Source organism: Vulpes vulpes, chromosome 7 (assembly GCF_048418805.1).
Source record: "Vulpes vulpes isolate BD-2025 chromosome 7, VulVul3, whole genome shotgun sequence".
NCBI classification, from domain to species: Eukaryota; Metazoa; Chordata; class Mammalia; order Carnivora; family Canidae; genus Vulpes; species Vulpes vulpes.
The window spans coordinates 72,968,410-73,106,248 of NC_132786.1; the positions used below are offsets into that span (position 1 = coordinate 72,968,410).

At 48.8% G+C, this 137,839-nt stretch overlaps 8 protein-coding genes and 1 non-coding gene across 16 annotated transcripts in view; 2 read left to right on the forward strand and 7 right to left on the reverse strand.

Moving 5' to 3' along the window:
• Positions 1-1,282: 1,282 nt before the first annotated feature.
• LOC112928974 (uncharacterized) lies at positions 1,283-5,759 on the forward strand. Of its 2 annotated transcripts, XM_072764099.1 has the most exons (4): positions 1,283-1,717; positions 3,237-3,304; positions 3,817-5,407; positions 5,491-5,759. In XM_072764099.1, exons 1-4 carry the CDS (start codon positions 1,411-1,413, stop codon positions 5,610-5,612), a joined length of 2,088 nt encoding a protein of 695 aa, XP_072620200.1. In that variant the 5' UTR covers positions 1,283-1,410; the 3' UTR covers positions 5,613-5,759. The 2 variants fall into 2 exon arrangements, with proteins under 2 accessions (XP_072620200.1, XP_072620199.1); XM_072764098.1 differs by having other exon boundaries at positions 3,817-5,662.
• SPMIP1 (sperm microtubule inner protein 1) lies at positions 5,688-7,982 on the reverse strand. Its single transcript, XM_072764100.1, has 2 exons — positions 7,453-7,982; positions 5,688-5,916 (listed from the first exon to the last, which is right to left on the reverse strand). The coding sequence occupies exons 1-2, from the start codon at positions 7,871-7,873 to the stop codon at positions 5,807-5,809; spliced, it is 531 nt and encodes a 176-aa protein (XP_072620201.1). The 5' UTR covers positions 7,874-7,982; the 3' UTR covers positions 5,688-5,806.
• A 453-nt stretch (positions 7,983-8,435) lies between these two features.
• On the reverse strand, positions 8,436-11,368 carry ATP6V1F (ATPase H+ transporting V1 subunit F). The gene is made up of 2 exons (XM_026010796.2): positions 11,093-11,368; positions 8,436-8,893 (listed from the first exon to the last, which is right to left on the reverse strand). The coding sequence occupies exons 1-2, from the start codon at positions 11,248-11,250 to the stop codon at positions 8,692-8,694; spliced, it is 360 nt and encodes a 119-aa protein (XP_025866581.1). The 5' UTR covers positions 11,251-11,368; the 3' UTR covers positions 8,436-8,691.
• Positions 11,369-14,483: 3,115 nt separating this feature from the next.
• Positions 14,484-41,790, reverse strand: FLNC (filamin C). Of its 2 annotated transcripts, XM_026010793.2 has the most exons (48): positions 41,194-41,790; positions 36,546-36,794; positions 34,926-35,023; positions 34,626-34,776; positions 34,409-34,527; positions 34,150-34,227; positions 33,548-33,710; positions 33,185-33,385; positions 31,978-32,115; positions 31,487-31,613; positions 31,197-31,333; positions 30,826-31,019; positions 30,616-30,729; positions 29,849-29,992; positions 29,506-29,629; positions 29,198-29,358; positions 28,904-28,994; positions 28,645-28,814; positions 28,313-28,430; positions 27,960-28,222; positions 26,980-27,577; positions 26,137-26,310; positions 25,861-26,023; positions 25,424-25,584; positions 24,593-24,760; positions 24,379-24,502; positions 23,715-23,871; positions 23,450-23,639; positions 23,247-23,270; positions 22,887-23,134; positions 22,389-22,469; positions 21,982-22,081; positions 21,603-21,743; positions 21,202-21,330; positions 20,936-21,109; positions 20,146-20,307; positions 19,830-20,033; positions 19,237-19,389; positions 19,030-19,152; positions 18,707-18,949; positions 18,273-18,542; positions 18,034-18,171; positions 17,664-17,779; positions 16,948-17,080; positions 16,679-16,855; positions 16,309-16,527; positions 15,513-15,722; positions 14,484-15,415 (listed from the first exon to the last, which is right to left on the reverse strand). In XM_026010793.2, exons 1-48 carry the CDS (start codon positions 41,546-41,548, stop codon positions 15,228-15,230), a joined length of 8,163 nt encoding a protein of 2,720 aa, XP_025866578.1. In that variant the 5' UTR covers positions 41,549-41,790; the 3' UTR covers positions 14,484-15,227. The 2 variants fall into 2 exon arrangements, with proteins under 2 accessions (XP_025866578.1, XP_025866579.1); XM_026010794.2 differs by lacking the exon at positions 22,389-22,469.
• Positions 41,791-47,754: 5,964 nt separating this feature from the next.
• On the reverse strand, positions 47,755-73,201 carry CCDC136 (coiled-coil domain containing 136). Of its 5 annotated transcripts, XM_072764102.1 has the most exons (19): positions 73,052-73,201; positions 72,206-72,313; positions 70,345-70,587; positions 70,193-70,267; positions 66,252-66,575; positions 63,923-64,034; positions 63,189-63,357; positions 62,770-62,910; positions 62,272-62,430; positions 61,823-61,993; positions 61,212-61,397; positions 59,381-59,575; positions 58,658-58,885; positions 56,713-57,210; positions 56,158-56,379; positions 54,852-55,130; positions 53,888-54,181; positions 51,989-52,095; positions 47,755-48,095 (listed from the first exon to the last, which is right to left on the reverse strand). In XM_072764102.1, exons 1-18 carry the CDS (start codon positions 73,107-73,109, stop codon positions 51,994-51,996), a joined length of 3,564 nt encoding a protein of 1,187 aa, XP_072620203.1. In that variant the 5' UTR covers positions 73,110-73,201; the 3' UTR covers positions 47,755-48,095; positions 51,989-51,993. The 5 variants fall into 5 exon arrangements, with proteins under 5 accessions (XP_072620203.1, XP_072620202.1, XP_072620204.1 ...); XM_072764101.1 differs by lacking the exon at positions 51,989-52,095; XM_072764103.1 differs by lacking the exons at positions 51,989-52,095; positions 59,381-59,575 and having other exon boundaries at positions 73,052-73,200.
• Positions 73,202-80,163: 6,962 nt separating this feature from the next.
• Positions 80,164-80,235, reverse strand: TRNAP-AGG (transfer RNA proline (anticodon AGG)). The gene has a single exon. It is a non-coding gene; the product is annotated as a tRNA-Pro (tRNA).
• Positions 80,236-86,948: 6,713 nt separating this feature from the next.
• Positions 86,949-89,838, forward strand: OPN1SW (opsin 1, short wave sensitive). Its single transcript, XM_026010889.1, has 5 exons — positions 86,949-87,300; positions 87,574-87,742; positions 88,273-88,438; positions 88,869-89,108; positions 89,719-89,838. The coding sequence occupies exons 1-5, from the start codon at positions 86,949-86,951 to the stop codon at positions 89,836-89,838; spliced, it is 1,047 nt and encodes a 348-aa protein (XP_025866674.1).
• A 1,278-nt stretch (positions 89,839-91,116) lies between these two features.
• CALU (calumenin) lies at positions 91,117-120,234 on the reverse strand. 2 transcript variants are annotated; one of them, XM_026010789.2, is made up of 7 exons: positions 120,088-120,234; positions 109,971-110,202; positions 104,674-104,867; positions 100,200-100,366; positions 99,071-99,131; positions 94,804-95,003; positions 91,117-93,533 (listed from the first exon to the last, which is right to left on the reverse strand). In XM_026010789.2, the coding sequence occupies exons 2-7, from the start codon at positions 110,189-110,191 to the stop codon at positions 93,429-93,431; spliced, it is 948 nt and encodes a 315-aa protein (XP_025866574.1). In that variant the 5' UTR covers positions 110,192-110,202; positions 120,088-120,234; the 3' UTR covers positions 91,117-93,428. The 2 variants fall into 2 exon arrangements, with proteins under 2 accessions (XP_025866574.1, XP_025866575.1); XM_026010790.2 differs by lacking the exon at positions 104,674-104,867 and adding an exon at positions 104,407-104,600 and having other exon boundaries at positions 120,088-120,198.
• A 7,557-nt stretch (positions 120,235-127,791) lies between these two features.
• GARIN1B (golgi associated RAB2 interactor 1B) overlaps positions 127,792-137,839 on the reverse strand; it is a 12,974-nt gene continuing 2,926 nt past the window's right edge. Inside the window, exons 3-7 of the mRNA XM_026010871.1 lie at positions 137,382-137,634; positions 133,467-133,588; positions 131,002-131,039; positions 128,009-128,176; positions 127,792-127,829 (exon numbers count right to left, since the gene is read on the reverse strand). Coding sequence (XP_025866656.1) covers positions 127,792-127,829; positions 128,009-128,176; positions 131,002-131,039; positions 133,467-133,588; positions 137,382-137,634 — 619 coding nt within the window. The remainder of the gene's footprint in view (positions 127,830-128,008; positions 128,177-131,001; positions 131,040-133,466; positions 133,589-137,381; positions 137,635-137,839) is intronic.

The window sequence follows — 137,839 nt, forward strand, 5'->3', positions numbered from 1 at the left end:
GCAAGGCGGAGGCCTGACTCCATCCTGTCCCCCCAGGTGCAAGAGAGTCAGGCCTGTCCCTCAGGACTGGAGCTGCCTGCTGTGTTGCTGGAGATGGAGCGGAGCCGGCGGGCCCAGGAGCAGGTAGGGGCTGGCCAGGGCACATGGCAGAGGGCCGAGTGGGCACCCCTTCATGCCCCGGCACCCATTATTTTTTCAGCTCCTGTGGGACTTGGAGCTGCTGACTGGGGCAGGGCTGAGCCTCTTCTGGCCCCCCTGGGCCCAGTTCTGCGGTCTGAAGGACCAGGCCCAGTGTGTACAGAGCCGGTGCAGCAAGCCCCGCGGTAGGATGGGTGGGGGCCCTGAGCAGCTGACCAGCTGGGTGAGCGGGGGCACGGCTGAAGGCAAGGGGATCGGTCAGTGTGACATCAGGGGGTGGTGGTGGTGAGGGAAGCAGAAGTATGGGCTTTGGACCCAGGAGCCTGAGTTCTGTCCCTGTTCTGATGCTCGCTGTGGACTGTAAGCCTGTTTCCTCAGCTACAAAATGGGGAAGACAGTAGATCTGACTGGAAGGGAGCACCAGTGAACTCATCCATGTACAGGGTTTAGTGCTGTGCCTGGCACACAGGACCTGCTCATTCCGTACCAGCTGCTATTACCATTCCACAGTTAGTGACTATATTGGCCAAATCAATGGAATGGTGACATCTAGAAGGCTTTAGATGTGGCTGCAGCATGGGGGGAAAGCAAGCTCAGTATTGCTCCTGAGGCCACAGGCACTGATGCCTGGGGTGCACAGACCCTTTCCTCTGGGGCTGATGGCTGGGCTGACCCCTTCTAGGAGGGAGGCTGTTATGGTGACTGGGACCTGGGACTGTGCCTCCCAGTCATGTCTCAGTTACCAATTGTCCAAGGCACTTTGGGCAGGTTGGCAGCCCTCTCTGAGAGCCTCTCCCTCAGCTGTGCAAGAGGGGGTGTTAGCAGCGACCACTAAGGAAGCATCCAGCTGATATTGTAGGTCAGGATTCCAGTCTCATCTGAAGGCTTGAATGGACAAGAGCGATCCATTTCCTCACAAGGAGGGGAAGAGAACAGGGTCATAAGTGGGCAGGAATACCAGGAGGAGGGATGATTGGGGGTCATCTTAAAGACTACCCACGACACTGGGGGATGATGCCCTGTGGACTAGGGCACCCTCCAACTTTCCAGAGTTCTAGGCGGTGCTCATTGCCCCAGGCTGGGGACTCTCTGAGCCAGAACCATCAGCTTCCAGAGGGGTGAGTCTTTCTCCCAGGAAATTCTGTCCACTTCATATGGCCACAAAAGGGCCAGGCACTGGACCCTTTTTTCCTATCTCCTTCCACAGCCTTGCCTAGCACCTCTTCCTTACACCCAAGGCTCCTCTTTGGGCTCTCACTCAGTTGCGCCCATATGATTGCCCCACAGCCCCTGGAAAGGGTGACCCCCAAATTCCAGCTCCTGGGATCCAGTGGTGGGTGCAGGGGCGGGGAGAGGCGACCCTGGACTGGGTTTAGGCATTGGGGCCAGGAGACTGGCAGACATGCTGCCTCCCCGCCTTCCAGAGCCCACGGGCTGCAAAAGGTGATTCTGAGGCAGGCTCTGCACTCCTGCAGGGGGCAGGTGGTAGACCCATCATCAGCCCTGGATCTGGGTGAAGCTAGGAGTGACAGAGACCCAAGGTGGGAGAGCCCCGCTATGCCTGCCGAGCCCACACCCGGTATGCCGACACCCTGGCTGGGTGGCTGGACTAGATGGGGAGGAGGGGGAAGTCCTCATCTCAAGTGCCAGGATTTCAGTCCCCTTCTCACTCATTCTTCATCTTATACTGTTTTTTGGGGGGGTGTCAAGGAGCACCCAGGGACAACAAGTAGGTCTTATTTTATGTCCTGATTCCACCTGTTTGGTATCAGCTGTCTCAGCCACTGGGTCCGGGATTCTGAAGCTAAACTGGGACTCAGGGGAGAGAGCACTGGGAATGACTGTCCATGGTGGCCCAGGGAGGAGGGGACAGAATAGCTGTGCCGGCCACCTGTTTGCCCCTCACATGCCAGGCACTGGGAACATACTGAGCAGGAGAGAGGCTTGACTCCATTACTTGGTCCCTGTCACTGAGGGGATCACAGCCTAGTGAGAGCGTGACAATAAATAGGCAATCAGAATTCCATGGGATTGATGCTGTGAACCCTGGGCCTATTAATTTATACGAAGCCGACTTTCATCTCAGATGATTTGTTAAATAAACCTAGGTAAGCCATAAGCCTCTAATTGTTCCACTGTGCATGTGAGAGAAGAGCAAAGAGCCAATGCTTGTTTTTTCTGATTGACAGACATTTTTACAAGTAAAAGATCTCTCGGGAATACAGAGATATCAATTATAGCATTATAACTGGAGAAATAAATTATCTGGTGAGACAACAGATCAGAATTGTGAGGCAATGGGTTGGGGGTTATATTCACTGTTCATGGCAATAATTTCTAAAGGCTTGGGAGTCTTATCAGACTCCTTTGTTCAAAAGACATGTTTTTTTCACAAAAAACATACCCACTTGGTTACTGTTGTGAATATTCACACATCCATGTGGCATAAAGATGGAACATTCTTGTGAAAGTTGTCCGTTTAGGGTCTTATGAAATCAAGTTCTTTTAACCAGTTTTATGGATGCAGAGTGACTCTCCTTCCTGCACAGCTGCAAGGGAGCAGACATTTCATTTCTTTTTTTAGATTTCTTTGGTTAATTATGAAACTCACAGTTTTTAGGCCAGGCTCCAGCCTAAAATTTATTTTCTTGAGTTTCATTGGATTTTACTGTTAGCAACCAAGAAAGACCTAAAGAGGATTTTTCTTAATAATAGTAAAATAAGGTGCATACAGTGGGTTTCCTTGCCGGTCTAAATGGGTGTCCTCATAAGGGACTGACAAGCCTGGCCCACAGGCCCTTCCTTCTCCGTGCCAGGCAGTCCCTGGTGGTTTTGAAGATAAGGGTGTGCAGGTTCCTCTGAAGTGCTCTGACGAGGAAGAGGTGGTCGGCTGTTGGCAAGAAAATCCGACAGGCAGGCATGTGTGCGAATAAAGGTGCCCGATGAGCTGTGACAGCCTTAAAGTTCACACATCAGACCGTCTCCTTCACCTGAGGCTCTGGGGACTCCCTAGGCTTCTTGGTTCCAGTTCAGGTGGATTGTGTGTGAGGGGCTAGGCCATGAGCAGAGTGTTCCTGACATTGGTCTTTCTCCCTCAGGCTGCTTACAAGAGCTGAACCCTGCCACCTGCAGTAGCTTTGGGGACCCAGGACACTCTGAAGTCAAGGTGAAAGAGTCAAAGTGTCCTGGACAAGGGCCCCCTCAGACTGGCTGGGGATAGCAGGGTAGGGGCTGCCTGGGAGGAGGCTACTGGGGGGAGGTGGTGTCCCCTTTTATAGCCAGGTAAGAAGGGACCATCATAGAAGCACCTTTTTTTTTTTAAGATTTTATTTATTTATTCATCACACACACACACACAGAAGCAGAGACACAGAGACACAGAGACACAGAGGGGAAGCAGGCTCCACGCAGGGAGCCTGACGTGGGACTCGATCCCAGGACTCCAGGATCAGGCCCTGGGCAGAAGGCTAAACCGCTGTGCCACCCGGAGATCCCCACAGAAGCACCTTTTACATAACATAAAGTAGGCTTAATGAGTTCAGGAGTCAGGCAAGGGCTGTGATGGAAATGAAGCCCCCTGGGACAGTCACAGAGGTCTCCAGGGTCCCTCAGGGAAAGTGGCCCAGGCATGGGGGTTCCCTTGCAGGCCTGGGCCCAAATGCTCTTCTTCCTTCCCAGGACCTGGCTCAGAGGGAAGAGAGGAGACAAGCAGAACCCACAACCCAGAGGCCATTCATCGGCCTGTGGGGGAGGAAGCTCGTTCAGGGAGCCCCAAGGCCCTCAGGCCTGCCTTCCCAGGGCCTGCCAGAACCCCAACATCTCCCCCAGGGGCCAGGCTGGGGCCTGGGCCAGCAGAGAGCAGAGCTTCAGAAATTGCTGAGGATTGAGATTCTTCAGAGGCCGAGAGAGGAGGACCCTCAAGAGCAGAAAGAAGGGTGTCCCCGGGGTCAGAGAGGGGAGGCCCCCAGGGGAGAGAACAAAGAAGTTCCCAAGAGACAGGGAGAGCAGCTACACCAGGGTCCGAGCGCGGAGGCTACTCAGGCTCTGAGGGAGGAGGTCTCTGTGAATCCCAGGGGGGAGCCTCCTCCGAGCGAGCGGAGAGAGTCTCCTCAAGGTCAAGGCGGAAACAGGCCTGAGTGCCCGGGAAAGGAGGGAAAGGAGGTCCTCCGGGAGCCGAGGAAGGAGACCCCGCAGGCCCTTCAGACTTGCCCCCGGCGCCTCTCACAAGCCCGGGGGGTGGATGAGGGAGAGGTCCCCACACCGTCCCCGGAGGAAGGCGGCTCCCCGGGAACTTCCAGGGACTTCCACCGGTCCCTGGGAGAACAGAAGCCCCAGCCTGCGGGAAGGGAGGGCGCTGGCTCCGGGGAAAGGACCACCCAGCTGACGCCGGGCAAAACGGACGGCCCGAGGCGAGAGTCGGCTCCGGCGGGAGAGCGGAGGGCCGAGCGGCAGGCGGCCCCAGACCCTGGGGGCTCCGGGCGGCGGGAGCGCCCCGCAGCTCTCCCGGGACGCCCGGGGCCGGGGCGCGACCCGGAAGGAGGGCCGGGCCCGGCGGAGCAGGTGCGGGGCGGCTCCGCGAGGCTCGTGGGCGCCGTCGGGGGGCGGAGGGGCGGCGCGCGGGCTTCGAAGGCCGCGTGGCCCGGGCCCCCGGGCGCGGAGAAGGCGTCGGCGGGCGCGGGCGCGGGCGCGGGCGCGGGCGCGGCGCAGCGGGAGACGGCCCTGCAGCGGCTGCTGGAGCTGCACCGGGCGGCCGGGCGCCGGCGGCGGCAGGAGCGGGAGCAGCAGCGGCTCCGGGTGCGTAGCGGCGCCGGGCGGGCCCGGGACACCAGGCGCCCCAGGGGCACAAGGGGCCGCCGGCCGCTGACAGCCGCCTCTCCCAGGTCTTGGAAGGCCTCCGCATTGCCAAGAACCGCCGCTGCCGGGTGCACCCTCTGGGGCCCCCGCCCGGCCCAGCCCGGCTCCCGCCACAGGCAAGCCTCCCGGGGGAGGGCGGCGGGGCCCCCGCGATCCTGCCCGGGCGGGGGCCGGGGGCCGGGCGCTCCTGGGTCCCTTCCGAGGGCGCGCTCGCCCCGCCGCCTACTGAGGGCGCAGGGGCGCGCCTGCCCGGTGCTGCCCCCTGCGGGCTCCTTCGGGCCGCGGGCTGGGAGGCCAGGGCCTCAGGGCTCCACACCGCCCAGGAGGACGCGGCCCGGCAGCGGCGCGCCCTGCGGGAGCAGCTGCAGCAAGTGCTCCGGGAGCGGACCTGGCGGCTGCGGGCCCTCGGGGCCAGGTGAGGGGCGAGGGCGGGCAGCTGATGGGGCGGTGGTGGCTCCCGCTCTCTGGCATCTGGGAGGACGGGCCGCTCTCTCCCAGGAACACCCAGAACTTCCAGCAGCTCCTGTGGCCCCCGGGCGCTGAGGAGCCTTTGCCTGGAGAGCAGCGCTCACCCTTCCCGGCCCCCTCCAGTCACTCCTGAATCCTCACGGGGTGATTAAAGAGATGGAGACCAAGGAAAAGGGGAGCCGGCCACCACCGGCCAGCAAGGCGCATCAGAGGTAGTTCCAGAAAAGGCCCAGAACTCTGCCTCAGCGCCTGGGAGGCCAGACACAGACACACACCGCGGCTTCAGCCCCACCAGGAGGCGTGTTATTCCTTCTCCCTGTCCCCCAAGTCCACTGGCTGGCCAACGTCAGAGAGCCAGGTCCCGAGGGTCAAGCAGGGCGAAGGCCCCATTCTTTCGGAAGAAGGATTCAATGCGGCACATCTTACAGGACACCAGTTCTTGCTTCGCTGGGGGTCCTGGGAAAAGATGTCAGAGGCCAGGAATGGATCCTGGGAAAGGGAACTTGCGGAGCCCGGGAGCCCCACAAGCTGCCTGTATTGTATCCACTTGTAAGTGTGACGGAATAAAAAGTGCTCCTGAGGAACGTGGGCTGTGGGCAGACAGAGCCGACTGGGGGTCCAGACCAGCAGTGATGGCAGAACTGGCCCGTCCGCCAAGTGTCATCTTTTTCCCCACTTCAGGTTCCTCCACAGGGCAAGTGGGGACGGACAGAGCTAGCCATCTCTGAAAGAGAGAGGGCTGCCTTCTACCTCCTGCTGTCCTGGGACTTGCTTCCTGCTTTGGGGGAAATTCCTCTTTCCCTTCCCTTTAGGGCCTTGGGGAAAGTGGTGAGAATCTTTAGGCAAAATGTCAGCTGTGTTTATCCCCAGCCATCCACCGTTTTGCCCACACCCTCAACCCTGTGGAGAAATACCCATAAGCCCCTGAGTAGTCTCACTTGCAGTTCATGACCACAAACAGTAAAGGGACACAGGATCACCCAGCAGTCCTGCAGTATTCCCGGGCACGCTCCCTTTCCTACGCCATTAAACTCTTCATCTCCAGCTATACCACTGCCTCCCTCCTGTCCTCCCTGAGGATGATCTGGACTCTCAGCCTTGCAGAAAAAGCAGACTCAGCCCAAGTGGACAGCCTTCCCACCAACACCATCTCCCTACTGCTCTCTGTGCCCCCTGCCTCTCCTGTCAGATTCCAGCATCTGGAGTTTCCTGGGTGGGCTCACCCAGCCTCGGGCTTTAAGTAACATCTACATCCCCGTGACTCCCAAACTGACATCTTCAGCTCTGACATCACTCCAGCGGGGGACCTCCGTACACAGCCACCTCACCAGCACTTCCGGCATGGCCAGGGCTCACCTGTCCTCACACGCCCTCCAGCCCTGGTCCCCTCCATCTTCCTTGTCCAGGCGCCTGAGCCAAACACTTGTGCTTCCCCACAGCCTTCTTTCCCCTTCTGCCATCCCATCCATCCATAGGCTTCGTTGATTCCTCTTCCAAAGCATAGCCTGAATCTAACACGGCTCTCCTGCTAATCACCCTAGCCCAAGCCATCATCCTCTCCTGCCAAGAGAACTCAAAATAGATGCAGACCTCACTGGCCAGTTGATTCTTTCCCTGAAAAAGCCATTACTTATGGAATAGTTAGTACCCTGTCAGTATTGTTCACCTGCTTAAAACCCTCCATGGCTTCTTCTCCCACTTGGAATAAAATCCAAATTCTCTGTCACTTAGCTTCCAGCCTTTAGGTCCTCAGAGAGGCCTTTCTTGACAATCACGTATCCCTTGCCCATCTCCCCAATCTCTCCCTAGTCTCATCATGAAACTTTCCCTTCTCAGATGTCTCCTTTCTCTCGTGCTTATGGCCCAGATCCCTCACTAGAATGGACACCCCCACCCATGTGTCTTGTACGCCTAATGTCGACTGCATGGCCTGACTTGTGGCAAGGGCTCTGTGTCTGTGAGGTGAATAATTTCTGAGAAGTTGGGGCTCACCCAGCTGCCAGCCATATGTGAAGTTGGTGGTGATGGGGAAGAGGTAACGCATCTCTGGCATGTCCAGTTTTCGGGTGTTGAGGTAGCGGTAGCGCCCCTGGAAGTCGTGGGAGATGCCATCATACAGCAGGGCCCGGGTGGCAGGCAGGACTGGGTACATTTCTGACCGAATAGGAGCCTCCAGGGCAGGGCTGGGGACCTTGGAAGGCACTGCTTTGGGGGCAGGTGGAGGTAAGAGTGGGGCTTTGGGGTGCAGGGTAGGCAGTTTGAGGGGCAGGCGCGCTGCAGCCTTAGCCTTCTGCTTGGCCTTCACCATCGACCCATACTTATGATGCCATTCACAGCGCAACATCTTCTCCCTCAGATATTCCTCCTTCCAGAAGTTCTGCCGCAGCGTATCCATGCTGAGTTGGCGCGACATGGTAGCAAGGGAAGGAGCGGTACCAGGGTGGCTGCAGCTGAGGGATAAGCAATAGCAAGTAGAGTCCTTCCCACAGCAGGTGGCTGCCACAGACAGTCACCTGGCAACCAAGCCTCACCTCACACAGGGCCAGGGTTCTACTTGCCATGCCTTTAGCAGACCTCACATGCCTTGATCCAGAGGCAACCTCAGGCCAAGGCCCACCGGCTAAGAACCTTGATCTCCAGGCCTCTTGCAGGACCCAGGCTCAGTCTAGTATCACAGGCTTCTGGGTTTCCTGTGTTTCTGCTTCCGTTCCTTGGGGTCAGGTCCCTCCCCAGCCTGAGAGAATGAATTGGGGGAGCCTAGGACCCGGGCACAAGCCTCCTCCCATCCCTCCCCACCAGAGCTGGTCACCATTGATTCCAAGGATCCATCCTTGAGTTATGATCTCTTGGCACAATCTTCCTGGTCCAGCTTTTCCATGCCTATATCTTTGGCAGAACCCTTCCCAACCCTGCCAATCTAATCCCCCCAACCACCTCATCCACGCATGCACGTCCTTTCTAGTAGCCAGTCTCAGTTTGGAGAGAAACGGGAATGTTGCTTTAATTTAACATCAACAGAGACACTGTGTAACAGCACAGGGAAGAGGTAGTGGAGAGAAGACACTCAGGCTTCCTGTTCCCTAACCAGCCTTGACTTTAATGGCAGAGCCCCAGCAATCTGGAAGCACCTCACCTAGCCTCTCAGTGGGTTGGAAAGGGGCAGGGGGCTGGGAAATCAGAGACGGGCTGAAGGCAAGCCTGGGGAAAGGCTGCGTGGCTGTGGGGAGGGCTCTAGCGCAGGTCCTCGGCCGTGAACATGCCCCTGGCCCTGCGCAGGATGGAGTCCTTGGTAGCATCATAGGGGTGCTCCTTGGACGGAATCTCCAGAACGGCTGGAATGGAGCGCTGGTGGGCGTCGAGCGCATGCCGCACCATCTCTGCGATGTATTGGTTGATGAGGATAATGCCGATGTCATCCCGGTTTAGAAATTGCCTGTTGGGAGAAATGAGAAGATTCTCACTCTGAGGTGCTGAGGCTGGGCTGCAGAGGAGAAGGGGCTTGACCCAGAGACTGCAGAGCACAAAGGCAAAAGTTGCTAGCTAAATCCTCTTTCTAACCAGGATCACCTTCATTTAAAAATCTAAGGGCCCAGGACGCCTGGGTGGCTCAGCGGTTTAGTGCCTGCCTTCAGCCCAGGCGTGATCCTGGAGTCCTGGGATTGAGTCTCCCATCGGGCTCCCGCATGGAGCCTGCTTCTCTCTCTCTCTGCCTGTGTCTCTGCCTCTGTGTGAGTGTGTGTGTGTGTGTGTGTCATAAGTGAATAAAATCTTAAAAGAAAAAAATAAATCTGGGAACCCTGGGTGGCGCAGCGGTTTGGCGCCTGCCTTTGGCCCAGGGCGCGATCCTGGAGACCCAGGATCGAATCCCACATCGGGCTCCCGGTGCATGGAGCCTGCTTCTCCCTCTGCCTGTGTCTCTGCCTCTCTTTCTCTCTCTCTCTGTGACTATCATAAATAAATAAAAAACTAAAAAAAAAATAAATAAATAAATCTAAGGGCCCTCTGGCTGTCTTCTGCCTCCCCTGCCTGAAAGGCTCCCAAGTGAACTGGTGCTGAAGACTAGCGCACATGCTGGTGCATTCTTCTGTATGCTGCATTTGTGTAATAAAAAAAAAAAAAAAGAGAGAGAGGATAAGAATGTCCCTTTGTGTGTACATAAAGAAAAAGCAGAAAAGTAAATAAGCAATTAATTGCTCACAGGGGTGGAGGAGGGAGGTAACGAAGTGGAAAAAGACGAGGGTGGGAGTGAGGGGTGGGAGTCAGACTTGTCAGTGTATACCTTTTAAATATTAATTTGCAAGCTACATGAATAACTTTTAAAGGAAATCTTTTTTTTTTAAAGAGGGCTGATGAGACCATTAAAGGTCTATGCTGAGGAGGTTGGGGAATGGATCATAGGGGAAGTTTCGCATGAGTCAAGAATACAACACAGGAGGAGGAAAATCACACTTTCCCTAGACAGAGAACCTAGCACTGGGATCTCCCTTCCTTATGACCACCCACACGTTAGTTAAGTAAAATATTAAAAACTATTTTAACTGAGCGCTTGCTCTGTGCCAGGCACTAGGACAGGTTAGACCTGATGATCTCTGGGTCCCTTTGGATGGAAACATGAAAAATCCCTGGAGTAAAACCTACCCTCCTCCCAAGACAACTTGGGTCACTTTACCAGAATGCCTAGAGATCAGGCCGGTTCAGGGCCAATCATACCCCCGGCAGCAGGAACCAGTCTCAGCCCGCAGCTCAGGACTGGACTGTGTAGGGGAAACAAGTGAGAGTAGTTTGTCCCTGAGATTGGGTAACAGCCTCCTTCAGGATGGGGCGGGAAAACAAAGGGGGCTAGCATTCTCAATTCAAGTCACCAGGACACCTCCTGGTTTAAGGGACATGCCTGCATTCATACTATGAAGCTATCGCTCTTGACCCAGGGTAAGAAATCAGGACTTCAAATGCAAGGTCTTAGCAGAAAGTAGCAGGATATAGTCCTAATATTCTGCCTGCAGTGCTCAGGACAATAGGAAATTCTAAGAGTTGAGGGAACTGCACAAGCAAAGTGTGAACCTGGCTTAAGAGAGTTGGGTCTGGGTTCAAATCCCTCCTCCCCTCTCTCTTCCAAAAGATGTGACCTCTCTGAGCTTTAGTTTTCCTACTTACAAATGGGAATAATAGCCTCTACTTTACAAGGCAGTTGTGAGCCTCTAAGGGACATAAAAATACAAGAAAGCCCGACCCCACTGCCTAGGTATTCGATAAGTGTGTGGGTCGCTTAAGGTTGATTCCCAAGAGCCGAGCGCTAACAAGGCTGGGAGCCTGCTCTACGGGAAGAACAGGGGCGGAGCTGAGATAGGACCCTGGGGCAGGTTGGGGCCGAGAGGCGGCGCCCGTCTCCAGATCTTTTCCCCTTTCCTGACACAGAGTCATGTGAGGGATGAGCTCGTGAACCTGACATAGCTCAGGTTCCCCCGAGCCCCAAAAGAGAACTTGGAGCATAGAGGCCTCCTCCGGAAGGGCGACTGGACCGACTTCCTTGACCCCAGACATCGGGGTCTGGAAGCCCGGCGCCGACCCCGCTGACCCCCGTGGCTCCCACCCGAGGCAGAGGGTCCCCTTCAGGCCTCGCGGGCTACCGTACCGGAAAGTGTCTTCGATCTCATTGATGGTTGTATCCTTCTCCACCACCAGGAAATTAGGGTGGCGGTTCTTGTTAAGCTCCCCTATGCCGCCCAGGAGGAAGCCAGTCACGGTGTCTTCGTCTCCGATCACCGCAATTAGCTTCCCCCTACCCGCCATTCTCGCAGGCAGGTAGAGCTCAGCGGCGACGGCCCTTAGAAGACGAAGCCCCTCCTCCGCAGCGCACCTCCTTTTCGGCCGCGCCTCCGCCCTTTAGACATGCGCAGTTCACCACTCCGCCTTCCGGGACATGCGCATCAATAGTAAAACGTCTTAATCTGAATACGCCTGCGCAATAATGAGGGGCCCCGAACCTGGGGACTACGATTCCCAGAAGTGCGCGCGGCACCACAGGTTCACGCAAGCGCGTTCCATCGCTCGTTCAATAAACCTGATGCGCCCACTGCTGATAGATACCGAGACGCCAGAAGAGGAGACGCGGTTTCTGTCCTTGAAGGCAAGGTCCGGGTCTGTATCGTGTATTTAACTATGGCACACAGTTAACAACTAGTACGTATTTGTTGAGTATATAAAATATTGGACAAGTTAATGGTGACACTGACTAGTGAGGTAGGGGTTCAAGTGAACAGGCAATTAATTACAGAGCAGTGTGTTAATTACTAAAGTGTGAGCCGTACGTGGAAGCATCCACTGAAGGGATAACCAACCCATTGTGGGGACGGTGTGCGCAAAGAAGATCCCCCGAAGGATTTAGGAGATAGAAGTAAGGACAAGAGGGTGTTACACCCCGGGCAGGAGGAACAGCATATGCAAAGGCTTAGTGACATAGCGTAAGTCCCCTCAAGCAAAGTTAAAGAATCTGGAACAAATTATTCTGAGAACAAATTATCCTGAAGTCTTTGGAAAATGATATTGTGAGATACATGTTTTAGAGATAAGCGCTGTCACGGTGCTGTGTGCAGAGGCAAGACTGCAGAAGGAGGGATCCCTGGGCGGCTCAGCGGTTTAGTGCTGCCTTCGGCCCAGGGTGTGATCCTGGAGTCCTGGGATCAGTCCCACGTCAGGCTCCCTGCATGGAGCCTGCTTGCCCCTCTGCCTGTGTCTCTGCCTCTCTGTGTGTCTTTCATGAATAAATAAGTAAAATCTTAAAAAAAAAAAAAAAGACTGCAGAAGGATACCGTTTTGGTAAGAGATAATGGTGGTCAGAACTCAGGTTGTGGGAATGGGAATGTGGAGAAGGAGATGGAGTCAAGAGATATTTAGAGACAGAATGGACAAAACTGGTATTCATATTGAATGTTTGGGAAGTAAGGTAGAGACCTAGCTGACTCCCAGGTTTCTGGCCATTGCAACTAGGTGGATAGCACTAACATGTCTGAGTGAGTTAGCCGTATGTGAAATACGGACTGAAAGAAAGGTCCACCCTTTCCTCCTCTATTTTTAGCAAACAGGCATACTGGTGTTCAGCATATGGTTTGTGAGTTTAGAGTGCTTGAGACATCTAGATGGCTCGTCTAGTGGGTATTTGTATGAGAGGCTTGGGATTTGGGCACACCTGGTTTGAATCTTGGCCCAAAAATCATACTTAGAGTTATGATTTTGGATTTATCATCAAATTCTCAAGGCTTCAAGTTCTTCAGATAGTAGTATCCCTACCCACTTGATAGGGCTGTAAGGTTTAAGGGAGATAGGGTCCATAAATGCTCAATACCTAGGGCCATTCTACAGTTGCGGAAGAGCAGCTGGGCTGGACATCTATGGACACACAGATGGAAAGCAGATGATGCTGAGGAGGCGGCCAGCAAGCCATCCAAGGAAAGTGCTCACACCTAGGGTGAGTGGGGAGGGAGGGCAGAGAATGAAGACGGGTGCGTGTAGAAGCACCTGGTTTAGTGCCTGGCACAGAACTGGCCCATAATGCTCACAAGTGGTTGGGCACTTAAGAGAATGGATCTTGCCTTCAGTGATTTTATCAGGTGAAGAGCTGGGCACATTTATACACTCATTCATTCAACCAGTGTTTATCAAATGTGGCCATGAGAAGGCTGAAGACCCATGATTGATAAGACATGATGACATTATTTCTGTCTGCAAGGAGCTCAATGAAGGATGGGGAGGAGGGCAAACATAAGAGAGGCCCTGGAGAGAGGTCTTAAGGGGGCAGGATTCCAAGCAAGGAGGGGGAAAGGGAAGAAGAAATTTAAAGAAGAGTGAGAAGGCAGATAGGCTACTGAGTAAACCAGGTGAGGAGAGTGGTCTTCTCTGACCTACCCACCACTATGTGCTGAAATGTCCGGGAGCAGGTCATTGGCGGGGGAGTGGGGTGTCAATTTACTGAAATCCTTTTTGGCCTTGCTGTGTCTATTAAATTATTCATTTACTTGCTTGTCACAGCTCTCTATATTAGACCTTCCAGGGTCAGGGAGCTACAAAGTCACGGATCAGTGTAGTAATGCAAAGATGTGCCCTGGGGAAGTTTCAGAACTGGGGGCAGGGGTAGATCGAGGAGGCCAGGAAGATGAGGAGGGTGGAAAGGCAAAGGCTGAAACTGCAGCATGGGTGCCCAGGAATCTCAGAGCTGTAAAGAGGGGTTGAAATGGAGGGTGTGGTGGGGAGTAGGCACACTGACTCAGGACTTCTTGTGTCAGCAGGTGGGGGAAGATGGTGCGCGAACTTAGAGGCTTGTTAAGAGGAGTAGACATTAGCCTGGAATAGGAGGGAGCTGCAGAGGGGCCCGGACGCAGAGAGGGCCAGGTTCCTTGAATGGGAGCCTGTCAGGCTGCAGTGTGGAAGGCGGGTTTGAGACAAGTGGCTCAGGCCAGGGAGGCTAAGGGGAGAGACCAGTGGGCCAGGGAGGTTAAGTGACAAGGCAGGGACGCCTGGGTGGCTCAGCGGTTGAGCACCTGCCTTTGGCTCAGGGCATGATCCTGGAGACCCGGGATCAAGTCTTGCATTGGACTCCCCACATGGGGCCTGCTTCTCCCTCTGCCTGTGTCTCTCATGAATAAATAAATAAAATCTTTAAAAAAAAAAAACAAAACTGTTGGTGGGGCCAGAGCAGGTCCAGACCTGACCCTGGACTCAGCTGGAGTGAAGGCTCCGGCCCTTGCATGGGGTGCTTGCTGGGTGAGGAACAGTTCCTGTTTGAAGGACCTAATTTATGGAACGTCTTTGAGACCAGGCTGCAGGGAAGCTGGCCTCCCAGTAGTCTAGGACAGTCTTCCAGAACACTGTTCACCTCCCTCTCCCCCCCAGCTCTCCCCAGCTGTCTAGGAGTCTGAGAACTAATCCCCGAGGCCCCTGGCAATGGTTCCTTCAGGTATCCTGCCATAATCCCAGACCCTGCCAAATAGGTACTGGCCACCCAGAGAAAGCACGAGAACAAGAAGAGCTAAGCCTCTGCGACAGGCCACACTTTATTTGGAGTGTTCCACGTAAGCGACTCCCAGCAGAGCCGCCTGATATGTGCAAAAGTCCCCCCAGAAAGCTGGGCCTCGCAGTGTGTAAAAAAGGCCCCTCATGGGGCAGAGCTGTGCAACTGTAAAAAAAAAAAAAAGAGAGAGAGAGAGAAAGAGAAAAAGAGAGAGAGAAAGCAGTCCTCCAGGAAGCCTGGCGGGCAGATAGAAATCGCTCTGGGCCAGGCCACGTGCCAGCGCTGCTGCTGGTTCTGGGTCTGTTTTCTCCTCCGATTGTGCTTTCTTTTCCAAGTCCTTCACACTCTGGGGTTGGGGCCACCGGAGGGGCCAGAGTCCTTAGCAAGGTGGTCTGGCCGGCAGTGCGGCTTGAGGGTAACCTCTCTCACACACGCAGACACCCCCAAACACGTGCTTCCCCACTGGCCTCAGCCCCACCAGAAAACTCGGGGCTTCCCTGACCCCTTCCCAACCCCCAGCCTGCCCTCATGTCACATTCGATGGGAGGTGCACTGCCCTGAGACAGATAAGGCCCTCCATCCCCCGGGGGCATGGCAGGGTGGGGAGGCCTTGCCGCTCATTTCACACCCCAGGGCAGGTGTTCATGGTCTGACTCTGCGTGTGTGCATCTAGGGGTGTGTGTGTGTGTGTGTGTGTGTGTGTGTGTGCGCGCGCGCATTGGCTGGAGGTGGGGGCCGAGGCTGGGGGAGGCACTTCTGGGATTCAGGGCACGTTGACTTTGAAGGGACTTCCAGGGACGCTTTCGTCGCCCCACTTGACAATGAGGATGTAGTCCCCTTTCTCCTTGACGGTGTAGGTGACGTTGTATACCCGGTTCCCCATGTGCTTCACATACACCTCCTCACAGGGGGTCTTGGGCCCATGCACGCCCACCATCATCATGTTGGTGCCTAGAGAAGGAAACAGAAGGGGCTGGCTCACACCAGGGGCCTGTAGCCCTTTGGTACCTCACACCCGAGAAAACCACCCCTTTCCTCCCTCGCATGCCTGCTTTGCTGCAGTCCACAGTGAAGGAGTTCTTCTGGCCCACAAAGGCCTGGGACAGCCCTGGGCCCCGTGTCACCACCTTGCTGGCATCTGAGGAAAACTTAGGGATGGAGCTGTAGCTGGAGCCGCGGCTGGAGGATGACTTGGTCACGGTCTCCACCAGAACCGTGGATGTTTCGTGAAGGCTATGGCCTCCAGACAGCCGGGGACCTGAGGGACAGAGTGGGGTAACCACGAGTTGTGTGAGAGGCCTACGTCCCCTGGCAGCAGACCCTCAGCCAGCCCTGACAGCCCCCGTGGGCCACATCCCTTCCCCCGCTGTGGCTTCCAGAGTTCCCAACAAGCCCCACGATGTGTACCAGGTCCAGCTCATCCCGAGGTCCTGGGCCTCTGATGGCTCCAGCCCTCACCCTGGCTTGGTCTGGGAACCCAAGTCATAGGGTAAGAGTCTTGCTTTGAAAACAACACATATCCAACTAATCCTTCAGTGCTTTGAAAAGGAAAGCTCGCTAAATATGTACTGAGTTTTGTCTTCTAGGAAGCCAGAAACACAGGAAGCCAGGAGGGCAGAAACTTAAGCTAAAGCTTGGGAGCCACTGCAGGGAAAAGAGTAATCAAGGGATGGATTTCAAACATGATTCTCCATGACATCACAGAATGGTGTGCTGTGTGAGGTCAGGCGACCTTATTCCTGGTTAGTTGCCCGTGGTTCCTGGGTTAGAACATGGCCCAATGTGAATGGCCACTGGACTCATCCAGGCTGGGCTGGAAGGATGCACCCAACCAGGGCACTCACCTGTGACCTTGGCCTTGAAGGGGCTGCCCACGATGTGCTGGGGGCCACCATACTTGATGGCAATGAGGTAGTTGCCAGGGGCCATGGGAGTATAAGTGACCACGTGGCCCTCAGGACACTCCCGACAGTCTAGCTGCACCTTGGAGGGGCCGTCGATGGTGACAGACAGGGCCCCTGAGCCCGCATTCAGGGTGTTGACAATGAACTCTGATGATACACCTGGGGGCCAGAGGCAGCAAGGCTGTAGGCAGGAAGGGCTTGGGGCCCAGAGCAGACCCTGCAGGGACTCAGTGCCCCGGGACAGGGCAGTGCAGGACCAGAGGCCAAGCACCCCAATAGCCAGCCCTCTTCCCCAGCCCCAGGCACTCACCAGTGGTGCCTCCCTCAAGCCCAGGACCATAAGCTGACACCAAGCCTGGGTCCCCTGCCTGGCTCTGTTCCCCAACACGGATCTTGAAGGGACTGCCGGGGATGTGGGCACCGTTGAACTTGACATCAATAGAGTGGACGCCGTTCTCATGGGGGATGAAGCGGATGGTGTGCTTGTCTGTGGGGCAGAGGGTTGGTGAGTGAGGCTTTGCCCTTCCCCTCCCCACTCCAGAAGGGCCGCACAGGGTGGGCAAGGCTAGGGCAGCTCACCGCTGTCCAGCTCAGAGACGTAGCACTCCTCCACTGCACCCGAGGGCGTGTGTACTCTAGCGTCGATCACGCCCCGAGCACCATTCAGCTGCACCGCGAAGGAGGCTGGCTGGTTCACCTTGAGCCCCGTCTCCTGCAGGGGCCACAGAGGGCACTCAGACTCCTGGGCAGGGTCTGGAGCACCACTCTCCGCAGCCCAACACTGCTCTCGCTGCCCGCCCAGCCTGAGGCTCCCAGCCCCAGCCTGGCCCAGCTCAGGGAGGTAGTCAACAAGGCTGTGGGAGCTGGGAGGCAGGGGCTGGGCCTCTGGCCTTGGCATCCACCTGCCAGGAGGTGGGCCCACCTGGCTGTGCTGGGCACTGTGGGGGAGAAGATGCTGTACCCTGTCCTGGCTGAGGAGGTAAGGTTCACACGATAGAGGAGGCCAGTGCTGTATGGCCCAGAGGCCCAGACAAGGAAGGAAAATGTAACCTAGACTGGCCTGGGGGTGCTCCCCAGAGAAGGTGGGTCAATGGGAAGGACTAGGAGAAGCAGGAGTGTGTGATGATCCTGGAGGTGAGACATGGCACCCCCTGCTGTACAGATACTGGGAGGGAGGGAGATTTCTGCTGACTGTCCTTACTGAGGTCACTGCTAAGCTCCTGGACATGTTGACCTGCCTTCGACTCCTGCCCATCTCTTAGGATGGCAGAGGGACCCTACCGCTGGGCACATACCTGCAGGCTGGTGACGGTGAGGCGGCGAGCATCATCTGAGAGGGAGGCCACAGGCACCACAAAGGGGCTGTCTGGTATGTGCTCGTCATTGAACTTGATGGAGACCTCATAGTCACCTGGGGAAGGAAGGCTGGTTGGCACAGGCCCCTGGATGGCAGGTGGTGGGGGTGGAATCACCCACCCACCTCATCCCAGGATAGGCACCTTGGGTCCAGGGCTCAGGTCTGGAGAAAGACTCCCATCCCCAGAGGGTGTGGGGGTAGAGGGAGATGGGGCAGAGAAAGAGCAGGGACCCATCTGTGCTCTGGCCAGAATGCCAGTCTGAAGGGTCAGGCAGGCACAGCCTCTGCCTCCAGCATGGACCACTCACCTGGTTCTTGGACAACATAGGAGACGCCACAGGAGCCATCTTTTCGGTCTTCAAAAGCAATCTCCGCCTTGCTGGGTCCCTCCACAGCAATGGACAGGCCCCCGGCACCTGCTTCTCGAGTCCAAATGCTGAACTCGGCTGGGGACAGGGAAGCAGGGCAGAGGCAGCTCTTTAGCACCACTGCCACCCTGCCGGCTGCCCTGCTGCCACCGCTCCCCTGCCCGGCCCCTGCCCCTCACCTGGCACGCCGGCCACACCTCGTTCCAGTCCTGTGCCACCAGCCCTCACTTTGTGGGCACCACCTTCACCCAGTGGCCCCACAGTAAACTGAAAGGGGCTGCCAGGCACATGCTGACCACGGTATTTGACAGTGACTGTATGGGGCCCCATCTCCTGGGGCACGAAACGCACACTGTATGCGCTGTCTTCTCCCTCAACGATCTCTGCGGCTTCCATCTTGCCCGATGGGCTGGTCACCTGTGCAGTCATGTCCTGAGAACTGGCTTCACCTGCAGGGAGTGTGGATTACTGCCAAGGTGAAACTGGGGCTGCTCCCAGCCTTGGACGTTCCCTCCCTCCTCAGTAAAGCTTCTTCCTCCACCCAGAACACCTGCTGCCCATGCCCTCCCCACCCTGTCCCAGGGACCAGAAGGCCCGGTGCAGCCATGCTTACCCTCCTGCTGCCGGGTGATGCTGCCGAAGGAGCCCAGGCGCTCCCGGCCCAGGAAGTCTCCGAAGACAGCAGGGAAGGGATCTCCACCCACCTGGGTGGACTCCTCCACCCGCACCTCGCGCTTGGTCTCCCCACCCCGCGTCTTGCTGATCTCCGTGCGCTCTGTGCGGGTGTACGTGTGGCTGCTACGCGTGAAGGTGCGCGTCAGGCGCTCCTGGGCAGACACCATCTGGAACCAGTTCCCTAGGAGACACAGAGCAGCAGAGGTGAGTCGGAGGCCCGTGCCCTCCCCAGAGCCCCGCCTCAGCTCTTCCGAGTCACACCTGGGATCTTGAGGTTGAGGTCACAAGTGCTGCCGATGGTGGCAATGGAAGGCGCCTGTCTGCGCCGGGTGATGCTTTCCTTCATGCGGCCTTCGCCGGTAACCTTCACAGTGAATGGGCTTCCTGGAAGAGAGGAGGGGGGCGATAGGGCAGCTCAGACCACTGGCCTCACAGCCTCTCCCTGCCCAGCCGTGGCCCACAGCTTACCAGGCACGTGCTTGTCAGCAAATTTGATGTTGATGATGTAGGTGCCAGGCTCCGTGGGGCAATAAGTGACTTTACATGTACCATCTTCCATGTCCTCACAGTTGATGTCCACTTTGCTGGGGCCTTCAATACTCAGCCCCAAGCCTCCATAACCTGGCAGGAAACCAAGGACCCATCTCCCTCAGGCCCTGCCACTCTGCTCTCCCTTGCCCACACTACAGGCTCTGTCTGGAACAGGTGGCCGACGTGTATAATAACGAGTAATGAAAGCTGGCTCTGCAGGAGGAGGAGGAGTGGGCCAGGCGCTGAACCAGAGGGCCAGGGATGGGGCAGTGTAGAAAATTCACTGGAGCCTAGGAGGCCTCCTCCCCCAGGGAGGGAAGGTGAGTCAGAAACTCAGGACAGCTGAGCTTTCTCTTACATTTGAGAGAAGTGCATAGCCCCCCAAATGGACCCCGGAATGTGAATCCCAACAGAGATGGGGGCCAGGAAGTCCAGGGAGGACGATGTGACTAAGGGGGCCCTGGGCAGGAAAGTTCAAGTCCTTGTTAGAAGCTCCAGCTGAAACAAGGGGTCCCTGGGGCGAGAAGTACCTGCATTGCGAGTGTCCACGATGAACTCTGCCACCTGGAAGGTGTGTCCCTCGGACAGGCCTTTGCCCCAGACCCGCACCTTGCTGGCGTCCCCGATCTCAGATGGCCCCACCAAGATCTTGAAGGGGCTATTGGTGACGTGCTTGCCACTCTTGCGCACGCTCACCACGTGCTCCCCAACCTCCTTGGGGGTGAAGGAGATGCCTGTGGAGAGGGGGTGGTCAGGCACGGTGTCCTGTGCCTGGCAGAGCACCGCTTCCTGACTCCTGTCATGCCTTCCTCCTCCTGAGGTCCCTCCCCACAGCCCCATGCTCACCAATGTGCCGGTTGGGCAGGCGCTTTAACAGGCAGGGCTCCTCATTGCCGGAGGGGGCACGGATGCTAGCGGTCAGCAGGCTCAGGTCACTCTCGGTGATCTTCAGTGACACATCCGTGGAGGTGCCCACGTTCAGCTGTGATGTGCGCATTGAGTCATCACCTGGGTGGGGGAATTTGACATGTCAGACTGTGAGGACTCCAGACAGGCCATGTCCTCTTGGCTCAGGAAACCTCCTAGCAGACCCCACTGGACTCAACAGATGGGACCACTCAAAGGGCAGAGGCCCAAGGCCCAGGACAGCACAGTCTTCATTCATGTGTTAGCCACCAAAGATTACTGGTGGGTCCAGGACCCTGGCTGCCCCGTGGATGCCTCAGGCCAGAATGGGTTCAATCCCTAATCCATATATTTTAATTGCAAATCGTGGTTTCATGACACTGAAACACTAGGCTGGACTGGACGATGTAGACTGTTGCCTTCCATGTGGCTCTGACCTAGTTGCTTAGCCTCTCTGGACCTACTGATCTATCAAAAGAGATTATACCCTAACTTCACAAGTTATTTCAATACTAAATGAGATGATGTATTTGAAAGCATATGGGGTGGTTGGATACTCCTCATCTGCTATTGACAATGGAGTGTTCCCTCTATTTGTCCAAACAGACCTCTTTCACCCAGAGGGGCCCCTAGTCTAACGCCCTGGGTCAATCAAACATGCTGGGCTTGCACATCCAGCACGTGCTGGGGCTTGGCCTGTAGTAGGCCTGTGTGCCCACCCCTGCCCCACCTGTGATCTTGGCTGTGAAGGGGCTCCCTGGGATGTGCTTGTCATCAAAGCGCACGATGATGCTATAGTCTCCGGGCGCAGTGGGCAGGTAGGACACGGTGCAGGTGCCGTCCTTGTTGTCCTTGCAGGTGATCTCAGCCTTGGATGGGCCCTCCACAGCCAGGGACAGACCCCCTGTACAGGGAGGTGGGGCTGAGCTCAGATGTTCCTGCCCTCAGCCCTGCACCTGGCCTTCTACCCCAGCCCTCTGCCTCCCCAGCACTCACCTTCCCCAGCATCCTTGGTGACAATGGTGAAGGTTGCCGGCTTGTTGACCATGCCATGGCTCAGGCCTGGCCCATAGGCACTGACATGGCGGCTGTTGATGGCGTCCACATAGAACTGCAGGGGACTTCCTGAAAGCAACCGAGAGAAGGTGCCGTGCTGGTAGTGAGGACAGGAGCTACCTGAGCCCACCTGTCTCCCACGTGACTCCCTGACTTTCTCTGTCTGCCATGGGGCCTGATGGAAGTCTGCCTCCTACTGAGGTAGCAGCCTCCTCAAGGGCTGGCGTGGCATCTGCAAAGAGCAGGTGCTCGAGGGACATTTGTTGAAAGAAGGCAGGCAAGGATGAAGTCACCGTGGGTTCCTCTCAGCCCAGCCCAAGCCCAGCCCCGCCCCAACTTACCAGGGATGTGGTTGCCGTCATACTTGATCCCCATCTGGTGTAGGCCTTTCTCTGTGGGTGCATATCTCACCGTGATGGTGCCGTCCTTATTGTCGGTGATGTTGGGCCGGGCCGTTTTCCCAGAGGGCATCCGTACCTCCCCTGCCAGGTAGCATGGTTATTAGGGGACCCTGTTTTTTCCCACCATGCCCACCCCTTTCTTGCTGCCCTGAGGCACCAGGAGACAGCCCGGAGCAGCAAGATGAAGCCTGCACTGGGATGTAGGAGCCTCGAGTCTGAGTTCCAGCCCTGTCCAGCTTGGTTATGTGACCCTGGGTAACTCCCTTCCCCTCTGGGCCTGAAAGAAGGTGACCCCTTCCCAGGCAGCGCAGGACAGTACCCGTGAGTTCCCCTTTCTGCACAGTGAAGGGGATGACCAGGTTGAAGGGCCTCAGCATGGATTCCATTGGCTCTGCAGGCACCACTGGCTCCTCTGTGGCCTGTGTAGGGGAAAGGAACGGTCGGCCAGGGAAGGCCTGGGGAGCCTAGCCTGAGTCACAACTGAAGTCCGAGAAAGTGAGGAAAGAACAAGATGGTTAATGGTGAAGCCAGAGTGGCAGGAGAAGTGTGTCAACCGCAAGAGAAGAGGTGCTCAGCTTGGAGGCCCATCTGCCCAGACTGACACCCGCTTGCTCCCCAAGATGGCCCCCCCAAACCATGCCCCAGCCCTGGCCACTGAGGACTAGAAGGAAGAAGTGAAGGAGCAGGGGGAGGGCAAGGCGTGGCCCAGGTGGGAGGCAGCAGTACCCAGTGTGTGGGGTAGGTGCTGGGCCGGGGCAGCTGCAGCACGTCAGCAGGCTCCTCCACGTGGGGCATGGGGTCACACGCCTGGGAGGCAAGGCACGGAAAGCATGGGTTGTGGCAGGCCAGTCCACACCCGCCAAGAGACCAGGAGCTGACTCTGAGAATGGCCCAGGGACCTGCAATTGGACTACCCCTGGGGCGGGATGGCTATTTCATGAGCTTTATCCTCTGGAGGGCTTCATTGTCCTGCGGGGCCACCTTGAGGGGATGTATAGGGACTGTGGGCCTGAGGGTCAGTGAGGAGAGTTCTGACCGACCACTGGAGGGACCAGAGACAGGGGCTGTGCTCAACTCCCAAGTTGGAGGGCCATGGGGAACCAAAGGCTTGACTCCAGAACACTCGGCCCACAATTCATCAGACATGGGGATGGGTTCTGGGATTTCTTGCTGCTGCTAACAAGGCCTGTCTCCTCAGCCACTGCCCCAGGCCTTGGAACTTACCAGCACATGGAAGGGGCTGTTGGGGATGTGCTCGCCTCCAAAGCGGATGGTGATGACGTACTTGCCGGGCTCGGGTGCTGTGTAGTAGATGTCAAAGGTACCATCGTGGTTCTCAACCACGTCCACGTCGAGCTCTGCCCCATCCGGTGTGGATACCGTGCATGTCACCTTCCCCTTGCCTGCTGCCTTGGCATCTACTGTGATCACGGTCTCCTCCCCAATCTGGATGCGGGGTCCCAGGCAGGCACCTGCCACCCAGAAGAGCCAGGTTGAGGGTCTATGAGGGCTGTGCCCAGTCCCTCTCCATTCCCAGCTGCCCCTACCACCTCAGCCCATGGCAAGAAGAGAAAGGGCACTCACCCAGGCCATGGCCTCCAATGGACACTGGAAACAGAGAAGAGTGTGAGGCCACACAGCCATGGGGAGGAAGAGGGGGTGGGGGATGGGGGCAGATGAGGTGGGCTCTCTGACCAGCAGTCCCCTAAGGACTGGGCCAGGGACCTGGAAGAGCTATGAGGGGTGCTCCATGGTGAGCAGGAGCAGAGGACAAGGTGGGCACCCACCTGTGACAAGACACTTGCTGGCATCCCCAGTGGGCAGGGCATGGATGCGGAAGGGTGAGTAGGGAATCTCGTCGCCACCATACTTGATGGTGATGGTGTACCGGCCACTCATGTCTGGCAGGTAGGACACGGTGTACGTGCCATCCCCGTTGTCTCGGATGTTGGCCTTCTTGGGCTTTCCCTCAGGATCCTGGGAGGGAAGCAGAGGTCAGGGCCTGCCTGTGCCCAAACCCTGACCAGGGAGGTGAGCTACACACAGACTCACCAGGATCTGGACGGTGAGCAAACCCTCGCCAGCATCCCGGGCATCAATGGTGAACTCCACAGGCAGGCTGGCAGGGATGCCAGAGGCATTGAGGCCAGGGCCACTGGCCCGCACCTTGCTGGCATCGTGGGCAGGAAGCACCTTGATCTTGAAGGGGCTTGAGGGGCAGAAAGGATGGACAGTTGGCTGTGGGTCCAGGGGGAGTGCTCCCCACAGACAGAAGCAGGAGGGAGGATTCTGCAGGGCAGAAAGGAGGGAAGAGCCCACATCCCAAGTTCTGTGGGAGGGTAACCTGTCGAGTTACCCGCTCATGATGGACCCAGAGCATTTCTGCGTTCCCCGGAAGATGCTGTGGTCAGTTTAAAGAGGAGGGTGTGAAAAGCTTCCTTCTCCCACCACCTGCTTTTCCCCAAGGCACTAATTTTGTGGCTATGTGGCAGGAAAGCCTGACCCAAGGAGAGCCCCTGCGGCTGTGCGCCTCTCTGGGGTGACTGGCAGGGAGCCCCAGGGAAGAGCAGACTGGGGGGCTGAGATTGAGACAGGTGAGGCCAAGGCAGATGGGAGGGGCACCCCCAGGACCCTGGCAATGGCCTGCAGGTACAGCCCCCATAGCAGGGCCCCAGAACTCAAGCTCAGTGTGTGGGAGCCCAAAAGTAGTTCTCACCTACGTGGCACCTCCTGGTCAGCATACTTGACAGCTACCGTGTAGGGCCCATCCGTGGCTGGAGTGTAGTGGACGGTGTGGGTGCCACCTCCATTGTCAAGCACCTCCACGGGCTCAGCCACACCTGGGCAAGGTAGGCAAGGTCAGCAGAGAGCCTCCTGATGCTCCATCCTACCGGCTCTCCTCCCCCCACCCCCACCTGGACATTCTGTACCTGTGGGGCCCAGCACGGCCACTTGCAGTGGGGCCCGGCCAGCTTGGCTGCAGTCCACTGTGAAGGTCTGGGGTACCCGGGCCCGGACACCGGCCCCCAGCCCTGGCCCTGAGCACTTCACCTTCCCAGGGTCCACCACGTCCTTCACCGGCACCCGGAAGGGGCTCCCTGCAAGGAGGAGGACGTCAGCCCCAGCCCACCTGCCTGAGAAGATCTTGGACACTGAGGAGGCAGCTAGAAGGAGGTCTCTGAAATGCCTCAGGGAGGCCAGACCAACATGTGCAAATGCTTAAGACCTTGCTAAGAAAATGTAAACAGGAATAAACAAACTTGGCTGCAGACAGCGACAGGGCAAACCTCGTGTAGGGCCACGGGCCTGGAAGAATTCCTTCCTAAATAAAATGCTCGAAATGAATTTTAAAAATAAGATCCACTTTTGATGGTGTGAAATTAGAAAAGGTCAAAAAAGTCCAATTTCAACATGCCCAAGCTCTGCAATGATGGAAGACAGAACATGTGCCAGCAGCTCAGCCCTGCAGGGGAGCAGGAGAGGGTGCAGACAGAGCAAGAGGATGTGAGAGGCGACCTCGCTGAGCCAGCAACAGGGGCCTGGACTGGGTCTGAGCGACTGGACCCCTGAAGTCTTGTGCTTCAGGTGAGGGGCCAGGACACCAGCTCTGGACTTGTGGGCGTGAACTGGAGGGGCCATCTCGTCCACAGCAAGCATCGCCCTGCTTCTCTCGCCCTCAACACCCACACCACCCCACCACCCCACCACCCCACCCGCAGCCTCACTGCTGCCTCCCCCGACGGCCTGCCCTCCATGCACACCTGGGATGGGCCGCCCCCCGAAGGTGATGTTGACGTCATAGTCTCCAGGGGTGAAGGGGATGTACTCCACGGTACAGCTGCCATCCTTATTGTCTTTGCAGGACATCTTGGCTTCCGAGGGGCCCTCGATGGCTAGGCCGAGGCCTCCAGTGCCAGCTCCCCTGCAAGGTGACACCCTTGTCAGCTCTGCTAGTGACAGTCAGGGAGAGGGAAAAGTGGCTGACTGGGGTGGGTAGAGGAAGGAGGGCAGGCCACCAGGGGGCCAGCTGAGGAGGGAGGAGCTACAGGGGTTGACGTGAAGCACTGCAGGAGGTTTGCTCCTAGGTCACCCTTGAGGGGATGTGATGAGGCTCACACAGAAGGACAAAGGAGAAGGGCACATGGCTGGGTCAGGATGGCCATGCCTCAGGGGGCAGATTAGGAAAGGGGGAGGATACCTGGTCTCCACAGTGAAGTGGTTGGCCTTGTTGACTAAGCCACTCTCCAAGCCTGGCCCGAAGGCCCGCACTCGGGTGGGGTCACAGCCCTCCGTCACGCCCACTCTGAAGGGGCTCTTGGGCACAGCTACATCGTCATACAGCACCTCCACCAGATGTACGCCTGGAAGCCGGCCACACACAGCAAGTCAGGGTGTGCACAGCCCCAGTGCCCCGGCTGCACTGAACAAGCAGTGATGGGAGCCCCACCGTTCCCCCCTCAGCCCATGCTCTCACCCTCTTCATAGGCGGTGTACTGCACTCGGTAGGTGCCATCACCATTGTCCGTCACATAGGTGTCCGTCTTAGCACCCGAGGGGTTGAGTACACGCGCTGTCACATGGTTCCCACCAGTGGCTGTTAGGGATCTTGCATCCACAGTGAACTCTGTGGTCACCTCACGCAGGACACCTGGGTCCCAAGAGAGACACAGTCAATGTGGGTCAGGGGCAGCTCTCACATAGTTGCTCACATCTCCACCCTCCCTAACTCCCAGGCTGTCCCTCCTATCCGCCAGCTACCTCCCCGCCTGAGCCCAGCCACCCTCTGCACCCCTGTGCACTCCAGGCCCATCTCCCACAGCCCCTGATTTGTTCCCATCACCACCCTGTGACACTCTGTTCACATCAGATGTCCCACAGTCTCAAGGGTGAGTCTGGGTCTTCTCTCTCCTATACCTTTCACCCCCGCGCCTAGCCGGTGGCTGGCCCCCAGCAGGTGGCCACTCATATTTACTGAACTGAGCTGAACGGTCTCCTAACCCTCTATTCCAAAACTTTCCCTCTATACTCTCCACAGTGTGGGTTTTTCAGGTCAGGGACATGATCCAAGAAAGCTAGGCTCTCCTCAGAAAGATGCACACAGGCAGGCACAGGTTTGCTACAGGAGCAGAGAGGCAAAGCTCCATGCCCAGCCTCTGGCTCTTGGTTCCTTCTCTGGGGTATCTGAGCCCTAAGAACTCCAGGCTGCCCTCCAAGCCCTATTTTCACCCAGCCCTGGCCCTCCCTAAGTCTTCAGCCCTGCTTCCCTCCCTCCTGCTGATGCCCATGGCTCCCTGACTGGCTCCTTCCTCTCACTCACCATGAGGCTCCACCCCGGGCCCCGAGACCTTGATTCCACTGGTGTCAACAGCAGGCTGCACGTGGACGCGGGTGGGGAATTTGGGGACAGGGTGCCCGCCATACTTGATGGTAATGGTATAGGTGCCAGGAAAGGCTGGGCTGTAGGTGATGTGGTAGGTGCCGTCCGCGTTGTTGTGGATCAGCACCTCAGCCTTGACGCCGGCATCCGACAGGATCTCAATGGTCAGCTCAGCCTCACCCGCCTCCGAGCAGTCCACAGTGAAGGTGGCTGCCTCGCCAGCCTTGCCACGCTCCAGGCCAGGCCCACTGGCCCGCACCTTGCTTGGGTCAAACACAGGCCGGATGGTGGCCTTGAAGGGTGAGCCTGGGATGTGGGCTTCGGCAAATAGGATGTTGATGGTGTACTCGCCCGGCTCCGTGGGTAGGTAGCTGACAGCACATGAGCCATCACCATTGTCCTGGCACTCAATCTTGGCTTCGCAGGGGCCCTCTACAGTCAGCCCCAGGCCGCCGGTGCCTGCCCCCTTGGTGTCAATGGAGAACGGTGCTGGGCTGCCTACCAGTCCACCCTTGAGACCAGGGCCATAAGCACAGACCTAGGAAGAGGACAAGTATATGGGTTCCTGATATCCCATGGTTGGTCTTCATGGCTCCCTACCCAGCTAAGCACCTTTAAATGTAGCAGCTACTACAGACTGAGTCCTTATAACAATTCCAGATGAGGAAGTGGGGACAGACAGATCAAATCATTTGTCCCAGTTAGTGAACCTGGAATGCAAGCCCAGTGCAGTCAAATACCACACTCTTAATAACTAAGCTGTCTCAAAGGCAGGCCCTGGGATGGGGGAATCACTTGGCATTGGGTCCTTGGCTGCACTCACTCCAGGTGCATGGGTCTTCTAGCCTCTGCCCCTGTGATTCCTCCATCTTCCCCATAAACCCCCATACCCCAGCTCCCTCCAGCTGCCATCTCTTCACCTTGGAGGGGTCAGGGGGCAGGACACCTTCCACAGCAAAGGGGCTGCCAGGCACTGGGTGACCATCGTAGGTGATGTCCACCTTGTAGGGCCCCTCCTCAGGGGGCATGTAGCGCACAGCCTGGGTTTCAGCTCCACCCCCAGGCTCCACCTTGCAAGGGATGGGTCGGCGAGAGGGTGAGGTCATCCGCACATCCAGCTGGCCCTGACCGCCAGCCCCACGTGTGTTCACAGAGAACACCTGTTCTTGCCCCACAGCCACCTCTGCGGAGAGGGCAAGGGACACAATGAACAGAGACTCCAGCCCATCCCACAATACCAGTCACCTCCCAAGGCAGCTCCTGTTCCACTTACTGCTGTTCAAGCCTTGAACTTTGACTTTGCTGAGGTCCAATGGGGGTGCCACATTCACTACAAAGGGGCTCTTGGGGACAGGGTCCCCACCATAGGTCACTGTCACAGCCATGTTGCCCTGTTGGGTATGAGAGGAGGTCAAAACTAGGTGGGTTAGACATAGCCTGGCAACACGCCCTTGGCCAACATGGACTTGAGGCCCAGAGGTGCACAGCCAGAGAGGAGGGGTGGCAGGAAAGGGTCCAACACTCAGAAGTGGCCCTAGGAGACTGGAGAATGGAAATTCAGGACCCTGTCAGCCAGGAATGGTGAAGTGGGGTGGGGGGACACACCTGCTGGACCGCTGTGTACTTGACAGTGTAGGAGTAGTCATGGTTGTCAATGATTTCAAAGTCCCGCACAGCTTCGCCCTTGGCAGCCCCAGCAAAGTGCACATCCAACTTGGCCTTGCCGGCTCCCTTGGTCAGTACTGTGAAGTGAGTGGGCTTCCCAACTTCCACACCTGGGGAGCCCAATCAAGATGGCAGGTGAGGGCCTGGGGGACACCCAGCCCCACCTCCAGCCCAGCCCCGCGCCTGCCCAGACACCTACCTGTTCTGTTCAGCCCAGGGCCCTCAGCCTTGACCTTGCTGGCATCATGGGATGGGTCCACCTTAATATGGAAGGGACTGGCAGGGATCTCCTGGATGGGAAAAAGACCTGGTGAGGATAGGCAAAGCCAGCTTCTGAAAGAGTCCCCTTTGTTTTTTCTGAAGCATGCTGCCTGCACACAGAAGTGCTCGATGGATGGCTGCAAAACTGTCCCCAAATGACATCATATCAAGCTGCTGGCTTAGACATGGAGGGTATAGGCTACCAGACTGCCACAGGCCAAGGGTGGGGTACCTGGTTGGCAAACAGCACCATGATGGTGTAGCGGCCCGCTCCCGGGGGTGTGTACTTGACTGTGAAGGTGTCATTGTCATTCTTGATGATGTCAAAGTCGATGTCAGCTTCCGCAGGGCCCACTACGCCAGGGGCGCACTTGATACCGATACTCACATCACCTGAAGGGAGGCAGGCACAAAACCGTGAGTGGGGTCTCAACAGCCTCACCCACTTAACTAGAACTCTGCCCAGAAACAGGGTGGAGCCAGAGCAGGAGCCCCTGGAGCCCAGGCCCATGCCCCCACCCCTGCCACAGCTGGGCGCACCTTGCCCAGCCTCACTGCAGTCCACGGTGAAGTAGGTAGGCTCGTTGGCCTTGAGGCCCGTCTTCTCCACGCCTGGGCCATACACCTTCACCCGCTCAGGGTGGCTGCCTTCTCCCACATTTACCTGCAGGGAAAGGGGTCAATGCTCAGCACAGTGCTCCTCCCACAAGGCCGCTTTCCTCAGCACTACCAGCCCAGCCTTAGTGATACCGATCTTAGCCTCCATGTGGGCAGTGAGGTGGGGAGCAGGTGACAAGGGCCCAGGGACAACCAACAACTCCTGTGCAGGGTTCCACCCTCCCTCTGGGACCCCAGCGGCAGGGAGCAAGACAGGAGGACATACCCGGAAGGGGCTCTTGGGCACGTTGACACCTCCCCAGGAAATGATGATGGTGTGTTTAATGGGCTTGGTGGGCACGTAGGAGCAGCGGAAGGTGCCATCACCGTTGGGAATGACCATGATGTTGACAGGGCAGCCATCAGCGTCCTGTGGGCATCACCAAGTGAATCTTAGAGTGCTCAGGCCTCCTCAGAGCACTGGTGCCCTCTGCTGGCCTCCATGCCCTCCTTACCCACCGCCTCTGACCTCAGGCCAAGGGAGCTCAGCCCCACGTGCTCTGGTGGTCAGGGCCCGCCCTGGGAGCCTAGAGATCTGGCTCTAGGCCATCTGTGTGGTCTGGCCTCCCAGTTAAGCATCTGAAATGTGTTAGTGGGGGAGAGGTTGCGCTAAGTCACTGTTTCTAAAATTGAATAGTGAACATTTTAAAGAAAAATTATCCTCTTGGACCCAAGAATACATTCATTAACTTCTAGAGGTTAGTGGCTACCAGTTTGAGAAACTGATTTGGGAAGCCAAGTCTATCACTGGCTTGAAAGATAATCAAATAATCTTTCAATTCAAAATTATTAGTACAACAAAATACACTTTTGGTAAAATATGCTCTTATGAATTCATCAGAAAACACAAAATTTTGTTTCCCATAGTTCTCCTGGATCCATGAGAGTCAGTCCTGCCATGCTACAATTTCCTCTGCCTCTCACCTGCCCCCACCTCCCAGGGCTCCTGCCCCAGGTGATGGGGGCAGCAGGACTGGGCAGTAAGTACCCCACCTGGGCATACAGATTCAGGTCTCCCTTGCCAGCGGCACGGGCATCAATGGTGAACTCCGCAGGCTTGTCCACGATGCAGCCTGTGGGCTCCAGGCCGGGCCCAAAGGCCTTCACCTGTGTAGCGGGAGGAGCAGAGAGCTAGGTCAGGGCCTGGAGGAGGGAGGGCCCTCTCCCCCAATTCTGGGCCCTTGTGCAGGCGCTGGGACCCACCTTGTCTGGAAAGCAGTCGGGTGCAGCTGGCTGGATGTGGGCAATGAAGGGGGAGTCTCGGATGTCCTCATCATCACAGATGACATGCACAGCATACTCCCCGGGCTCTGTGGGCCAGTACCTCACATCGCAGGAGCCATCCCCCTTGTCATCACACTCAATCTTGGCCTGCGAGGGCCCCTCAATGGAGAAGCCTGTGTGCAAGGTACAGAAGATCAGAGGGCACAAGAGGCAGCTCGGACACTCAGGCAGGTCCCCTATGTCCCACTCCTGATACTACCCAGCATTCCCACCCCGTCCCCAGTCATTTCCCAGGTCCCTCCATCACACCACTCCCCAGCATTCCTAGCTGCTACTACCCAGCCACTTACCCAGTGTCCCCACCTCCGTGCCAATGGCCTCTACCACAAAGTCGGCTGACTTGCCCACCTGGCCAGTTTTCAGGCCAGGACCCCAGGCCCGTACCTTCTGTGTTCCTGCCTCTGGGCTCACCTGTACCTCAAAGGGGCTAGGCAAAGAGGGATCTGGTGTCAACGCCAGGAAGTACCTCTGCTGGGAGTAGCCCTCCTCTCTTCCCTCACAGTTCCAGGCAGCCCAACCTCCCTCCTCCCACCCTGTGAGGGTCCCAGACAGGAAGGCATAGAGTGTGCCCAGTGCTTACCTGCGGGGGATAGCATAGCCGCCCCATGTGATGGTCACCACGTACTTCCCAGGCACCACAGGGTAGTACTCACACTCGAACACACCATCTCCAGCCTCTCGCACCTTTACTGGCTCCTCTGTGCCCTCTGAGGAGATGAGGGGTGGAGAAGGGGGTGTGATCAACAGTTTGGGAGTAACAGTTCCTCCATCCCTCAAGGAGCCCTCGGAACCCAGGTCCAGCCTGAAGGCAGCACTACCAGTGGGCAGGACTGAGATCAGGCAAGGATCACATGTCATCCCTGTGCTTGACACCTGGGGTTGCACGTAGGGTGAAGAGGATCATTCCCAGCTTGCAGTTGGGAAACTGAGGCAAGAGAAGAGATAATGGGTCTCTCTGGAGCCTCTCCAGGGGGCCATGGTACTGGCTGTCACTGCCCTGAGGGAGCCAGACCCACTGGCCATACTTCCTCCCTGCTCTCCCATTCCCCAGACCCAGGCCCTGTCACTCACTTGGCCCCTTGACTGTGACCTTGAGCTCTCCGCTGCCGGCACCCTTCGTGAACACCTTGAAGTCAGCCACCTCTTTCACACGCACACCCTTGGGTTGCAGGCCCCGCCCAGAGGCACGGCAGGCATTGGGGTTACAGGCTGGGGGTTGGAGAGAGAAGATTACCGAGGCTCTGTCTCAGGCTCCTCACCACTCATCGCCCACCTCCCTGGGCATAGTCTTCCTGACCCTCACAAGCACAGGGCTCTGCCCTCATGCATCTTCCCCCTGTACTCCCTGGGGCCTCTGACACAACCAGGGCCTCTGAGAGCCAAGCTGGACAGCGAACCACTAACAACCCTTCTCGCTGGGCTTCTCAGAGTCCGTGATGCCTGGGACAAAGATACAGCAGAGCCTGGCAGAGAGTGGGGCAGAGAGAGATAGGGGAGGGCCCCAGACCACCCCAAGGCACCCACCTAGAGCCACCTGGGCCTTCTCAGGCAGACCCACCATAGTGGCTTTAGGACTAAGTTATGCCACGAAACACTAACATGGCCTCAGAACAAGAGATACTCAACATGAAGCCAGCCACAGGCAAGGCAGGGAAATCAGCCTGCCATGGAATGCTACCACTGGCAATGAACCCAGACCTGGTTTCTAAGCACAGGCCAAAGAATGGTGATCTCAGCAGAGAACCCAGTGGGGGGCCACAGACTAGGCAAGGACATGTACTCCTGGCCTACCATGGAACCTGGGCCCGGCCACATAGCACAGGTGAGGCCAGTTAGCCATGGACATGCTGGCCGCCTCCGCCAGACAGCACTAACTTGGCACCACTTTCTTGGCCTGGTGGATGATGGGCAGGGAGTGGGCGAGTGATGGCAAAGGTTCTGAGTGGCAGAGAGAAAACTGGAAGGAGGAGTCACCACCTGAGGGCCTGGGCTATGGGTGTCATCACATGTGCCCCTGCAATCCTTCCAAGGTGGCACCTGTCTCATATGCTTTCCTATGGTCTCCTGACCCTCCCTGGGAGTAATGTGTGGAGAGATGATTGGGATGAGATCTGTCCAGAGCTACCCACATCCTCACCACGACTATTCTATTTTAAAGCTTCAGCTGACTCCCTGGATCGGGTCCTTCATTTCCCATAAACCCTCAGACCCAGAATGTGGTGGCAATTCTGTGTCCCAGCCTCAGTGAGGGTGACTGTGGGGGACAAAGGACCTTTACCTTCTGCCACATGGACGGGGAAAGGACTGCGGGTGATGGGGGCACCAGCAAAGGCCACATGCACCGTGTGGGGCCCCTCCATCACAGGCCTGTACGTGCATCGGAATGTGTTGTCACCCTTGTCTTCCAGGGCCACCTCCACTGTGTCCCTCCGGCCCTGCGGGTCCACGATCACCACGGCAACATCACCAGTCCCAGCCCCTGCCAGGCACAAAGGCTGTGAGTACTTGGGCTCTGGACACACACAGCTGCTCGGGATCCCCTTCTCTGGGACTGCCCACCTCTCTGCCCCAGGCCCCCATCCGTATCACCCCATGCAATTATGGGCTGCCTGCCTGACATCCCCCTGGGGCCCACCCTTACCCGCAGTGTAGATGTCAAAGTAGGTGGGTTTGTTGGCCACATTGCCCATGGGCTCCAGGCCAGGGCCACGGGCCGACACCTTGTTGGCATCCCCCAGGGCCATGCCCACGTTCACCTCAAAGGGGCTGCGTTCGATGTTCTGGCCAGCAAAGAGCACGGTCACCTAGAGTCAGGGGACAAGTGTTAGTTTCTCAGGGAAAGCAATTCTGAGAGGGGGTGGTGGGGCAGGGTAGAGCCAAGAATGGGGGGAGATGGGCTGCTGGGTGTGCTGGGATGGGGTGGGGTGTGAGCAAAGAGGGGTCCACTCAACCAGGGTTAAGGATGTGAATGGAATGGGGAGGGTCGGGATCCCTGGGTGGCGCAGCGGTTTGGCGCCTGCCTTTGGCCCAGGGCGCGATCCTGAAGACCCGGGATCGAATCCCACATCGGGCTCCCGGTGCATGGAGCCTGCTTCTCCCTCTGCCTTGTCTCTGCCTCTCTCTCTCTCTCTCTCTCTCTCTCTCTCTCTGTGTGTGTGTGTGTGTGTGTGTGTGTGTGACTATCATAAATAAATTAAAAAAAAAAAAAAAAAAAAGGAATGGGGAGGGTCTGCAGGGAGATACCTTGTGCAACCCCGCAACCTTAGGCACATAGGAGACAGCATAGGTCCGGTTCTTGTCATTGTTGGGAACCACCTTGGCCTATGGGGAAGGGAAAAGATCAGAAGTCACAGCACCTGGCAACACCCACGGGGATGCCTCCCCCAGTCCCCAGTATAGCAGCTGGTTCTGGCAGCCATCTCCAGGCCATTCCTGTTATCAGCCTGTGGTCTCTGGTTGCAAGCCCATGCCAATCCCTCTGGTCCCCAAAGGCTCTGCATACCTCCTCGGTGTGGCCCTCAGGGTCCTCAATGTAGACCAGCACCTCACCCACACCGGCATCCACCGTCTGAACAGTGAAGTGGGCAGGCTGCAGCACCGTGTTGCCATGGGGCTCAATGCCTGAAGGACAGAAGGCAGAGCCAGGATATTTACGGGACCCATCCAAGGACGTACCCAGCTGCACAGGGTCCATCCAATCCCAGGCCCTCAACACATACCAGGCCCGTAGGCGATGGCCTTCTTCGGGTTCAGCTGCTTAGAGCGAACAGGGGCACCAGGCTTGAGTTTGGCCTTGGGGAACTGGGACAGGTAGGTCATGACAGAATGCTCATCCACGTTGGGATCCACAATCTCCTCAGGGGCAATCACCTGCCACAGAAAGGAATGGAGTCACAGGGTGCCTGCCACCTTGCAACCTTATTTCTCTCCCACGTCCTGGCTGGGCTCCTTATAGACCCAACCTCCCTCCTGAGCCCGCTGGCCCCCCTTCTCTGCCCTCACCCCATTTGCTGGTGTACCTGGGGCACCCCGAGCCAGTCGTCCGCCTGCTGCATGGCCTCCCGGGCGTTCTCCACAGGCTGGTTGGGGTCCCAGGCCTCCCAGTCAGGGCAGAGGCCTGGAAAGATGGTAAATGGAGATGGTGACTTGGGGGGTGTAGCCAGTCCAAAGGCAGAGCATTTCCTTGTCCGACAGCCTCGCAGGCTGTGAATTCACATGCCCTGCTTGAGGACCCGAGCAGCCAGGTGCCTCCTGACCACTTACGTTAGGGCGCATTGGCTGGGATGCCCATCGCTGTTAAGAGGCACAGCAGCCCTCCCTAGCACCAACAATGAGGTCTTTCTGCCCTGGCTGACGCAGCCTGGCACCAGCCCTGCCTGTCAGCCTCCTGCCTGCCTGGGCCCCAGTGCAGGCCCTGTGAGGACACCCCCATCCCGTCCCTCCTGCCTCGTTCCTGCTGCCTTGGGGGTGCACAGAGGAGGTGAGAGGCCCCATCCTGCATAAGCCTCTGGCCTGTCCCCCAAAAGGTCTCCTCACAGCCACGCTCAAGTCCTAGACCTCCAAGCACTTCCCACATCAGCCTTAGGGCATAAGACACCCTCTCCTTCCTCACTGACCATTTGGGGAAACTGAGGCACTTAAGGGCATGTTTTGAGAGAATGGGTTCTCCTCTGTGGACACCCAAAATCCAGCCCTCCTAATGGGAAGAATGCTGAGGCAGCCCCAGATCACTCCTGTCAAGGGGTGCAGAGGTTAGGGGGTACTTGGTCCAGGCCAAAGCTGGAGGAAGGGTGATGCTCATTGGTTGGGAGCGGGCTGGCTCAAAGGCTGGAATCCATGACCGCCGGAACAGCTGAGCTCACTGCTGGCGGCCTCACCAGCTGTGGGCAATGGCTCAGCAGCTGGGAATGCTTCCCAGGCACTGGTGCCCCCGCCTCCCACCCCCTGGCTCCCCACCCCCTGCTCCCCGGCTGACCCTAGGCTGGGGGAGGATCCTCCCAAGGGGCCAGCGGGCAGAGCTCATCCACCGATCCGGGTTAGAAGACGGATCTTCTTGGGAGGTGATGGTCAGAAAGGGAGCTGCCTATGGGACAGGGCACTAATGCGCGATGCCTCAGTTTCCTTGCCCTGAACTGTCCCCACCTGACGAGGCCAGGGGCTACAGCGAGAGAGGGCAGGGCTGGGTCACCTGCCACTGGGCAGTGACACACCAGCCTCAGCCCCTCCACAAACTGAAGAAGAACCTTCTCAGGACCTAATTCCTGGCCTTCTTGCCACATTTCTGTTCTTTCAGCTCAGCAGAAATGGTACCCATGTGGCAAAGTAGGAAGCTCATGGGGCAGGCCTTGGGCTCTAGTTCAGTTCTGCCACAAATAAGCTGTGTGGTCTTGGACAGGTCACTGGCCCTCTCTGGACCTAGTGTCCTTGTCTGTAAAATGAGGAATTCTGAACCTTTTGCAGCAGCTGCAGGATCTGGCACAGATCAGAGAGGGCCTGCTGCCAGCGATGATTCTCGGCTGGAGCAGGGGCAAGCCTCACCGGCGCTCCTGATCCCCCAGCCCTGAGATATGCATTCTGACGGGCCCAGGCCCCAGCACCCCCAGCGAAGGGCTCCATGATGAGCCCTCTGGCCCACTCACCAGGGGCGCAGTTGTCCACCAGGGCGCCCAGAGCCTTGCCGTCCTGCCAGTCACGGTTGAAGTTAGTGATGGGCAGTTGGGGCACCTTGTTCTGGATCCAGCCGAGCAGACGCTGTTTGGGCGTCTGCTTGCGGGCGTCCTCATCATCCTCATCCTCCCACATGGGCATGGAGATGGAGTAGTGCAGGATCAGCGTCCAGATTAGACCCAGGATCAGCTTCAGGTTCCCATCCACGATGGCCTTGCTGTCTGCAGAGCAGAGAGAACAAGCTGGACTCAGCAAAGGGGCTGCCCTGAACAACTCAGCTCCTGAAGCTGCTGCTAGAGCACGGGGGATCAGAACTCCTGATTCTGGAACCTGCCCCCTTCTCTGCCTACCAAATTCTCACCCTCCCACAATGCCGGACCCAGAGGACTAATGCATTTGTTTGGGTCTCTCCCCTGGAAATGAGGTTGCTTCCCAATGTGCCTCCACAACAGGTGCTTTCACCTGAGCAACAGTTCACGCATGGGCCTCCATCAGGCTACAAGCACCTGGGCAATTCTCCGGGATTGTGAGCCTCTTGGGGACAGACGCTGTTTTGTTTCTTTTTTTTTTTTTTAAGTTTTATTGAGGTACGCCTGACATACAACAAACTGCACATATTAGAGCATACAACTGGATAAACTTTGACGGCACATATACAACCAAAAAGCCATCACCATGTCATAAATGTATCCATCTCTCCCCAAATTTCTTTGCATGCGCCCCTTTGTGACCCCTCTCTCTGCCCCTCCTTATCTCCTCTTTCCAGGCAACAACTGGTCTGCCCTTGGTTACTATGGATTAGTTTGCATTTTCTAGAGTTCTATACAAATGTAATCGTATAGTATGTACTCTTTTCGTCTGGCTTCTTTCACACTAGACACTATCTTATTTCTCTAGACTCAGTGTAGAACTTGGTGGGGTCTCAATAAATACTGGTTGAATGGGTGAAGATTTTAAAAACTGAATTTGGAGAGGAATAGAACTAACCTGGTTCCAGCCAAATTTTCCTCTGAACACCATAAAAGGCTTTTGGAACAAAGTTCTGGAAGGAGGGAGGGGGTACAGTGCAGGCTTGAGTAAGGCTTGAAAATCATGTTTTCAAATGCTGGGGCCAGTGGGATTTCACATGAGCCAGGAAGAATGTCACCCATGTGGACTCAAGTCTCAGAAGCTCAGACACCGCACCCATCCCTTCCTTTGAGGAATACCAGAACAGGTCCCCCAATATTTGGGGGGCCTAGTTCACCTTCCACAGCCAGAAAGAAATATCCAGGTCCCAAGGTGACCTGGAGTATAGATCTTTGCAAACCAGCTTATTTATAAAAGACAGCACACGAGTGAAATCCATCAGCTTCCCTGAACACCACTTTAAGGAGGTTTGGCGGGCAGGGAGACTCAGCCTTGTTTACTGGTGTTGCCTGAGAGATAGGAGAGGGTGGGGCTGGAGCCACCCCCCCCCCCCCCCCCCCCCCCCCCCGCCCTTACACATCTTTTCCTCCTTCTCTAGATCTTGGGAGAAAGCAGTTAGGAGACCAAAGACCTGGGGAACTCCAGCATCCTCCACCCCATCCCACCCTCACCCGCCCCCAGGAGGGAGAATCTCAGCCTCTCTGTCCCTGCGGCCTCCAGCTCTAGCCCCCTTGGCTCCCCCACCCTTTCACTGATTCATCCTTCCTTCCCCCGCAGCTCCCCAGCCCGCCCCCTCTCCCCCTGGCTCCACCGCAGCACAATGGTTTGGCAGCTCTCAGATTCCATGACACACTCCGGCCTCCCCCTCCCGGTGCTTCAGTGCGCTCTCTCAAACACTCGGTCCACAATACTTTCACACAGCCTTGACACCCAGTGCCCCGCAGCCTCTCACCACCCTGACAGCCTCCAAAGCCAGTGCTCACACACCCAGAAGTGCTTCTAGCAAACTAGAGCCAGATTCCTGGGAGGGAGGCCCTGAGGTTGCCGGGGTTGGAGGGGGTGTCATTCATATTTGCTTCAGGGAGAAGTTTCTCCCCAGTAACTGGCCCTGGGCCAGACAGCAAGTGGTCCACTGCAGCCTGGGGCAGGAGAGGGGCCCAGAGTCCTGCTCTGGAGCAGTGACCTTCCTCTCGGAACTCACCCCCACCCCCAGGCCAGGCAGAAGAAGAGAGCTCCAACAGAGCCAGGCTTCCTCCCTCATTCCCTGAGCCACCACTTCTCCAGCATGGGGACACCCCCAAAGAGGTGGGAGGAGCCTGAGAGCCAGTCCTTGAGGCCACCCCAGGCCTCAAGTGAAGGGGGAGGAGAGAGGGCCTGGGCGAGGGAGGGTGCCGGCACAGCTGCTACCCCCTCCAGCCCCTCCCTCAGCTGTTGGCTCTAGAAGGAATAGCAACTGGGGAACAGCTGCGGCACAGAGCTGCCTCATTAGGCCTCTTTGTTTGGAGGGGCTGGGGGGGTGGGTGGGGGCCGGGTCGGGGTGTTGGGGTAAGGGTGCAAGGCTCCTTCAACCCAGGCTGAGCACCCCTCTTTCAGGTGTACTTCTCAGCTCCCACCCCACTCCTAGAAAGGGAAGTAGGGAGACTTTTTGACTCCCTCCCAGGTGCCCAGATGCTCAATTTCAGTCCTGAGACAATGCCCAGAGGAGGCCCCTGGACAGCCCCTTCCCACCACTAGGTGGGCCAGAGGGAACCAGAGGAAGCAGAACAGCCAGCCCTGGTGGAGAATCCCTTGACATCTCCCCGCTGGGGTGAGCAGCCCTGCTGCCGGTGCCCCCTCCCCTTCACCCTCAGCCTCAGGCCTGGCCCCAAATTGCTGACAGCTTATCTCATCAGCGCGAGTGAGCCACTTGGCCCAAATGGGGAACAGTTCCCCTTCCTCTCAGCGGGAACTGAGGAGCGTCCCTCCCACCCCCAAACCATCTTTTGCTTCTTCCCCCTCTACTCTGAGCCGGCCCCTCTACAGCTGAGCCAAGGGGCTGGAGCCAGGCACCACCATGGGGGAGGGGAGAGGTGCGCTCAGGAAGGATGAGGCCCGGAGAGGGGCTGGCCACCCCCGCAGTGGGAAAGGGAGGGGAAGGCTGAGCAGTTTCCTATAAAGCTCTGGTAAGGCCCCAGGCCCTGCCCTCGAGACCCCACCTGGGACAGTCAGTCCTGTGGGTCAAATCCCAGCATGCAGGGGGATGACAGCCCCAGGACTGACTTGTCTCTGCCCCCCCACACACACACACCATCTGATCCCCCCCAACACACACACACACACACACACACACACACACTCATGTAGCCTTCAGCCCCACTACAAAACACCAGGGCCCCCTCCCCCACTCCCTGTCCTCAGGCTTGTCCTTCTGGAAAGCTCAGAGACATCTGCTGTGTCACGGAGGCAGGGCTATTTCCAGGCCAGAGCGGGTGGGGTGGGGGGGCAGTATTGGGGCAGGAGGGGTAAGGCCTAGAGAAAGGACTGGACAGGGCAAAGGGCCCCGGACTGACTTCAGCTGCTAATTCAGGAGGCCGAGAGAAGCCCTGAGGGACAGTGGGGGTGGACAGACATTCAATTATCTAGAGAAGTCTCTGGGGTAGCCTGGTGGGGAAAGGCACTTGACTCCATATGAAACTCCTCTTCTGGGGCCCTGGAGTGCACCCCCAAGGGGCCCTTTCATGTAAATCATGGCAAGACTCTTAAGAGCTTATCACAGGGGTTGGGGGTCTTCCCTGGGCCCTTAGCCAGCAGGGAGCACAGCAGGGCTGGGAGGGGAGGAGCAGCCCCTGGCCACTCAGAGCCCACCCCCAGCTCCCTAGCTCCCCAGCTCCCAAGCCTGGAGTGCCTCCCCACCCCCACCAGCACTGATACACCTTCCAAATCTGGTTACACTCAATGACTTCCTCCCTTCTACAGTCCTTCCCCTCCCTCTCCTCAACCCAGACCTTTAGTTGCAGCCAATGGGGGCCAAGTGGGTGGGCTGGGGCCTGGCATGGACATGGGGGAGCACCCTCCCAGGCCAGCTGAAGCTGGAGGTGGGTAGGCAGGGGTTAAGGTTCCCTGCACTCGCTCAGTGCCTTTTTAGGTTTCTGAGGCTGGGCCCTGCCTGCCCTGGTCCAGGGGCCTGAACCCAGCTGCTGAGCACATGCCTGTGGAGGGCCCCCCCGGCCCCATGCCTGCCCAGCCACCAGCTCTCCCTGCACCTCTCAGTCCTCAGATGGGCAGTGGCTGGGACCTGCCTTCAGTGGGCTCCTCCTCCGGTGGAGGTGCTAGGAAGCAAAGAAGCTATTTGCTTTGTTTAGGGAGTAGACACCCCCAGGAATCAGTAATGGGCACTGACCGTGTCTTCTCAAGCACGGGCTGGGATGGCCCCATGGCAAGAAAGGGGACAACGAGGAGAGGAGGGTTGATGGGAGTGTGTGCGGGAAGGCTGAGCTGGAAGACTTAAGAACGGTAAGGTCTGGACTCCTCCGGACACCCCCCAGATGCCCCTATAAGGACAGCCCGGTGTGCAGGCAGTGCCCGCGTGGCCTGCGTCGAAGGGCTGGGAAGTCCCTGTGCCTCCCCCCTGGGCCGGGGTCGCCCCCTGCCCTAGCTCAGCTCCCCGCGCCCACCACCACCACCACCACCGGGGCCGCCCATTCTCAGGGCGCGTCCCCCTCCCGCACTGACCGATGGACACGAGCTTGATGTGCTCGCGCTCGAGGAACTCGAGGGCCACGGACACGTTCTCCAGCTTCATCTGGCGGAAGTTGGGGCGCGGGTGGAACTTGCGGTACATGCGCTTCTGGCTGAGCACCTCGAGCAGCGCGATGAGCCGCAGCCCGTCGCTGAGGTCGCGCTGCAGGTCGGTCAGGCGCTTGCCCACGCACTTGAGGTGCTCGTTGCACCAGCGCGTGAACGTGTTCTGCTGGATCTTCTTCCACGGCGCGTCCTCCGCCAGGTCCTTCTCCGTGGACGGCATGTCGTCCACCTCGTCGCCCAGGCCGAGGCCCGCGGCCTCCGAGTAGCCGCTGTTGTTCATCATGCTGGCGGCTGGCGGCTGGCGGCTGGCGGCTGGCGGCTGGGGGGCGCGGGCGCGGGACTCGGCCGCTCTGCAAGGCTCTCAACTCCTCGAGCGCGCCCGGCTGGCGGGACTCGGCGGGCCTCCTCGGCTCCTCGGCCGCGCTCTCTCGGTCTCCCTCTGCGGGGCGGAGCGGCGCTCGGGAAGTGCGGGCCGGGCCGGGGCGGGGGGTTTAAGAAGCCCCCGGGGCCGCGCCCCCCCCACGCCGCGCGGCGGCCCCCGGGTCCACGTCAGAGCGCCGGCCTCCCAGGAATGCCGCCCGGCCCGCGGGTGGGGGCGCGCCGGCGGGCGGGCCCCGCCTCCTTCCTCCCCTCCCCCACGGCCGGGCGGCGGGACGGGCGGGCCCGGGCGGGGGTCCGCGGCCCAGGCAGCCCGATGCCCCGATGCCCCGCCGCCCGCCGCCCCGCCGCCCCGCCGCCCCGCCGCCCCGCGCCGCCGCTGGGGGAGGTGGCTCGCAGCGCAGGACGGCGAGGGGTGAGGGCACCCGACACCCCCAGGCTAAGCGCTGCCAGTCGGAGGTGCAGCACACCCCTTTCAGACGCTGTGGGGCTAGAGAGATAGGTGGGGAAACTGAGGCTAGTGCTTAAGGGCCAAACACACTGAACTAGTGTTGACAGAATTTTCTGGATGAACCGGTGTTAGGGCCATCGACAGGGCCTGGGAGTTCTGGCTCTTGGCCCCGGGGTATTGTCCACCTGCAGGGGAAAGGAAGTGTGTGTGCTTGTGATGGACTGAGAGGAAGCAGGGACACTGCCCGGGCCAGTTAGGGAGCAGGCGTGGGGGCTCTCCACTTTACAGGTAGAAAAGCCTCATTGGAAGCCCAAATCCAGGGTCCCAGGGCAAAGACTGAGGCTGCCCCTGACTCAGTGTCCCTGTCACCAGCTCACTTGGCCTCATCTCCTCAAAATGAAGCTGAGCTCAGGAAAAGAGTACCTGGTGAGTCAGACTGTGTCCCCCCTATGTCTGACTCAAGCCAAGGTGATGAGAGGGCAGGGAGAGACTCTGTCCCGTTGTACCAGGGAGCCCCTTGGGCAGTGTGCCCATTTGAGCCACAAGGCCGATCCTTCCAGCAAAAGGGCGGGTTAGCCAGACAGAAACAGGGAGAGCCCAGCGCAGAACAGCCAAGGGGAAACGTGACAGGGCTGGTGGGCAGGGAGAGCCTGAGGGAGCGGGCCAGAAAGCCTAGGCGGGACTGGGCTCAGGGTAAGCCAAGGGCAGCTGGAGGCCTAGGGTATGGTGACAGCAAGGAAACTGAGGCACTCGGAGGAGCTGCTTTGGTGAGGTGAAAGAGCTAGAGAGCATACTTATATAGAGGATATATAGTCTGCAATTCTGTAGCATACATATGTTCCACATCTCCCAGTACCCTTTCTAGGCCAAACTTTCTCAGCTGCCCCAACCTTATTGACCCAGTAAGTCTGGGCCAGACAATCTCCAACCTAAGCTGTGTGTGGTGATTAGAATTCAGGAAGGTTCTGGGACCTTCTCTGAATTATTCTATCTTATTCCTCTTCTACCCCCAGGCATGGTGAAAACGAAGAGGACAGTAGGCATCCTTGAAGGGTGTCTCTTCAAGGGTAGAATGAAGGCAGTCCCTGTTACAGGGCTCAGGAAGAAGTTCAGGGGTTTTGTGGGGGGGCAGTGCTTATGTAAAAGGGGGTCTGGGAATGATTTCTTTCCCTTCTCATAATGTAGGGAGGGGGAGGAGTAGAGAAGGGACCAAAAACAGAAAAGAGACCTGCTGTGTGTGACTTGGGAGGGGGGAGCTCTGGGGGCCCTGATAGTGACAGGCGAGGTATAAATAGCTTGGGTCCTGCGGCTCATGTTCTGTCGGCTGCCTGTGACGAGGTGCTCAGGAATTCCACTCTGCTAGTGGCACCCCCCGTCTCCAGAACTCTCGTTCCCCCATGCCACCTTTGTTCCAGGTCCAAAATCAACCATCCGGCATCAGTACTGACCATCGACTTGAGAGGCTGAGCTCTCCTGTGGAGAGGTGCCCAGCTGCAGACACATGACACATAGCTGGGTCTCACAAGGATGTGTGTGTGTGTGTGTGTGTGTGTGTGTGTGTGTGTGTGTGTAAAAAGGTAGACATTTGATACCCAGTCTGATGTGCCAGCTCAGGGTTCAGTGAGGTTGTCTTTGAAGCCCTGATGAAGAAACTGAGGTAGGGATCTGAGACATCTCTCCTGCAGAGGAGAGAAAGGGGTAGGGTGGGTTTGCATGGAGCTGACAGCCTCTTTACAAACTCTGATGGCTAAAAAAAAAAAAAAAAAAAAAACTCTGATGGCTCACAGTCCTGTTTTGTGGGCATTACCTGAGGTCCCCCAGTAGGTTGAGGGAGTCTGTTGAGGAGGGGAGGATTTTGAGGGGAAGCCAGTGTGTGAAGAAAGAACTCCCAAGTACAGCTTCCCGGCTCTCTCCTCCTCCTTCCCTCACCCCTCTCTCTCCCCTCTCTCCTCCTTCTCCTTCCCTCTTTTCAAGAGAGGTTTGTGTGCGGCTCCAGAGGAGTAAGTGAATGGTTGGCAGACAAGGGCGCCCAGTGCCAAGGATGGTTCCCGGCATCCTTCTCACCCCCTCCCACAGAAACCCGAACCTGTTGCTCTCCAGGATAAATCGGGGCCTGACTCAGGCCCCAGCCAGCCAGTCACAGTCAGCCTGACCCAGGCACAGGCTGGTGACTCAGCCCTCAATATAGCCCATGAGCCTGGGCCCAGCCATGAAAGCTGGAACAGACCGTGCACAATGCTGGTCCTGGGGCCTGCCAAGTGGGGCCCCCTCCCTGAGGAGGGCTGATGTGCTCCTCCCTGAGTCAGGCAGGGGCACAGAGAGGGGTTTATAGGGGGTTTCATCAGCTGAGTATTTGGGGCAGTGCTGGCTGGGGCCACAGGCCTTTTATAGCCCCCCTGACTCACCACCCACTGACCTGTCTCAGGAGACCAGGTTGCCTGGCTCTTCACCTGGCCCTGCCTTTCCCACCAAGGGGCAATGCCTGTCAGCCACTGACAATGGCCATATTTAACTTAGGCTGAGGGCAGCCCGGGTGGCACAGCGGTTTGGCGCCGCCTGCAGCCTGGGGTGTGATCCTAGAGACCCGGGATCGAGTCCCACATTGGGCTCCCTGCATGGAGCCTGCTTCTCCCTCTGTCTCTGTGTCTATGCCTCTCTCTCTGTGTCTATGAATAAATAAATAAAATCTTAAAGAAAAAATAACAGGCTGAGCAGAATCTAAGTGACCAGGTCTAATGGGCCATGTTTGGAAATCTTGTTTTTCTGGAACCAGGGACATTTCTATAGTCACCTGTGATGATACCAGGTTGGCCAAGCTCAAAGTTGGCGCTTTAATCAATCTGTGATACTGACTGTGGCCCTGACTTAGGTCAGGGACACTGTGATAGTGTAGAAAGAGCCATAGGCTGAAATCCAGCCTCTTCACTTCTGGGTCTTGCAACCTTGGGCAGGTAATATTAATGCTTTGGGGCTTCAGTTTTCTCATCTGTAAAACGGAGTTACTAGTACCCTCATAGGACTTTTTTTTTTTTTTTTTTTTAATGTGTGAAGGCGAAAGGCGACAACATGTGAAATGATTAGCACAGTGCCTGGCAACCAATAGGTGATCAGAAAAAAAAAGTGAGTTTGCTTTTTCTGCCGGTACCATGTAGTTTCTAGTGAGCTAGCCCTTCCTCACGGCTTTCCCTATCCCCTGTAGAGCTCATTGCCAGGATCTCTACACTGCTCCCCAATTCCCTTCCCCATCTGCCAGAATCCAAACCGGAGTACTTCTGATCTGTGGAACCGCCCAGGAGTGGCAGGTGGTGGCGTGGGAGAGTCAGAGGTGGCCGTTGTGCAGAAAGGGAGCAATCATGCAGAGTACAGTTGGGGGGAAGGTGTTTGGAGTCCTGATTCTAGCTGTACCTTGGCCCAGGTGTGTGCCTGCCTGTGGCTTCTAAGAGAAACCCTTGCAGACATAAAGCTAGCTTAAGTGGCTGTTTCATATTCAACACAGAGAGGCCTCTCTACCGGGGCAACAGTGTATCAACCAGACCAGGAGGCACAAAGCCCCCAGTGATAAAGAGGATGGCTTTCTAAAGCAAGCCAACAAGAGCAAGTGTCCTAAAGGGAAGAGTTCTGTATTCAAAGCACAAAGGCCGGGGGAAAGCAGGACCACTCTCCTGCCATTGCTCAGGCTCTAGGCTCAGGCCTGGGAAGGAACACACAGCATCCTAACTGGACACTGACGCACACCAGACTGTGACCTCCATCTTGGCTTCTAATTCCAACTTAAATCAGTGATCCTCACGGGTAGGTAATCTTCCAGTCCTTTCCACCACATATGTTCTCTTGCCAACTGGTGGCTGGAATAAAACAGATAAAAAAAAAAACAAACAAACCCAGGGTCTCACTGACACTCAACAGCAAGGGGCTAGTGGTACCAGGTGGGTTGTGAAGGAATTTCTCCAATTTAGGTTACCGCTGAGAACACATGACCTAATGTAACCGAGGGCAGTTCTTCTCTAATTTTACTGTGCGCGCTGATCAACTGGGGATCCTGGTAAAATCCAGATTCTGTGTCAGTAGGTCTGAGATAGAGCCTGAGCATCTGTCTTTCTAACAAGCTAACAATGCTGCTGCTGCTGTTCCTGGTCTGTGGGCCACACTTTGAGTAGCAAGGGGCTAGGCCACCCTAAATCAGTGCTAGTTTCAAAGAGGAGTCATTCAAAGGGAGGTAAAAGGAACACGTGGCCCTGCCCTCAATCTGCCTAGGTGCAGCCTTGTTCATGCAGATTGGTCACGAGTTTAGCACCAGCCCCAGGCCCCCTGGGAAAAGGCCAGGGAAGAGATGAATTTTTTTAAAAGATTTATTTATTTATTCATTCAGAGAGAGCGAGAGAGAGGCAGAGATACAGGCAGAGGGAGAAGCAGGCTCCACACAGGGAGCCCAACGTGGGACTCGATCCCGGGTCTCCAGGGTCACACCCCGGGCTGCAGGCGGCGCCAAACTGCTGCGCCACCGGGGCTGCCCGGGAAGAGATGAATTAATCAAATATTTGGCAGTGCCCACCACAGTGCCTCATTCTTTTTTTTTTTTAATAATAAATTTATTTTTTATTGGTGTTCAATTTGACAGTGCCTCATTCTATAGGTATGTGTTGCTTTGGATATTTGAGTGAATGGAACAAGGTCCTGTGGCATCAGGTAAAAAAGAGGCAGAGAGGAGGGTTCCGGGAAGCCAGCAGTCAGGGTGCTGTTTTGCCCACTGTGGGCTATGTATATACTCACAGGCCCTCCTCTGGGAACAGTCATGTGAAACAACGAATCACAAAGGGTTCCACAGAGATGGAGGAAAACAAGGACTCTCCTAAATTACCCTCATCATCCTGCTTGTCCCCACTTTGACCCACTCTCCATCCTTTGCCCTGCTCTGAATTCCAGGAGACTGACTTTATGTCCCCTAGGCATCTCTGCTCTCTGGCTGCCAGCTGGGATTAGCCAATGAAAGGTGCCAACAGGAAACTGGCAGGTGGGAAGAGGGTATCAGGCTCTGGCAAAGGCTGTACCCCCTGTGGGTCTGGGGTCCCTTTCCAGGCCTCTAGCCCTTGCTTCCTCCCCTCTCCCCTTCAGGGCTGGGAGGGGTGACAACTGTTGCTGGTGCCTGAGGACTTCACTATTCCTTGCTGGTTCTCCTAACTCTGCCTGCATGGAGTCCCTTCACTAAACACTCTTAAAGTTAAAGCTCTAATACACCCCCTATTCACTGCAGGAGCCTACATGATCAGTAAGTCCTCTCTGAGCACGAATCCCATGAGGAGTCACAAGGACTGAGCCTTGAATGCTCACATGCAGATCTTCTCAGGGCACTCTTCTCACTACAGACGGGTATGGGCACAGACCCAAGGGCAAGTCATTTAACCCCCCTCACACAGAGTACCCAGCTCATTCCATTTCCCTGAGCTAGGATGAGCTCCTAGAGACGGGGTTTATATGTGCAGACCAATGCATCTGCGAGTCGGCTGGCAGCACAGGGAGCCACCCTCATCCTGAGGTCATCTGCAGGGTGAGAAATCATATTCAGGAACCAGATCCTTAAGTGAGGTACCTGGTTAAAGGGGGACTGCTCTGTTCTGGTTGTGTTGTGAGGTTCTGTTTAACAAACAAAAAGCCACAAAGTCTCAGGTAATTAGGTTGATATTTAATTACACGGAACCCGGGTTCTTACACAAGGCAGGAGATGGCAGCCAGCAGCTCCCCATAACCTTTCCAGCCTGGGTGACTGAGGCTAAGGAGATGGGGACACATGGGACACATGGGTGAGGTGGGGGCTCTGGCGCAGAGTGTCCTGCCCAAAGCTGAGGATAGTGGCCACTGGGGATCTGCTCCCTCGGCTGGCCCAGGTCTGCCATCACTCCATGAGGCAGAACTCTGACTCCTGCGGTCGCATGTTGGGTAACACATACAGAGCCACAGCCGCAATAGCCAAGAACACCATAGGCTTCCACATCCCAAACAAGTTCTGTGGGGACCAAAGACAAATGGTGAGTGCTCAGCCTTCTGAACCCTTCCCTAAGCCAGAGATTCCCCTGTCTACTGGCACTGGAGAGACATCAGGAACCTCATGGTCTGGTCTCTCTCACCTCCTGGGTAACTGCTGAAGACAATGTGGCCTGAGTTCTGGCAGTGTTGGACATCTGGAACAACGCCAGGTAGATCACCTGAGGTGACTGCGTGTAGGCATGCCCAATGGAATGAGGAGAATACCAGTTCCTGTGTGTAGAAGCAAGCTCAGGAGGCAGACCAAAGAGTACCCAGATGGTCGCAATGAGAAAGGATCAAGTGTCATGGCAAGAAAAAAAGAGGGTAAATGGGGGCCTTTGGGAAAAGCAGCAGTGCCTCATTGGCTTTATGCAGGAGAAGTGAACTCAGTCAAAAGGATAAAATGGAGGGGGAAGTAAAGAAAGCACACCATGGAGTACAGGCAAATATGAGGTTCTTAGGCAGCCAAAGCCTTTTGTGGAGGACATTGGTTTGGGGAAACTCAAGGAAGCTGGTCACTGGTCTAGAAGGCAAATGCCAGGGTCCTTAAAACACCCCTGGTCACCAGGGTGTTGACTTCCAGAGCATGTGCCACTGTGCTATGTCTTCTAGACTCTGCTGACCACAGCGAATCCTGCTGATTCGTGGGACAACAAAGCAGCATCATTTAGGGCACATGAAATTGTGGACAATACATACTTAGGAAAATAGTTCCTATTGTTACTACTTTTTTTTTTTTTTACTGTATTACTTGAAAGACCAAATTTGGGTTTTGAGTCCTAAGCTATGGCATAATAATGCGGAGGATTTTAGGTAAGAGCAGAGTATAGCCCATTGATGCTCAGAATGCATTTGCTCAGAGTATAATGGAACTAAAAAGAGGATTTTAAGCCAGCTATAAAGAACAAAGATCTCCTACATTTGTAGAAGTAGTTACTAAATAGAGCAGCACAAATGAAATGGAAAGCACAATGCTGGAGATGGATATATAGAGTAATTTATGTAACAAAATAACTGGAAGGTCACCTGAGGGGCTCAGTCAGGTAAGTGTCCAACTTTGGATTTCAGTTCAGATCATGATCTTAGGGTCATGAGATCCAGCTCCATGTTGGGCTCCACACTGGGCATGGAGCCTGCTTGGGATTCTCTCTCTCCCTCTCCCTCTGGCCCTCCCCCTCCTCAAATAAATAAAATAAAATAAAATTTAATTTAATTTAAAAATAAAATAAAATGGAAGATAGAGCTGATCCATAAATGTGAACTAGTATTCTCTATACCAGAGATGCAAGTTCCAGACTGGCTGAGTGGAGGGCTGCTCCCAAAGGGTAAGTCACATCAGGCTCTCCTTTCAGACTGGGTTCCTAAGTTGGCAGACCAAGGAAATGTTTTTGGACTTTATCAAGACATCTGACAGACTTTCCATGATATCCTTGGAGAGGATGGGAGGAAATAAGAGTAGGGTACCAGCACAGTTTTCTGTGTGACCATTTAATAAGTGATCAGTGAGCTGGATAAAAGAGAGCCTGGAGAGACAACACTCTAGAGGCTCAGCCCTCATCTTTGATGATCATGAACAGGGCGCCTAGCTGGCTCAGTCAGAAGAGCAAGCAACTCTTGGTCTCGGGGTGGTGAGTTCAAGCCCTATGTGGGGTGTAGAGATCAAATAGATAAAACTTAAAAAAAATAATGCATAATATAAAGGTGGGCTGGTCACCTCTGAGGAGGATGCAAAGCTGGCAGAGAAATGGGTAATTTGAAACCACAAGGTCAAGATTAAAAAAAAGAAAAACACAAACCCAAACTCCACAAGTTACATCAATGGACTATACCTAATGGGAATGAATTAAAAAATCTGCCTTGGATCAAAAAATCAACTGCAGGTAGAAAATGAGGAGAGGATGCTTAGCATATGCAATATGCAAAGAGGCTTTATAAACAATGCATGCCCTGAGTTAACAATGTGACATTAGTTGTCGAGAGCTAACACCATTGGAGGCTACATTAAGAGAAGTACGGGGTCTTCCTAATTACATGGAAGCAACCAAGGAAAACTCCTCAAAATGTGGAGAGATGGTAAGGAGGGAAGCAAGACTGGCATTTTAGCTGTTGCTAATATTAGTCCTTAGAATCCAACTCACAATTCAGTGGTGGTATTACTTGACCTCTCCATGCCTTGGTTTTATTATATGATAATAAAAGCTACCTCGTTGGGTCGTTGCAAAGATTAAATGAGTTAACATACATAAGGTGATAAGAACAGTGCCGATCACATAGTATGTATAATGTAAGTATACACTCTTCTAAAATTATTTATGGGGTGTTTTACCATTTATGAAGCACTTTCATAAACATGAACTCCTGTGATCTTCACACAAGGAAGACAGAGGTTTGTTTGACCATCCTTTGCTGTCATCTCAGAAACGAATGTTCTCATTATACATTTTGCCCACTGGGACTAAAAGGAAGAGGCAGAGACAGACTGGGCCAGATTTTCTGACCACTGGTCAGCCACACCTTCTACAGGGCTACACTGCCTCAGCTCCTGGACTGGGAGCTGCAAAGCAAGAGGCACAGCCAGGCTCCCCAAGAGCGCCCTACCCAGGGTTCCTTCCTCTCATTCTGCATGGGCCTGGCCAAGCTGCAGAAAGGTTACATCCAAATGCTTTGGGTCTCCCCTAGGAACTGAGAAATCTGGATATGGACCGGAGAAGAACAAGTATAGGGAGACACTCTGTCACCAAAGGAGTAAGTAGAATGCCTTAGAGGGGAGAAAGGATGCAGAGGAAAACAAGTAAGGGGAAAAGGATGCTGGTGAGTCCTTACCAACACATGCTTCAGCTGCCACCCCAACCTGTGTGTTAAGCCAGCTGCACTCCATTTGCAGGGGTGAGAAAGGAGGGCAGGGAGTGGGGTGGACAGGGGAGCAGGAGAAAGAAGCCAGAACAGGCCAGGAGAGAATAGTTTATGGGTTCCAAAGATAGGTGGAACCCTAGGGCTCTACCTTGGGCCCTCTAGACCACATTCTGCCTCCTAAATTTGGTATCCTGTTGACAGACCAGATTACATGGACCAAGGCCAAGTGGAAGGTGCCCAGAATATGTCAGCCTCGGTGCCCTGAGAACACTTGCATTTCGCTCTTTTCACAAGTACCTCATTCTCTCCAGAAAGCCTGGTTTGGGAAGCCAATTACAATAGAATCTGGACCCCAAAAGGGATAAACGGAGAACTATAAAATATTTACTGGCATTCTTATTCTGATTTTTCCTAAGACCAGAAGTCCCAAACCAGAGAATTCCTTAGTAGAAAGAACACAATATGGTAGGGGTTTCTATTCCATTTTCACCAAGTTTGAAGGACAAATTGAGGCTGCCCTCATACAAATGCCCCTGGGCAGAGGGATTAGGGTTGGGGTTGGGGGCTGGTCATGGCAGACCAGAATTCCTCTCTCACCCAACAGGGGAGGCAGTGATGCCTTATTTTGCCCTCTTGGGTGGTGACAGTAGTGAGAGCGTGGTTCTGGGGCTAAACAGAGACAGCCTTGCCAACAGATGTCAGCTCACCAGAAGTGGTCAAGCGTTTCTCAAAGTAGCCACAGTGCTGGTAGCAGCCAAGGCTTTCCCAGCCAGAGGATAAAAACTCAAACTGTGTCAACAGTATGCATTCCAACTCACTATATGTTAGGAAGACGTGCTCAGAGATGTGGGCTCTGCAGTAGCCCGAGGAGAAGTCAGGGCTAAAAGTCAGCCCTGTGTATCCTGCTGTCCAATGGCTAAAGCAAGAAGCAAGCAAACGAGAGAAAGGGGAAAGAGGAGAGGCCAGGGCAACCTGCACCCTCCCTCTACCCCTCGGAAGGAGAGGACTCAATACCAGTACCTGTGTTAGGACGACGTCTCAGCCCACCAGCACCAGAGCAAAGCCGATATGACCACCAGGCCTACAAGAGGCAAGGAGAAGATGGGGGGCTTGGGGGCAGGGGATGGCTGCAACATACCAAATGAGAAGGAAGCACAGGGAGAGGCCAGGAGATGGGGGGTGGTATAAAAAGACAGAAACATATGAATCCAATGAATAATGAAGATGAGAAAACAAAGGGAAAAGAGAAAGAGATTGAGAGGTTAAACAACAGGCAGTGAGGGCAGCCATATCTCTCCCCTGGCCCGGGGCCTGGATCTTCCCACTGGCAGCCTGTGGAAGATGCAAACCTGAATGGGTTAAATCAGGCAGTGGGGCCACTCTCCTGGCTCACCATAGACCTCTCAAGCGGGTGATCTGCACTAGACCGTTATTGTAGGACAGTGACTCTTGAAAAGGGATGCCCCGAGAGTAATGCTGGGCTCTCCAGATGAGGAGGACGTGTACTTCTCCAGGTCACTGGGTCTCCTGCCAGGCCACCCGTCCCTCCAGTAGCCCACTTGTTCTGGTTGCTCACCACCAGGTCTCAGTATTCTGGGCTCTGGTCCCGACGATCCCCTAGGAGTCTAATGCTGTTGTTGGGGGACAACATGCACTAGAACAGGCTAACAGTAGAGAAGTGTTAGTGCTTCGACTTGCAACAATCTTCCAGAGAGCAAGTGAATTCGCAGGCAGTGACACACATGCCATCAGAGCTGCCTGCAAAAGATTCGGGCCGCAGGGAGGCAAAGGGACACCTCCACGTGTAGACACAAGGAATGTGCTCAACTGTGAAGTTCAAGGATCAGGCTGGCGTTTAGAGATGCAGCACCCAAGGCAAGGAAAGCTAGGAGGCTCTGAGCCAACATGTGGTGGAATATGATGAATTTGAAGAAACTGGAACACTGGGGAATGGGCTGTGGTTGCTCCTACTTTTTACATCCTAAATAATGGTCCTCTGCCACAAGGTTAACAGAGAACTGCACACTAGATTTTTAGCCAGCGCTGCGGACGGAGTTGACTGGGACGTCCCACCACAAGAGACTTATTTTCTCCCCCTGTGTTTAGAGAGATGGAAAGAACTTGTCCTGTAAACTGAGGACTTATTCAGGAAGGACTCTTCAGGGAATCGGAGCCCCCAGTTAACCTCAACTAGGGCAGGAAATCAGTTGGTTCGTACCTATGCAGATGTACCAGTAGTTAAACTACAGAAATACTTTTGTACAGTTGGTAAACAACTCAGGATGCTCCCATACCAGCCTCTCAAGATCTAGCAACTAAAGGGTGAGGGCTCTGGTTGCTCCCCGGATGGGCCAATGGCCCTTGCTGTGCAGACTAAAATACTCTACCGCTTCTGACCAGCTCCCATCCTCCTGCCCTGTAATACACAGAACCTGTAAGGCACAGCAGCCTCCCCACACCCCTGACAGCAACGACAAAGGTCAACCCAACAGGGCACCTCAAGGAAGCAGGACCGAGCCACTAATGCAGGCTGAGAGGGCCTGAAGCAGGCCTCACATTGTCCTATCCTCAGCGCAGCGCCAGGTGAGGGGTGAAGAGCCCTCCTGACGTGAGAAACAAGGGCTACCACCCAAGTGAGAGGAGGTAGGATGGCAACAGCCCCACCCCGCTTCCCAGGAAAGGAGATCTCTGAGCCATAGGTCCACAGCACGTGGGCCTGAGCCCACCATCTCTCGTGGAGAGCCCACCTCCACCACTTCAGGCTCCATCTTCACTCTCCCCAAGTGCTGCGCCTCAGGCCTTGGCTGGCCTCTGCTCCTACAGACGTCCATCCTCAGGCTGGGTCACCCCTCCACACAAGGGCACCTGAGGGAGCCCAGAGCCCACTTCCCACTCAATCCAGCCTTTGACTGTGGTTACCTTTTTGCTCTCAGAAAGCTTGAGGGGGTTGCTTCCCTCTGAAGCTTCGGGACAAGCATCATCAGTGCTCTCATCTTTGCTGTCTTCCTCCTTGCCCTCCTGTTTTTGGGACTCTTCATAAACCCCGTCCTCATCTTCTGTGGACTTCACCTCTGGAGGCTCTGACATCACAGAAACCACTTCATTCCAGAGGACCTGCTTCATGTTCTTGATTTTTTCCTTCCCCTCCTCCATTTCTGTTAGATCACCTAAATCCGTGTGGCTGGCCTTGTAGTGCAGCACCACCTCCAGATTCTGTGGGTGGAGGCAGGGCAGGGTGGGGCTGCGGTTACCGCAAAGATGCCTACCTTTGGTGACAAAGCTGGACTATCTCAAGAGCACTTTGCTTCCCAGAGTGCTCGGTGCACAGGCAGCAGCACATTCTGGCACCGAGTCTCTCCCTGAGCATAGAGCGGTGACAGTCACATCCAGCCTCTCTGGACCGACACAACCATCGTTGGCCATTTAAGATGGCTACCAGAGCTAGAATCTTGAGCTCTGACCCTCAGCTGCTGCCTCCTACCCCACAGGGCGACCATGACTCCTACTTGACCCCACCCTCCTCTCGTCTTAGGACACAACTGCTTTGAATGAATTCCTTCTCTGCATCCATTTGGTCCCTCTCTTGGGCATGTAACCCAGGAAGAAAATTGGGCTGAGCTAATTGGAGCAGTTGTCCACCCTAGGGGATATGGTCCTTTGGGGCTGCACCACCAGGTATAAGTGATCTGTGTTCCACTGCTTTTAAATACACAGGAAAGGGGAGTATGGAATTGCCACCAAGAGGGAAATACTCTGCTACAAGAGAGAGGCCAGAAGCTTCTCTACAAATACCTCACCTGGCCAAAATGGTGGCGGTGATGATTTTTCTTCCCAAGATCTCGTCTGCCTTTCTGCTTATCTGGCTACTAAGGTTATTACTCACCTTTTCGTTCTCATAGCTGCCCTCAGAACAGTCCAGGCTTGGTATGGTCACCTTTTTATTTTTAACCCCATTGGCATTTTTGTTCATATTCTTATTGCCATTTTTCCCATTGGTTTCTTTGGTAACAGAGGACTTCTCTTTGAGCTGGCGGAGCTCTTCCTGGCAGCACTGCAGCTGCCCCTCCAGCTGCTCCTGCACTGCCAGAAGCCGGCCCTGCTCATCCATGCTCGCCTGGTACTGTAGCTGCAGCTCCCGCAGCTTAGTCTGCAGCTCTTTGATCTGCCGGGGTGGGGGGGGCAGAGGGCCAATCAGCCGCAGCCTGGCCTAGTCAGTCAGCTGGAGCCCTGCCTGGGGGTAACTCCCAGAGTGTGCCTTGCCAAGGCCCAAGGGGGAGCAGACGAGAGGAAATTTTAAACTGCAGGATACGAGTCTCTATTGCAGTTTCACAAGTAGGCTCTGAATGAGGTACCTGACAGTTTACACCTAACGTGATCCAAAAAGGATGATTTAAATTATGTTTTTACTGTGACCTGTCTGGGGAAGAACTATAGGGCTACCTTTTCTGAACCTCGGGGCTTTATTACAGATAATCTTTCTGATGGAAACTCTTATTTGCCCAAGCTATTTCTCTATTAGGTACAACCACCTAATGAACCATGTGGTCCACTCCTGAGAGCGTGCCTGGACTCCTACACCTCACCCTGGAAACATAGGCAAATTCCAATGCTGCTCTCTAATTTCTGGTTTTGTCTTTCCTGACTTCTGGCATCACTTCTGGTTGCCCTGGTAGGTACCAATACTAAGCAACCGAGGCCCACGTGCTGGCTGCTCTGTGAACTCTCCTGTGTGCACATGGTGAGCTCCGCTGGACTGTGGACTACTCCTGGGTTTAGAAAGACTGCCTTCTGTCCCATCCCTCACAGATGCACAGCACCCTTCTTGGCATAATGAGATTCGAAAGAAGGCAAGCCTCTGTCCTCAAGGTGCTCACAATCTAGCTAAAGAGACCCCAAATAACTAAAGGTGAAAAAATACAACTCCACAGAAGTGCTCTGGGACCTACAAAGGAGAGAGATGGTAAAAGGACAAAGAGAAAAGCTATTCAGAGTTTTGATGATGAGTAACTCTCAGCACAGTGAGCACTGAGCAGTGTCCATCAGCTCTGACCAGGAAGGGGGCGACTATGCAGAGCAAGCAGTGAGCTCCCAGCCCTCTTTCCTCAGTCTCTCCAATATGGCTGTGACCTAGGACCTCCTCTGGCTCTAGGAATTCCTGGAAGAAACCTGGCCTCCTAGATAGCAGTTACCTCATTCTTGTCGTTTGGGGAGGCAGTGGGCTTCTCAAGGCTTTCTATGCACTCCTTGAATTCCTTTTCACAGGTGTCCAGCTCTTCCTTCAGCTCTTTCTGCCTGTCCAGCAGCTTTTTCATCTGCTCTTGCAGCCGATCGTGTTCCTCCTGGCTGAGCTGATACATGGCCTGCACCCCCTGCAGCTTGATCACCACCTTGGCAACCATGTCCTCACAGTGCTGCGGAGGGTGGAGGAGTAATGACCGCACCCAGGGGAGGACCTGCCCTCCGCCCCACTCTCTTTGCTAGGCCCTTACCTGGGTACAGAACAATGGCGGCAAGGATCTGAAGCTGCCCAGGGGCTAATTCTGTATTTCCTCCCATAAAGCAACATCGCTGTGATGGGAGCATCTCCATATTAGACAGGCGGAGTGCCTTGTTCATTTCCAGTGACCCAGCTCAGCCCTGACCCCGCTGCCCACCTCACTTCTTGCACCCTTCACTGGTGACTTATCTCTTAGTAAGACAAAAAACTTCTCTCCCTGGCTGACCTCTCCTTTGGCTACTTTTACCTCTGTATCTTCAGGCCCAGCAAACTCATCGTCAGTGCTGCTGATGTAACTCTTGTAACAGGTGTCAGAGCTACTACTGCTGCCGTAACTCTTCTTATAGGTAACGCTGCTGCTGCTGCTGCAATAACTCTTCTCAAAGTTCTCATGGGCACTGGAGCCGCTGTCATAGCTCTTGAGAAAGCTCTCGTTGCTGGCCTGAGTGCTCCCAAAACTCTTGTGATAGCTCTCACTGTCATCAATGCTACTATAACTCCGGCGACAGTTCTCGTTGACAGTCGCCATATCGCCATAGGTCTTGTAGGACTCCAGGCTCATTTTTATGGAAGGGGACTGGCCCTGGAGCAGCTGCATTTCTTCCAGGCAGAGCTGTAGGTCGGCCTGCAGCCTCTTCCGCTCCTCGAGGAGCCTTCCCTGCTCCTGCTGCAGTAGCTCCTGCTCGGTCTGAGTCCCCTCATACAGCACCTGCAGAGCCTGCATCTGGGCGATGATCATCTTGGACTGCCGGGAGTGGGTGGGGAGACATTACCAACATTCCAGACACTGCCATCCTTCTAGCTGCACCCCTCCTGGGACAGATGTCTGAGATGCACTTCAGGGACCTGTACACCTACACTCATTTCACCATGGCCTAGGTCTTTAACAGCCTGCAGCTACTGGCACATGTCAGTTTCTCACACTGGGGATAATCTTCCCAGGGCAGATATTTTATGGTTCCCAGGCTCCCGTTCCTGCTGGTTTCTAAACTCTGGTACATCCGTCTCTCCATGCAGCAGAGCTGAGTGAGTATCAAGAACACTCTGCCTCCCTCCCCTCCCATCTTCTCAGTCAGGATATACCCATTATATCCTAACCCTGGGGCTCAGTCCCCTCCCCTATTCCCAATTCTAAAACCAGCCCTGGCCTTGAATGTGAGCAATGTGAGCCTACAAGAATTCCTCCTTCAGAAGATGTGGACCTGGAATTACGGTCTCACTACAAGTCCCTGTACCTCCTGTCCCAATTCTGAATCTGGCCTCTGGGCATGTTTCCCAGGCCCTCTGCGCCTGGCTTCTTGGCTGCTAATGCCCAGGATGAGATCTGATCAGTTAAGGAAATAGTTATACCTGGTTCCTGGTCAGTGTTATCCATGCTGAAATCTGATGCCCTTGGAATCTGACCAAATCTGTTTGGACTTCTGCAATTTCCTGGTTCTCCCTATCTAGGCTAATATCTGAATGAATAGGGCTAGCCTAAATTGGAACTCTCTACCTGCTCTTCCCTGCCCACCCTGAGACCTCAGACCAAAGGCATCCCTTAATCCTGAAGAGACTTGTGCAGAAGTCTCCACCAGTGTGACCTCAGAGGCATGGCCCCTTCCTGGTGCTTGAGATGCATGGATTCTCTAGTCTAACCCCCATCACGTGGCTCTTACTGCCACCAAAGTTCCAATGAAGATAATGTGGTCAGTACCAAGAATGCCACATGCTAGGAATTCTTCCCTTGGAAATGAATGGCCCCAGATTTGTGGCAGGTAGAACACCAAAAAGTGATAGATTTTGATCACTGGAAAGTATACTGCTCAATTATCAACCAGCTCATGAGAAGGGGATGACATGCTCAGAGTCAGTCCCAAGGAATCCAGACAAACACTAAATTGATACTTTAAATCTGGAAAATGATGTTGAAGGGGCTGCATCAAATTATCAAGTGATTAGATTCCTGGGTTACCCCCAGTTCTCAGTGTTCACAGCACTTCAACTGAGCATGTACCTGATTGAGGTCCTCAGGCCATAGCTAAAGCCACATCTTAATGAGCCTGTGGGTGGGCACGGCTGAAGGAGGGGGCCTCGGGCTCATTCTTACACTTGGCCAGACAGGCCTTCCTGACTTTGACCCTTCCATGGAGCCCTCTTCCCTACCATGCTGCTGTCCCAGGAACTATCTCCCTGCCTCTTGTTCTGGTTACCTTGTTCTGACCACACTTGGAGGACTTAGGTGATTTGGAATCATCGGGCTTCTCCAACACATCCCGGAAACGAGACTCTTTGAAATGATGCAGCTCCTCATGCAGCTCTGACTGTTCTTTGAGCACACACTCTTGATTCTGCACCAGTTTTTTCTGCTCTTCCTGCATACCTTGGTAGAGCAGCTGTAGTTCACACAGGTCTTGTAACTTTGTAAGTAGCTCCTGACTCTGTAAGGTGGAGTGGGAAGGAAGCAGGCAGGAACCGTGGTAGCTACATAGAAGACCCATGCCTCCTCCTTCCTGCTGGGGACCCTTCCCTTAGGAGTCTCTGGGTTGGCTCTGAACAGCCATCTGGGATGGGGTTGGTGTGGTGGGGGAGTGGTCCTTCTGTGGAGACCTGCTAGGTGAGTAGTCATGATCTCGTATGGTGCAGGCATTCTGTAGTTTACAAAGTTCTCTCAGAGTATATTTTATCCAGTTGGACTAAAAATCTAAGGAGAAAATGCTGGGCAGGTTCCAGAGTACAATATGTATTTTAAGATTTAAAACCTACTCAGCTATACTCAATTTTTTGGTTTGAAGAGTCAGTGACCAAAGTAAGCCATGGCTGACTGAGAAAAGGTTTGATCCCCACCCTGATCTTTTCCCCAAGTATAGTCACACCTCAGAAGCTTCTCGAAGCAGCTTCTCCCTAGTCAGCAGCCATTCCCTGGCTGGGGTTACCTTAGGGATGAGACCAGTTTTGGGCAGTGGGAATGTGAGCCTGTGCAGCTCTTCCTGCAGCTGCCCCTGCTCCTCCTGCATCCTCCTCTGATCCTCCAGGAGCTCACACTGCTCCATCTGCAGCTGCGCCATCTCCTTCTGGCTGGCCTTGTACTTTTCCTGCAATTCTGTCAGTCTGGACAGCAGTGTGTCACACTGTGGAGGGGGTGGTTACTCTGTGAGGCATTTGTCTGCACTGTCCGGCAAGCAGAGCCCTTCTGTGCTCTCCTGCATCTTGTGGTTCACCAGAGGCTCCCTCCCTGTATGGTCCCCTTGGACGGCCCCAAGCCATGCTGCACCCGTGCAGGTTTAGACACCAAATGGGAAACCCCCACCAGGCTGCTCAGGACTGTCCGGTTATGCTGTAAATTTCGTCTTCTGGCCCCTTCTGAGAGCCCTGTGAAGGGAGTGTTAACAACACCCCTCCCTTCTCAGGTCCCCACCTTCCTTTCCTTTGGCCCTTCCCTTTGGTAAAGATCATTCTCCTGCCCTGCTGGGAGTTCTGGTTCCTGTCACTGTCACCAACCCCAGTTGGTTTTATACCTAATTATACTTCTTACCAATAAAAACTCCACCCGATTTGTCCCCATTTTTGTTTTCATTATCATCTTTTTAAATCTCTAGAAAAATATGGGCTACTGAATTTGGATTGAAAAGAGTAAATTATCCCATGATTCCATGAAACCAGACCTTCTAATATCGAATTCATCTCAATGCTGTTTTAGGACAAGAGGAAAAGCTGGCTCTGTGTCAGCGAGCTGGCTCCCTCTCTGTAGTCTCTTCTACTAGGAGAGGAGAGGGTGAGCAAGTCATAGACACTCTGGCCTCTAGACTGAGTGGGAATGGAAGAAGAAAATGTGAACCTGGGCATAGAGAGGCAGGTGGACCATTGGGGTGGTCCAGATAACCTCCCCATTCTGGGTCTTCCGAAGGCTTTTCCCTGGGGACACAGCCTGCTGCTGGCTGTGGTAGGAGCCACTGAGTATTCCGGCAAAAGGTGACTTGCTCTACCATACTTTGAGAATCTCGTGCCTTTTCTCCATCATGTTTCAACATCTTCCATTTCCTATCAGTGATCAGGAGCTGAAAGTGCTCAACACAAGGTCTAAGGATAACTGATAATGACTTGCATTTTATACACTATGGAAAAAAAGAAAATAAGGAAAGCCTCACTTATCACTACCAGGATTTATTATTAAAAGCAAGTAAGAAAGGAATAGTATTCTATTCAATTTAAAGAGGGTAAAACTCAAGCTTAGAGAACTTCTCTATTCTGAAGTCACAGAGGAAACCTTAGAAGAGTCTAGGTCCTTCTAATATCCAATCAGCACCCTGGTCTAGTTGCACAAGACCACATCACCTGACAAGAGCATCTGCAATCTGCCTGAGAAAACTGGACCTTCTCTTTCTAGGTCTAATGATAAAAGTTGCACATGTGGGCTTTTCTGTATGTTCTCTGCAAATGACAAGATATCACTATAAGTTCTAATAACAAGGTCTAAGTGTCTACACATATGGAATCACATGCAAAACCCTCAGGTGTTCAGACTGGATGCAGCTGCACTGATCCTATTAGGCTGTGGCTTGGGCTCAAAGTCAAGATCAAGGCAAACTGTTTAAAAATAAATAGTATGGGACTCTTCTTCTGTTTCCTGACTTGCACACCCAGCTGTGACTGGACAGACAGGGAGCTCATCAAGCCCCTTGGTTGGATGACTGCACCTGTTGCCCTTATACCTCCTTTCTCCAGAGGAAGTACCCAGGAGACCTCACCTCTCTTAATTACAATTACCTTATTAGCACATTTCCCCTTGTCTTCTGGGATGGGCTGGGTGGTCTTGAGCTCCTTCAGCTCCTGCTGGCAAAGCAGGAGGTCCTGCTCGAGCTGATCATACATGTGCTTCTGCCGCTCCAGCTCTTCCTTGCTGGTCTGGTACAGCCGCTTCATCTCCTGAAGCTGGGCGTGCATCTCTGCATTCTGGGGCAGGGGAGGCAGGCCCCACCATCATCCCAGAAGCCCTTGCAGCTGCACTCTCTCTTCACAGACAGGGACTAAGGGGTCCTACCTGGCCCTTTCCAGTCCCAATTTCATCCCAATGGGGGCTACCTGAGATGGACCAGACCCTAACAGGCTCGACACAGGGGCCTTCTGGGGCTTCCCTTTTGGGCAGATGGGGAAGAAAAAGAGAGCTACCTTTTTACTGGCTGATTTTCTGATTTAAAATCAAAGGAAGCTGCGTGCATCATGACTCTGTGAAATCACCCTTCTACTAGGCACCTCTTTATCCCCCATACCAATGGCTATACTACAGAATGCCATGAGTGCCCCCTCCTCTTTGGTACTACTGCTTTCACAGAAGATTCCATCTGGCTATATTCTCCCTCACGTGGAGTTTCTTTTACCTTCTCACTGCTCTCCTGGAAGGAGGCCACGACGTTCTTGAGGCGCTGCACCTCCGCCTCATGGTACTGCAGGTCCCCGCACAGCTGTCGCTGCACTTCTAGCAGCTTATCCTTCTCGCACGTGATGTGCTGGTACTGAAGCTGCAACTTCTGTAGCCGGCACAGTAACTCCTGCGGTGGAGGGGGCTGTGGGCAGTACCTCTGTGGTCCTCAACCCGTTCACTCTTCTGCCTGAGTCACTCTCAGACACAGATAGTCTAAGACCTGACTTCTCCCTACCCCTTGCTTACCAGTTGTCCTCTCGCCCAGCGCCGTGCTCAAGGGTGGCCGGAGATCCGTACCAGTGGTGCTGCGCATGTGGCAGCTGGACTTATTTTAACTCTGCTCTGATCCACCGTCCCCAAAACCTCTAAGCACCTCAGTTGCCCCTCACCTCCTTTTGTGGTTACCTTCTCGTTTGGGCTTTCTACGACTGTGGGTTTCAAGACTCTGAGCTGCCGGAGCTCAGACTGAAGCTGTAGTTGCACCTTCAAGAGCTCATTCTGCTCATCCTGGCTAGCATCGTACTTTTGCTGCAGGGCACAGAGTCTGGTCTTCAGCTCCTCGTTCTGTGGTGGGAGGACGTAGGTAGAACAGTTACTCTCAAGAGAAACAGCAGACCCCTCTACAGACCAGTTTGGGTCCTTTCCAGACGTAGACATCTTGAGGAGCTCCCACAGGTCTAAGGTTGGGTTTCTTCTCTGAGGCAGACATTCAGGAATGGCTACCATTTCTAGAACACAAAGCTATGTGACTTGTCCAACTGGTCTCCAGTAGACTGTTACCCCTGGTCTCAGGGCAAGAATCAGCCAAGCACAGCCTTGCTCTGCATTAATCCTTCCCTGATGCAGCAGCTTCATGGAGGCCCTTCCGCCCTCCCCATACTCCCTTCCCCCATCAGTGTTTACCTGGGTGACATTGGGAGAGGTCTGAAACCGAAGCACCTCATTCTGTGCACACTTAAGCTCTCTCTGCAGCCGCCTCTGCTCCTCCTCACTGGTCCGACGATGATGCTGTAGTTCTTGCAACTCACAACACAATTCCTTACACTGTACAGGAGACGGAACAGAAAGGCTGATTGAGGATAGGTGCCACACACACTTTGAAACTAGACTTGGGGAAGAAAAAAAAAAAAAGAATAGGCTTGGAAAGGATATGGCATTCCTTTTTTTGGAATATTTCCATTGAGCAAGCAAACGAGAACCCATAGTACTATCACCTGCCATAGTGTATGCCTCCTTTGTCAGCCCCGTATCTAAGGAGATGTTGCTACTGTAGGCCAGGAGAGGGTAAAAGAGAGACAGTGACGGTGCCTGCCTTCCCCTACCTTGTTCTGCATGTCATGCATCTGCTCTTCAGCTCCCAGAAGCTGTTGTCGCAACAGCTGGGTTTCAGGATCCGGTTCTAGAAAATCCATTTCTGAAGTCTGAGACTCTGCTGACATCGTATTCTTTAGCATTTGGGATTCCAGCCACTTTTCTGTTGCTCTTCGTGTCCTATAATCCAGAACCCCAGAGCCATGTTTGGGAAAGTGCTCTGCCTGGCATCACCTGGTAAGGATGCTTGGTCCTGATGTCTTTATTTTAGGCAAAGATGGTAAAGAGCCTTATATTGTGATTTGTCTTCCAAATAAACATGTCAAGAAGGTGAAGAAAAAGTCCCAGTACCTCAATCAAGGCATGCTTGGCTCTGGGAGACCTAACAATGCTAGTCTAGTTGGGCTCAAGGCTGGGCCTTGTGTCCAGCCAGCTCTAATCTGGAGGGAGGTACTACACCATTTGACTGAATTCAGCCTGTGTGGACAAGAAAGGAATCACTGTGATCAACTCCAGGGCAGAGCAAACCAGACCCCAATCCCTAGAATGGAAGTAAACTAAATTTTAGAACTCCAGTCCTGAGACACTTGGCTCTCCATGTTTGCTTCTAAGTGGCATCTGTGGAAAAGACTGGCTGGGTAGAAGTAGAGGGACATTTATTAGCCTAGCATCTCCCTTCACTGGTTCTATTCAGAGAAAAGCCAAAAGCAGAGTCCTAAGAGTCCTCCTAGCCTGCCGGTTATACCTCTCTCTCTCCAGATCCGCAAGCTGCCCCGTGAGGCTGCTGTTGCTCTCCTGCAGGGCCTGGTACTCCTCGTTCAGGAAGCGGTAGCGTTCTCGCAGTTGCTGCAATTCTTCTGCAGAGGACAAATGGAGACGTGTGAGATCCTGGGGAAGAAGCACTGGTAATCAGCCCCTAATTTTCCTGCTTAGAAATCAGATAGCAGAAAGCTGAATAGCTTCTCTTTTTCTAAAGACTGAAGAGACACCGCATGCAGTGGCTTAGAAGACAAAACCCCCCAAATTCCACACTGCTATGTGTCTTTATCCTCTTTCACATAGCTGCCCTTCTTCTCATCTGCCCAGATCTGCCCTGTGTACCCATCTTCAGAACCCCAACAGAGGAAGAGTCTTGAGATTTTAGGAGCTCGTGAAGGTTTTAATTGAGTTTCTGGGTTATTATATTTCAAGTTTCCATTGATGATTACCTTCCTATTACTCTTTTAGTACAAAAGCTGAGGGATGTGAAACTGCCACGTCACACTGCCAGTCCTGGCCTTCTGGAGACAACCTGGCTATCCTGAACGTCCTTTTACTTACTTTATCACCACACCAAATACACTGGCCTGCATGTGGTCAAGAATTCATTCTGAAGATCTTTTATCAGCTGACAGAAGAGCCCATCCCCACCAGACCCACATATCATCCTCAATCATCAGCAGAGATCTGGTTGCAATGACCCGGCACATGTCCCTAAGTACCAGCTACTAATACTTTCTGGAGCTACAATCAAACAAACACCTCTATTTTGTTTCTTCCTGATTAAGAATTATTTATCTTAGAATACCAATTCTACTGATATTTAAAGAATACTGACTTGCTCCAATTAGAACACAAGGTCTATCGTACCTGCTGTAAGAGTCAACACCCTGAAATTCACATCTAACGTTCCTTCTTTATTCCAACCAAAAGTTTTTGGAGTACTGCAGATTACCATGGAAGGAAGGAAGGAAACTAACCTTTAATATAAGCCAACCATGTGCTAAGCATTAGACTTGATGGTTTCAGCCTTCCAGTTAGCTAGTCTGTGAGGACTTCAACATACTAGGCATTTCATTTAATCCCAAAAATAGCCCTGTAAGGTTTGCTTTCCCTTTTTTTAAAATAAACTTTTAATTTTACAATAGCTTTAGAGTCACAGAAAAGTTGCAAAGATAGTGTAAAACTCCCTGGGAGAGCTCTCATCTCATTTCCCCTATTGTTAACATCTTACCATGGGTACATTTGTCACAACTAAGGAATCAATATTCATACATTACTGTTAACTAAACTCAACATTTTATTCAGATTCCTCTCCATTTTCCCTAAGGTCCCTTCCTATTTCAGGATCCCCTCTGACTGTAAAGTTTTATTAACCAATTTTTACAGACACAGAAACTAAGAGAGAGACAATAACCAGGCCAAGTTCACCCCACTAATTAGCAGAACTGTGGTTCTGCACTCAGGTCTGTTTAACTTTGACCCAAGCTTTCCCACTGTGCTGGCCTCACTCTCCTGGCACCACCAGCCCAAATGCTCTTCTGAGAAACTTGTTACAGCTGGGAAAAATCACAGTTTTTTGATTCCTTGTTGATTGCCTCTGCTTGACCTGGCCTAATACAGGGCCTCCCATTATACCCAAATCATAAATCTAGCCTCAGAATAAAGGCAAACTCTGATGTCATGAATCCTAGCAACTAGCTGGGAGACTCATTGTCTGAAAGCAGAGCTCTAAGCTTTTTAGTACTTCATGTATTACTGGAAATAACCTCTCTTCCTCTCCAGCTGTCTTGTGCTCTGATTTGTTGCCCCCTAAAGCTTCTACGTTGGAGAGGGCTCAAGGAGCCTAAGCATTAGCATCCTGGGACCTGGGAGCAGGACTGGAGCCCCCCCCCCCCCCCCCCCCCCCCCCCCCCGCCCATAACGCGCAGTCCAGGCAAACTGCCATGATGCCAGAGCAGCAGGAAGTTTCCCAAGGTGATCAACCCCTTATCCTCCCATCCCAGAACTGGAGACTGTCTCAGGAAGCGCTTTCCCATAGTTAAATCAACAAACGTCCAATGGCTCTCTGAGGAAGAATTCTCAGAATACACCTCCATAGTGTCATTTCTCATACCACCACTGACTAGTTATGTGACATCTAGATAAATTCTTCTCCCTTATGGTCTTGAATTAAACGTGGAGGTTTTTTCTGGAGGTTTTTTCTAGAGGTTCCCAATTCATGATCTAAGACCACCTTCCACCATTTTCTTGGATACTAACTCCCTCTGCTCGGCTTTACTGGCAGGCCAGGAAGGGGGTTTGCCCTCTTATACCTTGCATCTCGGAGAAATCTGAAAGACTTAAACTATTGGATGGGTCAGAGCTCTTCATCTCCATTTCTGCACGGAGGGAGGTGATCTCCATTTCATACTCTCCCCGAATGCGCTCCATGTCATCGAGTTCATTCTGCATCCGGCAGAGATCCTCCTGCAGGGATGCTATGTCACTCTCATGTTCAGTCGCGGAATCCTCTGCTGCTTGCCGCAGATTATGGATCTCAGCCTGGGCCAAGTGCAACTCCTGTTCTATTTCCTTAAGTTCACTTTCTTTCTCACGCTCTAACAGGGAAATCTCCTCTCGTAGAGACCGCAACTCACCTGCAAAGCCCAGAGGTTGGCATGGTCAAGAGGATAAATGGACTTATCATGTTCTAGAAGCAGAAAGTTAAAGGCAGACTTATTTCTTATCTGGAAACTACTGGAAATCTAGTCTCTATCCCATCAGAGAAGTATAGCTCCATCTGCTATGGAATAAAGAGGACTCCATGTAGGAAGGTAGAGTAGAAAAGGAGATTCTGAGGCCTGGCACCAAAGCAACCCCTTAGGCTACTGCAAACAAAAAGTATTAAGTGCTCCTGTGTTGCAGATCAAAACTAATTTACAGTATTTTACTGATGCACTGAGTCTTTCCAAAAATTCCCTGACTAAAAAAAATTTGCACAGACTATTCTCATCTATTCAGTCTGGAAGCTTAGAAATTACAGAGCCTCACAGCTCCCACGAACTGCCTAGTACTGGCCCCTGATGTGTATTTAGAGTTCTCAGCTTAAATGAAAATGTAGGCTCATCACATGATAACCAAACATGGTTATGTCCTTCACTTTCCTTATTACATCCTTGATCTTAGGGTTTAACTTTCCTTTAGGGTCCCCTCTGGGGTCTGGCCTTAAAAAAAAAAAAAAAGTCTTCCTCAGATCCACTGGAGTATGGAGGAAGGTCCTCTTCATCCAAAAAAGTTCATAATTTGGGAGCGCAAAGGGGCAGGGCCCGCCCAGAGTAGAGGGGCGGGGATTGCAAGCCCGAGGGGGAGGGGCTTGCTCGAAAACTGGGCGGGGCGGCCTCTGGTAGGGAGTTGGGGTGCCAGACCCGGATTCCAAAGAGCTAGCGCCGGTTGACAGTGGGTCTGGGGCTGTCCGAGTGAAGCCTAGGGCCCGGGAATCGGGCTGCGGGACAGAAGTGGGCTCTTACTCACTGGTTATGGCCTCCATCTCGTCGGCCCCCCCGCAGGCGGTCTCCTTGGGGGGCCTCCCGCCGCCGGCCGGTCCCGGCCCCCGCGGGGCTGTGGCGGCCAGAACGGCCTCTCAACACCAGCTACCTCTGAGGTCGCGTGCGCCCCCTCTTGGCGGAAACGGGCAACGCGCGTGCACAAGGGCGGTCTCTATAGTTCATCCGGCAGGGTGCAGTTTGTGTGTGTCTTCAGCAGACCCTCAGCCCCTCTCTTGCTTGAGACCTCATGCTTAGTAGAAACAACCCTACTTAGTAGAGAATCGCTCCTGAATTTCAGTTTTCCCAAGTAGTTGCCAACCTGCAACTCTACTGACTTCCCTCCTATTTGTAAGGAAGTATGTCTCTTCTCCAAGCAAAGAGGTCTTTTCCTCCTCTACAGGATTGCTTCCTTCATCATACAAACATGATCTAATGTAGTGAATCCTATCTCAAACCCCCCCCCCAAAAAAAACTCTCCCTTGACTTCATTTCCTCTCCCCTTATTTCTCTGCTTCTCTTCAGAACATGTCTACTGTAACTAACTGTACTCACCTCCTCTATTTCAACTCCCCCTTCCTCTTTAATCCCAATCCAAATGGGCTTCTGTCCTCACTAAAATATCTCAGAGCCCTCCAAATAAGATGCAACAGGCATCTTATTTGATTTAACAACTTTTGACAGTTGATCATTATCTCTTTGAAGAAATTTCTGCTCTTGGCATCCAGGACATGAAATACCTTTGCCATTCCTCCTACCTCAGTCTCTTTTGTTCATATCTCCTTTACTGGACCTTTAAATACTGGAGTATCCCTGGGACTGGCCTTTTCCTCTTCTTATATCTCACCATGTGATTTCATGATGATCTCTCAGGGATTCAAATGCCACCTATATGCTAATGACTCCCAAACTTATATCTCCAGCCTTGATTTCTCCCCTGGTTCTAGATTCATATATCCAACTGCCCCCTTAACATAGTTATTTAGATGTTAACAGTCATTTCAAACTCAACACGTAAAAACATGTCTCCAATGGTTCCTCTAGCCCTTAAACTTGTTCTTTACCAAGTCTTCCCCATCCCAATAAATGACAGCACTGTCCATTCAGTTTCTCAAGGCTAAGTGATCTTTCATGTCTCTCCTATTCCCACCCCTCCCCCACCCTCCACCCCATCCAATTCATCAGAAATCCTGAGGGCCCCACCTTCAATATAAGACACTCCCATGTCTTTTTACTGTACTTAGAATAAAAACCAAACCTCCCAGCTGACCTATAAGGTCCTTTGTAATCCAGCCTCAGCCTGACCTCTCAGAACACTCTCTCTTACTAGGGTCCTCCGCATGCACTCTGCTTCAGCCACAGTGGCTTTTGTTCTGTCCTTCAAACACATGAAGCTCATTCCCACCTATGCATTTTTGCATGTGCTATTCCTTCTGCCTGGTATGCTCTTCCCTCAGATCTTTCTCATTATTCAAGTCTTAGCTCAAATGTCATCTTCTCAAAGGGGACTTTTCTAACTGCCCTATCAAAAAAAAAAAAAAAATTCCATCTCACCACATCTCTCTATATCCTATTGTTATACTGTCTTCATAGCATTTATTGCCACTTGAACTTATATTGTTTATATTCTGCCTCTCCCCGTTAGAATGTACTCTTGATTAGGGCAGGGATCTGGTCTGTCTTGTTCATAGCTTGTCCTCCAAGTATATGGGCACTCAATAAATGAATGATAAACAAATAAATCAGCACCATTTTACGGATAAGGAACTGAGTCTCAGAGAGATAAAAGTGACTTGCCGAAGATTCTAAAGCATGTCAAGTGGCAGAGTTGGGCCCAAGAATCTAGGTGATCCGAAACAAATGCTGTCTTCCCAGATGCAATGCATCTCCTGCCATTTCTCTCCCTCACCCTCTTCCCATTCATTGTCTACTTCTCCTGCATCTATCTTGGCTTACATTTTTCCCTTCTCTTTTCTCCCCTTTCTCTACCTTTGCTTGTTCCTCTCCAGGCCCAAAACCCGGCCTTCCTTTTTTCTCCATTTATATTTTTCTTTTGGTTTGATCTCAGTTCTCCCTGGAGAGTCCCTGCTGTTTTCTAGGGCAGCTTCCCTAAACCTTCTGGAAGCCCATGGAAGTAACAAAAGCTGCCTCTTTTTTTGGTAGTACAGGGGAATGTGGGACACCTGCCTTGCTGCTTTCCAGAGACAAAGGGATGTGGGCGTTAGAAGAAAGGAATTTGGGGCCACAAGCTTGGTCCTAGGAAGCAAGAAAAGCGTTCTCATCTGCTTCCCTTAAAAGATGTAGAGTCCCCTCAGTCACTTCTCATTGGCTCATTGCTTTTCCCATGGTGCCCTTGTAGGGACAGGGAAAAACAGTCTGGTTTGGAATTCAGCCCTGATTACCTACCCCATGACCCGAAGAACAAAGGGAAAGGGATATAGGTGTGAAGGGATGAGAGAAAAGGGAGAGTGTTAGCCAGAAAAAGAAGATGTGAAATGGTAGGGCAACAAAGGGCAGCGGAAGGCAGAAGAGCCAGGTAGAGATGCAAAGAAGAACAGAAATTAGGTAAAAAAGAGAATGGGGAGAGAAGGAGGAAAAGGTGAGAATAGTAAGGGAAAAATGAGGAGAAAGTACTGAATTAGTTTATATTTGTCTGCTATGCTACAGTCAAACCCTCAGGACAAAAGTACTTGGATGGCCACGTTCCATCCAGTCCAAGTGCTGGCAATTACCTTGGAGCTGCTGGATTTGCTTGGTGAACACCTCTGCCTGTTGGGCGCTGGCCAGCCGTTCATCCTCCAGGAGTCCTGCAGTGAGAGAGGCAGCAGGCATGATCCTGGGATCTGGGGAGCCCAGACCCTCTGGCCCCCTCCCAGGCACTCACCCTGCAGCTCCAGGGAGTCATCCTCATGCTGCCCTGCCAGTTCCCGGGTCTCCTCCAGCTCTGCCACCAGCTGTAGCACCTGAGCCCGCAGCTCTTCCAGCTCCGTCTCTGTGAGGCTCAGACCCCGGTGCTTGCTAACAGACAGGGAGCCCACACTGCCACCTTTCTGCACTTGCTCTTCCTCTTCTTCCACCTCTTCTTCTTCCTCTTCCTCCTCATAGAGAGCTGGGAGTAACACTTCCCCTAGGAGAGAAACCCATCCCACCAGGGGGTCAGAGGCAACTTCTTTTCCAGAGTCCTTCAAGGGCACTTCTGCTCATTGTCCCAGGGCAGAGATGGTATAATAGTGCCACCTGGTGTCCCCCAAGGAGCCCCCTCGGCAGGACCTGCACTCGTGATGAGTCCTCAGGTGTAAGGGTCAAGTTTGGAGGTAGCCCATCCCCACCCAGGCCCTTCCTGGACCAGTATTGTACCAGGTGGCCTCTTGCTACTGACTTCGGGCAAACTGAGCAGCTGGGTGCTGGTTAGCTATGTGAGCTTGCACAAGGATACATGCTTCTTGCAATCCTGGTGGTCTCTGCATAGTGGGACAAGTACTCAAGAAAGGATTCAGATGCTGGCCATGTCTTTAGGCCAAATGGGACAAGAGTTAAAGTCTGGGGTTTGTCCAAAGTTAAAAAATTATCCAGGTGGCTTGGAAGAAATTAGCCTTTCCAGAATAAGAAAGGATTGCCTATCGGTAGTTAGAAAAAGAAAACATCTGAATGAAGTGATTTTAAATGTTTTACTGGACCAATACTGAGGCCTTTTCAAATGTATTCTATCACATGGCTGTTCTGAAATTTTCTGCAGAGTCCACCTTCCTTTTCTCTGCTGTTAGGGGGCCTCTCCCCTCCTCAAGTGTTATGAGTTCCCTCCTCCTAACTTCCCTCCTCAAACCTGAAGGAAACTTCAGGTTTCAGTTCCAAGGCTGTACTTGTGTGTAAAAAAAAGCCTACCATTTTAATGCATCAGGAAACTGGGGTGCACTGGTCCCCAGCCTCTGGTTGGTAAGTACCCCCTCCTTTGCTGCAATGCAGTTCCTTGAAATAGCGACATTTTGTCAGGATACTGATTATTTGCTTTGTTTTACAATTCTGAATCCCTGGTCTCATGACAGCAGCCTAAGGTCCATCTGGGACCCCTTGTGTCATCTGTCCCCCTTAAAGGAGCAGGGTTGCCCACACAGTGTGCGTGAAGACCTGGGAACACTTCACAGGGAGTCCTGGGAAACGGATCAGCATCCTTCCAGGAGTCTGGTGTTGGCAGCAACTGTCAAGTAACATGGGTGCGGTGGGGATACATGAGTGTTGGGAGGTTGGCCTTCTCACCTGCCCCCTCCCAGGCAATTCTTTCAGGCGGTAAGGGATCCTAAGAGAACCAAAGCCACAAAGGCTTACATTCAAAGTTAGTGGTGGTGGCACCAGAAGGACAATGTTCACTTCACATGCTCACTTCCCTGCTTTTCAAAAATATGAGACAGCTTGGGATCTGGGTCGGGTGGCAGTGAGAACAAACCCCCTGCTGAAAGGCTGCTTCAAAGCTCTGTCCAACGAGGCCTCTTTCTCTGTCTGGCAGCTCCCCCCGGGACACACAACCTGGTTAGCTGGTGATTAGGGCCCCAAAGGGAGGCACCCAGAACCTCCCTCAAAGCCTGAGCCCTGAGGAGGGGTAGATTTCAGACCTGAAGGGTAGAGGGGGCTCAGGTGAGCTACAGGAAGGGCTCTGTCCTGGCTGGGAGCTCTGGGGACCAGATGGGGTAAGGAGGAAGGAAGGGAAGTTGGCTGAGGGGAGAGAAAGAAAGCTCTTTGGGAAAACTCACCCTCCATAGCTTGCATCCCCCGCCGCTCCAGGGACCCCCAGCGTTGGCCTTTCTTTCTCTCACAACCCTCAGATGCTTCATAGGAGCCTAAAGTGGTCACTGTGGGTCCTGTGGGTAGGAAGAGAGGAGACACGGTGGGCTACTAAGGGGGCTGGGGGCTGGGGTGCACAGGAGGGAGAGGGGGACGTGCCTTCTAGCCCTCTGGAGCCCCAGAGTTTTTAATCCAGGTGGAAGTGCTCGGCTCACGCAGCCCCGGCCGCGACTTCCCTCCCTCAGCCGCCCCTCGAGCTGGGCCTGCGGGGATCCCGCCCTGCGCTGCCCAACCTCCTCGGCATCCCCAGTTCCAGGCTCCTCTCCCAGCACAGTCTCTTTAGCTGTGAGGGAGACGGGCAAGAGCCAGGGCAGAGAGGCTGAGAGGGTGAGGCGGTGCGTGGAAGGGGAAGGAGGTGATGCGGGGGGGGGGGGGGGGGGGCGTGTGGCAAGGGGCTCCGGGCCGGGGCCGCTCCCCTCCGCTCCATTCTCTGCCTGGACCCCATCCACCCCATCCTCGCCCTGCGCTCGGAGCCTTCGGGCCGGAGGGGGCGCAGGGTCTGGGGCCCCCAGGGCTGGACCGACGGGGTGGAGGGGTGCGGGGCGAGACCGCCAGGGGATGATGCGACCGGTGTGGGGAAGACCCAGCCCGGAAAGATGGAGACCGGGCCCGGGGTGAGGGGCAGGATGGAGGGAGGAAGACAGGACGGAAAGGTGGGAGCGGCGGGGGGGGGGGGAGGACGTGGGGGTCTGGAGGGAGGAGAGATGGAGAAGAGGAAGGAGTGGCGGTGGAGAGGTGGGGGGGGCGGCTCTGACCTGGGCCGGGGCAGCTCCAGCCCGCGGCGCCCGCGCCCGCCCCGGCGCCCGCCTCCATGGCCGCTCGCGCCGCCGCTGCCGTCGCCGCCCGGAGGAGACGCCGCAGCCGCCAGGCCGGGGACCCGGAGCCGGGTGCGCAGGGGAGGGAGGGCGGGCCGAGGGGGCGGGGCCTGGCCGGGCCACCTGACGCCACCCCGCCCGGAAGCCCTCCCTCCCCCTCCCTCCGGGCCCCGGGGCGGCGAGCGGGCGCGGGGGCGAGGGAGCCGGTCCCCGACACACCCCAGGGCCGGGGCGGGGGGCGGGGGGAGCCCCTCGGGGCGTGAGGCCGTCCCAGGAGTGGCCACGAGGTCGCCTGGCTCCGGCGAAGGGTCCCGCCCGGTCGGCTGCGCGCGGAGACCTCTCGGGGCCAAGTGTCAGACGAGCCCCGTCCCGCGCGGGGATGGGGCAGGAAGAGGACAAAGCTGGACGAATCCTCCGCTGCTGCTTCCTGCAAACGCGCGGACACACGCCCGCCCAGCAGGGCCCCGTCCACCTGCGCAGGCAGCGCGGACCCCGGCCGCAGCCCCCATCCCCGCGCCGTGGCCTCTTGCGTCCCGGGACTGGCCGCGTGAAGGCAGGAGAAGGGGAGCCAAGGCCGAGATCTGTGAACCGCAGGGCCCTGACCCCTCTGCTTTCCCCGCGCCCCAACCAAGCCAGAGCCCGAACCCTCTCGGGAGGGCGGTGCCTTGGCCCCTGCAGCCCTCACTGCCTGAAGACCTCTTGCCTCCACCACTCTGCCTTCCCCCCTGGCCCCACACCCAAGGAGCTGCGATCCACGACTTCTACCCACCCTGCCTCTGGAGCCTGTTCCGAGTGGGCACTGCTGATTTTCACTCTCATGCAAGGGAGATGTGGAAACCCAGAGGGCTTATTTCACTTAATCGTTCATTCAGGGAACATCTACCTGGTGCTGGATCAGAGGAGGCAATCGTTCTCAGGTCTCTACAGGTCTCACCCAGGAAAGAAGTGGATACACTTGGGAACCAGGCAGTCCCAATGCATCCAGGAAAGTGTTAGGACATTCCTGAGCCAGGGACACACATCAATCCCTTTTCTTGGCTATCCACTCACCAGGTTATGGACGTGCCTTGTCTGTGTTCACAAGCCCTCTGTATTCTCCAGGAAAAAAGCCCTCCTTTGCCTAGACATCCCTACTTATTCTACAACCCTCAGTCAGGAGTCACCTCTAGGCAGCCTCTCCTGATGCCCACCCCTAGACCAGTAGAGGCCTGTCCTCTACTCCTGGGGTAGCACCTGTCACTTTGTCAAGGTCAGGTTTTTACTTTTGTGTCTGCCCAACTTCTGGAAGATTGGGAAGTACTTTAGTCATTTTTGTATGTCTAGCATCTGACAAAGTATCTGACACAATAAATGAGTAAGGTAAATCTTTCAACTACACAATTAATACTCTGTCTTACATTTAACACATGATTTCACATGGAGTGAAATGTTGCCTATTAAGTATAATGTTGTCCTGTAAGTCTCTTCTCTCCCTCCCCCCCCCCACCTCCTTTTTTTCCCTCCCTCTCAAACCCCCAGCCTGGTGCTCTGAAAGATGATGAACACAGATCAAGGAGGTTTCATTTGCTCCCCAGAGGGCAGGATTACACCCCAGGTCCTCTGGTCAAGGTGATCCAGATGTGGCGAAAGGCTGTTGAACAAGCCCATGAAGACCCCTTTCAGAGAGCCTGCTCCAGGTATCAGGCTTGTCCAGACAAGGCTGGTGTGGGGGTGGCAAGGCGTCAGGATGGGGGCACAGAGCCTGGGCATTGACGACACTGGAAGGCTGGAAGCCCAATAGCTGTTTGCTCTGCCCAAGCATGGCTCCTTCTAGTCCTGGTTTAGCCAGCAAGTTTGGTTAACAGTTGACCTTGACTGCTGACTTCTTGGTTCATGGAGGGAGGAGCAGAGAGGAAGTTGTCAACTGTGACATCCTGTGATCCAGGCTCCCCTCAGGGAGTTATTATCCTGAGTATTAGGACTAATCTCTCCTTGGTTCCTGGGGTGCTGGTCACCATTCACCTTGGATTTGGGGAATATTCAGGAGAGACCTGAACCAGTCCATTTTCAGGACCAAATTTGGGCAAATCCTGATTGAGGATGGGGGTGAAGTTAGGGGGCAAGAGGTAAAGGCTTAGCAGGCAGGGGGTGGGAAATGGACTGTGGTCCAGGGATGCATAGAAGGGCCAGGAGTGGTGGAGATGCCAACCAGGTAATCAGCTTAGGAGGATGATCTGAATTAATCCTTGTAATCCCTGGACTCTGGACTCAGCCTCCTCCTAATCCCATCCCAACAGATCATCCTCTCTGAGGATGGATGCAGCCATTTATCCCCCTTTGCCTTTATTTCTAAAGGCCCATTTAAAAGGAAAAAAAAATGTGGATATTTCAAACATGCAGAAAAGTACAGTACAGAGTATAATAACAAATATCTGTGTACTCACCACTGAAATCCAGCAACTGTTCATTTTGCCTCATTTGATTCAGAGATAGCCCTTTTATTTATAGTTTCACAGTTTTGCTTTATATGTATGTATCCACGAACAACAAAATATTGATTTGTGTATTTAAAAAAATCTATCTGGGGGCTCCTGACTGTCTTCATAGAGCATGTGACTCTTGACTTCTGGGTCCTGAGTTTGAGCCCCAGATTGGGCATAGAGATAACTTAAAAATAAATAAGGAAAAACTCTGCAAACTTTCTTCCTTTTTTTTTTTTTTAGATTTTGTTTATTCATGAGAGACAGACAGAAAGAGAGGCAGAGACACAGGCAGAGGGAGAAGCAGGCTCCACTCAGGGAGCCTGACATGGGACTCCATCCCGGGTCTCCAGGATCAGGTCCTGGGCTGAAGGCGGCGCTAAACCACTGAGCCACCCAGGCTGCCCTGCAAACTTTCTTCTTATCTCAACATTTTTTTGTTATATTTATCCATGTTTCATTTAGCTCCAATTCATGAATTTTAACTGCTGAATACTACTTCAGTATTTGCACATGCCACAATTTATTTATCCAGTCTTCAATTAATGGGCATTTAGGCTGTTTCCAGTTTTCTGTGTTAGAAAACAATGCTTTAGGGGCATCTGGATGGCTCAGTTGGTTAAGCATCTGACTCTTGATTTCAGCACAGGTCATGATCTCAGGGATGTGAGATTGGCCCCCATGGGCTTCTACTCATCTCTGTACTTGGCCAGTAGTCTGCTTCTCTCCTTCTCCCTCTGCCCCTTCCCCAGCCCAACTTTCAGGTGCTCTGTCTCTCTCTCTAAAATAAATAAACAACTAAAATAAGTAAAATGAAAACAGTGCCTTTGTGGTTAGTGTTGTACATGCATCTTGCACATATATATAAGAACTTCTCTAAGGTAGATACTGAGGAGTAGAATTTCTGGGTCATAGAATAATATGTGCATCTCTGCTCATCATTCCTTCTTGCATTTCTTTCCTTCCTTCTTATTTGCTTCCCTTCTTATGAAGTATATCTTTTGGTGGAATTTCAGTGAAAGTCTTCAGTAAACATTCTCAAATATCTTTGTTTCATATAACCTTTTTTCCCCAAAGATTTCATTTATTTATTCATGAGAGACAAACAGAGAAAGGCAGAGACAGGCAGAGAGAGAAGCAGGTTCCCTGCAGGGACCCCCTGATGCAGGGCTCAATCCCAGGACCCCGATCACGACCAGAGCCAAAGGCAGATGCTCAACCACTGAGTCACCCAGGTGCCCCTATATCATATAATTTAAATAGAAATTTATTTTATTTTATTTTATTTTATTTTTATTTTTATTTTATTTTTTTAAATTTTTTTTATTTATTTTTATTTTTATTTTTTTAAATAGAAATTTAATGGGCATAGAATTTTAGGTCGAGAGCTTTCTCTCGGCCTTTGGAAGATATTCTTTTTCTATAATCTTTTGTTGCTAATGCTTTCACTAGTGTCTTTTAACTATTCTTCCATATTTCATATCTCATCACTTCCCTCCTCCATATTCCCCCCCCTCCATATTTTGAATGATTTCATTAGCTCCATCTTCCAATTCACTAATTCTCTTAACAGCCGGGTCTATGGGACACATGGGTGGCTCAGCGGTTGAGTGTTGGCCCTCAGCTTGGGGTGTGACCTGGGAATCCCTGGATCAAGTCCCACGTCGGGCTCCCTGCGTAGAGCCTGCTTCTCCTTCTGCCTATGTCTCTGCCTCTCTCTGTGTGTCTCTCATGAATAAATAAATAAAATCTTTAAAAAAAAATTAACAGCCAGGTCTGGTCTACTGTTCAATGGGTCATTGAGTCTAATTTCAATGATGCATCTTTCCCTATATTTTACTTTTTCCCTCAATAAGGTTTTTTTTTTTTTTATAGGGCAATACTTTCATTTTGGTTTATTTTCTTATCTTTAATCTGTAATAGTTTTAAGTATACTTATTATATAATGCTTTTCATGTTGTTTTCTTATGCACAGTTCTTGGAATGTTGATTCTCCTATTTGTTGTGTCTGCTGACTCTTCCTTATGGTGGCTTGCTTCCTTGTCCAGTTTATGATATTGTGAGGTCTTCATCATTGGATGTTTGATTGTCTTGTGAAAGTCTCATATGCCCTAGGTTATGAAAACATTGTGACAGAGCTCTTTTTTCTTTAAAAAAATTTTTTTTAATTATTTATTTTAAAGAGAGAGAGAGGGATCCCTGGGTGGCGCAGTGGTTTGGCGCCTGCCTTTGGCCCAGGGCACCATCCTGGAGACCCGGGATCGAACCCCACGTCAGGCTCCCGGTGCATGGAGCCTGCTTCTCCCTCTGCCTATGTCTCTGCCTCTCTCTCTCTCTCTCTGTATGACTACATAAATAAATAATAAAAAAAAAATTTAAAAAAATAAATAAAGAGAGAGAGAGAGCATGAGCAGAGGGAGTATCAGAGGGAGAGGGATCGAGAGAGAATCCTTAAGCAGCCTCACCAATGAGCATGGAGCCCAACTTGGGGCTGGATCCCAGGACCTTGAGATCATGACCTGAGCCAAAATCGAGTCAGCCACTTAACCGACTGAACCACCCAGTTGCCCCAATGACAGAGCTCTTTCTTGCTTCTCTGGAGATATATGGTATTCTAAGTTTCCTAAGCCAGGGTTAGATTTAATTTCTCTGCTTGAGGATCCAGCATCATGCAGATAACATAAATCCAGATGCAATACAAGCATTTGCTCAGGCTTGGGACTTTAATTTCTGAGTTGATTTGTGTTTCTATTCCTTTTCATTGCTTCCTTGGACTGGTGTGTGTTGTTTTCATGTTTTTTCCATGAACAAAGTAGATCTTTGATAATCTGAGCTTTGTGCAGGGTTTTTAGCCCCAGCTTCTCAGTCTCTGGTGGGCTGAAGTGACATGCCCTATAACTGGAAGCACTAAGACATAGTTCCAGGTTCCCGGGTATATATCTGTGTCTGAAACCCACCATGGGCCACTGTGATAGCCCCCTCTTCTCAAATCTTTTCTTTTCTGTTTTTTAAAGATTTATTTATTTTTAGAGAGAGAGAGCACAAGTGGTGGGAGGAGCAGAGGAGAGAGAGAGAGAAAGAGAGGATCTCCAGCAGACTTCACACTGAGTGAGGAGACCCACTCAGGACTTGACCCTACAACCCTGAACATCACGACCTGAGCCAAAATAAAGAGTCAGTCACTCAACTGAGTTAGCCACCCAGGTGTCCCCTTATTCTCTTTTGTTTGGCTTTGTATTCCTTAATTCTGATGTTTGGAGATATTTCCTTCTTTTTCTTTTTTTTCAAGTTGGCTCCATGCTGGGCTTGAACTCATGACCCTGAGATGGAGACCTGAGCTGACGTAAATGGTTGGATGCTTAACTAACTGAGCCACCCAAGTGCCCCAGGGAATTTCCTTTTTTAAAATAAATTTTGGGTGGGTGGGGGGTGCCTGGGTGGCTCATTTGATTAAGTGTCTGCCTTCAGCTCAGGTCATGATTTCAGGGTCCTGGAATTGAGCCCCATGTCAGGCTCCCCTCCGAGCGGGGAGTCTGCTTCTCCCTCTCCCTCTGTCTCTCCCCCTACTCGTTCCCTCTCTCTCTTTCTCTCAAATAAATAAAAATCTTTAAAAAAATAAAATAAAATTTTACATTATCCAGGTATTAATTTTGTTTTAATGTTGTTTTTGGTTTTGTTTTTAATTTTTAACATACTCTCCACACCCAGTGTGGGGCTTGAACTCACAAGCCCAAGATCAGGAGTCACATGGTCTACCAACTGAACCAGCCAGGCATTCTGATACTAATTTTTAAATTCTTTTTATAAATTATTTTTTATTTATTTTTTAAAAGATTTTATTTATTTATTCATAGAAACGGGGGGGGGGGGTGCAGAGGCACAGGCAGAGGGAGAAGCAGGCTTCATGCAGGGAGCCTGACATGGGACTCAATCCAGGGTCCCCAGGATCACACCCCAGGCTGCAGGTGGCGCTAAACCGCTGCACCACTGGGGCTGCCTTCTTTTTTTTTTTTTTTAAGATTTTATTTATTTATTCATGAGAGACACAGAGAGAGAGGCAGAGACATAGGCAGAGGGAGAAGCAGGCTCCATGCAGGGAGCCCGATGCAGGACTCAATCCTGGGACTCCGGGATCATGCCCTGATCCAAAGGCAGACGCTCAACCACTGAACCACCCAGGTGTCCCTGAATCCTACCTTTTGGACTTCAAATCCAGTGCATTTCATAGTTTGGACTTTATACGAGGAGCTTGTCTTTTCTAGACCTCCAGCTCAGACCCACTCCCCAAATTATGCTGATCATTTGCTCTTTATCTGAGGTCCTCTGAGAGGCTCTTTCAGCCTAATGCAATGCAACCCTTTGGATCTGACCTTCTCTAGCTCAGCTCCTGATGCCAGTCCCCTCCTTCCCCATTTGGCCTCAGTGGAAATAATGGGCTATATATAGGCCATGGCTAATGGGAAGAATGGCTGGCAGCTTATCCTTGGGGTCTTTTATTCACTTACCATTAGGCCATCTTTATAACTCTACCCTAAAAAGGGCATGCAGTGTATGTGTGTGTTGGGGTAATGGAAAAAATTTTTAAGAAAACCAGGGCTCGTCCGGGATTTGAACCCGGGACCTCTCGCACCCTAAGCGAGAATCATACCCCTAGACCAACGAGCCACTGATGGCTATGTCTAACCAGATGTGCCTTCCCTGCCACATCAGCAGCAGGCGCAGTTTGTGGTTCCTAGAGGTGGAATCTTCTCCCAGGCTGGCAACCAGCCCAGGCCGGCTGCACTCCAGCGGGCTTTGCCTCTCTCTTGGCTCTCTTCGCTCCTCCCCGGCCCAGTGTGGAGCCACACAGATGTTCCAGGCAGGGCCCCTTCCCCAGGACCAGCCCTTTCTCCCCCGTGGGCTTTGTGGGGGTGCTGGTGGCAAAAGGCTGAAAGGAAGCCAGGGTCCAGCAACCTCCACTTTCCAGGGGAGCCCCAGGTCTGAGGAAGCCTGTCTGGCATCTCTGGCACCCCATGAGGAACGGCCCTTCTTTCTTCCTTCATGATTAGACCACCAGAAAAAAATCCTCCAAATCATTAGCCTCTTAGATGAGGAAGTAGAAGACTGATCTAGATCACCTTGACTAAAAGACATGTGCTAAATTGCTCAGTTTCCTCATCTGTCGGTGGGTGGGGAAAGTAACACTTGCCCTATGTGTCTTACTGGTAAGACAATGTCTGTGAAAGCAGTCTACAAACTGTAAGGGGCTGTATGAAGGAGATGAGTTCTTCTGATGGCAAGATGGGGGTCGGGGCGGGGGGGCGGAAAGACTCAACAGGAAAGTTGCTCTTTAATGCTTAAAATAGGCTGGGCAATATATTCTATGTTTTATAGCTCTTATTAAGCCTCATAACAACCTTGTAAGATAGGTGTCGTTCCCACTGTAAGAAAAAGAAACATATCTACATTCAGCTTACAAGAGGGACATTTATCTAAGTTTAAAGCCTGTTTTAAACACAGTACATACTGCTACCCAGACTTTCTAGAAAACTAGAGATGAGAATACATCCTGTAGATACTCACACTCCCTCCCACACCCCAGCCTGCCCTGCTCATCCTGCCCAGGGGAGGCTTCAGGGAAAAACCTGCTAACAGGGTAAGTGTGGCCTGGGTGGGTACCTTCGGGCTGCAGGCTGCGAGTTTCCGCCTCCCAAAGGAGAGCGAGGAGGTTCAGAATCTGGGGTCTCGGGGGAGACCCCAGGGTGGGGAGGGGCCCTGCCTGGCTAACTCTTTTGCACTTCCCCTGTACCATATCCATCACCCTCCTCCCCACCCACTACCACCCAGCCGTGCTTGCTTGCTGAAGGCAGAGCCCTGTCTTGTTAGTCTTTGGGTCCTGCCTGTGTCTGGCACTTGGCAATCCTGCTGACAATGACTCCCAAGCATTTCTATGCGCTGGGTTCTGTGTAATCACTTTACCAAATTAATCTCATCTTCACAGCACAACTGTTATTGTAGACATCACTTAGCAAATGTCTGTGGAATGAATGAGTGAGTGAGTACGTGAAAGAAAAGTCTCATGAGAGTACACAAAAAATCACTAGTGGCAACAGATATTCAGGTCAATCCTCATCTCTTGGCTCCAAGTAGAAACCATAAGCCTGAAGAAACCCTCCTGCCTTCTGTGCTTTTAAGCTGGCTTCCTAATGAACCAACTCCTCTCTTGAATAGGCAGGAAGAGAATGGCCCCTCACCTGAGAGAGAGGATTGGCCAGCGTTTGTCTCGGCGGGGGTGGGGGGGGTGGGGGGTGGGGGGGTGGGGTAGGGGTGGGGGGATTATTGTCTCCATCCAGGAGGGCCAGACCAGACAACTGGTTCTGCTAACTAATCATGGCCAGGAAGAAAGGCAACAGCTCATCTATTCTAAAACCAAAGAGACTTTTTTGGGTAGCTCTTCCCCAGCTATGAACTGGCTTATAAATAATAGCACATTCAACACGTCATTCTGTTACCTCAGCACACATTCCCTAAATTGCTCATTTTGGTAGATGTGCCAGGAAGTGAGGTTGCTCCAAGAGAGGCTCCTAGGGCTAAGAATGTTTCAAGGATGACACCGGGGCTGGATTTCAGCCAGTGCTTCTCTCTGGGGGTGCTGTTCAAATTTGGTGCAGGATTATTCTTCTTTTTGTGGCCTGTCTGGAACAGTGTCCTGCCCACTAAATACCAGTAATCCCTTCCTCACTGTTGAGACAGCCAGAACCCGCCCCGCCCCCCCCCCCCCCCCCCCCACACACACACAGCCAAATACCTCCAGGATGGCAGGGGTCTGGGGAGAGGATGGGGAGAGGAGTACTGCTCTGGTGGGAATCCACTGGCACCTACCCTTTTTCCCTAGGCTAAAATTACTGTGGCCTTGCTGTGGGCACTAGGCCTTTAAGGTCCTCAATGACTTGTTTGTGTCTGTGTTTAACAAGCCACAGATGGAATTCTCTGGGGACAATTGTGGCTCTACCTCTAGGGGCTTCCTCCCTTTCGTCTCAAGAGAGGATAGTTTTAAGTCAGGCAAATCCTTTGATGATTCCTCATTTCTGTGACAGCATGTAGGCCTTTCTCTTATCTCATCATTTGTCTGGAGAACCCTTATGGGTCAGTATTTAACAGACAGCATTGTCACAACACATCATCTTAAGTTCATTGTCACCTCCTATGTATCAACAACACAACAAAAGTCAACACTGGTTGCCTTGAGAGAGGGGAAATGGATGGGAAATAAGCTGCTTCTTCACTGTATATTCTTTTTTTATATATATAGATGGATTTTATTTATTTATTCAAGAGAGAGAGCACAGAGGGAGAATGAGAGGAAGAAACAGATTCCCTGCTGAGCAGAGAACCTGACTTGGGGCTCGAACTCAGGACCTCGAAATTATGACCTGAGCCGAAGGCAGACTGATGGAGCTACCCAGGTGCCCCTTCACTGTATATTCTTCTGTACTTTTTGAATTTTCAGTCCTGGACATGTCTATAACCCACTCAAAAACAAATTAAATTATGGAAATCTAAGCAGAGAGAAGCAATGATTAGAGAGGGCAACGAGAAATATATTTCAAGAGTCTAGGGAGACTCAGTATCCTCTGGGTCAGAACAGGCCAGTGGAGCTGGTATTTGGCTCCCAGCCTAATAGTTCTGGTCTATGTCCAGTTCTGAATTATACTTTGTGTTGAGTCTGTATTGAGGGGTAATAGGCGTATACCCAATCCTGTGAAACTGGTTGTTCTGTCTACTTGGGAATGTTGTTGAGGACATTGTTTATTGTATCACACCAACGGCTCCTTTGTGTAGTTCCCACGGAGGCATTTTTGTCTGTCATAATCCCAAGAACAGTTGGTTTGCATTTACTTTCTGGACACTGAATTATGTAAATGTGTAACTGCTAGAAAGCATGCATGTATGGTCATATTTCAATTTAATTCCTGACTTTTGAACTCCTCACTGTTGTTCTCTTTCTTCTTTTGCTCCTACATTTGATTCATGACTTCTTGTTGTGGCCCATATATTCCCCACAAACCTCTGTCGAACTATTTCTGGAAAGGGTGGGAGTATAAATGAATAAACTCTTAAAGAGAATAGGAAAAAAAAAAAAAAAAAGCCCAAACACTAAAACTATTCAAAAAGGATCCTCTTTTGGGGGCTCCTGGGTGGCTCAGTTGGTTGAGCATCTGACCCTTGGTTTTAGTTTGGGTCATGATCTCAGGGTGGTGGGATCTAGCCCCACATTTAACCCCACCATAGAGCGGAGTCTGCTTTGGATTATCCCTCTGCCTCCTTCTGCCCTCCCCCTGTTCTCTCTCTCTCTCTGTCTCTCAAATGAATAAATGAACCTTTAAAAAAGATCCTCCTTTTCTAGGACTTTCCCTTTTTCTGGACAATTAGAATGATTGGAAAAACAAATTTCCTCTTGACCATTTGGTTCTGGACATTTATGTGTAAAACTAAATCAGTAGTTCTTAACTGGAGAGTAGGGGACATGGAATGGTTTTACCTCTCAGGGGATATTTGTGTCTGGAAACATTTTTGGTTATCATGACTGAGGTGGAGCTAGTGCTATTGGCAGCCAGTGACTAACGGTCAGGAATGCTGTTAAACATCCTACAATGCGTAAGACAGCTGCCCTTCCCTCAACAACAAAATATACCTGACATAATTTTCTGTAAAGCCTTAGTATATTATCATGTTCCTAAATCAATAAAGTGACTTTAAACCCAAAAAGTGCACCGCATACATTAAATGTACTTAAAATGTTTTCAGGTTTTATATCATTACCCTTCACTTTACCCCCTGTACCATCCTCAAAATCTTTCTGCTCCCTACTCTATGGCTTCACTGACTCTGAAAATTTGTTGTCCCCTGCGTCAGTTTATATTCTATGCGTGGGTAAGGCTCATTTTGGCCTGAGCTGTCCACCACCGCCACCTCGCACTCTGAGCCCAGGCATCTGCCCCATCTTACTCAGGGCTGAGTTGCTTCCAGCTTGGGCCCACTGCCCCTCCCTCTGATGTTGGGTAGAATATGGTCAGAAGGGACTGTTTGGAAAGGTTTCAGGACTGACCTAGGAGGGGCCAAAGATGCAGCCACCTGGGTAGTGCAGTGACAGGGCCTTGGGGTATCTTTTGCCCACATCAGCTGGGATGGTAGCCCAAGCCCAAGGGTTCCTGTCAGAACCATTTACAGAGGTGGCAGCTCAGCAGAGCCCTGAAGACAGCAGAGGTTGACTCGCTCTACTCAACACAGGCTAACAGGCCCCATGGCCTGCCCAGAGGCAGGTCTTCAAACACGGCCTTCGGGATGGCCTCTGGCCCAGGTCAAAAGAGCCTGTCTGGGGCAGAGGACCAGCTGACCCAGGCATCTAGTGGAGACAAAGTGGCCTTGCATTTCCTGGATGCTTAGCTGGGTCTCTGCCAGGATCCTAGCTGTGGGTACGTGCCCGTGCACACACATGACACGGAGACCCCAGTCTCTCACAAGTGGCTGGCAAGTCTTCTCTGAGCCTTTCTAGCTCAGGATTCAAGGGATAGATTTCAGTCCTAAGGTGTGGACTTTCAGAGTTTCAGATGGAAAGCCACAAGTGTTTGCTCAGCTCCCCTAACTTGGTGGAATCAAACTCAAGCACTTTCTCTGCTGCCCTAGAGAGCAGCTCGAGCCTCTGCTCAGCTTCCAGACCACCAGCTCTTGCCTTTGGGGGGCTCCTTGGATATTCCTCCAGGCAGAGTTCAGCAGGCGGCCTGCAATCTGAGGGGAGTTTGCATGCAGATCTGAAGTCCTCTTCTTCTGTGGCGCCATCCTTCCAGGAAACCTACTTTCACTCTTCTACTCTGGAGTCCCAGACTCTGTCCTCTGACTCTTCAGGCATAAAGGTTGGGACTTTTCTGCTGGAGTTCCAGCTGTCCCTTGCCAGTTAGCCTGAGGAGTGTCCTCAGGAAATAATCCATTTACCTGTAGACGGTTCCTTTCATTCGAGGACTGGGTCCTTTCTGTTGCTGCCTGCTTTGGTGTACCTTATAGCGCTTTCCAGTAGATGTTTCGCACATTTTGTCCAGTTTATAATTTACCCCCCGGGGGGATTCCTCTGATACAAACTACTGTGCCACCAGGGGCCATCCTTTCGCTTCCACTTAGCTGTATTTAAAATGCGTGGCTTGGGGCAGCCCTGGTGGTGCAGCGGTTTAGTGCTGCCTAGAGCCCGGGGTGTGATCCTGGGGACCCGGGATCGAGTCCCACGTCGGGCTCCCTGAGTGGAGCCTGCTTCTCCCTCTGCCTGTGTCTCTGCCTCTCTCTCTCTGTGTCTCTCATGAATAAATAGATAAAATCTTTAAAACAATAAAAAAAAATAAAGTGCGTGGCTTTTATCTACATACTCATGGTCTGCTGAGGTGGGGCAGAGGGCACATTCACAGGGCTGAGGTGTAGTGTTGGAGGCAGAGCTTAGGGCAGAGCTTAGGGCACAGCTGGCCTCGCTGGGGTGGGCTGTGCAGAAGAGGTCTGGAGTCCAGCTCTCACAGCTGGGCAGGACTTGAGAGCAGTCAGGGCAAAAGGATGGGGGCTTGGGCACTGCTGAGCTCAAGGCAGGGCCAGGGAGCAAACTAACCTCAGCCTGGCTGGGAGGGAGGGGGGAGATGGGGGCATGAGGGCTCTGAGCAGAAAGCACACCCTCTCTGGGTAAGGTTAACAGGAAGAAACAGGCAGCCAGGGAGGCCTTAGACTTCAAGCATTGTCCAATTGCCCTTGTGCCCATCTGTGAAGGCTGTTTACTAAGCTGCTCCCAGGGTGCTCCCCAGGATGCTCCCCTGCCCCTGCCCCTTCCTGGGGCATGAGGCTGCTCCCCAGGCTGGCTGTGAGTCCAAGATCTCTGGAGAGGGAGACTTAGGAGGCACCTTCCACAAAGGAGCAGATGGGAAGAGAAACATATAGGGATGTAGTGGTGCTGGACGCCAAATGGAAAGGCATGCCCTCAATAGCTTCGTTCGAAGGACACACACACACACACACACACACACACACACACACACACACACACACAATGGTGGCCACAGCTCTGTTAATATGGGTCAGCACCCCCAGGTTGCAGTTAGCCAATTCTTATTCATTCTAGCACCCAGTACTGCATATTGATTCTTTGAGCCCAATATTTTTATCCTCTCAAGAACACACAATCAGCTTTAGGGCCACAAAAGGAGGATGAGGTGGGGGCTTGGACAGCTCTAATCTCAAACTTTGTCCTTAGGAGGCTTAGGATCAGGACTGATCATTCAGGGAGCCCGGAAGGGGCTTTGGAGGGTGGGGCAGAAGTGGTGGTGGGATGGTAATCTATAAGAGGAATCAGAGAGGGTGGTGGACATCCCATGAGTAAGATGTCAGGGGAAGAGGAGTTTTATCTGTTCAAGAACATCTCCTTGGTGGGGCCATGGGATGGGCCTCAGTACCACATCGCCCCTGTCTGGGCCTTCCACCTCCAGGCAGTCTTCATGGGCTTTGTCTTCTTTGCAGGGACACCACTCAATGGCACGGTGCTGGTGGCTACCCTGCGCTACAAAAAGTTGCGACAGCCACTCAACTATATTCTGGTCAATGTGTCCCTGGGGGGCTTCCTCTACTGCATCTCTGTCTCCACCGTCTTCATTGCCAGCTGTCAGGGATACTTCGTCTTTGGCCGCCATGTTTGTGCTTTGGAGGCCTTCCTGGGCTCTACAGCAGGTACTGCAGGGGAAGAGGTTGGGGGGAGACAGGACTACTCCTGATTTGGAACCAGGGACCAGACTGTGGGGTTAGAGTGGGTCCCTAAAGAGGCCTGGGGGGACGGGATTTGGTGCTCTTTATCATCTGGGTACAAAGCACCCTGGACTAGAAGTTTGACGAACTGAGTCCCAAACTCCACACCAAACGTCAGCCCAAAGCGCCTCTTTCCCCGCTCTGCCTGCCAGGCTGGGTGGGGCTGTCTACCCCAATTACCCTCACGTTTCACTACAGGTCTGGTGACAGGCTGGTCACTGGCCTTCCTGGCCTTTGAGCGCTACATTGTCATCTGTAAGCCCTTCGGCAACTTCCGCTTCAGCTCCAAGCACGCACTGATGGTGGTCCTGGCTACCTGGACCATTGGTATTGGCGTCTCCATCCCACCCTTCTTTGGCTGGAGCCGGTGAGAGTGTAGGGCAGTGGTGCTGATTTAGCTCGGAGCTCAGGTTGGCGTGGGTGGAAAGAGTTGGGTATAAATTTAGTCTCTGACCTCTTTTTTGTTTGTTTTGTTAAAGATTTATTTTAGAGAGAGAGAGCGAGAGCACGAGCACTCGTGCACGCATGGGGGTCGGGGAGGGGCAGAGGCAGAGTCTTAAACAGACTCTGCCCTGAACGTGGAGCCTCATGTGGGACTAGATCTCATAACCTGCCCCAGGTGAAACCAAGTCAGGCACCCCCGACTTGCACTTTTAAAGAGCTGGTGGACTAGGTGAGGCAAGGCCTGTGAGAGGCAAGTGCTAACATTTATCCTGCAGTTGGAATTGCTATAGCTGTAGCTGGTAAAGACACAAACTGCCCCTGCATGAAGTCCTTGAGCATCCTCTAAGTGGAGAGCACAATCCAGGAATCTCAGCTCCCACTCCATTCATACTTGTGGTGAGCCCCGCAGCGAGCAAGTGCTTGTCCAGTGGGTGAGTGCTTGGTCCCTTGCAGGTTCATCCCGGAGGGCTTGCAGTGTTCCTGTGGCCCCGACTGGTACACCGTGGGCACCAAATACCGCAGCGAGTATTATACCTGGTTCCTCTTCATCTTCTGCTTCATTGTACCTCTCTCCCTTATCTGCTTCTCCTACTTGCAGCTGCTGAGAGCCCTCAGAGCTGTGAGTGATTTTTGGGGGTCAGGGAACTCCAGAGGAGGGAAGAATGAGTGGGTGCTTTCAGAACATAAGACATCTGGAAATGCCCACAGTCAGGTAGAGGGGATATCTAAAAGCAGTGAGGGAAGTGGGGGCAGGCAGAATGATGAAATGGTGTGAAGAGTAGGGCGAGGACCTCTCTGCTCAAATGTGTGTGGAGAGATTCATGTGATCTCTTCCAATGTCACAGACTAGAGTGCCATCTCCATCTTGCCTTCCTCAAGGAAGGAGAGCAAGAGGCACTAGGCCAGAAGCTGGGACAGAAGAGAGGCAACTGGAGTAGATGTGTGCAAACCCCCCCCCCCCCCCCCTGCTGTCAGCCCCAATAGAAAAGGGTGGAGATGTGAGAGTTGAGGGCCAGGGAGAAGAGGATGTTTCTCTGTGCTCTGCCCAGGTTGCAGCCCAGCAACAGGAGTCAGCTTCAACCCAGAAGGCCGAGAGGGAGGTGAGCCGTATGGTGGTGGTGATGGTGGGATCCTTTTGTCTCTGTTACACACCCTATGCTGCGATGGCCATGTATATGGTCAACAACCGGAATCACGGACTGGACTTACGGCTTGTCACCATTCCTGCCTTCTTCTCCAAGAGTGCTTGTGTCTACAACCCCGTCATCTACTGCTTCATGAATAAGCAGGTAAAGCTAATTACATTCCTAGGAGATTCCAGTTCATAAGACCTGGTTCTCTTCTCACCAACAACTTTTGATCTAAAGGTTTCTAAGAGTGAACAAGGGGAGCCTTTGGTAAGCACAGGGAGATACGTGTGGTCGGTCGTCGAGACAAAGTAATAGAACCCAGAGAAAATAGAACTTGAGCCATAAAAAATCTGGTTGCTCCAAATGGCAGGATGAGAAATGAAAGGGTTTTGTTTTCTTGAAAAATAATCATTCCCTAAACTCCTAATCCTTCCACTTTACAAGTTCTTAGTCCTTTCCTTGCCTATTTCTAGCCCGCAGGAGCATATGCAAAGCACAGAAATCACAATACATGCATAAATCTCTAACACATCCTATTATCTGAAGGTTCCAGGTGGCCTCCTATCCCAAATCATGAATCTAATGAAAACCCAAACTTAGGTGAATCTAGGAGAGTTCCTGTCTTGTGGGGGAAACTCCTTGCTTTGAGAATAAATAACTTTGTTTCTTCAGTCCCCAGAGATGGATTCAAAACTCATCAATGGAAACAAAATTGGCAATTCTTTCCAACCAGAAGCACCTTCTAATAATAGTGGCCCTTCCCTTCCAGTTCCGAGCCTGCATCATGGAGATGGTGTGTGGGAAGTCCATGACAGATGATTCTGAAATGTCCAGCTCCCAGAAAACAGAAGTCTCCACTGTCTCTCCCAGTCAAGTTGGCCCCAACTAAGGTGCCATACTGGCTTATTTGCAGCAACAAGGGTTTTACATTTAGGGAAATTTCTTTCTCTCTCAAAAACCAAACTACTAACAAAGCAAAAACAGATGGGATGGGAATAATGGTAATTCAGGGAGTCAATTTTCCATTTTCCTACCATTCCTTTCCTACCTACAAAGCTATTGTTCCAACTGGGTCTACTGACATGGTCTATGGCCATGTCAACAATCCTCGATTTCTACTCCTAAGTGGTATCATTCATAGCATTTGGAGAACTGATTATATATGAGGGACAATAAAGGAGTATGGCTGATTTTTTAGTGTATGGATAATAATTATCTTCCTTTTTGCCAATATTTTTCCTACTGGGAATCTGAGAGGATACATTCTGAATTAGAACTCAAACACCTTAGAAATGGGAGAGAGAGAAAGAAAAAAACTGAAACTTTGAGTAAGCCCAAAATAGGAGTTTGAAAGAACTTCTTTATGCCATCACTGCCAGTAACCCTATAGCTCTGGCAAGGACAGTCATGTCCAGGAGTTCTTGAGCCAGTATGAGTTATTCTAGGTGCTCTCCCACCCAATTTAGCTAACCCTATATATCTCTCTTAAAGCTGCATTATTTAGTAAAGTTAATATTTAATTCCCTTCATGTTCTCAAAATGACTTTGCACATCTTAATACCATTTATAAACTATACCAGAATGTTCAAAAAAACTGTTTTACCTTTATAATTTATGCTTCCCCTCTGCACCTTCTGAAAAAGAGCCTTTTTGAAATAAAAGATAAATATGTGTACATTCAGGAATGGCTTGTTTGGTATCAGGTAATTATGTAATGAGCAGCTGGACTCCTCTCCAGTTATATGGCCCAAGGAAAGCAAAGAAGGGTTACAGCTGTAGTGAGAAAGATGCCAGAAGATTTCAGAAATAGAAAAAGAATAACTAATCTGGGAGAAGGGAGAAGTTGGATGGGGACGGAGTGTGGTAAACCTTCTAAGAGACCTCCTTTTCTTGACATTATATAGCATCCATAATTCTAAGCATGAGTTTTTTTTTTTAAAGATTTTATTTATTTATTCATGAGAGACACAGAGAGAAAGAGAGAGAGAGAGGTAGAGACACAGGCAGAGGGAGAGGCAGGCTCCATGCAGGAAGCCTGATGTGTGACTCGATCCCAGGTCCCCAAGATCAGGACCTGGGCTGAAGGTGGCACTAAACCGCTGAGCCACCCAGGCTGCCTGTGAGTTTCATTTCTTAAGAGAATAAAGGACATACACATTCCCCACAATGAATGTAAACAGTTTTATTTAGAAACAGACAGGTACCTGTTCGCATTATAGAATATAAAACTTGGTTTACACTCTATAAAAAATAACCAGTATCCAAATTCAAGAGAGCTAGCATTCACAGAACACACAATGTGGGTGTGTGGCTACTGTTCACCAGCCTCAGGCTTGACTTAAAAAGATAATCCAGGGGGATCATTAGAGATTAGAGTACAACACTTGCTGCTGAGCACCCAGCATCCAGAAGTTGCCATTTTAGCATATGAAGGTTTGCTTTCTTTTTTTTTTTTTTTTTTTGAAGGTTTGCTTTCTAAGTGCATGACTCTAACATAAGGCCTGGGTTCTCTGTACCTAGGGAGCTGCAGGGCTCAGTTCATAATGTGCTCTCTCTAATCCCAGGTTGACATTATTATCTCTGATCTTCTTAACAATAAAAATGGGGAATCTGGAGAGCAGGGAATTTATATTCCCCTATACTGGGATTAGACTTTAAAAGAGTGTATCCACTCTCAAGAGCTCAATGTAAAGGCCAGGATCAAGTTACGTGATAATCTGGCTTTTTACCAGGCTAAGTAGTCCACCTCAACATGATCATGGAAGACCAAAGGATACACCTAGGTTCAGATTATAATAATCACCCAGCACCACCTGAATGTATTATCCAAAAAGATATATGAAATAATAAAGGTTAGATATACATATATTTATCTTAGTAACCTGAGGGCTAAAAAGTTTGGAATACAATAATTCTTCTCAAAAGAGGTCCATCTGTAAGAAAAGGACCAAAAAAGACAGAGTTCATGTTACATAAGATATGGGTAAAGTGAGTTGGGAACAGAAGGTGGCTTCTTCAGCTCTTTCTACAGTGTCCCTCTCTTTGACAAGGATTGACAATTTGCTGATCCATGATAAACTTTTTGGGGGGCAGTGGGGATGGGGGCTGATGGGTCAAAAGGCAAGAAGGTTGAGCAATGGTCCTCAAACCAAAGAGTCCTCTCAGTAGGCCCTCTCATCTTTGAGTCTGAGTTCAAGCTCTTCAGCTGACACAGAAACAGGCCTGGGAGTAAGTGGTTAGCATTCTGAGGTATGAGGATCCCTGGTAAATTCAGCAGCATGTGGTTTTTGGAAACCAGCCCACAAGATAAGAACACTGCAACCAAGCTCCTAACTAATACTGCTATTTAACCACTGTCTGAAAGAGAAAGGGAAGAAAAAAAAAATCCCCAATATACTGGGAGGTTGTAAGCTTCATATAAGGTGGCCCAAATAATCTCTATTTCATCTCAGGGTTTCTTAAGAGAACCCTCTTTCAGTGATCATTTCTCTCATTAAAGGCACTTTCAATGAAATGACATAATTGGCAAGGAGTACATTTTAACTGTAGTGAAAGCAAGATTAATTCCTAGGAACACCTGGGGAAAAAGGAGTTGAACGGGGCACTTACAGTGATTCAATAGGCAAGACAGTCTTGAGCACTTCAACAGATGCACACCCAGAAAAAAGTGTGTGCCCTGAAAACACTTGTATTTTTCCCTTAGTTTTCCAGCTGTTTCTATGTATAGCTCTGTAAGAGATCACACTCACTACTTGATTGATTTTCAAGACATGGTCCTAACTCTTCCCACCACAGCTGTGCCTAGCAAAATTAGCAAACAGCTAGTCCTACTGGGAAGAAAAAAAAAAGAATGAAATCAAGTCGAGCCAAGCTTTCTGACAGCACAGGGATCTGTCCTTGCTCAGATATTGCCACAATCAATTGCTAGACTTAGAGCAATTGAACGGAATATGTGGCCCCTACTACTTATGAAATATATTTTTCAATAGCCAAGATTAAGTGTTGTCTCTCTAAATATAAATTTTGGGGTATATTTTTTTTCCTTTTCTCTCTCCTAAACATTTCTTATTGATCTCAGGCTTAAAAAATTAGTTAAGTCAAAATTACAAAAATTATATGGCAAGGGTTGAGAAAGACTGAAGGGCTAATGTTTGCCTACAAGCGTGAGTCAAGGATGTTGATCCTTCATATCATACTCCCAACCAGAGAACAAATACAAAAATAAACACACCATGTTATACATAATACAAAGTGTAAATCTACAAACACAAGTGTACTAATTAGAGTTGTTCCTCAGAAGCACAGTTCCCTCCAGTACCTCAAGGAGGAGGAGGAACGGGGACGGGATGGTTTTCATTACACCTTTTCAGGTCTTAAAGTTTGTAATAACAGTCTCAGTAGCGCAAACAATTTCATGTGAAACCAGAAGCTGTAAAAATAAATTACTTTTGAAGAAATGTGGGTTCCTCTGTCTACAGCTCAGAACTCATCATGCCGTACTAAGGCCTCACCAAAATCTGTGGCCTGGCTGCCCACAAATAAATCATACTTGTCAACAATCTCCTCCTTGGTAAGCTTGCCATCCTGAAATTAGAGAGAAGAGTGAATTGAGGCAAAATAGATTTCCCACTCCAAATTTAGAAACACTGCTAAAGAACAAAAGGGGTTAGTCAGGATTTATGATTCTAATTCCCACTAAATTAAATGTGAACTCAACCTTCACCCTCAACCCCCCACACCACACACACAAAGAAGGAAGAAGACAGCAATTAGTACAGTTTTCTTATAAAGAAAGTTAAAAATGGAAGGATGGAAATAACACAGCTCAATAACTGAACACCAGAGATACGTCAAACAAAATGTGGGACATCTCCTATGTATAGGTAAGAGACAGGAAGAATTGGGGAAAATACTTTAAAGTGAATCAAGTCATTGCCTAACAGGAACAATGAAATCTGCTAACGTCCTCGCATAGTCTTCACCCCCGCTATGCCTTAGCCACCAATCAGATTCCAGACACAACTCCAAATGAAGGCTCAGACACTCAGCTCAAAAATTATCTAGGCCAGATTCCGAAGGGATGACCTTGGGAGTTTCCTTTTCTCACATATCTCAGGACACAGCACCTGGCTACTAAAGTGATTAAAGCAAGAACTCAAAAACAGACTGACCCTTAAAAAAGCCTAATGCTAAGACACTGCATTTGAAACAGAAGTTTGGCCTAGATAGGAGAATGTTCAGCATACCAAACCCGCCCCCCCATCTTTAGATTGACTTTCAGCATACTCTAAGCAGAGCATTCAGACTGCTGAAAAGCATTCAGATTGGTGAAAAGGTGACAGCTTAGTGAGACTTCAATTCTTTTAATGAAATAAATGCCTCAGATAATTGATGAAGGACAATTTTAACAAGCTCCAGAGAAATGCTGATTTATAATCCACTACAAAGAACTTAATTTTAAAAAGTATATTTAAAGAGGAAACAATCAAATTTGAGCAAGCAAAATGAGCCTGTAACAGGTAAAAGAACAAAGGAAAAAAAAAAAGCAGAGAAAATGTTCTGGGGATCATGCAGAACAGATGCAGAACAGATGATGCATGCTGGACACAGGCTACATACAGAGGCTCATTTCTGAAGCAAATGCCTTCAATGTGTGAATACTGGGCAATGGGATTTCTAAAATCAGATAGCTAGCACTGCCCTGTAAGTTTTCAATAGCTGACTTAAGATTAGTAGCAGACTTAGATCAATTAAGACCTTGCATGCTCTATGTACCTTAACAGGAATGGTTTAGGCAACACCCCAGAAATAGACTTCGCTCACTGCTATGTCCTTTATACATGGCCAGACTTACCTTGTCTTGGTCTGATTCATAGACTAGATGCCTGGCTTCTGCCTCTGCATGATCATAGTCTGAGGGGAGGATCCAGTCTTTGGTCTCTTCCTTGTCCATCTTCCCATCACGGTTCTTATCTCGAAACTCAACAAACTGTTCTCTTTCTGTCTTTACCCACTCTGGCTCATCAGCATTTCCATCATGGCTGTACATGTCACCTGCATGCACAGATGTATATAATGCAAAAGGTGAGTCTGTCTTTTCTCTAAGACTGTCACATGGTAATCTGGCTTAACTCTTCTTCCTCATCCATTTGTACGGGACCTAGTAGCAGTAACAAGGGTATTTTTTTTTTTTTTTTTTTTTTTTTTTAGTAACAAGGGTATTTGAGGTCAGAGAGGCCTTAACAAGTAAGGCATTTTCCCGAGGCTTACTTAATGACCTTGTAACAAGAATATTTCCAACTGCTTAATGTCCACAATAGCTAAAATATGGGGAAAACCCAGATGCCCATCAACAGATAGACAAAGATGTGGTATATATATGCAATGGAATATTACTTAGCCAGTAAAAAGAATGAAATCTTGCCATTTGCAAAGACATGGACAGAGCTAGATAAATACCATATGATTTCACTCATATGTGGAATTTAAGAAACAAAACAGGTTGAATATAGAGGAAGGGAAGAAAAAATAAAAGCAGAGACGGGGTAAACCATAAGAGACTCCTAACTATAGGGAACTGAGGGTTGCTGAAAGGGAGGTGGATGGGGGGATGGGATAATTGGGTGATGGGCATTAAGGAGGGCACTTGATGTAATGAGCACTAGATGTTATATGCAACTGATGAATCAATAAATTCTATCCTTGAAACTAATAACATACTATATGTTAACTAAATTTAACTTAAATTAAAAATTATTTTTAAAAAGAATATTTTATGCTGATTTTATGAGTGCAGAGAGTCCTTAGCTCTTAGGAAATGCAGAAATAAGGGGCAATGACTAGCATCCAGAAAAAATAAAGACTATACTTTTAGAATTATGTGAGTGGAAAAGTCTGAAAATTCCTAAGTTATACATCAAACTTGCATGCAAGTTTGCATACCTTGCATGCAAGGTATGGGGAACATATATTACATATATTACATAGGTCTAAATAGTTTCTAGCAGTTCTAAGCAAAGGTAGTTATTTAGTTGTGATAAAAGTAACTCATAGGTTGAAACCCACAAAATGGAGGCTGCTCTAGTAGCATGGCCTATGCCATAAATCTAAACCTAACTTCTAGGAAACACTACACTGCCAAGGAAATTTAACATAAACCAATCATAATTCTCCAACTCAGCTTTAGCTAACTAACTTACCTAACCCTAGAAAACAGAACCTACTAGCCCTATAAGGAAATCCCTGACCTTCTAACCAATCATGCTGTTTCTGCAATGTTTTCTTCTAATGCTTTATAAAACCCAGTTTTACTCAAAATCCCTTGGGAAGAGTGTTCCACTGCTTATGAGGCATTGCACTCCCCAATCCATAGATTGTTTTCCCTTGAATAAAGGATGAATTCATTACTAAACAGTATTGACAGCTGCTACTGTCATTTTCCCCAACTTGAAGGCTTAGAACTACTTTTTTTTGAACAAAGGAGGAGTACCTCAGAGCAGGACTTGCCAGTTTTTTTTTTCTATGCCATAGCATATTCAGAAAATGTAGTATTTGTATGATCCATTAGGCCCAGTGCACCTTATTAGCTGTCCTATGGGTCAAGGAGACCTTTCACAGTACATATGAGGAAATGAGGAAATTCTGAATTAGGGAATAAATGTGTGCTGTAAAGACAAATTTTAATATATTTTTTATTTTTTAAAAAATTTTATTTATTTATTTGAGAGAGAGAGAGCATGGGTGACTGCAGAGGGGGATAAGTGGACTCCATGCTGAGTGCAGAGCCTGACTTGGGACTCAGTCTGAGATCATGACCTGAGCAGAAATCAAGAGTCAGGGCAGCCCCCGTGGCTCAGCGGTTTAGCACCGCCTTCAGCCCAGGGCGTGATCCTGGAGACCTGGGATCAAGTCCCACACTGGGCTTCCTGCATGGAGCCTGCTTCTCCCTCTGCTTGTGTCTCTGTCTCTCCCTCTCTGTGTCTCTCATGAATAAATAAATAAAATCTTTAAAAAAAGAGAAAAAGAAATCAAGAGTCAGACGCTTAACCAACTAAGCCACGCAGGCGCCCCTTAAAAGACATACTTTAAAAAAAAAAAAAAAAAAGACATACTTTTAATAGAAGCAAGAATATATGACATAATCTAAGTAAATTTTAAAGCTAAATGAGTAAAGAATATTATTTAATTTTCCATTTAAAAAGGATTCAATCTTTCTTTTAACATAATCTCAAAAAGTTCTTTTAGGTTTTAGAGATGTATACATAACCCAATGCTTATAGATGAAATGAGATGATGACTGGGATTTACTTCAAAATAAATTAAAAAAAAAAAAAAAAAGGAAGCAGTATAGATTTAAAAGTACTGGCCATGGGCTGATGGCCATTAGGTACATAGTGGTTCATTATACTAGTCTAATTTTGTGTATGTTTGCAATGTTCTATAACAAACTTAAAGAATAAAAATAACAGTATAACTCCAGGGACTTCTTATTAATGTTAAATGTAAGAGACAAGGACCATTTACTTATGATCTTATTCCTCAACAGGGTAGAAACTAGCATATCCCCCCAAACTGGAAGATACTGTTTGGGATACTTTCAGGTTTACAAAGCCCAGCATCCCTAATGTAAAAGTGTTCACAGTAATTGATGATTTGTAAAAGAAAGCAACTACACACACACCTGATAGCTTTAATAGTTTCAAAATACAATTCCTCTGCCCTTGAATCTCTATGATAGGGATGCAGAAAGAAATCTCTCCTTATTTGACCTCGGTGCTTGATAAATGATGGTACTTAACAGTTATAAAACTTAATTCCTCTCCTCTGGAGGTTCAAATAAGTTCTTCAGTTTTAGCAATGGTGATAAAATGGCAAAAGCCAAGAATGAAAGGATAAAATATTGCAAAGTAGAAATAGTCAACTTTGAAACAGGCTCAAAGTAAATGCACCCAGACATTTATTTCCACTACGGTGATGAACTCCACTAAAAATAATCATTTTGGTAAAAAAAAATCTTCTACTGCTCATCCCTTTCTTTAAAAAACTCAAAACACATCACTCTTTAAAGAAAAGAATGGTTAAGTATTCAAGAGTAATTCAACTAGAATAATAACCCTAAATGTAAGTAGCAAGTATAATTAGATAAAAATCTAAGAAGTAACTCATTTAATTCAAGGGACAGGTGGAAAAAAAAGGAGACAGAGGACCTAGACAGAAAATACAAACAGAACACCATGGAAAGAAGCAAAGGCTCTAAGAGAAACCAGCAACTCATGGTCATTTATTCACCCACTGATCTCTTTTATTCTGTTCCCTATCTTCTTCTCCTGGGTTTCCCAATGGCAGCCTAGGCTCCCTGAAACTCTTTATTGTCGATTCCATAGACATCTGGGATGAACCGCATCAGTGCTATCCAATATGGTAGCCACTGGCTACATGGAGCTATCAAGGACTTGAAATGTGGCTGGTCTGAACTGAGATGTACTGTAAGTGTAAAATACACTTTAGAAGACAATATGAAAAAAATCCTTAATAATTTATATTGATAACACGTTGAAAGCATAGTACTTTAGAATATTAGGTTAAATAAAACATATTATTGAAAATAATCATGTTTAGGGCAGCCCAGGTGGCTCAGCGGTTTAGCGCCTCCTTCAGCCCAGGGTGTGATCCTGGAGACCCGGGATCGAGTCTCATGTCAGGCAGGCTCCCTGCATGGAGCCTGCTTCTCCCTCTGCCTGTGTCTCTGCCTCTAATTCTCTCTCTCTCTCTCTCTCATGAATAAATAAAATCTTAAAAACCAAAAAAAAAACAAACAACAAAAAAAACCCAAAAAAACCCACAAAGATATCACGACTTCAAAAAAAAAAAAAATCACGTTTAAAACATTTTTTTTTTTGATGTGACTATCAGAAAAGTAAAAATATGTATGTAGCTCACATTTACATTTTGATTGGATAGTGCTGCTACAGATACTTTATCACCACCCACTATTACTCATGCTGGTCTGGCCTTAATGTTGTGCTAAGAGTTGACCCATGGGGGCCAAATTATTTCTATGGGCAAATACACTTCCATTGCTTCTCAGCTTCTCCTAGGAAAAACAGTAGAAACAGACTTACCAATATACTCTTCTAGGTCAATGAAACCATCGGCATTCTTATCTATATCCTCCATTGTTTCCTAGGCAGAAGAAAATAAGAAGAGACTATTAAAGTTAGTATCTAGATGAAATTTAGGCAATAATTTATCATTAAAACACATACATACACATATATGTGTGGGTATGATTAAACCACAGGAAATTGCTTAGAGCACCTGGGTGCTCAGCTCGTTAAGCATGTGCCTTTGGCTCAGGTCCTGGGATCTAGCTCCGTGTAGGGCTCACTGCTGGGGTGGGGTGGAGGGGGAGGTGTGGGGGTGGTCATGCTTCTCCCTCTCCCTCCACGGTTTGTGTTTTCTCTCTCAAATTTATTCATAAAAGACAGAGAGAAATAGAGAGAGAGAGAGAGAGAGAGAGAGAGAGGCAGAGACACAGGCAGTGGGAGAAGAAAGCTCCATGCAGGAAGCCCAATGTGGGACTCGATCCTGGGACTCCAGGAACATGCTCTGAGCCAAAGGCAGATGCTCAACCACTGAGCCACCCAGCCGCCCCAATAAATAAATCTTTAATATATATATATATATATATATATATAAAATAAACCATAGGAAATTGCTGTTTTTCTAGCTAAAAAATGGTAAAACATTACTTATTTTTTATGCTTCAACCCAAAATAACTATGAACCCTCTTGGAGGAACACTAGCACTGTTCAATGACCTATCCCATCAAGCCCACAATGATATGGAATAGCCCCAGTCATGCTGAAGTCATTCTAACGGGAGATGTGACAAATAGCTCAATAGCTGTAGTCTATATTTCATGTTTACAAAACTATAAAGCTTATAGTTTATGTCTTATTGGTAACTGCCTCCTGTGAGAATTCTTAGTATTACTATTAGTGCCTGGTAACTGGTTATGGAATATTTTTAAAAATAGGATTTTCCTGGGGTGCCTGGCTAGCTCAGTCGGTAGAGCATGTGACTCTATCTAGGGGTTATGAATTCAAGCCCTATGCTGGGGCTTAGAGCTTACTTAAAAATAAAAGCAAATCATTCTTCCAGATACAAACTAAAGGCTAAAGAGGAAAGACAGTGTAAGTAACAAAAAGAAACTGAGTTTCTGTTGAGAATTATCACTCTTCACCAACCTGTACTACTATATCTTTCATGTAGTCATATTCCTCAGGGTGCAGGAAAGCTGTAAATTCCTCCTTTGTGGCAATGAGGTCTCCATCCTTGTCTGCCATTTTAAACCTCCGCTCATCTCTAACCATCATTTGTTTATAGTTAAATCCATCATCAGGGTCTGGATCATCTAGAAAACAAAACATTTACGTCAAATCTTAAGACTTCCACAAAACATGAAAATGTGTGGGCTGAGGAATCAATTTCCAAGATGAACCAAGTAATGAAGAAATAAGGTGATTACAAAGGTAAAATTGTAACAGTGTGAAAACATTCAGTTTTCATAATCAAAATCAGGTGCAAATTAAATGTAAATGTTTGCCATTCCACATGGAACCCTGACTCCTTAGCTATGTAACCTATTACATGATGCTTTGCTATTTTTGAAGTTAAGGCTATGAGGGTTCAAGCTTTCTGGTTATATTTGAGAGGCAGTGCTAACATCATACTATCTGAGTTTGAATCCTACCACTTTTTAGCTGTGTGACTGTGGGCAAGTAACTGTGCTTCAATCTATTCATCTGTAAAATGAAGATAACAGTGGTGCCTATTGCGCAGGACTGTGGAATGAGCGAATAAATCTAAGTGCTTAGAATAGTGCCTGGCATATAGTGGGCATTCAACAAATGTTAGCTATTGCTGTTTTTATTAAACATTAGGCTCCTGAGGCACCTGGATGGCTCAGTCAGTTAAACATCTGCCTTCGGCCCTGGTTGTGATCCAAGAGTCTTGGGATGGAGCCCCACATTGGGCTCCCTGCTCAGTGGGGAGCCCACTTCTTCTGCCTCTGCCGCTCTCCCCCTGCTGTGTTCTCACTCACTCTCTCAAATAAATAAAATCTTAAAAAAAATAAACATTAGGCTCCCATTGATAAGCTAGATACCAAAGGCCCCCTATCTCATATTAAGCACACTTTGATTCAAGCAACAGAATATTACCCTTTGAAAGGTCACATTTTTGTTTTTTTTCAGTGAACTCAGATCTACCGTAAGTTACAGGTACTGTCTGCCACTCTATCATCTCCCCCACCCCCGGAAGATTTATGGAAGATTCTAGAATGCAAAACTAATCTACAGTTACAGAAAATAGGTCACGGGTCCCCTAAGAATAGGGGGAAGGTGAGCAGAATTACAGAAGGACATGAGGAAACCTTTTGGGGTGATGGATACATTCACTGATCTTGATTGTAGTTATGGGTTCACTGGTATATATCTATGGCAAAACTCATCAATTGTTCATTTGAAATATGTGCGATGTACTGTATGTCAATTATACCTCAATAAAGCTGTTACAAAAAATAAGCATTAGATTACAACCAAATTGAAGTTGGACCTACCCATCTGCTAGGATGTTGAACTACATAAGTAGTTATTTAGTTTCTATATAAGAATCTAGAAGAATGAAATTTGGCTTAAGTTGAGAAAATGTGGAGTTATCTGTAGTAAAAAAAACCCCAAAACATACGAACAAAAAAAAATCTTTTCAATCTGCTGTGTGGACCAAAAGATAACATGTGAAGATATTATGAAATGTAAAAGACACCGCATTAAAGCTAAGAAACAATCTTTCCTAGAACATACTGATCAAATAAAAAAAGATATGACATTAGTTTTATAAAAAGACCCACAGGGCCCCTTTAGCAATAACATCACACTGATTTTTGATACTGTAGTTCAATCTTTCCATACTTTAAGCACTGTTGGGAAAACAAAAAGTACTGTTCTATTTTCAGAGTTGGGTAGTTTGAAGCTTTATTCTTTGTTGAGTGTCAAAATTCTGTAAGACAGCTTATTGAATCATACTCAAAATCATAACAGGTTGAAGATGGGAGAATTTAAGGAAAATACACTTTTCTAAGATACTGAGTCATCTCTTCTAAACAAAGTTTCAGCACTAACTACGCAACAAAAAAATAAGATAACATAAATAAAAATAAATAAATAAATAAATAAAAACCACCAACTATTTATAAAAAAAAAAAGGGGGGGGGGGATCCCTGGGTGGCGCAGCGGTTTGGCGCCTGCCTTTGGCCCAGGGCGCGATCCTGGAGACCCGGGATCGAATCCCACATCGGGCTCCCGGTGCATGGAGCCTGCTTCTCCCTCTGCCTGTGTCTCTTGGCCTCTCTCTCTCTCTCTGTGACTATCATAAATAAATAAAAATAAATAAATAAAAACCACCAACTATTTATAAAAAAAAAAAAATAAGATAACAGAAGACAACTTACAAAGACTAGATTCTTAACTAAGAGCCCTCCTCTCTGCCTTAAGGTAAAATGTGGTGGCTACAATCCAGTACCCTGATACATGCACAAATATGAGGATGAAAAAGGAAGATAACTTTAACAACTAAACTCATGTGTTTGCTGTCATTACTGATTGCCAGATCTATCCTAAGTACCAGTTTACTGGGCTATCCAGCCTACACAGTTTTGATAGGCTCTTATCTAATTTTGCTAGAATGGATCTTAGTATTTATCTGACTTGTGGTAGAGACAGTGTTAACTTTCCTTTTGTGGAAAGCAGATTCATTAAGACAGATTTTAATTAAAAGCTAAGATGATTTATACCTGAGCTCAAAAATTCAATCAAGAATGTACTCTCAGCTCACAAAAAACCCCTTAGCACTTCTGTAAGCCACCTTACTGCCCCAGCAATATCCACCCACATGCCTCAAGGGAAAGGTGCCTTAAAAAGATATTTCCTCTCTAGTGAGTGCTTCAGCTTATTCAGCCTCAGTAGAAATACCCATTACATTGAATCATTTGACCAAGACAGCAAAAGAGCTCTCAACAGCTCTTTATGTGCATAATCATACAAAGGGTTTAAGATTCATTCTGGGTAGCAAGTGAGTGTCTAGGTCTGAATAGAGATTTATTATCATATCATTTTGTTTAGATCACCAAGAACTTACCCTTCACTCTATTTTTATAAGTCCAAATAAATCAGGAGGGTGTTGGCTCTCAGCCAGAAAGCAAGAAGCACGGGTGCCTCTCCATCTGCGCTGACTTTTTAATACACAGGTTCTTAATTGGGTGAAGGATATGTTTGGTTCTTGGCTAAGTGTCAAGCATGAACAGAGATTGCCACTTTAGTCTAAGGAATGAGAACAAGCCCAATACAGAAATAAAAGTCTCTTCACTAGAAATGCATGCAGTCCTGTAATTAACACAGACAGCTGGCTATCCAGTGGGAGAAACAGACCATTATACACTCACTGCTTATTAACCAGTGGTAGAGAATGCCTCCTTTAACCCAGAAATTTGCCTAATTTCCAGGATAAAAATGCAAGAAGTAACATTTAATATACATCTTATTTCAAATTGTAACCACATAGGGGAATCTCACTAACAAAAACATCCTAAGTCATCAACTCAGTAAGATCGCCACCTAGCATTCAGCAACAGGCAAGTGTAATACCGAAAAGAAAATTACTAACAGGTGGCCCAAGCACACAAACTACTAAATCCACAGAAAGCAATCAAAGTCATATTTATTTGCCTTGAAGCATTTGCATAGCAGGCTGATAAACTCATGTGCCAGAGAAAACAAATGGGAAATTTTCATTTCTAAACTTCATAGGCAGATATACTAAAATAGTTAAATTTTACCAAGAAAAGCTATTATACTTGATCTTTACTTCATTAAGGAAAGAGCAATTTTCCTATTCTCACCAGTTATAAGGAATCTAATTTGGTTGGAATTTCAGGTCCAATACTTAAAAAAAAAATTAATTTAAATTCAATTTAGTTAACATGTAATGTATCATTACTTTCAGAGTAGCATTTAGTGATTCATCAGTTGCATATAAAACACCCATCATGTCCAATACTTTAATGTGACCATGTCAAGAGACATTTTAAGGTCTCCTGCTTTGCATTATTAAAATAATGTAGCCTTTTAGATGATATCTACTCCATGGTCTCTGAGGGATCACAGAAAGAAAAAATTGGTAAAATAATATCTGAATTGCTAAAGATGTATAAGATGCCAGACCTTAGAAAACCAAATTAAATACTTAATATATACATTTAAAGTTAATTTAAAAAAAAAAATCAGTTCAGAATTGGACTATTTAAAATAAGTACAATTTCCTCCTTTCACTGTGTGACCCATTTGTTTCTTTGACTCAAGACCATGGTCTCTATCAGGCTGACATCTTGCCCCTTACCCAGGTAAGTGCCATAAGTCACGTTTCTGTACTCATCCCAGGAGATTAAGCCGTCTTGATTCATATCAAACTCGTGCCATTGGTTTTCAACATTGTCATATATGTATTTCTTCTGGGCGTGCTTAATCCAGGATTTCAGCTCCCCCTCCGTCACAAACCCATCTTTATCCACGTCTATTTTATCTACAATCATTCTACAAGACAAAACAGTTACGTTTCAAGGTGCCAGCTCCACAAGGCTTTTTCCCCCAGATAGTAGGGACCTACCTAAAACGTAGCCGTAGGTGGCATTTTTATACTCCTCCCAGGAAACGAGGCCGTCCTCATTGAGGTCATGCCCCTTCCACTGTCGCTCTACATCCTCGTAAATCCAGCGCTTTTGTGCAAATTTAATCCAGTCTTTGAGTTCATCCACAGTGACAAACCCGTCCTTGTCGCCATCTATTTTACTTACAATTTTTCTGTAGAAAATGCAGAGAAATCCAGCAAGAGGTTAAAAGGACACAAGGCTCTAGACTTAGCCAGGTGTGTGCTGTAGCCAGAAGTGTTGCCCAGCGCTAAAGCATGGACATATAAAAGAAGTCTCCAAAAAAAAAAAAACCTTCCAGACAGGCAACTGAAAATATTTCTCATAAATGGCCTGTTACTGATCTGAAATGAGCCTTCCAGATAAGGCAAGCAGAGTTCATAGTCGGTGCACTCACATGCAAAACCCAATCTCATCCCTTTAAGGGCAGGTTATAGCCAGTGGTCAGAATTCAGGAGTGAATATCCATTCCTATCTGGATTCTTCATTCTTTGCATCAAATAACATGCAAATCTTTATGTTTTTCTTTATTGCTTTTGAGAGAATCTCAATTTCTTGGTAAATAATCACAATCACTGGTAGGATTTTCTAAAAAATAAAAAATTTACACTAGAATTTAAAAAAATCAGTTGCTTTTTAAAAAGGTAACACTTTTGTTAAAAATATAAAAATACAAAGACAGTTCTGTGATCACTTACACCTCAAGTCAAGATTTAAAAACAGAAGCCAAAAAACCAAAACACACAACACACACACCCCAAAACCAAAAAGACCCAACCCCTCCCCCCATAAACCCCAAGCCCCCCCACAGTGACACAAAGGCAGGACAGATGCATGTTTGTTCTAAAAAATAGCTAGCAGCTAATTATACATTATGTTGAATTGGACTTTCACATATAACCACAAAGAAAGAGAACTCCAAGGAAATGATGTGAAAAGAACGTCTGCCCCTAACATACCTGAGCTTAGAAGAATGTTAGTAAGTTGAGAGGGTGAGGATATAGATGATAAAGCAAAACTATAAAACTAAAGAGTCAATATACTTCATCCTTCATGAGCTTTTCTTCCAGGTTTGCCATCTCAAGTTTAAGAATTTTGAAATATGTGCATGATATGAAAACCCCTAAAGATGCCACCACTCTAACTTATAGAGACACAGACAATCTATGTAAAGTCACCCAGGTAAGTAGCCCAGTTTGGAACGGGAACTTCAAAATGTCTACGAGAGGGATCCCTGGGTGGCGCAGCGGTTTGGCGCCTGCCTTTGGCCCAGGGCGCGATCCTGGAGACCCGGGATCGAATCCCACATCGGGCTCCCGGTGCATGGAGCCTGCTTCTCCCTCTGCCTGTGTCTCTGCCTCTCTCTCTCTCTGTGTGACTATCATAAATAAATTTAAAAAAAAAAAATTAAAAAAAAACAAAAAACAAAAAACAAAATGTCTACAAGATCTGAAATCTTGGCATACTCCTATCCTCTACTATTTGCAGAATTGAAAGAAGTCTGTCACTTGGTAGCAAAGATTGTCTTTTCCCAGTTTGCACTCATTTCATGAATACAACACTGGAAAGTGATTAAAAATCACAGAGTACTCCTGACACTATGAAAAGAGATTCACTTTGATACTGGTATGTTGTTAGCCTTAACTGTCTAGTATTTACTTAAACTCTGTAATGTAACAAGCATTTTCCTTCAGGGAATGTGTAATCGTCTAGCTTTTACTCTAAAATGTTAATAGAAAAAGTAAAGCAGTAAGAAGCTCTCTCTTAAATATCTTCCTCTATCTATATGGACATAAGACAATTTTTTTTTTTTTTGCAACTTTAACCCTTGAGAGTCTAAAAAGTTTTTAACACATTAATTCATACCAGTATTAAAAACTTCTGCATCATCTATAATGGAGCCCATTTTATGTCCAAATGGTACTGACTACCAATAGTGCCACTGTACCATTAAGAAAAAAAGGGTAAAAAAAAAAAAAAAAAAAAAAGAAAAAAGGGTAAGGTATTGGAATGCCTTCTGTTCTCAAATGAAAATTTTAAACTATTATAAATAGCCTAAAAAGAAGGATCACTCAAATAAAGAGACCTATGACTATTCAAGATGGGGTTTTGTTAATGAAGTTGGCTGAACGCTACTCTATGTATTTCAACAGAAATATCTCAAATGCTTTAACCCAGAGGGTGGTAAACTTTTTCTGCAAAGGGATAGATTGCACCCTGGGCCAAAGGCAGGCACTAAACCACTGCACCACCCAGGAATCCCATATCTCTATATTTTAATAGTCATTTAAAAATATGAAAGCTGGGATGCCTGGGTGGCTCAGTGGTTGAGAGCCTGCCTTCAGCCCAGGGCATGATCCCAGAGACCCAAGATCGAATCCCACATCAGGCTCCCTTCATGGAGCCTGCTTCTCCCTCTGCCTATGTCTCTGTCTCTCTCTGTGTCTCTCATGAATAAATAAATAAAATCTTAAAAAAAAAAAAACAAAACCCAAACTTATATATGTATAAAAGCCATTCTTATCTTGCTGGCCATCCAGCCTGTAGGGAGCTATGAAGGTACACTGGAAGCAGGTATGTCCCATTTTAGGCACTAACTCTAAACTCTGATCTTTAAAGCCTGTGCAAATTTATGAAGCTAATGGTGTTGTTTTCCTGCGACCCTGAAGAACTCTACAGATGTTGTTATGATGCCAACAAATAAGCATTTATTTCAGGATAGACACAACGTACTTAGCGGACCTTATGTTATTTCTCCTAAGAGATAAGACATGCTTCTACATTTCAAAAGTCAAAAAGCAAATCCTTTGTTGTTGTTGTTTTTTAAAGAACCTGGGTAAGTAGGCTCCAGGAGGATTCACAATATTCCTGAAATTTTCAGCATGCAAAATTTTATATATAGTCATATGTGCACTTTTCTGAGGAAGACTTCTTTGCTTTCCTTAGACTCTCAAAGAGGTTGGCCTATGCCCTAAAAAAGGATGATGAACTGCTCTAGTTCATTTCTTAAACAAATACACCAACGGTGAAAACTGTTTAATATTAAGGACCACCACCTTAAAACAAATAAACTTCATCTGAAGGACACATAAATGAGAAGTATACTTAAGACTTCTTCGGTGGGAGGGGAAGAATACACACATAAGAAAAAATGTTCTATTTGTCAACATTCTTAAGAAAAAGGGAAAACTACATTAAAATTAAATGTTTTAGATATTACTAAAGATTTAAAAATAGTAGTGAATTTTTGCAACTACAGGTGTAAACAATGTTCTTTTCTCCTAATCACTTGCCTTCTATATAAATGGAAAATTCAGAGGGTGGGCCGAATCTGTTGTTCCCAACCTCTGGTGTGCAGTCCCCTACCAAAACAATGTTTAGAAATGCCACAGCAGGAACGCCTGGGTGGCTTAGCGGTTGAGCATCGCCTTTGGCTCAGGGCGTGATCCCAGAGTCCTGGGATCGAGATCCATGTCAGGCTCTCTGCATGGAGCCTGCTTCTCCTCCCTCTTCCTTTGTCTCTGCCTCTCTCTCTGTGTCTCTCATGAATAAATAAATAAATCCTTAAAAAAAGAGAAAGAAATGCCATAGCAAATAAGCTTCAAAAAAAATCAGGGATCCCTGGGTGGCTCAGCGGTTTGGTGCCTGCCTTTGGCCCAGAGCGCGATCCTGGAGTCCCGGGATCGAGTCCCGTGTCGGGCTCCCTGCATGGAGTCTGCTTCTCCCTCTGCCTGTGTCTCTCTATGTCTATCATGAATAAATAAATAAAAATCTTAAAAAAAAAAAATCACTTGGTATCCTTGTTTCTAATAGCGGTACATCACTCTACATCACTCTATTTCTCCTTATCTCCAAAATTTAGAAGAAAATAGTACTTGTTCACACATTCTATGAAAAACATTTTAACTATCTTACTCTAAACAAATCTGAAGTCTGCTCATGTGTTGAACTTTTGCTATTTAATGACAAAAAGGAACATTCTCTCTACTGAAAACTGCTAGCAGAGCTATTCCACTACCTGCACAGAGCCAGAATGTACTGACACCAAGTCTAAAGGCCCTTCATTATTTAAGAATAATTCTGTGAAGAGCCATGAGACCCAAATAGGGGTCGGACATACACATTAATAGGTATAAGACAAAGATGGAGAACACCCTCATGCATCCCTATTTTTAGCCCAAGTGTTAGCACAGTTATAAGATTAAAATTAAAAGTGAGCATGGTCTCTTAAAGTTAGAAAAGCAACCTAAGAGAAGACTGACTCTATGTGCCTTCAGGTGTTTGAAGATAGTTTCTCATCCACATAGCAAAATCTTGTATTTCTGTCAGTGTTTCAGAATAAAATATTGTACCCTTCAATTAACAGACAATCTAATGAAAGGATAAGATAGACTTATTCTGAAGTATCACCCAAAACACACTCTATAGTGTCTTCTAATCATAGTACTATCCACGATGGCAAAATACTTTTGGAAGTTCTTACGTGGCACAACTTTCCAAACAAATCTCTTTAATATAGTTCAGGAAATTACATCAACGGTGCTCATTAAGGAGGAAATGTTCACTAAATTAACTTGCACTTCCTCAAAAAGCAAGGCTTTGGAAGAGCCAAAAAAGACATTCTTAGATCCTCAGAAATCTACCAAACCAACTCACTAGGTAAAAAAGATGCCTGCTGAGAGCCACAGAATCCAACTTTGGACCAGCTGTTATTAAAAACAGCAACTCATACTCTGACATTAAACCTATCACTTATTATAATCTAAAAGGCAAGGCTGGTTTCCTTGCTTTTGTTTTTGTAATTAAGAAAATATCTGAGAATGAAAACAAGGTAAAAGACATTCTCAGAAATCATCAACTTTACAGAAATTAGCCCAGGGGTTTCATTTACTCAAAGGCTTGGCTTGGGGAACAATGAATAGGTCGCAGATTGTACGTAAAAATTAAAAGCATCAGGGCCGAGAAACCCTCCATGTAACATTCCTTTGAAAATAAGATGCAATTCAATCTGGGTCCTGTAGCATTTGGTACTTTTATGCAAAAATGACTTTGCTTTATAGAATGAGGTAAAACTGTTACTCAGTGGAGAAATGTATGAAAGCAAGCAATTAATTTTAGTGGTAGCATTTCTGGTTAGTTTTCAGGTGTAGTTCAAAACAGCTTTACTGTGTGGCCAAGCCAAAAGAGAAAAAAAAAGAATGAGCTATTTTTATAAAGAAATGTCATTAGTTTAGCCCCCTGAGAGTTGGCACCTTACCCAAGCCTTTCCTTGCTTTCTTCTGGTGTCAGCTGATCAAAGGTCTTCGCTTCTTCTGCACCCAAGAAGGCATCATGGTCATAATCAAAACTCTGAGCATCATTGTGAACTTTGTCGCTAAGCTGAGGCTCATGGTGTACACGGTCCTTCTTTTCTGTGGGCTTGCTCAAGGCAAAGGCTGTGCACAGGGACAGGCACATAAGAAACTGTCGCAGGTCCATGATAATCAGATCTTAAAGAAAAACAGAAGTTAGTTAATTCAGGAAGCCATGTGCTTTGTAATTAATTAAATAAGAAACTAAAAGCTCATAACGAATTTTTTTTTGGCTCACAACCAATTTGATACTAAACCAAACATTATTATTTAATCCATAAAATAAGAATGGTAAAATATCAGACTTCCCAATTTTCACCAGTTTAAATTCAGGTCTACCGACTCCAAATAACTATTTTTTGTACTATATCAGGGGTCTGGTCTTTAAACCTGGATGATTATTAGGATCACCTAAGAACCCTTAAAAAATGTCTCCTACTGAATTAGAATCTCTAAATTGAATGAATATAAATAAAGTTTTATTTTTTTAAGATTTTATTTATTTATTCCTGAGAGACACAGAGAAGCAGAGACACGGAGAAGCAGGCTCTATGCAGGGAGCCCGATGTGGGACTCATCCTAGGACTACAGGATCACGCCCTGAGCCAAAGGCAGACGCTCAACAACTGAGCCACCCAGTTGTCCCTGACCTAAAGTTTTAAATGCTTCTCAGGTGATTCTGATGATCACTAGATTAGGAACCATGAAATATTTGAGATTACTTGTCCTTATATACAGCACCAAGTTGTCTCCCATACCCATGCTCAACCTCAAATCAAATTCAAAGATCAAACCATTCAGATGGTACAGTGATGGAGAACAACTGGCTTTAGCATTCCTTATACTGTGTTTCCCAAACTTGCCCAGGCATTAGGACTGCTTGGAGTACTGTTCAAAAGCACAGATCCTCAGGTCCTACTCCATACCTTCAGAATCTTGATAGTCACAGTTGACTCTAATGAACATGCACAAGGCTAGAACACTTTATCAAAAAGTGTTGACCAAAAAATTGCAGACAAGCTGCAGAATGGTAACTTGTTTAGCACACTCTACAAATGTCCCACAGTATTGTCTAGAGAAGTTACAGTCTTAGAGAAAAAAAATAAAAGTAAAAATTATGGGGAAAGATTTTTCCAACTTTCATATTTTAACTAATCTTTCACCAGAAGAACATGAATTCTGAAAGCCTTTCCCCTACAGTGAGAGTCAGTTTTTGTAAATTCAGTTATCTCTTACTCATTTCCACTTGAAACCAATGGCTCCCCTAACTGGATAGGCAGATGGTTATTAGGCATGAGGCTTGCTGTTGTGGTTAAATTGTGTTTCCCAAAAAGATACACTGAAGTCCTAACCCCTGTACCCATGAATGTGACCTTATTTGGAAATAGGATCTTTGCAGATGTAATTAAGTTAAAATGAGGTCATTTTGGATTAGGGTAGGCTCTAATCCAATGACTGATATCCTTATGAAAGAAGGAAATTTAGACACACAGAGAAGAGAATGCCAAGTTATGATGAGGCAAAGATTGGAATGATGCATCTGCAAGTCAAGGAATGTCAAGGATTCCTGGCAACTGCAGAGGCGAAGAAGAGGGAAGGAAGGATCCTCCCCTAGAGCCTTCAGACAAAGCATGGCTCTGCCAACACCTTGATTTCTAATTTCTAGCCTCTAAAACTATGAGAATATCTGACCTTTTAAACCACCCAGCTTGTGGTAATTTGTTACAGCAGCCCAAGGAAACTAAGGCTCATGCAACACACAAAAGATAAATATGTTACTTTACCCTAATTTGCAGATTAAACTAGCTAGACTTTCCTTCCTCAGGATGTCTTTAGTGGAACCATCTAGTCCAAGGGCTCACAATTTATATGTAAATATTTTTAAAAACATGAAAATTCTTTCAGCCTAACTCCTAAATTAGTGGTTCTCAACCTAGACTGCATGCACCCTAGAATCACCCAAAGACTTTTAAGAAAATATGATCACTAAGTCTCACCCCTACCTATTAATATTTTGAAAAGGCAACCAGGTTGTGAACCACTATTTTAACTAACCTCTCAAATAGCATTCTCTTAAGAAATCTGATCTGAAAGTATACTTCAAAGAAACTGCATTTATCTGATCCTGCCTCAAAGTTTTTGAAACCTGGAATAAATTGTTCCAGGGAAAAAAGAAATTAAATATGCCACTACATTAGACAAATTTTATTTTTTTATTTTTATTTTTTAAAAGATTTTATTTATTTATTCATTCATTCATTCATTCATTCATGAGAGGCACAGAGAAAGAGAGAGGCAGAGACACAGGCAGGGGGAGAAGCAGGCCCATGCTGGGAACACAACATGGGACTCGATCCCGGGTCTACAGAATCACACCCTGAGCTGAAGGCGGCACTAAACCGCTGAGCCACCCGGGCTGCCCCAGATTAGACATATTTTAATTATGTTTTTCTTGTAACCCTCAAGAAAGCACAACCTGAGGCCTCCATGAATAACTTTCAGGCTGCAAAAGCATAGAAGGACACTGTCTGTATTCAATACCTGGGAAAGCACCACAGTGGGGAAGGGAGAGAAGGCCCTAAAACAACAGAGGATTCATCATTAGAAAGTAGAAAGTATTCTAAATAGGACAGCCCCAAAAAGTCCAACAGAATGCCGCTAAGGAGATGACGGGAGGCAGTCACTCCTGGAATGCCCATTCTCCAAAAAAAGGTACTCTTACTTGAATGGTTGGTGAGACTGATGAAAACCCCTAAGCAATGTGAAAGCCAGACCGAGAGAGTCAGAGAAACGGGAAGAAGGTGGTCCTTTTCTTAAGCTGTTCCCACCAATGTTAGAACTCAGCTATGCTTCTCAAAGTTAATCAGCATCCTGTTTCATGCTATCTCACCCAAATGCCCAAATTTGTATACAAGGACACTTGTACAAAGATATTCAATGATGACAGTTTATAATGATTAAAAAAATAGAAAACTAAACCAGAGAACTAGTAAATACATATTAAATGTATATTATGGGACAATACAAAAGATTAAAAAGAATGAGGTGGATCTATCTACACTGAAACGGAGAATTCACGATGACATGTTAAGGGAACAACAAAAAAAGCAAGTTGCAAAACAATGTCAATTTAAAACCCAAACCATGGGATCCCTGGGTGGCGCAGCGGTTTGGCGCCTGCCTTTGGCCCAGGGCGCGATCCTGGAGACCCGGGATCGAATCCCACGTCAGGCTCCCGGTGCATGGAGCCTGCTTCTCCCTCTGCCTGTGTCTCTGCCTCTCTCTCTCTGTGACTATCATAAATAAATAAAAATTTTAAAAAATTAAAAAAATAAATAAAACCCAAACCAAACCTCTCCGATTATTTATATTATTTATATTATTTATAATATATGCATGAAAATGGCATGGAAGGATAAGCATCTATCTGTAAACAGTGGTATCTCCCCAGGCTCAAGGGAGAAGAGGTGGGGGTGGTGAGGCTGGTGTGAACTTTAATATTGTACTTTGTTGTCTATATTTTGTAAATGAATACACAGTGTATTGCCTGTATTACTTTTTTTTTTTTAGATTTTTTAAAAGATTTATTTTTTTATGAGACACAGAGAGGTAGAGGCACAGGCAGAGGGAGAAGCAGGCTACCTGCATGGAGCCTGATGCAGGACTGGATCACGACCTGAGCCAAAGGCAAACGCTGAACCACTGAGCCACCTAGGTGCCCTGCAAATAAAACACTTTCAAGCCATTTCTCCAGATTGAAAAAGGAGACTGAAAAAAAAAACCCCACTATTCTTAAGTCATAAACTTTTTATTTTTTTTTATTTTTTTTTTTTTAGTCATAAACTTTTTAAAATAAAACATGCTGCTCTAGAATAACACTTCAGCTTACCCTTCAATAATTCAACTGATCAATCAAATCAGTGGAACAAAAAAGAAAATTAGAGATTTAGTGGCTCTCTTTAAGTGCCAAAATGAGTATGCCTTTACTTAAGGGCAAAATAAAGCTTCCATCTCAAACTACAAATAGTTCTTTAAACCAACAAAACTCTTTAGAGATAAGGAACAAATTTCTGTTGTTGATATTTTGTAATATATCCAAACGATTTCTATATACTGCTAGAGGTTTATAAAATCAAGTAAAATCAAGTCACTGCAACAGAAGATTTTCCTTATGCCTATTAATAAGGGAACTTCACTTTTAGGAAAATTTTATAAATAATTAATTATATCCTCAGAATAAAATACCCCAACAATTCTTGCAAATCTCAAATGTGACAATATGAATAAATGCGTAAGCCCATTACCAGGCCTGGAAAAGATATTGTACAAAGTTTTTATACATGAAATATATGGAAATGTAACACCGATTCACTGAGATTTAGAGGCAAAACTACATTTAAATTTGAGGCCTAAGATCTTGATAACAAGATAACAAGGGTAAGAGATAAGAGAATTCCAGAGTAAAAGTCAAGAGCTTTATCATCTATCGATCCCTTTTTCTTTCTCTTTGAATTAACCTTCCAATCCCATGCCTCTAAAGGCTCCTTCCCCCATTTTGTCAATCAATACTTCTCAGGTTTCCACAATCCAAAATCAGTTCTTTCCCAGACCTCACTATCCATTCAAGGTTGCCCTTCCCTTTCCTTCACCAGCAAGAGTGTCTAGGCTGCTATCTGTGCCTCCTCACCACCTACTGCCACCCTGAAATCTAGCTGCTTACCACTGATGAAACTGCCCTTTAAAAAAAAAAAAGATTTTATTTATTTATTCATGAGAGACACAGAGAGAGAGGCAGAGACATAGGCAGAGGGAGAAGCAGGCTCCCTGCAGGGAGCCTGATGTGGGACTCCATCCCAGGCCCTCAGGATCATGTCCCGAGCCAAAGGCAGCTGCTCAACCACTGAGCCACCCAGGTGCCCCACTAAACTGCTTCTTAAAAAGGTCATCAAGGATCACTTGATAGACAAAGTCAATGGTCCTACCTTCCACTCTCTGCAGTGGGCAATAAAAAACCCTGAACTTTAACTTTTAAAAAAAAAAAATATATATATATATATATGCTTTGTGCCCACATATAATATACTAACTCCTGGCTATTAGAAACTTTCACAAAGGCCTCTTGTTCTATGAATACAGACACCAAAAAACAAAACAAAACAAAAAAACCCAAAATACTAGATTTATCTAAATCCATACAATACATAAAAATGTTCAAGTAGAAACAAAGGCTATTCCCCAAGACAAAGGATATTTTATGTGGGAAGATGTGAAAACAGTACAAAACAACTTTTCACACAAGGTATTTGAAGAACTACATTAGTGCAGTTATTTCTGAAGCATCTTTCTCTTTTTAACCAAACTGAAATCAAATGATAGAAAACTAAACGGCTCTTCTCTTTCTCCTTCCCTCTTCATTATAACTACACATCAATGGATAACAGAGTATCAGGAAAACATAAACGAAGAACTTAGTTGTATGAAAGCTCACCATGTGATCTAGAAAGTAGACGAATGGTTGTGCAAAAAGCATCTCCCCATCTCCTATTTCTCAAATGGCCTGTAATTTCTTCTAAAATTCTGTCTCTAGGCAGCCCCGGTGGCGCAGCGGTTTAGCGCCGCCTGCAGCCCAGGTCGTGATCCTGGAGACCCTGGATCAGAGTCCCAAGTCAGGCTCTCTGCATAGAGCCTGCTTCTCCCTCTGCCTGTGTCTCTGCCTCTCTCTCTCTCTCTCTGTCTCTATGAATAAATAATTAAAATCTTTTTTAAAAAATAAAATAAATAAAATAAAATAAAATTCTGTCTCTCCCTCACCAAGGGTAACATCTAATAATTTTTCTTAAAAAAAAAAAAAAATCTAGGGGTGCCTGAGTGGCTCAGTCGGTTAAGCATCTGCCTTCCTCTCAGGTCATGATCTAGCATCACGTCCCCCACGTGATAGATAGATAGATATGTCTATCTAGCTCCCTGCTCACTGAAGAATCTGCTTCTCCTTCTCCTTCTCCCTCTGCCCCTGCAGGCAAGTGCCTGGGCGCTCTCTCCCCTTTCAAATAAATAAATAAAATCTTAAAACAAAACAAAACAAAACTAGACCTGTACTGTTCAGGACAGTAGGTGTGAGTCACCTGTGGCTGCTAAGCACTTGAACTGTGGCTAGTATAAATTAAGATGTGACATAAGTGTTATACTTTATATAGAAAGAATGGCATTTCTTATGTACTGGGTTAAATTATTAAAATTAATCTGTCTTAAAATTTCAGGTGAAAATGTATTCATATGTAACATATACCTTATTTCTACTGGATAGTGCCATGTTAGAGACACAAACTAAATTTTTTTTTTTAAGATTTTATTTATTTTTTCATGAAAGACACAGAGAGAGAGAGAGGCAGAGACACCGGCAGAGGGAGAAGCAGGCTCCATGCAGGGAGCCTGATGTGGGACTTGATCCTGGAAACTCCAGGATCACACCCTGGGCGGAAGGGAGGCGCTCAACCACTGAGCCACCCAGGCATCCCTAGAGACACAAACTAAATAGAACAGGGGAAGATATAAAGTAACTAACATCCTTTTGAAGTATGTCATCCATAATATCCTCTGCAAAGTTATTTTCATGAATTGCTTGTTAATTTATAAGGAGAAAAGATTAATAGCATACGCTTGAATCTCCTTCAATAACAAAGATTAGCCTTAAGAATCTGTTTATTGGGCAGCCCGGGTGGCTTAGCGGTTTAGTGCCGCCTTCAGCCCAGGTTGTGATCCTGGAGACCCAGGATCGAATCCCATGTCAGGCTCGCTGCATGGAGCTTGCCTCTCCTTCTGCCTGTCTGTGCCTCTTTCTCTCTCTCTCTCTCCTGAATAAATACAATCTTTAAAAATAAAAAATAATTTAAAAAGAATGTTTATTTTATCCATTCACAAATTTCCTTAAAAGCTCTAAATTCTTGCCATTTCCCTCCCTTCCCTCTAGTCATTGGTCACAGAACACTTAAATTGTTTCAGGGGAAATTCAGATGTCTGGATTAAATGCAACTTCTCAAGAACATTAGCACTGAGTGATCCCACAGGTATTCTGGTTGACCAAAGACCCATTGCTCAAAGTTAACAAGTGGGAGAAACGGGTGTGGTGGTAAAATTCCAGTTCTCTGAGCTGGATATTCAGCAAAAAAGGGCAATCCACTATAATGCAGCAAAAACAGGATCTAAGTGTCTACTTCAACTGTGGGTTGGATAGCAGCTTAAGTATCCTAAGGCCCACGTTATGAAATCTAAACATTTAGAGCTATCTAGTTATCTGACATTCTTCATTTACAACTTTAACTTTAGTCCAAGTACCACCAATGGATTATCACATTAAAGGAATAATGTCATCCTTCACGATCTGATACAAGTTATGATAATGACAAACCATTTATTCAATGTTTCTCTAGTGGCAAGGCAAATCATTAACACATTCTAATTATATTTGTGGTACTGAGAGCACAATTTTTTAGACAGCTGAGAATAGAAAAACTGCAAAATTTAGCCACAGAAGAACTTTGAGAATGATAAACTATTACTCAGGCTTCATTAGTTCTATAACCAAAGCAACCCAGTATAAAATTTAAATTTTTCTGGGGATCCCTGGGTGGTTCAGCGGTTTAGTGCCTGCCTTCCGGCCAGGGCGTGATCCTAGGGTCCCAGGATGGGGCATTGGGCTCCCTGCATGGAGCTTGCTTGTGTCTCTGCCTCTCCCTCTGTGTCTCTCGTGAATAAGTAAATAAGGTCTTAAAAAAAAAATTAAAAATTTCTGGCTACGGAGTGAAAAAAATTAAGAAAAAAGTTCTAAAAATTCTAGGAGAAAAAAATTTCCTTTGGGGCTGATGAAACTTTAAAACATAATTAACTGCCATGGGAATGCTTTGCAGAATGTAGGAACAGGAGCTTTGTTTTCTAGTTGCAATTTTGTAGTGTATGTTTAACACACATAAAGTCCTTGAGAATTTGATAGTTATTTTAGTTCAACCTCCCTTCAGTGCCAAATGTCTATAAATAATTTTAAAGTCCTAGATGAAAAGACCTATCTATTATGATTACTCCATCTGGAAGTAATCCGTATCCATTCCTCTAAACTTTTATAAAACTTGTTTGTACCACTCCACAATAATGATCTTAGGCTACTTTAAGTTGTCTCCTTAGCTCCCCTATAGATACAACATTTTTTAAAAGGCAGGACTCTCATCTAATATAAATTAATATCTTTCTACAGTCCCTAATACAATGTCTTGCATTTTTTATATACCAATACATTTTACTTGATTGGTTGGACAGCACTTGGCAGCAATGCAGTTCCTGCCTGCTACCCAACCCCCAATTCCCTTTACCTGATCTGGCCATCAGGCAGCAACAGGCAACGTGTTATTTCAGCTGTTTTAACTCTAATACGTAAGTTACAACATCAGCAACACCCATATTTCAGAGTTCACAAAGGATCTCGGATGCTATGGTCCAGCCTCTCCAATGGCTATCCCTAGCTATCCCTCTGTCCTTCCGACACCCCTGGCACATCTATGTTATAGAAAATTTGTGTTAATATTTATTACTGACCTCCTATACTGGTGCAATGTATAGAAAATGCCACCAATAAGTGTATCTTGTGATGAACGGAAACAATTATATTGAGAGTGATGAAGAGCTGATTTCAAAGCTGTAACTGGGTACCACTCATTCAAGCATATGCAATTCATCTTTACCAATCAGTTCATAGTCCTCCCAGTTGCAATTCTCAAAAAAATCCTACTGGAGACCCCTAAATCACCGTGAAACTCAGATTAGACCTAGGCAACTCATCCTCTATCCACAAGCCCAATTTGCAGGTTTGTACTGTAAATGTGTACTATACTACTTAAAGTCTTCAGCAATGGCCAACGTTTGTTATTTGGTTAACTATATTTGCTGAATGAGGTCAGACATGCATTTGTCTTGTTTCTTCCACTCTAGGGCAAAAAATAATTTATCAGTGTTTACACCTTCCCTACTCCCCCTATGAAACCATCATTAGAAGCAATCTTATTCCCAATTCATTAACGTTGACCTTACAGTACATGTTGCCAGGAAGTGAATGCAATTCAATTCTCAGAGACATTATTCTGGGAACTTATACACTTAGGAATTGAGATCAAGGGCCCTACAACTTTAGGAGAAGACCTAATAAACTTTGGCTTGGTGCAAAAGCTTCTTTCAAAACTACCAACCACCTACCACACGCTTAATTAGGGCAGCTGTAGGAATTTACTTTTCAATACAGCATGCCAAAAATCAGAACTAGGGTCCAGCGCTAGAAACAGAAAAAAAAAAAAAAAAAAAAAAGGAAACTACAATTCCCCAATAAAGCTTTACAAACTATTTCCCGTCGCTGACAAGTATGTAGCCAAACATGGAAGCTCAAAGCAGTCGGCTTTTTAAAATTACACAAAGTGGTTTTTTTTTTTTTTTTAAATCACCTAAGTGTCTTCCCGCTTTCTCCCCGCCCCGTTTCTACACCCTCAAAGTCAGCGAATACGACTTTTTTGGCAGACGCAGCCTACGCTCAGGATGTGGCCTTGGGGCTGGGCTGGAGGACACAGGTAGGCCAGTTTAGTGGGAGGTGGCAGATTACGGTTACAATAACGCTACCCCACCGCCCTCCGACCTTCGGTAGGCAAACAGGAGGGATTCGGCGAGAGACGGGGCCCCGGGACCGAAGACGTGGCAAGTCAGCCACAAAACAGCACCCCCCACCCAGGAGGCCAAACCGGGAGCCGCAGTTCGCCGAGACCCAGCCCCCCCACCCCCCAGCGCGCGCCCGAGCGCGGGCGGCGGCCTTCCACTCAGACCGCGCGCCGAGGGCCCGGGGGTCGCAAGCAGGTTCAGGGCCGTGTCCCCGCGTAAGCACAAACAGGGGCCCCAAACGGAGGGGATCCATGCCGCGTGGGAAGCGAGGGTTGAGGACAAAAAGAAAGCGTAAAAGGGCGAGGCTGCAGAGGGACGGAGGACCGCGGTACCCACCTCTCCTCCTAGCGCCCACGGCCCAGAAACCCACTGCCGCCGCTCACCCACCGGCTCAGCTCAAGCGCGCAAGCCCCGCCCAACCGGAAGCAGCTTCGCGACCCGCCCCCAGCCGCCTCACCGGCGGCCTCCTGACCAATCATCAACGAACCCGCCGCTGGCGTACAGCTTTTCCGGACATTCATTGGCCCTACAGTCGCGTAACCGGGATTGGCTGGAAAGCGCCACGTCCCCGCGAGCGCGCCGAGTGCGTGGACCGGATTCCCGCCCAGCCCTGGTCCGGGCCTGTGGGGATGGCGGGCCCCGGCCCGCGCCTCCGGGCGGCGTGTGGGCGCGGCTGCCCGGCGGCCACGTCCCGCTGCACAGCGCGTGACTCGGCCGCCACAGCGCTGCTTGGATTACCTGCTAGTTATGCTCATGCCCACGAACACACAGGGCCGAATTACTGCCCCTGCATCAGCCGCCGGCTGTATTGAACAATCCCAGCTTCTTTCCCTTGGGCGCTATCGCCCTGATAGAGACTGCCGGAGGCCCTTTACTCGTTGGCTCCAGTGTATCTTTGAGCTTTATCTCCCACCACTCCCTCCGCATGTCTTGTGCTCTGGCCATCACCACCGCGGCGTTTGCTAACAGCCTGCCCTTTCACATCTCTTTTATCTGTCTTCATCAAGTGACCTCCTCTGCCTGGGCTAAGTGCATTTTCCTGATTCTCTGCCTTATGGATGCCAATAATAGTCCCGCTTCAGTCCCAGTCAACTTTAGAAGTCTTTCCTGACCCTACTAGGCATAATAATAATAATAATTCTTTTATTTGCCTTCCTAACACTTTGTATCTTCAATGCACTGTGCCAGATTTTGCTATAGAAAGCTTTTTCTCCACATGTCCTCCTCTAGGCTAAGCTCCAGGCTGGAGATCTGCCTTATTCGTCTCTTTATGTAACAGCTGACCTTGCTGTCCAGTTCAGAGTAAATGCTTAACCATGTTAAGTGAACCGAATGGGTGGAGCCAATTGCATGTCCCTGATTTAAGAGGAATAGGGGAAATGTTTCACTTACTCATTTTCAGGTCATGAAATTCAAAGAAACATGAAATGAGCACTACTGTGTTTGCAACACAAATGGAACATAAACCTACTATCTTCTTAGCACACAAAGCCTCGATTCTTTAATATCCGGTTCAGATGTAAGTGATATGCTGATGAAAGAGTTAAATACAAAGCCATTTAATGCACTTTTAAGTGTCAAGATGAAAGGTTGAGGATGAATGCTGTGAAAATTCAGACAAAGGAGTGACAGTGACCCTTGGTGCTAGCCTGAGAGGTCTTCCTAAGAAAGTGTGACTCAGACTGGACTAAGGAATTTCTGAATGCAATTATTCAACTACAGTAGTAACAGGAACAAGAGCGAGTAGGGGTCAGAGAGGGGAGGTAAATTCTTAGGCCAGGTAGGGGATAAGGGAGGTAAAAAAAAGAGAAAAAAAAAAAGTAGAGGGGGCATGAATAAAAAGCAGAGATATGTTTCTCTAAATAATACCAAGTCTTAATCTGAGGAGCCTGAGCTGAAGGCCCTGGGAATTGTGAATCTTTTTTCTGAAGGTTTCTAAACTTGCATCTATGTGGGTGGTACAATGAAATTGAAGGAGGTTCTTTCTAGGAGGAACATCTCCTAATAGGGATTAACTATAAAATAGACTGCATCAGGAAGTATTTTCAAAACTTTAAAAAATGCCTCTTTGAAGTCAAGCACTGTGCCAGGTGCTGATAAACCCACAATGAATAGGACATGGTCCTCACCCTCAAGGAACTGTAGCCCAGTGGGAGAGCCACCCATCTCGAAAGTGTCCTAGAGGAAGCTGGATAAAGTAGTGCGACTCTGCCAAAGATGTGGCCCTCCAACCCTGAGATTCCCTGTGGTTAAGGGCTTGGACTGGGCAGAGCAAGGAAAACGGGAAAAAAAAAAACTCTTATATATAAGAGAAAAATTTAAAACATAAAGTGAAAATAACAAATCCTGGACTTAGTGATTGCTCACATGAAAGAAATGAAGGAGCTCTCAAAAATTTAAAGTTTTAATCATAGGAAACTGAGAGAATTAACTAAATGGGTGTAAGAAAAGGGGAATGAGTTCAAGATATGGAAAGTCTAAAAGGAGTCAATAGGGGCATCTGGGTGGCTCAGTCAGTTATGCATCTGCCCTTGGCTTAGGTTATGATCTCAGGGTCCTGGGATCAAGCCCCAAGTGGGGAATCCCTGCTCAGGGAGGAGTCTGCTTCTCCCTCTCCTCTGCCGTTCCCCCCTACTCGTGCTCTCTTTCTCTCTCTCAAATAAATGAATAAAATCTTTAAAATAAAAATGAAAATAAAGAGAGTTAATAGGCTGGAGGAGATACTTAGAAGCATCATTGGACAAGGCAGCCATGAGAATAAGTGAGCTTTCTGAGGAGAGAAAAGCACATTATGCCTCAAGGGAGCCCCAGAGTTAGACAGTAGGTGGTGAAGGAAGAGGACTTGAAGGGTGACACATGAGAAATGTCACCTTAGCTGCCCCCAAAGCCCATTAGTCCTGGATTCTGTCAGAGAAGTACTGAAGTACTGTTTATGGCAAGAATGTCAACCTCAAAAGGCTGATGTTCTTCAAGCATTCCCTACTCTGCCATATGGTACTACTGAACAGTTACTCTACAAATAAATGTGCCAGACACTGTTTCCCATGTGCTAGACACTCTTCTAGGCATATGCCAGACACTGTTCTAGGCATCGGGGAGACAGCAATAAACACAATGGACCAAATTCTCTCATGGTGCTTTTATTCTGGTCTGTAGCCAATAGTCCAGATAAAAAAGCAAAACATATAGAATGTGAAGTAATGATAGGTACCAAGGAATAAAATAAGGCAGGGAAGGAGAGAAGAGTGCTGGGACTATCCGGAGTGATGATGCTGCAATCTTAGAGTGGCCAGGGAAGGCTTATAAAGAGGATGACATATAAGTGAACATCTGAAGGTAGTGAAGAACATATGGGGGCGGGGGTGGGGGGTGGGAGAGAACAACAAGAAGAAAGGCCCTGACCTGAAGCATGCTTGGAATGTTTGAGAAGCAGCAGGGAGCCCATGTGGCTGGACTGTGGTAATTGAGGAGAGTAGAGAAAATGAGGTCAGAGAGGAGGTAGCAGAGATTTCTGCAAGGAGCAAAGGAACAGCATGTAGAGCCTTTAGACTATTGTAAGGACTTTCGCTTTTACTATGACTGAGAAGACATGGAAGAGACTGGCTATTTACCAGACTGTTTCCTCTTCCTTCTATGAACATAGCTAGACTACAGTTCTAGTTACAGGATGGGTAACTGAGCCCTGGCCAAAGGAAAAATAGCAGAAATGTCTACTACTTCTAGTACTTGCCTTACAAACTTGCCATGTGCCTTTGTTCAAGATCTTTCTCTTACTGTGGTAGCCCTAGAACCCATGGTACATCACAAGATGGAAGGAGCCCAGGTTCCTGTTAAAAAAAACTGTTCACTGAACAGAAACACCTTTTTTGGACTTTTTCTGAGAAATGAATTTCTATTGGCTACTTAATGCCACTGATATATTGCGATTTATCTCTTTCAGAGCTAGCTTTACCTTAATAAGATGGGAAGACATTGGAAGGTTTTGAGTGGAAAAGTGACATGATCTAAGATTTTTAAAGGGTTACATGTAATCAAAGAGGGTGAGATCAGAAACCACCCACCCACTTAGGAGGCTTTTGCAACAATCCAGGTGATGACAATCATGATGATGACTTGGTCCAGAGTGGTAGCAGTGTCAGATCCTGCATATATCTTGAAAGTAGTTTAAAAGGACTTCCTGGTGGGTTGGAAATGGGGAAGAGAGAAAGAGAGGAGTCAAGGATGACTCCAAAGTTTTGAGAAAGTAGAAAAATGGAGCTGCCATTTACTAGGATAGAGATGACCTTGGGAGGAGCAGGTCTTGAGGGATAATACTGAAAGGTTAGTTTTGGACGTGTTGAGAGACTATTAGATATTCCACTAGAAATGTCAAGTAGGCAGTTGGATATGTGTCTATGGAGTTCACAGTGTTCTGGACTAGAGATATAAATGTGGGAGTAATTGGTTTATGTGTGGTATGTAACCATGAGTTTTGATTTGGAGATGGTAGGGAGTATTGATGAGAATGAAAACTGAGAAGAAAAGTCAGTGAAGGAGGAAAGCCAGGAGAGAGTAGTACTCTAGAAGCCAAGTGAAGAAAGCATTTCCAGGAGAAAGGAGTAGTCACATATGTCATGTGCTGGTAACAGTGAGATGAGGAATGATTAGCCATTGGGTTTAGCAATGTGGGGGATCAGCTTTGGTGGGGTGGTGGGTGCCAAAACATACCAGAGGGGTTCAGGAGAGAATAGGAAGCAAGATTGGAAACCTATTCAAGGAGTTTACTTCAAAAGGGTGGAGAAAAGAAAAAGAAAGGTGGAGAAAATTGGAGCAGAGATCTAGCAGGGCCAAGAGAAGTTTTATTTTCTTCTATTTTTAAATGGAAGAAATTGGTTTAGAAGAAATACCAGTGTATTGCTGATGACAGGGGTCTAAGAGTGAGGAAAAAAATGATGTAGGAAAAAGGGGGAATTTCTGGAGCAATGTCCTTGGGTAGAAGAGATAGGTTGGGATCTAGTACAAAAGGGGAAGAGTTGGACTTTGCTTAGAACTGAGACAGTTCTTCCATAGTAGCAAGGAGAGAAGGTAGATCTATGGGTCTCAATCCAGGTAAGTGGTGGACATGGTGGAGAGAGCTTGAAGTTTCCTTTCTGTTGCTGATGTTCTCAGTGAAAAAGGAAGCTGGGTCATCAGCAGGTACTGGGGGTTTGAGGCAAGAGGAGGTGTGAAGCAGCCATTCAGCAGAGAGGACAGATGAGGTGGGCATAGTATGATCTCCAGGCAATATTGAGGACACTCCTGAGGCTGGAGATTATGACTTTGAGATAAGACTGGGAAGTACATCACATGGTTTTCTCCAGGCAAGTTTAGCAGCGTGATGCAGGCATTGGAGCTGGTGGAGAGTCGAACTTGGCCAAGTAAATAGAACCAAGTGGAGGAGACACAAAGGTGTTGAAGGTGCATATGAGAGAATGATAATAATAATAACTGATCCTAGAATGTAGGCTGAAGGGGAGGGAAATGAGGACATGAGGAGAGTGAGGGACAGTGAAAAGACAGCAGGAACAATAGGTTGTGGGATTAGTGGGTGGAAGGATTATTGGGCTCAGGGAAAGACAGGAGGTGGTAGAGCTGGAAAGTGGGAGTCATGGGGTGGGGTGCAGTTATTAACAAACTCCAGGGTAAAATCACAATGGCTGATGAGTATAGTGGGCAGGATTTTGGGGCAGCGGCTCAAAGAATAGCGACCCGGGGTGTGGGAGAGATCATCCAGGTAAATATCGAAATCACCAAGAATCAGGACAAAACTCATCCTTGGAAAAAGTGATGGTGATCCAGGAGCTTACTTTTTAGCCCTCCAACCATTTCAATTACTCCAGTGAAGGAAAAAACCCTCGTAGGATATCTTTAATCAGAGCAGGACATCTAAGAAAGCTTTCCAGGGCAGCCTGGGCGGCTCAGCGGTTTAAGTGCCTGCCTTTGGCCCAGGGCGTGATCCTGGAGACCCAGGATTGAGTCCCATGTCGGGCTCCCTGCATGGAGCCTGCTTCTCCCTCTACCTGTGTCTCTGCTTCTCTCTCTGTCTCTGTCTATCATGTATAAATAAATAAAAATCTTTCAAAAAAATAAAAAATAAAAAAGCTTTCCAATGAGAAGGTTGGCTGAAATGCTCATAGTCTTTTTTTACTGAATGTGAAATATTATATATTGTAAACAAAGAGGCTAGACACTCCTTTGTGACTCCCTTGATCTATAATCTGTGAACCGCTGATTTTACCTTTACTTTGAGCCTGGAACCTCTGACTTACCTGTTTTGAGACTGTACCTCTCTCTGTGAAATCTCTGGTTTAATAAGCACTAACAAGTTATGTCAACATTTAAAGGGGGTGTCAATGCGAATTGAGCAAGTGTCAGTAGAACTGAGACAAAAGAGAAAGTTTGACCATAAAAGTCCCCCTACCTCACCCGCCTTGTCTTACACTGCCTCCTGCAGGAACTTTCTGCTGCCTCAAACCCAATACGTCATTCGACACACCAGGGTCAGGCTAGCAAGTCCAAGTTAGGGAATGTGCTAAGGAAGAGGGTGCAAAACTTGAAGCAGAAGAGGGGGGAACCTAGGTGGCTCAGTCAGTTGGACATTGCCTTCACCTCGGGTCATGATCTCAGGGTCCGAGGATCATATCAGGGTCCTGGGATAGAGCCCCACATCGGGCTTCCTCTCCCTCTGTTTCCCCCCTGCTTGTGCTCATGCTCTTTCTCTGTCAAATAAATAAAATCTTAAAAAATAAAATAAAATAAGAGACTAATAACGACAAAACTGGCAAAAAAAAAAAAAAAAAAAAAAAAAAGGAAGCTTCAGGAGAGACCGTGGGGTGGAATTGGTTTTTAGCCTTCTCATAGTTATCCAGAGTACTTGGCACAGAGAAGAAAACACATCTGTTTTGATATATGGCCTTACTTTCAAGTTTTAAATTAGATAAATAGAAGCTTAGGGAGGCATCTGTCAATGGTCTATTTCTTCTCTTGTCCTCCTCAGCTTCTCCTTCAGGGCTGTTCTGTTTTCTTCTGTCACCACCTCTCCGTGAGATCTCCCCTCTTGTCTTACTTCCTCCCTCTACCTCCTCTTCATTCCGCTTTGTTCTCTCCCACCTGTCCTCCGGTCCTACATTCATTTCCTTCCTTCTCTCCATCTCTTGGCCATAGCCCTTCTGAGAGCACATCTTCTCATGCTCACCCTGCGGTGGTAACGGAGGTGAGGTGTGATGGGTGGTGGCATGGGCCTGGAGTTACATGCTGGAATAATGCTTCTTACCCGGAGCCATGCTCCCAAATGGTTTTCCAAGGAAAGGCTATGCTGTCAGCGTGAGATGATTCTGGTTTTTCCTTAGTTGTAGCTTTCTCCTCCCCCACATCCAGAGTCCCTCAGAAAGCTGAATGCTGCAGAGTGGTATTGGTGAGGGCTGCATAGATTCTCCCCAGTGCAAAAGGGTGGCTCAAATAGAATTTCCTGTTAGTGTAGGAGAGAAAGGTGTCCCATTAGATATAGCTTGCCTCAAAAGCTCTGGACACATAGACACTTAAGGTAATTTTTTTTATTGCCTACTATTAATAACAGGTATTCTGTAAGAGTTGGTAATTTATTATTATTATTTAACTTGAAAAAACACAAACCACTCCTACTTTCTTTAGGGATCTATCTCTGGTCAAACAGAGGCACATATTGGCACTAATGAATGGTTGCCAAATGAATATATGGATGGATGGATGAACCTTTGGAACATGCAAAGATAAGGGCTGGGTTCCAGAGAAGTATCACTTCCACCCCATTCTTTCTGTCCTAGTTCCTTCTCACTCTCTGCAATAGAAGGTTGGGGCTCCCCCAAGAGCTCTGGAAAGGAAAAGGGAGAGCCAGCATCCCACTCCCTCAAAGGAAGAGCCCAGAGGCACTCTGTGGAGTCAGCGCCCCCCAGCCCCCCACCAGGGAGAAAGCAGGTCTAGCCACAAGAGTGTTGTCCAGGTCTCTGTGGCTTCAGGGCCACTTGCAAGAACTCCCAGGGGCCTCTAGGGAGCTGCCACATTTAGGATTTCACTCAACTCAGCTGGAGGTAGAGAAGAACAGAGCAGGAGCAAAGAGGATTGAGGTGGCTTTGGTAGGCACCCCTTCACTCCCACCCACATCCTCCTGGAATCACCCCCAGGACTAGGACCTGAACCCAGGCCTGAGATGGGACTCCAGGCCTGTCCCAGGAAGGCAATCAGATTATTCCCATCACGGTACCTATGAGTGAGGTCAGCTGTGGCCTGGTGGAGGCTGCCAGGGTGCTGAGGAGTGAAAGGGGCTGGGGCCCAGAGGGGTTCTCTCTTTCCCACTCTCCATAAGTGAATGAATCTCTCCAACTGAGGTCACGCGTGCAAGGGATGCTGTCTTCGCTGGGAGTGTCTTTCTCTAGGTCAAAAAGGTAATGCATTTGTTTGTAACTTTAATTCACAGGGCAGTCTCACAGGTCATAGCCAACACTTATGGGGTGCTTATTATGAGCCAGGCACCATTCCAAACAATCACATGCATGAATACTCTTTTAATCCTCACAATGAGCCAGAGAGGTCAGCCGTTTTACTAGTATTCTGAGACACAGGGAGGTTAAGTCACTTACCCGTGGTCACATAATGAGGAGTCAGAGTGAGAATTCAGAGCCAGGCAGCTAGGCAATAGAGCCCATGTTTTAACTATTATATCATTTGAACAAGGCAGTGCCAGTAAAAGGAGAGAAACAACATGGCTTGGAGAGGATCACTCAGTGAATTTCCTGAGATTCAGCTAGCCGAACTGGCAATGGCCTTGAACCCGGATGGCCTTAAGCCAGAGCCCATTCTTGGTCCAGTTGGCTTCAGCTACTCAGAGGGTGGCTTGCAGCCCAACAGCTTTGGCATCACCTGGGAACACATTAGAAATGCACAGTCTTGGATCCATCCAGAACTACTGACTCCGAATGTGCATCCCCCACTGATGGGGGAGTTGAATGGTTCAGCTTCCCCTTAATGGGGAAGTTGAATGGTTCAGATTCCCCTGAATCTTTTCCAAATATAGCTCTCTCTTACTTTTCATCCAGAAGTTCCCAGAGGCTGGGGTACAGCTGTCCTTCCAAAGTCAAAGAAGAAAAGGGTGTTCTGGGATGCCTGGGTGGCTCAGTGGTTGAGCGTCTGCCTTTGGCTCAGGGCGTGATCCCGGGGTCCTGGGATGGAGTCCTGCAGCGGGCTCCCTGCAGGGGGCCTGCTTCTCCCTCTGCCTATGCCTTTGCCTCTTTATGTTTGTCTCTCATGAATAAATAAATAAAATCTTAAAAAAAAAAAAAGGAAAGAAAAGGGAGTTCTTTCGGTTCCAAGGAAAGTGAAGGGTTCTGAGGACATACTGGGATAATTCGTTCAATCAGCCTCAGGACAGTTTGGGAGTGGTGGTAGTTTCCATGACACCACATGTCTTGTGACTCTGAAAATCAAGCTGTTCTCCCAAGTCCTAGAAATAAGCTTGACATATTCTCTCTGTCTTCTTCAGCCATAATTTCATGGGATATGTTTTGAGTATGTGTGTGATTGAATGTATGTGTGAAAACATTAATGAATCATCATTGTATTTAGTGGTCACATGACATGAGAAAGCACTCCTAGGTTTGGAAAAATGTGAGCCAGCTCTACTTACCACTTAGAACAGGGGCTAAATGAACTGGCAGCCTCCAGGCTGAATTTGGCCTGCAGATACGTTTTGTTTGCCCACTAAGTGTCAGCCTAGACTGTGTTTTAGTTTTTATGGGGCAGGGGGGTATGTCACATAAAAATCCAGATTTTTGCCTTTGTTGAAAAATCAGAGTATCTGGCAGCATCAGGCCTGTGTTCCAGCATGGTGACAATTGAAGTCTTCATGGAAACTTCCATTTTCTTGTTGTGACCGTCCCCACCACTTCCTATTGCCTCTTCAGTGCTGCAACCAAGTGTCAGCCCAGCTATTATTTAACTTACAATGGAGATGAAAGAAAGGTCAACCTTTCTTATATGATGTCTAGGCTCTCTACCTGTTTATACCACTTGCGGATGTTTGAGTTGTAATCCGTGGTTTGGACGAAAGTTGGCAGAGCTTCTCCAGGATCTACACATTCCCCTAAATTCCTAAATATAACCTTATATTCTCATTGCCTTCTGAACCAATAATTTATCAGTAGTGTGATGCACGGATGTTTATTGAATTCCCATTGTGCTTCTAGCCCTGTGCTTGCCACTGCAGATAATTCAGAGGCATGAAAAGAATGAATATTGGTTGAAGACATAAGACTTAAGCCCATGAAACAATTAGGGAATAATTTAAAAGAAGTTATGACCAAGGAAAGATTCATCTAGAAGGATGGGTAGAATTTAGGGTGGAGCATCAAGGGGAAGGGAGCAGATGGGATGAATAAGGCATGGGGAAGAAGAGCTAAGGTTGACCAGAGCAGTTTAGGCCTGCAGAAGAGGAGGCACAGGGCTTCTGCTTGAGGGTGAGATGGTAAGAGGGTCATGCATGCTGAAATGAGTAGATTTGGGGTAAACTAGAACCTGTCAATAAATGGGGAACTGGCTGCTGTGTCCAGAATATGTCATGCTCCCTCACACAGATCCCCTCTGCCTCCTGTGTTTCCGCCAGCCTTGCCTGTGCTCCCTCTCTATGACTTGACTCAGATGCCCGGCCTTCCCCAACAGCCTCCTGGGAGTGGGGATGGGCCTCTGTCTTTGTGCTCCTGAGGTATCCCAGGCACGAGTTTTGAATGTTGCCTAGAAAGAGAGGTTTTGTGATTTTAGGATCTACCCATCTGACTCCACCAAATTATAAACCCTTTCAAAGGGTTTCATACAATGTCTTTCTTTCATTGTGACTCCAAAGCCTTCAACCGTGTTGGACACTTACCAAGGGCTCACTGCATGTTTTTAAATGAGTAAATGAAGAATGAACTAGTGGAAGTTTATTGGAGCAGGCTGGGCATGTGGCAGTAAGGTGGACTAGGGTAGAATCTGCGGGAGTAGAACTGAGGAAAAATATAAGAAATATTTCAAAGAAAGAAATTGGTAAGATATTCACTGCCAAATTGACTATGGTGGCCAAAGAGCCTAGAGAAACTCAAACCAAGGCCTGGAAAGACAACAGAGATCCAGGAAAGCTGGGCTGGGGAGCTGGAGGGGGACATATTCCTACACCTGTGGTGCAGAAAGTTCTCCGAGAAACGGGTGCCCTGTGCCCTCTATTACCTGAGCTGTCCCATTTGGTCTGTGTCTTTTTGCTGCTCCTGGAGCTCCAGCCATTTCAGGATCAAGGAAACAAAGGTCGAAAGGAAAAGAACAGAGCATGAAACTCTCATTTCAAGTCTTGTTTCTAGTTATATTTTTCTCAATGCAAACACTTTAGAGGCAGATATAAATATGAAAAAGGCCAGCTGTGGCTATACTGGGTGGGTGTGACACATATTAAAGTACCAGAAGAAAAAAGTAGGGAAGGGGGAAGGGAGCTGGGGAGAGCAGAGCCCATGCTGCTGTTTTTGCTGAGGAGGAGTGGGTGTGACTCCATCTGTTTGGTCCTTTGTCTCAGCCTTTTATTTTATTTGCTGTAAGTTGCTTGTTGTTGCTAATGTGCAAAAAAATGGATATAATTGCAACCAGAACCAGACTAGAACCTGCCTGAATGAAGAGAAAAACCATCACTCAGGGCTTCATTCTGGGAAATTAAAGAGAAGAAACCAAAGTCCATACAAAGCAATTACTGAGATAACAGTGAAGCAGAAATTCACTTCCCCCGATTTCTCACAGCCCTCTGATCCATTTGGGACATGACAGCCCAGACTCGGTGGCCCTAGATTGCTGGCTGGTCTCTCCATTCTCCATGCCTATACTCCCTTTCTCTTCAAATCAACTGTCACAGCAACAGAGGGGGTGGGGTGGGGTGGGAGGGGCGTGGGGGGTGGCACGGGACCTTTCCAAAAAGTAGATTGGATCGTGTCACTTCTCAGTTTAAAATGAGGCTAAGGCTCCTGCAACACTAAAGTCTGAATTCATTCCCATGGCTCACTGGACCCTGGCACAGCCCTCGGCCCCTGCCCACTTCAACTTCTGTCCATTTGTCCATCACCATCACTTCCCCATTGGCCTTCCCTCCTTCTTTCTAAAGTCACCAAATCTCTTCCTCAGGATAAGGTCTCATCTGGTCCCTCAACCTGTACAGCCTTCTCTACCCTTCATCTATTTAGTGGCTATTTTCCCTTCTGGTCTTAGCCTCCTCTGACCTTCCAGAAATATTATAAACTGTCTGTGCCAGATATTGCCAACGGGTCCCCAGCATCCCTTCTTCCCTTTTTCCTTGGGAACAGAGGTCTAATTTTGTGTTGGGCCCATGGCTATGCACAATGATGAGTGTATTTCCCAGCTCCCTGTAGCTGGGTGTGGCCATGTGACAGAATTTTGGCCATTAATATAAACAGAAGTTATCCTTCAAACAATAATAATAATTTTTTAAAAAATCCATGATTTAACATTTTGAGACAGTCAAGAAGTTGCTTCACTATATCTTGCTCTGTTAGAGTCCAGGGGTCTCCAGCTCCGCAACGTGACATCTTACCTAGAAATTGCTTAACTACAGATCTCTGTGGGTAAGGTTCTGATATACAGAGTGACAATCTCCAGTATAAATTCTCAGGCAGTGGGCAACTGAGTCTTTTTCTTGTGTTAATACTTTTCTACTTCCAGCCCACGTTTGAGTTAATAAGACAAGTTAATACTTATTGAGGCTTTCCTTATGTCTGCCTCTAAATCTGCTGAGAAGCATGCCAAGTAGTGATATGTATGAGGTTATTTACTCTTACAATATCTGGGTGAGGTTGGCATTACCATAATTTCCATTTTGCCCATCTGAAAATGTAGGACTAGAAAAGTGAAGCAATGTGCCTGAGGGCTCATAGAACAGTGACCAGGACTGTGTGAGCTCTTAACCACTCTAAGAGACGACCCCCTCCAACTCTACTTTTTGTCTTTCTTTTCTTTCTTTCCTTTCTTTTTTCTTTCTTCTTTCTTTTCTTTCTTTCTTCTTTCTTTCTTTCTTTCTTTCTTTTCCTTCCTTTCTTTCTTTCTTTTTTGTTTTGTCTTTGCATTTCTGGTCCCTGTTGTGTTCTCAATGCCTGTCTCATACCGTCTGACTTAAGACTCAACCCTAAGTCACCTACACATCTAGGGACATTTCCTCAGGCATGGAGAAAATGGTACTGTACAATGGAGCTTTCCAGAACAGGTTATACATTTAGAAAGCAACTACAGAAGCTCCGTAAAGTCCAAGCAGAGGCAGGCCAGTAGGTAAATGAACTCAATCAGTAGACAATATTTTAGTTGTTTCTCTGTAAGGACTAGGAACTGGACTAGAAGTTAGGTTTTACTTTCCCACCTGTGCTACTAATTTATTCTTATTATTGAAGAGTTACTTTTTATTTTTTATTACATTCCTCCTCTGGAGTCAAGCCTACATGCTTGCTGTATGGAGGAGAGTAAGGCAAAGAGAATGAGGGAAAAGGTTACTCTGAATCAAAGAAAAAAAACCTGGATACTGAGTGTCAGCATTTCAGGCTCCTCCCTCTGCTCCTTTTCCAAGTGACTAGGTTTCTGGATTGTATGGCCCAGACCATCTGGGCTGCAGAAGGGACGGCAGGCTGGCCTGATTTAAGGCATGTATGTACCTGAACTCATCGTGCTGGTGCAAGTCGGCAAAAATCTGAGAGAGTGCCTCACTCTCCCCCTTGGCCATCAGCTGCATGAGGCTCTCACTGGGCTGGGAGGCTTGGGGTTTCTTCTGTACTAACTAGATGGAGAGAAAAAGCAAAGCCAGGTGGTTAAGGACTCAGGGTCTCTGCATTTTCCTAATCATGGTCCCAACCTGAAAGTGCTGGAACTTGGAACTATTCCTCTGGGCTGCCATGTCAGCTGCTCAGAGAGGCCATTCTGGGGCCATTTCTGTTTGCTTATATCTCCTGTATTGTTACAAATATCCTTTGGTGCCTCAAGGTGTCATTGAAAACTTTAGACATAATTTAGTAGATAATCTATTCTTATTAACATACCTTCATACTTTCCTGAGTAATCTATTCATAAAACTTTAATAAGGTTTTTGCTACTTGGTTTTATATTTAAATGTAAGGGGATCAAATATCTATTGTAGGAACTTAATGGATGCTTAAAAAATTAATTTCTCTAAGAAAAATCCTACATTGAGCTGCTTTTTACACCTGGGTAAAATTGTTTTCTTTCCTGTTGCCTGTGATACCCCCATAGGTACTCCAGCTGCTAATTCATTCATTTGATCATTCATTCAATATTTATTAAATGTCAACTATGTGCCAGGCACTAGGGATGTAGCAGCTAAGAAGACAGGGAAAACCCACTGCCTTTATGGAGTTTACATTGCAGCTCAAATTGGTCTTAGGGCTTGGGGCAAAAGTGCCCAGGTGGTTCTATTGGTAAATTCTACCAAATATTTAAAGAAATGGTAATACCAATTCTTCAAAAATTCAGAAAACAGAGGAGAGAACACTTCCCAAATCAGTCAATGAGGCTAATACTACTCCGAGACCAAAGCAAGGGTATCACAAAGATTTCTCAGGAAAACTACAGACTAATATCACTGATGAACATAGAAGCAAAAAATCCTTAACAAAATGCTAACACACTGAATCCAGCAACATATAGAAAGAAAGAATTATATATACCATGACCAGGTGGAATTTTTACTGCAGAAACACAAGGTTGTTTTAACATCTAAAACTCATTAATGCAAGACACTATATTAATAAAGGACAAACCACATGATCATCTAAATAGGTACAGAAAAAATATTTGACATAATCCAATACCCAGTCATGATAAAAACTCTGAATAAACAAAGAATAGAAGGCAAGGTCCTCAACCTGATAAAGGACATCTACAAAAATCTCTCGGTTACATCATATTTAATGAAAGACTGAATGTATTTTTCCTAAGATTGGAAACAAGGTGAGGATATCTGCTTTTGCCACTTCTAATAAATATTGTATGGTGCTAAAGGTTCTGGTTAAGGCAATAGACAATAAACAAACAAAGAGATCCTGACTGGAAATGAAGTAAAATTGTCTTTATTTGCAGATGATATTTACATACATATGTATGTAGAAAATCCCAAGGAATTTGCAAGAACTACTGTAATGAACAGGGTTATATACAAAAATCAATTGTGTATCTATATACCATCAATGAGTGATGCAAACATGAAGTTAAGAAAACATAATTCAGTTCACAATAGTATCGACAATAATAAAATACTTAGGAATAAGCTTAATAAAAGAAATTCAGAACATGTTTACTGAAATGTACAAAAATATTATTAAGAGAAATGAAAGATCAAAATAGATGGAAAGATAATCTCATTTTCATGTACTGGAAGACTCAATACTGTTAGGATGGCAATTCTCTCCAAATTAATGTGTGAATTCAACATATTCTTGTCAAAATTCCAGCAGGCTATTTTGTAGAAATTGACAAGCTGATTCTGAAATTGGTATGGAAATGCAAAGGATCTAGAATAGTCAAAATAATTTGAAAAAGGATCAAACTGGAAAATGCACATCACCCAATTTCAAAACATAGTATAAGACTATACTAATCAAGACAATGTGATATTGGCACAAGAATAAGCAACAGATCAATGGAACTCTCAATTGAGAATCCAGAGATAAATCCTTAATTTATGGTCAATTTATTTTTGACAAAGATGCCAGGACAATTCATTGGAGAAAGAATAGTCTTTTCAACAAATGGAAAACCCTTTATTATATATAGGACAATTGTATATCCACATGTAAAAAAAAAGTACTTAAACTCTTACTTCCCATCATATACAAGTAGTAACTCAAAATAGATTATAGACCTAAATGTAAGAGCTAAATCTATAAAACTTCTATAAGAAAACATAGGATAAAATCTTTGTGACTTCCAGTTGAACAAAAGTCTTCGCTACAACCCCAAAAGCCTGATCCAAAAAAGAAAAGAAAAAAATCGATAAAGTAAACTTCATCAAACTTAAAAACTTGCTACCCAAAAATACCATTAAGAAAATGAAAAGGAAACTTACAGACTGGTAGAAAAATATTTGCAAAACATATATCTGATAAAGGATGTGTATCTAGAATATACAAAGAACTTTCACAATTCAATAAAAAGACAAAACTCAATTTATTTTTTTGAAACTCAATTTAAAAGTAGGCAAAAGAGTTGAATAGATATTTCACCGAAGAGGATATATAAGTGACGAGTAAGCCCATGAAAACTTTCTCAACATCATTAGATATTCAGGAAACCCAAATTAAATCCACTATGCATCCATTAGAATGGCTTTACTAAAAACCATAAATAATACCAGTGTTGGTAAGGATATGGAGAAAGTGAAACCCTCATGTACTGCTGATAGGAATGTAAAATGGTGTAGCCACTTTGGAAAATGCTTTGTCAGTTTCTTTAAAAGTTAAATCTAGGAGTGCCTGGGTGGCTCACGGTGAAGCACCCGCCTTCAGCTCAGGTCATGATCCCAGAGTCTTGGGATTGAGTCCTGTGTCAGGCTCCCTGCTAAGCAGGGAGTCTGCTTCTCCCTCTCTCTCTCTGCCCTTCCCCCCTGCCCATGCTCCCTTTCTCCCTCTCACTCTCTCAAAATAAATAAAATCTTTAAAAGTTAAATCTAACCCCCCCCAAAAAAAAATAAAAAAATAAAAGTTAAATCTAAACTTACTCTATGACCCAGCTATTGCATTCCTTGGAGTCTACCCAAGACAAATGAAACATATGTCTGCACAAAAACTTGTACACAAATGTTCATACCAGCATTATTCATAATAGTCAAAAACTGGAAACAATCCAAATGTTCGCCAGTGGACAAAATGTGGTATATCTATACAATGGAATGCTATTCAGTAATTTTCAAAAAAGATTTTATTTATTTATTCATGAGAGACACAGCAAGAGAGAGAGGCAGAGAGAGAAGCAGGCTCCCTGCAGGCAGCCTGGTGTGAGACTCAATCCCAGGATGCCGGGATCATGCCCTGAGCCAAAGGCAGATGCTCAACCACTGAGCCACCCAGGCACCCCTGCCACTCAGCAATACGGAGAGTTTGTGACTCTGCCATGGAGTTGACCTCATGGGTGAGCCTGAAAAACATTATGCTAACTGAAAGAAGCCAGGCACAGAAGGCTATATATTATAGGATTTAATTTGTATGAAATGTCTAAGAAATATGAATTTATAGAGACTGAACATATATCAATGGCTGCCTAGGGCAGAGAAATAGGAACAATTGAATGACTGCAAATGGGCACAGGGGAATTTGTAGGGTGACGGAAGTGTTCTAAAACTGGTTTGTGGTGATGGTTGCACAATTCTCCGTGGTTACTGAGAATGTTGAACTGTGTTCTTCAAAGGGTTGGGTTTTATGGTTGTAAATTATACCTCAATAAAGCTGATTAGCAAAGGCCTAAGGCAGGGATCACCTTCTCAGGTTGCTCGCATACCAGCTCACCTAAACTCCATAGTTCAGCTCTGGACTTTGCTGGAGGTGGCAATGGTGCCCACTTACGTTAGAGTCTCCCGAGGGGCTGCAGCTGTTCTTGGGTACCAGACAGTGAGTGACAAGAATCCTAGGGTCTTTGGTGGTGATAGACAGGCCCTTATGCAGAATTTGAACCAGTCGGATCCAGAAGTGGAAGACAGTCTCAGGATGGTCAGGGTGGAGCCTGAGATAGTAGATCTTCTCAGTGACTGTCCTCAACCGCAGGATGCGCTGAAGCTGGTCGTAGACCTGGAGCTCCACAAACTTCAATGGGAGAATCCTGGAGCCACAAGGGAGGACACAAGGTGGCAACCCTATCGCTTCTGATTTAACCCTGTCTTTGTTAAAATGAGAAAGGTCTTCTACAGGGCTGAGGCTTTTGGAGTAGGAGAGAGAATGCTTAGCACAGTGATACTCAAACTTTGGGGAGACCAGATTCACCTGGGGGCACCTGGGTGGGTCAGTCGGTTAAGCATCTGCCTTCA

What these genes read in the sequence shown, in the direction of transcription:
- LOC112928974 (XM_072764098.1), top strand. Translation starts at nt 1,411, where the DNA reads ATGATTGCCCCACAGCCCCTGGAAAGGGTGACCCCCAAATTCCAGCTC. An exon ending in GCCTGCCGAGCCCACACCCG is followed by an intron (nt 1,718 to 3,236) that starts GTATGCCGACAC and finishes TTTCTCCCTCAG; the next exon opens with GCTGCTTACAAGAGCTGAAC. An exon ending in CAGGACACTCTGAAGTCAAG is followed by an intron (nt 3,305 to 3,816) that starts GTGAAAGAGTCA and finishes CTTCCTTCCCAG; the next exon opens with GACCTGGCTCAGAGGGAAGA.
- SPMIP1 (XM_072764100.1), bottom strand. Translation starts at nt 7,873, where the DNA reads ATGTCGCGCCAACTCAGCATGGATACGCTGCGGCAGAACTTCTGGAAG. An exon ending in CACATATGGCTGGCAGCTGG is followed by an intron (nt 5,917 to 7,452) that starts GTGAGCCCCAAC and finishes ATCTTTTCCCAG; the next exon opens with GACCCCCAGCGAAGCAAGAA.
- ATP6V1F (XM_026010796.2), bottom strand. Translation starts at nt 11,250, where the DNA reads ATGGCGGGTAGGGGGAAGCTAATTGCGGTGATCGGAGACGAAGACACC. An exon ending in GAGATCGAAGACACTTTCCG is followed by an intron (nt 8,894 to 11,092) that starts GTACGGTAGCCC and finishes TTCTCCCAACAG; the next exon opens with GCAATTTCTAAACCGGGATG.
- FLNC (XM_026010793.2), bottom strand. Translation starts at nt 41,548, where the DNA reads ATGATGAACAACAGCGGCTACTCGGAGGCCGCGGGCCTCGGCCTGGGC. An exon ending in CTTTGACATCTACACTGCGG is followed by an intron (nt 33,386 to 33,547) that starts GTAAGGGTGGGC and finishes TGTGCCTGGCAG; the next exon opens with GGGCTGGGACTGGTGATGTT. An exon ending in TGCCCAAGAGCCCCTTCCGG is followed by an intron (nt 29,630 to 29,848) that starts GTATGTCCTCCT and finishes CTTTCCCTGCAG; the next exon opens with GTAAATGTGGGAGAAGGCAG.
- CCDC136 (XM_072764101.1), bottom strand. Translation starts at nt 73,109, where the DNA reads ATGGAGGCGGGCGCCGGGGCGGGCGCGGGCGCCGCGGGCTGGAGCTGC. An exon ending in AAACTGGTCTCATCCCTAAG is followed by an intron (nt 58,886 to 59,380) that starts GTAACCCCAGCC and finishes TCCACCTTACAG; the next exon opens with AGTCAGGAGCTACTTACAAA. An exon ending in CTGGGCCTGAAGATACAGAG is followed by an intron (nt 56,380 to 56,712) that starts GTAAAAGTAGCC and finishes CACCCTCCGCAG; the next exon opens with CACTGTGAGGACATGGTTGC.
- OPN1SW (XM_026010889.1), top strand. Translation starts at nt 86,949, where the DNA reads ATGAGTAAGATGTCAGGGGAAGAGGAGTTTTATCTGTTCAAGAACATC. An exon ending in CTTCCTGGGCTCTACAGCAG is followed by an intron (nt 87,301 to 87,573) that starts GTACTGCAGGGG and finishes GTTTCACTACAG; the next exon opens with GTCTGGTGACAGGCTGGTCA. An exon ending in CCCTTCTTTGGCTGGAGCCG is followed by an intron (nt 87,743 to 88,272) that starts GTGAGAGTGTAG and finishes GGTCCCTTGCAG; the next exon opens with GTTCATCCCGGAGGGCTTGC.
- CALU (XM_026010789.2), bottom strand. Translation starts at nt 110,191, where the DNA reads ATGGACCTGCGACAGTTTCTTATGTGCCTGTCCCTGTGCACAGCCTTT. An exon ending in TGAAAGATATAGTAGTACAG is followed by an intron (nt 99,132 to 100,199) that starts GTTGGTGAAGAG and finishes TCTTCTGCCTAG; the next exon opens with GAAACAATGGAGGATATAGA. An exon ending in ATGAATCAGACCAAGACAAG is followed by an intron (nt 93,534 to 94,803) that starts GTAAGTCTGGCC and finishes CTCTAATTTCAG; the next exon opens with GATGGCAAGCTTACCAAGGA.